This window comes from Ipomoea nil, unplaced genomic scaffold (assembly GCF_001879475.1).
Source record: "Ipomoea nil cultivar Tokyo-kokei standard unplaced genomic scaffold, Asagao_1.1 scaffold2826, whole genome shotgun sequence".
Taxonomy (NCBI): Eukaryota; Viridiplantae; Streptophyta; class Magnoliopsida; order Solanales; family Convolvulaceae; genus Ipomoea; species Ipomoea nil.
Genome location: NW_017619254.1, coordinates 242,523 through 349,590, shown reverse-complemented (window position 1 = coordinate 349,590; position 107,068 = coordinate 242,523). Strand labels below are relative to the sequence as shown.

The 107,068-nt window shown below is 32.5% G+C and overlaps 10 protein-coding genes, 1 long non-coding RNA gene and 1 pseudogene across 25 annotated transcripts; 10 read left to right on the top strand and 2 right to left on the bottom strand.

The window, feature by feature from the left end:
- The first annotated feature begins 12,126 nt into the window (after positions 1-12,126).
- On the top strand, positions 12,127-15,737 carry LOC109158674. The gene is made up of 3 exons (XM_019306566.1): positions 12,127-12,453; positions 12,486-12,798; positions 15,251-15,737. Exons 2-3 carry the CDS (start codon positions 12,502-12,504, stop codon positions 15,431-15,433), a joined length of 480 nt encoding a protein of 159 aa, XP_019162111.1. The 5' UTR covers positions 12,127-12,453; positions 12,486-12,501; the 3' UTR covers positions 15,434-15,737.
- A 4,198-nt stretch (positions 15,738-19,935) lies between these two features.
- LOC109158696 lies at positions 19,936-20,998 on the bottom strand. Of its 3 annotated transcripts, none has more exons than XM_019306592.1 (2): positions 20,457-20,998; positions 19,936-20,423 (listed from the first exon to the last, which is right to left on the bottom strand). In XM_019306592.1, exons 1-2 carry the CDS (start codon positions 20,814-20,816, stop codon positions 19,998-20,000), a joined length of 786 nt encoding a protein of 261 aa, XP_019162137.1. In that variant the 5' UTR covers positions 20,817-20,998; the 3' UTR covers positions 19,936-19,997. The 3 variants fall into 3 exon arrangements, with proteins under 3 accessions (XP_019162137.1, XP_019162136.1, XP_019162138.1); XM_019306591.1 differs by having other exon boundaries at positions 19,936-20,427; positions 20,461-20,998; XM_019306593.1 differs by having other exon boundaries at positions 19,936-20,430; positions 20,476-20,998.
- Positions 20,999-30,196: 9,198 nt separating this feature from the next.
- Positions 30,197-35,490, top strand: LOC109159149 (protein STRUBBELIG-RECEPTOR FAMILY 3-like). 4 transcript variants are annotated; one of them, XM_019307190.1, is made up of 17 exons: positions 30,197-30,384; positions 30,837-31,003; positions 31,202-31,331; positions 31,417-31,488; positions 31,637-31,702; positions 31,799-31,870; positions 31,967-32,038; positions 32,123-32,194; positions 32,291-32,356; positions 32,508-32,573; positions 32,822-33,207; positions 33,310-33,680; positions 34,055-34,326; positions 34,438-34,576; positions 34,670-34,791; positions 34,919-35,075; positions 35,170-35,490. In XM_019307190.1, the coding sequence occupies exons 2-17, from the start codon at positions 30,898-30,900 to the stop codon at positions 35,230-35,232; spliced, it is 2,232 nt and encodes a 743-aa protein (XP_019162735.1). In that variant the 5' UTR covers positions 30,197-30,384; positions 30,837-30,897; the 3' UTR covers positions 35,233-35,490. The 4 variants fall into 4 exon arrangements, with proteins under 4 accessions (XP_019162735.1, XP_019162732.1, XP_019162733.1 ...); XM_019307187.1 differs by having other exon boundaries at positions 30,796-31,003; XM_019307188.1 differs by lacking the exon at positions 30,197-30,384 and adding an exon at positions 30,495-30,595 and having other exon boundaries at positions 30,796-31,003.
- A 2,686-nt stretch (positions 35,491-38,176) lies between these two features.
- LOC109159152 lies at positions 38,177-44,586 on the top strand (annotated as a pseudogene).
- Positions 44,587-48,012: 3,426 nt separating this feature from the next.
- On the top strand, positions 48,013-51,869 carry LOC109159150 (putative receptor-like protein kinase At4g00960). Of its 4 annotated transcripts, XM_019307191.1 has the most exons (9): positions 48,013-48,957; positions 49,398-49,427; positions 49,536-49,562; positions 49,652-49,792; positions 50,240-50,379; positions 50,492-50,702; positions 50,792-51,029; positions 51,130-51,280; positions 51,378-51,869. In XM_019307191.1, exons 1-9 carry the CDS (start codon positions 48,174-48,176, stop codon positions 51,702-51,704), a joined length of 2,049 nt encoding a protein of 682 aa, XP_019162736.1. In that variant the 5' UTR covers positions 48,013-48,173; the 3' UTR covers positions 51,705-51,869. The 4 variants fall into 4 exon arrangements, with proteins under 4 accessions (XP_019162736.1, XP_019162738.1, XP_019162737.1 ...); XM_019307193.1 differs by lacking the exon at positions 49,398-49,427; XM_019307192.1 differs by lacking the exon at positions 49,536-49,562.
- A 2,253-nt stretch (positions 51,870-54,122) lies between these two features.
- Positions 54,123-58,595, top strand: LOC109159155 (putative receptor-like protein kinase At4g00960). The gene is made up of 8 exons (XM_019307197.1): positions 54,123-54,891; positions 55,485-55,634; positions 55,980-56,119; positions 56,217-56,427; positions 56,514-56,751; positions 56,842-56,992; positions 57,101-57,441; positions 58,562-58,595. The coding sequence occupies exons 1-7, from the start codon at positions 54,123-54,125 to the stop codon at positions 57,413-57,415; spliced, it is 1,974 nt and encodes a 657-aa protein (XP_019162742.1). The 3' UTR covers positions 57,416-57,441; positions 58,562-58,595.
- A 679-nt stretch (positions 58,596-59,274) lies between these two features.
- On the top strand, positions 59,275-64,788 carry LOC109159153 (putative receptor-like protein kinase At4g00960). Its single transcript, XM_019307196.1, has 7 exons — positions 59,275-60,117; positions 63,012-63,169; positions 63,259-63,380; positions 63,475-63,682; positions 63,780-64,017; positions 64,123-64,273; positions 64,362-64,788. Exons 1-7 carry the CDS (start codon positions 59,306-59,308, stop codon positions 64,689-64,691), a joined length of 2,019 nt encoding a protein of 672 aa, XP_019162741.1. The 5' UTR covers positions 59,275-59,305; the 3' UTR covers positions 64,692-64,788.
- LOC109159156 lies at positions 62,226-62,771 on the top strand. Its single transcript, XR_002050518.1, has 4 exons — positions 62,226-62,302; positions 62,385-62,411; positions 62,599-62,628; positions 62,760-62,771. It is a non-coding gene; the product is annotated as an uncharacterized LOC109159156 (long non-coding RNA).
- An 8,475-nt stretch (positions 64,789-73,263) lies between the features above and the next one.
- Positions 73,264-82,508, top strand: LOC109159213 (katanin p80 WD40 repeat-containing subunit B1 homolog). 7 transcript variants are annotated; one of them, XM_019307293.1, is made up of 24 exons: positions 73,264-73,325; positions 73,398-73,518; positions 74,014-74,144; positions 74,879-74,996; positions 75,119-75,345; positions 75,423-75,525; positions 75,690-75,760; positions 76,264-76,338; positions 76,426-76,569; positions 76,697-76,868; positions 77,433-77,846; positions 78,982-79,038; positions 79,119-79,255; positions 79,394-79,498; positions 79,782-79,886; positions 80,063-80,167; positions 80,328-80,432; positions 80,588-80,692; positions 80,843-80,968; positions 81,051-81,125; positions 81,233-81,345; positions 81,567-81,683; positions 81,802-81,870; positions 82,054-82,508. In XM_019307293.1, the coding sequence occupies exons 2-24, from the start codon at positions 73,494-73,496 to the stop codon at positions 82,109-82,111; spliced, it is 2,757 nt and encodes a 918-aa protein (XP_019162838.1). In that variant the 5' UTR covers positions 73,264-73,325; positions 73,398-73,493; the 3' UTR covers positions 82,112-82,508. The 7 variants fall into 7 exon arrangements, with proteins under 7 accessions (XP_019162838.1, XP_019162839.1, XP_019162837.1 ...); XM_019307294.1 differs by having other exon boundaries at positions 73,289-73,518; positions 79,119-79,234; XM_019307292.1 differs by having other exon boundaries at positions 73,289-73,518.
- Positions 82,509-86,626: 4,118 nt separating this feature from the next.
- On the top strand, positions 86,627-90,543 carry LOC109159214. Its single transcript, XM_019307299.1, has 15 exons — positions 86,627-86,732; positions 87,463-87,570; positions 87,758-87,793; positions 87,959-88,069; positions 88,170-88,253; positions 88,359-88,477; positions 88,733-88,834; positions 88,939-89,055; positions 89,144-89,209; positions 89,287-89,353; positions 89,486-89,539; positions 89,644-89,733; positions 89,949-89,975; positions 90,064-90,090; positions 90,182-90,543. The coding sequence occupies exons 2-15, from the start codon at positions 87,481-87,483 to the stop codon at positions 90,311-90,313; spliced, it is 1,122 nt and encodes a 373-aa protein (XP_019162844.1). The 5' UTR covers positions 86,627-86,732; positions 87,463-87,480; the 3' UTR covers positions 90,314-90,543.
- Positions 90,544-98,366: 7,823 nt separating this feature from the next.
- Positions 98,367-103,263, top strand: LOC109159316 (secretory carrier-associated membrane protein 3-like). Its single transcript, XM_019307443.1, has 12 exons — positions 98,367-98,591; positions 99,831-99,941; positions 100,053-100,115; positions 100,517-100,550; positions 100,826-100,948; positions 101,284-101,346; positions 101,439-101,532; positions 102,049-102,094; positions 102,193-102,260; positions 102,459-102,507; positions 102,671-102,736; positions 102,828-103,263. Exons 1-12 carry the CDS (start codon positions 98,532-98,534, stop codon positions 102,912-102,914), a joined length of 864 nt encoding a protein of 287 aa, XP_019162988.1. The 5' UTR covers positions 98,367-98,531; the 3' UTR covers positions 102,915-103,263.
- Positions 103,264-104,938: 1,675 nt separating this feature from the next.
- On the bottom strand, positions 104,939-105,781 carry LOC109158670 (glycine-rich cell wall structural protein-like). The gene has a single exon (XM_019306561.1). The coding sequence runs from the start codon at positions 105,627-105,629 to the stop codon at positions 105,204-105,206; it is 426 nt and encodes a 141-aa protein (XP_019162106.1). The 5' UTR covers positions 105,630-105,781; the 3' UTR covers positions 104,939-105,203.
- Positions 105,782-107,068: the final 1,287 nt, after the last annotated feature.

Here is a 107,068-nt window from a genome sequence, read left to right as displayed (position 1 = left end):
CACTTTTCTACAATCAGCTAATGTTATCAACTATTTATACACTCTAATTAACAGAATCAGCTAATAGCTAACGGCTATTTTACCAAACAGGGCCAGGGCCGGATTTTAGGCTGTGCAAGCTGGGCTACCGCACAGGGCCCCCAGTTTTAGAGGGGCCCCAAATTTTAGAGGTCCAATATTTAATATTTACTGAGCTAGTTTAGATATAAAAATTAAAAGTTTTCAATTAAACTTAAAAGGTTCTATGAAGAGATGATAGCAATGTGTATTTATTGTATTTTTACTGGGAGGTTAAAGGTTCGAAACTTGCATATTAAAAATTATGATTTTGGAGGGCCTCAGTTATTTACCAGAACAGGGCCCCAAAAACCTAAAATCCGGCCCTGAACAGGGCCATAGACTTTACAAGTGTGATGTGATAATACAAAATAGCAAAAGTTTTGGTATGTTTTTGCCGTGGTGTATGCTTATTGAGTGTCAAGACTCACTATTTATACATGTATATGAAATAATTTAGTTCCTAATTTTGTCCAATATGAGGTGATTAGGTGGCCTAGCACAATAGGTACCGGCGGACTGAAACATTGTTGCTCGGTTGTTATAACATGGACCATGGTCCACTTTGCAATGTGGACCCGAATCCAAAATATATCATTTACATACAGAATATTCACAATTTACCTTTTACAAAATTGTGAACATTAAGTAATTTGCCATGGTTGCTCCACTTCTGACAATCTCTTTGGTTCTAGCTATCCAATTGTGTGGCATGTGTCCTAGGTTGTAGCGTTTTGCTTGATCCTCCATGGGCCGGATGGCCATAACATCGAGACTCTCTTATATAATAACTTGGTTATTAATAATTCCATGGTCATGGGTATATCAAGATATTCTAACTCAAACATTTAAACAAATATTAAATAAGTGTTTTTTTCCTGTCTCCAAAAACCTTGAATATACCAGGAAAAAAAAAATCGAAAACTTATCTTCATGTGCAAAATGTTCAAGTCTAACCAAATGAAAACTCATCTTCCTATGCAAAATGCTCAAATCTAGAAAATGGGTATTAGAAAATATATAGAAACATTCATAATAATTAAAGATGATATATTAGACCAGAGTGGTTATAACAGTGGACTTAATCCAAATCAATAGTCTCAAAATCAAGACTGATTTTGAATCTATTTCAATCAAAGTGAAATTTAATATGCACATAATGAATCTATAATTCAACCAAAGCCAAGTTCAAATTCAACATTCACGGAATCTAAATTGACTTAGAGAGTTAGTTAGGGATGCATTGAAGCATCCCCAATAATAACACTATGTAGTATGCATGAATCAAATGTACAAGTAAAGATTGATGGGGGTGAATATTGGATGCCCTAAATGGAAGGAATTGGCAATAAGCAGCTCTCTTGAGACATCAAATCAAGGAGCCTATTTTCTTGAAACTCATTTGTCTCCGAGAAAAAGGCAGCCAGTAGAATTGACATTTTTGACGCTATATATTAGATAGGTTTCCTCCCCATTTACCTCTCTTTCCTCTTGTCTCTTCTGCCATTCCCAAAGCTGACTTGGCTCTTATACACATTCTCATTCAATTCCACTTTGTCCCCATTCTATACCTCTCTCTCTCCTTCTCCATCCAAAACGTTTTCTGCATCCCCTCCACCATAGTGGGGTGACAGAGCAGTACTATACCAATGCCAAATCATAAACCATTCAATGTTCTGCCCTATTTTCATATTCCTTTAATTTTTAGCTTTCGGAGCTATATCGTCGGGACTATATCGTTGAAAGACTTTAACTGTGGAGTACCCAGATTGGGTCTGAAGCTCGATCTCATGATCTCTTACATGAGAGAGGTCACTACATGCCATCTGAGCACGAGGTGTTTGGCGTATAAATTTTCATTATAGTTATTATAATAATGAATTTGGATGGTAAGAACAAAGAAGCAGCTTTTAGGAAAATGTAGATTCTTGAGACTTATCGTCCTGTATATATATACAAGAGTTGGGTGCACTTACCATTTCTTCTTTTTGTCTGGCATCTAGTAGTAATCCAACCAATATTCACCCTATCCCTTATTTAGGCACTACTCTTTTGTTGCCACATCATTTGTCGCTTTTCTTTTACAAAGAATCATATTCTTTTTGGAATGGATAATTTTTTTATTTTTTATTTTAAATATAATTAGGTTTCTTGACTTTGCAGGATAATATTTTAGATCCCTTAAATCCCTAAGCTTATGAGGAGATAAATTGATTTTGTATTACATCTTAAACAAATTTTTGTTTATATTTATAAAATAAGTTTTCTTAATTAACACTAGTAGAAATGACAACATAGAAGCTAAGGAAAAATGCAGTAATATATATAATATACTAATTAATGAGTGATGTTTAATTTTGAACTTGACCCTACATAATCAAGGGTGCCTTGAGGACAAATTAGGAGATAGGTACTAGTATATAGGATTATGGTCTCGAAAAAGGGAGATGTACGATTGGTATAATATCACTCAAGACACAAGTGTTATTATATTGTTGATAGAATTTTTATAAGGCCATAGCTAGTGATCATATATAAGATGTGTATATGTTTGAGTAGGTGTCCCCATTAACCTTAAATTAGGTCGTGGGATAGTACATGACCCTTGGACTAAGTCTTCTTCTTGAGTTAAAAGTCAATGCTCAATCAAATAATGTTATATTGCACTATTGCGTTGCAGATAGGAAACGCGAGTTCAACACTCTATCATTGGAACATATAGTACTGATACACAAGTATAAGAAAATAAAGTGCAAATATATATATATATATATATATATATATATATATATATATATATATATATATATATATATAGTGTTAAAATTTAACATTGGGTCAATTATGATGAATTAATGATTGAACAAATTAAACTATACCTGTTTAATGAAATGTTTCAGCCCAACATACACTTGAACATGCTGAACAGGACTTGAACTCCATTATATTGCAATCGTTATGATGTGAGCACGTGTCAACCTTGCATGGTGCGCATAAATCTATATTTATAATTTCTACACTGTAGATCCATAATTTTATACTGCACTGATTTGTGAAAACATGGATCAACAATAATTGAAATCTAAAGTATAAATTTTAGCTCACCGAGATTCTACAGTATAGAAATTATGGATATAGATTCGTGCGCACCATGCGCATGACATAATTTGCCATTATATTGCTAGATGGTAAGCTAATCTAAGCAAGAAACAATTGAAGATGCAAATTAAAGTTGCAATGCGCGGTGCAAAATGGACTCAATTGTAAATCTGATCTGATCGACCCATTATAATTGATTGTGATGGGTCTGATCTGTTTTATAACTGAAACAGCCACCGGCCCTTATGGCCTGGGAAGTAGCGATAGATAGATGGAACTGAAATGTTTAAAGAATGACAACATAACGTCGTCGTCCTTCCATGCATGTTATTGTCAGCCCACTACTTTGGTTCATGCATGCATGCATGCTTAATTGGAGTTTTGTTGTTGTGAGTTTGTCCATTGTTTGATAGCCATCGCACCTGATTCCTGCACCTTGCCAACCTTATATTGCAGACTGCCAATATTCTCTTTTTCTCACACTAGCTTGCATACATTTCCTTTTTTTTTTTTTTTTTAAACTCATAAAATACTACATTATCTTACCCTAACAATTTCATTATTCTAACACATAAAGTACATTATTCTAACTCATAAAAAAATATTATCTTACTCCAGAAATTTCATTATTCTAACACAAAATATATTATTATAACAATCTAACACATAAAGTATATTATTCTAACTCATAAAATACATTATCTTACCCCAGAAATTTCATTATTCTAACTCATAAAATACATTATCTTTCTCTCAAAATGTTTATTATTCTAACACTCGCACGGAGTATGATTTTTTTCTTTTCTTTTAACATAAAAACGAAGTCGTTTTAGACTGTGGTCCACACAATAATTTGCCAGTCCCACAATATGGCTGTCATGATTGAGGCGATCCTATGATTTTATAGGCACATGAAATAGTAAAAAAAAAAAAAAAAAAAAAAAAAAAAAAAAAAAAAAAAACCTCTAAAGTTAACATAAATCTAAAATTTAAATTATAGAAGAAAAAATGTTAATATTAAATAACTTGAAATATGACTTTTAATCATTTTACATACACAATAATAATTATGAAAAGTGATTACCTAAATGTAAAATAATAAATAAGCGCATCACTGCCTTCGTAAATAAATAATTATAGTTTATAAAATGAATAAACGATTTAAAACAATTAAGCTTATACAAACAATAACATTTTTATCATACTAAATAATAAATTAATTTTGAATAAAAATTTATAAAACAAAACTTATAAACGGATGTAGAGTTAAAAATCTTTTGGATTGGGGGCAAAAAATTAAAAGTCTTCAAAACACGATTAAAAATATTAACAACAAAATATGAAATATGATTAATTGGATAAAATAGCTAGTTTGAATATAAAACATACATAATATAAGTCACACAATAGAAACTTCTATATTGCATTGACTAGATGGTTTATAAAAAAATATAATTGAATCACAAAATATATTTCATATAAATTAATAGTTATGTGGTTTACACACTAGGTTACTTTATCTTTAGTTAAATTATATATATATTATTTACACACACATCAATAAATAAATAAATAAATAAATAAATATATATATATATATATATATATATATATATATATATATATATATATATATATATATATATATATATATATATATATATATATATAGGGGTGGGTGTCCGGGGCCCCTCCAAGCATGGGCTCTAGGCAAGGGCACAGTCTACCTTTGTCCAGGACCGACCTTGTTGATTATGCGTCATTGGCTTCAATTTGTTACATAAGCTAAGAACCAACTTCAAGAAAACTAATCATCAACATTGTCTCTAGATAATCTTAATCTTAAATGGAAAATAAATAGTGTATTGTTAGAAAATAAAATTGTTGTTATATGTCTATATTAATTTAATTGGAGGAAAAAAAAAAAAAGGAAGAAAAATTGTGACAAATTAAACTCATTTGTTCTAAATCAATTAATACATGATGAATAAAAAAATGACAACCAACCTCTTTTTTTTTTTTTTTTTTTTTTTTTTTTTTTTTTTTTTTAATAACAATTATTAGGGAATAAGAAAAATAAGTAAAAAGTAAGAATATATAAAGTATTACCATCTTAAATATTGATGAATGTGGAATTTTGTAAATAATATTGATTTGATCAAATTTTATAATGTTATTTTTGGATACTCTTAGTAGATATTGTACATGCAGCTTCATGCATGCCAAATCTTTTTGGATTAGGAAAAATAAAAGGCATTATACTATTGTGCTACTATTCACTTTACCAGAAAAACATATAAAAGATAAAATCCTGGCATGGGGATCCTTTTCTCCTCATTGTAGGGAGCATATCTTAATCTTAATTCTTAATACAAAAATCTGCATAAGATTGTAAAAATCTTCATAAGATTATTGTTTCATGAATTTTGGTATATGAGACAAATCTGGGAAATTGGTTTGGGTAAAAAATAATAGTAATTCTTTAAAATATCAAATTTTAACTTAAAACGTTATAGGTTTTCAAAAGTATTATTGGTTCACTAAAATGTAATGTGATAGGTGAAGAATCACATAACAAATTTAAAGTAAAAAGTTTCAAATTTTAGTCAAGTAGTAATAATTAATTTTCAATAAAAAACTAAATCCTATACTTATCAAATACCTACCCATAACATTTTAAAAATAAAACTTATAACTTTTCAATCCGTCAAAATGTAATACTTTTAAAAATTAAATTTATTTTTAAATTCGTCTCGCTGGTCTAATATGGACACCATACCCAAGACCCTATGTAAGCTTTAAAAATTACGCATGTAGGATTTTATAGATACTATTATCACATTTGTTAATCTTTTTTTATACTGATCTTAAAACAACATCATGCATGGCATAAGTTCTTGGGTTAAGAAAAAGCATTATATTTTGCTAGACTATAATCTGGGGATCTGATTGAACAAAAGAGACTCATTCATCCTTAATCAATGATCAATTATTCGATCCTTAACTTTGAATATGGAGCAACCTTAAATTTGCAAGTCAGTCGCCCCACCTAAAAGAGGTGTCGACAATTCGGCGAGGGATTAGTCATTGTCATTGTGTCCGACAATAAAAACACTGGATATAAATATAAAAGATAAAATCCTTGGGGGATCCCTTTCTCCTCAATGTAGGGAGCATAAAAAAGGATATGTTTGTCCATAAATGGGAAGCTTTTTGTAATAATCCATTAAAAGGCTATGTCATGTGTTTGATAAGATGGAAATTATTAAATTATATTTATTAGGCACTAATTAAATGATGTTGCTCCCTATCTTGCCCCTACCTAGGCTATATCAAACACCACCTTTGTGTCACTTATGATGTCTTCCATCCAACATTGCATTGTCGTTGCTTTAGTTTTCTTATCCTTTTAATGAAAGATTTGTAGCCATTTTCATCATTAAAGATTTAAAGCTTGAGATTCGATATGATATGATCATCCTTCTGCTTTTCACCTTGTCTTCAATCAGCTCACCATTCCTAAACTGTCTCATTTAACCAATAATTGAGCTTCAAACAATTATGCAATGTGAATGTCAATGTCTATATATTTACAATCCAATCACTTATATATAGTTTACTTAATTCTTAGATTATTGTTTTTAATGTTGTGTTTTCTTGATACATTGATAAAAATAGGACGGTACAGTATATTTATACTTAAATTTATTATTTTATAAATGTTAATATGCACTCTAAGTGTTAGTAATATTACCCGTTTACATTTTGTGTTTACCTTAGTTTAGTAATAATTTTTAATTACAAGATTGTACTTTATTGATCATTTGAACAATTAAAAAATTATGGATAAAATTGGTTCCAGCTCTTTAAAAAAAAATGATTTGCTGGAGCAATAACTTAATCAAGTTACAATCCAAATTCTTGAACGTGGACTGGGTCATACAAGTTCAAATTAAAGCTTTAAACCCATTGGGAAAATTAGAGAAAGTTCATCTTTTGTTCCACCAGCCCATACACCTACTTTTTTAAAAAAAGAAAATTGATATTTACTTTTTTACATATAAAACATGATAAATGATGACTAGCTTCTTACAATCCTTATACCATGAACTAGGGTTCACACTACACTGTGGATTCTAGTTCATGTGTATGTGTTTTGTGTTATGATTTTTGTGTCTTGTGTTATGAAATTCTGTATATTAAGAGTATAGATTTTGTACTAGGAACAAATTAGTAATTGTACCTTATAATCTTATGTTATGAATTTATGTGTCTTGTGGTGTGAAATTTTGTATCTATGCACACAATTTATATACCTAAATCAGATATGAAAAATAAGTAAATATATAATATGTCTGTGTCTTGTGTTAGGAAATTCTGTACCTTACGAGTATGAATTTTGTACCTCGTCGTGTCAATCCAAGGAACATAATGTTAGCTATTTGTCTTGTGTTGTGATTTTTTGTGTTTTGTATTATAAAATTCTGTATTTTATGAGTATGAAATCTGTATATGATCTCGTCATTTCAATTTAGAGTCCATGATATAAATTGCCAGCTTCTTATTCCATTGACCCATATAATCATACTAACACATGAGTGTTAAGTGGATGATCTTGAAACCCTATTACCCGAGTTGAGTTCATTAGGTAGACTACATATGTACTACTCTATAGAAGTGAAAAGATTCAAGAAATGATCAAAATTAGGTTTGGGTTAGGACAAGAACGGACCCAACACACATTTCTTGAGACGATGATATCGTTTTCATCATAAAATTGTGGGCAATACTGAAGCTCCAGTCTTGGACACTAGCCACTTTTTTTTTTTTTTTTTTTTTTTTTTTTTTTTTTAAAGCATAACCAACTCATAATTTTATTAAAATCATCCTATAAAACATTACAAAGAGATAGTATGGTGGGAAAAAGTACTATGTACAATCTAGCCTATAAACCGACTCGAGTTAGCGTATGAACAGTCCGATTCAAAAGTACTTAACAAAAGATCGGGTTGATGAGGTACGACTTGAGTCATTTTGTTCTGTCTCCACCAAACTTCACTTACTACTCGTACAATAATGCCCCCTCTTTTCATGCTTGCATTAATTAAAATTTAACATTTCTAGTGAATTGCAAATCCCTTTACTAAGGACGAAGTAATTGTGTGTGTATACATATAAAAAGAGTGAAAATGACAACTAATAGGTATTTATAACAAAACGTTATGGTATTGGTGATAATAATAATCAAAGAACACTTAAAGGTACATCCTATATAATAGGAAGGTATTGCCCCGTCCATTCGGTCACCCCTCTCGAAGCACCAATCCATCCCTTTAGGCTTTATAGGGGGAATGGGGATATAATTTAAGAGTGTAGGAGTATTGGGTCGGGGCCCCAAATGAAGGAGAAAAGGAGAGCAATTGAGCAGACAGGACCCATCTCATAAGTAGCATGATATAAAGTGCAAGCCTGCATTTGTTTACGTTATGGGCCTCTCCAATGTTTTCTACTGCCAAGCCCTACATACCTATATCCCTATCTATTTTTACCCCAATTTTTTTTTTTAAAAAAATGAAAAGATTCATTTAACTTAAGAGAATAAGGGGGTGTATTCAATCATGACTTTCATAGAGTTTTAAAGACTTTTATGAACTTTAGAAGTTTGGAGGTATTCAATTCAAACTTTTAGAGAGTCTTTAAAAGTCAGACGGTATTCAATCAAGATTTTTAAAGAGTCTTTAAAAATCATGTGGTATTCAATTAAGACTTTTAAAGAGTCTTTAAAAGTCATGTGGTATTCAAAAAGTGATGAACTTTTGTAGACTTTTTAATTTTAAGACTTTTGTAGACTTTTCATTCTCAAATATGAATAGTTGAAATCCAACCAGCAACCCCAAGATTTCAAATTTTCTTTCTAACAACTTTGAATGTTTTCTCTCTCTATTTAAACTCTTTTTTTTTCTCCCTATTTAAACTCTATAAACCTATCTAAATTCAATAAAATTATTTTTTTCTTCATTATTCTATATTTTTCTCGTACATAAACTCTACCAATTTTCTCTCTCTTCTAAACTTTAGAACCTTCATCTAAAAATTTGAAATAATATTATTTTACTTCATTATTGCTTGTTTATATTGATTTTTTTTTTTCTATGAATTTTTTATCCCTAACTTTCTCTAATTCTCCCTAAATACATGAACAAAGCAAATTTTTCATCGTCAAATTTTAGTATATGTTTCATAATATTCATATAAATACTTATATATTTTAATTTTTATTATTTTTATGTTTATATTCGTAATATATATTTTTCATTTTTTAACAAGTTACTACGAATAGCGAATTATTGTTCGCAACAACAATTTGAGGTTGCAAACAGTGGCACCTTGTTGTTGTTTGCAGTCTCAAATTGCTATTGCAAATAATAATTTTTTACGTGATGCCTAGCAATATATCAAATATAATTTTATATATATTATTAATATTAGATTTTTATTTTTCTATTTTATGCAACCTATAATTATATTTTTAAATATTTTATTTGATCAAGTCTTTTATTATAAATTTTATTCTTCAATATTGTTATGAATTTATAATGTTTTTTTTTTGTTGATGTTTGTTAATAATATATATATATATATATATATATATATATATATATATATATATATATATATATATATATATATATATATATATATATATATATATATATATATATATATATATATATATATATATATATATATATATATAAGTAATTAGCATACTAGGGATAAAAATAATAATGTTGAGAATATAATGTTGATGTGGGTGAAGAACTATATAATAAGAAGAATTTTATGATATATTATAAATGTTTTGTAAGAAAATTGTAAATGATAAGAATCAAAATAATTGAAAGTTTGTAAGGATGTATTCAATTTAGAATTTCAATGACTTTTGTAGACTTTTTAAAATAAAAAGTTGATAAAAGTCTGTGGATGTTTTTTATATAGACTTTTATAGAATCTTATAAAGTTTTAAAAAGTTTTGAACGACTATATGAAAGTCAATAAAAGTTTATTAAAATCTATCATTTTAAAAGTCTTTAAAACTCTACAAAAGTCATGATTGAATACACCCCTCTAAATATTCAATACAAGTAGGAATACTATAAGAACTAGCAGCTCAGGCTAACACGTGAACTAACTTATTCACTAATCGATTGATATAGTGAATGGACACTGATTCAATAGTTAAGAACTCAACCGGGATGCTCTTGTAATTCAAAATTTTTTTTTTTTGAGTAAATTATCAAAATGGCTTTAATGATTTTATCAATTTAGAATGGTAACCGGAATGCCATCACATTATATGGTAGTTGGCAATTTACTATCTTTTTTACTTAAACATGGTTATATATAGAGTAAATACCCAAAATGGTCCATCGACTATAGCTAAATTCACAAATTGGTCTTCGACTTTTAATTTTAACCAATTAAATCCTTAACTTTGCAATTTTAACACGATTTGGTCCTCAGTCTAGTTGACTGTTTGTTAACTGTGATTTTTTAGAATATATATGTAATTTCATGGTCCATGGTAGGTTTTTTAAGGTTCCGGTTGCATTTTCAGACCGCACTATTACATTTGAATCCATTGCCGAAAGCAATCTGCCAAATCCTGTCGTTTTTCTTCATCCCCTCTTCGGATTCAATGTAGTTGAGTTCGTACATGAGCGAAGAGTTAAGAAAAGTAGGGTGTTACATGGGTGATAGACTGTGTCACGGCAGCAGATGAGGGCGGGCGGCAATGAAATTACATATATATCCTCAAAGATCACGGTCAACAAACGGTCAAATAGACGGATGACCAAATCGTGTTAAAATTGCAAAGTTAAGGACTTAATTGGTTAAAATTGAAAGTCGGGGACCAATTTGTGAATTTAGCTATACTTAAGGGACTATTTTGGGTATTGGCTCTTTTATATATATATATATATATATATATATATATATATATATATATATATATATATATATATATATATATATATATATATATATATATATATATCCATTTTGTAAAAAGAAAAAAGGGTATACAAAATAATCACACTAGGTTATAAGGAAAAATTTTGATACCACTTGTTATCATGTCAAAAGTAAAAATATGCTCCATGCATAAAGGGGTGATTGAGCTCATCACACAAGAGTTTTTCTAGTGCGGTAATATGAACACATGTCCTATTATGTTATTTACCTCATCAAATAGTGTTTATCCCAGCACACCTGATTGTGGATATTAGTTTGAGATGTTGTGGATATTAGTTTGAGATGTAAATAATAAATAAGACAAGTAAGATATAACATATACGGAGTAGTGTGCTTTTGTATAAACTGAAATGTATTTGCTCACGCTATTAACACTCCCATTTTTTGAGATGTATCAACAAAATTACTCTATTACCTTCATGCTAAACAACGATGGCAAGCAAATAATGATCACATGAAATTTAAGATCTAATTTTGAATCAATCAATTCAAATTTTGTTTAATCTTACTAACAATTGTAGAGTACAAGATTCGAATCATACTAAATATTGAAAAAAAATAAAGATTTCAATTTTAATTATATTAACGATAAAGAAAAAAAAAAGTTAGTCATTTACTGTTGAGCATATAGCCATTAACGTGCAATCTAACTATCAGCTTAGACTTTTAGTTGAGTTGGAGCACATGCTTCAATTTGGTATCAGAGCAGGTTATGGGTTCGAATTGCTAGCGACTACCGTTCACGTGGTGTTGCTTTTAGTTGAATATGAGCTGGTCTGATGGAATATTAGAAGGATATAAATTTATAAATCACAGTAATTCAGAGACACGCAAATGCAAGTAGAAACTTATGAAATTTAAAAGATTTATAAGACGTGCAAAGTCCTCCCAAGTCCCAACAGGCAACAGATAACACGAATGTATAATGTATTATTGCCTGTTGTAAAATTTTGATATTCCCAACTTGTATTAAAAGGACAACCCTTCCTCTGGGCAGAAGACTCTCCAGTCTCCAGTCTTCTTCACAGGCATTCAGAGGAATCTGAGCTCAGCTCTATCCGCAACCCAACCCATTTCTCTCCTTCAATCTCTCTACTATACCCCCTTCACTCCTACCCCTCTCACTCTTGTCTTTAAGTACTAGTTTAATACCACTGCTGCTGCAAATGTCATCAAATTGTTTCATGACATGGGTCTCAAGCTAACATAGCTGTGTTTCTTCTCCAATCTCATTCTGGGTTTGCTTTTTCTTGAAAGATAGCAGTGAAATTCTAGTACCATTTTTCTTGGAGATCGAAAAGCTTGCGCATGTATATCATGGGAGAAAATCAGGGAGTGTGGCCGCCGCCGCCGACCGGTTCGCCAATGTATGCGGCGGCGGCGGCTAAGGATGACCACTGGACGCACTTTGACAATTCAGTCAATGCTGTCTCCTTTGGGTTTGTTGCCACCGCCATTCTCGTCTCCATGTTCCTTGTCATGGCCATTTTTGAGCGGCTCCTTAGACCCACCTCCCCGGCGTTGACCCCGTCCGGTGGCCGGAGTTTGGGTCAGGTTGAGTCCCAGATGGGCTTCAATCCCAAAGTCCTCCATCCCACACCTAAAGTAAGCATCTTTAAACAATTTTTTTTGTTTGTTTATGAATTATGATGTTCAACTAATCTTAATTTTCTAGTTTTGGAGCAAAATGTTGGGTGGTGTTTTAAACTATTGTTGTTTATTGACTCAGTTTCTTGCCAATTTTCTCCGCTGTTTGTGCCCTTGCCTAGGAACACAGTGAATATTATTATTAAATTCAGTCCAATGATTTTATATGCAGTAATTCAAGTCCCCCTAGGTGACATTTCCCTATTCTTCTGCTTCTGTGGTCTCATTGTCTTTCTCCTGTCTCTAACAGGATATTCTTACCAATTTTTGGCCTAAGGCCAATATTTCACTTCTTTCTTGATTTTGCCTCAATGGAGTTAGATCTACAGAGCATTTACTTGTTTAATTCTTTCTTCCTTTTGCTTATTCCAGAATAAAAATTCTCTCTTTTGTGTGTGTATGTGCTAGTCTCATCAAAAAGTAACAATTTTTTTCCAACCGCTACCAAAAGCACCCGTAAACCTTGCCTTGTGACTCTGGCTAATAAAGGATCACAAGTAGTTATACTAGCTTAGGTTGTTTATAACTGACTGGCTCAAACCAAGAAAAATTGGGAGTCGAACTTAAAACGTTGTGGTTACCAAGCCAACGATCTAACCAACTTGGTTGGGTTGCCCCCAAAGTAACAACTTTTTTAGAGTTTCTTATGATGTTCTTGCTGACCAAAGATCAGAACACCATAGAAATGAATAAACTTATCAAGTTTTCAGTAGATCAGTGAGGGTTATGAATGTGGTATGAGGTATTTCCAGTTGTGAATTTGGTCCCCCCAACTTTTGTTCTTTACTCAGGCACCTGTTCAGAAGGAGAGTAGAAAATGGAAATTAAATATTTGTATCTGAATGAGCTGAGGTTGTGCTTTCTGAATATGTGCTGTCTGCTAGGGGGTGGCTGAGATGATTTAAGCGAATCAAAGGAAGTAATGCCAGTAGTGCAACATGAGTGTGAGGATAGCCCATATAACTTTTGCAGACAAGGCAGACATATAAATATATAATACATATGACATATCATATCATACCTAGTAACCCTTTACATCTAGGCAAAACTGGGCAGGATAAAACTATATAGTATCGAATATTTTAGCTTATCTCTGAATTGACTCCTTGGAAGAAAAAGAAATGTCTTCCAAGTAAAATCCTGCATGTGCATGTTTCTCAGCTTTTCACACACTGGGAAAACATCTTTTTCTTTAATATTTGACACTAGCCCCACCATTAAGGACTCATCCAATTTGATCAACTCCAATTAATGAGATCTGGGGCTGGGATCGAGTATTGGCAGGCTTGTATTTCTTATATGTATGTAGGGGGGGCTTAGTCTGGGTGCCCCACCGGTGAACGTGATCTCCATTAGGCCCATCACCACCAACCTTAATGATGTCTTCATTGGCTAGCCCTGGTGTTGGAGACAGGCTGCCTTCCTTGAATTATCTTTGTTTGCTGGGTTAGTTTATTGTCTTCTTTCCAGCTTTAATGACCCGTCGAATTGACTACTAGTTTCCTATTGCTGACATAACCATTAAAAAATATCGACCAACTCTCAATTTGCCTGCCTACCTTGCCTGCCCAGTGCCTCTTCTTTTAATATTTTTGTTTATTGGTCTTTTGTATTTCAATATGCTTTAAGTGGATAAGGCACGTTATCTCCTTTTACTCCTAATCTACAAAGTCAGTCTTTGGATCAACCTAGAAAATTATATTCGTTGAGGGTTAGAAGCCATGACTTAAAATAGCAGGCCACTTTGAATGCCAATACTAACAAGGCAAATTTTCTTGCAGTTAATCGAAATCTTCTGGTTTTAGTTCACTCAAACCTTAAACACCATGAAAAGAGCATACTATGAAACATAAATTTTTGGTTTCTTACTAGCCTATGTTCATGTCTACGACAAGGCCATATCTTGTGTGATTTGTTACCATTTGAATATATAGCATTTAATGATCGGAGTGGACATTATATATTCATGTCTTTAACAATCTTGAAGAGTAGAAGGTAAGCAGTATTGATAATCACGGTAATTTTAATGATATTGTGTTGTAATACGAAAATGTATGTATATGCTCAATGGTGGAGACAAAGGCGGGCCTACAATTATTGAATCTTCATGTCTTCTCTTTATGGTTAGAAGTACAACACTGGGGATAAAGTGCCTTTTGAAACATACAAGAAATGTATTGTCACCAACTCGACTTAGTATCACCAGCTCATTTTTCCCCGCATGCATCATCATCCATGAATTTACATTGTCGGTTGTCACTGTCTCAAGACATACATACATACATACATACATACATACATGTGATTTTAGTATAGCAGCAAGTTTTAGCTGACCCCGGTTTGCTATACTCTTGTTTTCTTGCCTGGATACTTGAACTTGGATATAAATCACGCAACTTTGATGTTACAGATTTCAGCTAGCGCCCAGGAATATTCAGTCTTGATGCCCGGGGAAGAAATGCCGACTTTTATTGCCCATCCAGCTCCCGTGCCTTGTCCACCGGAGCGCATTCCTTGGCCACCCCATCAACAATACTCTCCTTTAACCAATATCATCCCGAATCCCAGCTCAAGTACATCACATGTACGATGATCACAGACAAGTTCTAAGTAGCTCAAACATCACGATGAAGATGATTATCAGGTCCTGTGTCAGCAGTTTGTGTGAGATTCAGGTTCAGTATATGATCAACCATAATCGATCTATCTGGAGATTCCATGCCTTACTTTTTTTCCAGCCTGAGCTCATAAGCTCATTGTACATAACAGTTAGAAAGGATTTCCCGGCTGTGTTAATTGTTTCCAGTTTTTCCAGAAGCCTTTCAGGGTGGCTGTCCCTTGTTAAATTGAAAGAGAAATATGAAAAGTATGAATTACTTTTGAATTTGGGTATTGCAGATTTAGCTTTTTAGTACATGTTTGGTTTATTCTTTTCTTCTGATCAGAAGCTGGAATGGAGATTCCCCTCCCACCTTGCCTCATCCTGTTGCCATTCTTACCTAGACACTTAAACCATGATTATCAAACTATTTTTCGGATGCAAAAGGCGAAATCTTTTACCTCAGGGTCTTTAAGAATTGTGGAAGTAGGAAGACTAGTATTCGGTGTTCACAAAGAGTCACCCACTCTACCAATGCTATCAAAATTCGGTTATGCGTTTTTAGATGCAATTTATCAGGATTTCCAAACTATTTAGAGCATGTTTGGTTGGATGAAAAAAGTTTTCATTAAATTTGAGGAAAATTGGATTTTCTTCCGTTTGGTTAATGGAAAACTTTTTTCACATGAAAATATTTTCTAGGGGAGAGGTGATATTTTGTTTTCCATAGAAGTTAGGAAGAAAGTATCACACAATTTTTCCCTTATTACTTTTACTATCATTATCATTATGTAAGGACATTATAGTCTTTATATTCATTATTTCTTATCATTCCAATTCAACCAAATAATGAAATCAATATTCTTTGTAAAAAAAAATTTCACAAACCAAATAATAGAATCAATTTCCTTGATTTCTTTTCCATGACATTTCAATTTCATTTCCCTTTAAATATTTTTTATGAATCAATCAGACTTATTATTTTAATATTGCAATATAATGGATGCAAAATTTGCCCAAGCCAACTATCTATAAAACCATATAGGCACCACCAAATCTATTTTAGCATATCCAAAAACCTGCAAGTAAATTTCTATAGAAAGATTTCTTTCTCAAACAAGAAGCTTGACTGTCACTTAACTATACGAGTGTTAACCGTTGTACAATCGTTATATCCTACACCACGGCGCACATAGCACTGTCCGCCGCGCGCCTCCCAAAACGATGTCGTTTTGGGGTAGTGTTGGGAGGCGCGGTAGGAAGTTGCTGAGATTGTGTATTTGTTCACAACGTTATGTGTATTTGTTCACAACGTTATGTGTATTGGTTCATATAGTTATGTGTATTTTTTATACAATTATGTACATTCTTGTTATACAATTATGTACATCCGAATCAGAAAATTTGTGTGTATTATGTTAAGAGTTGATGTGTATTATGTTAAAAGTTTATGTTTATTATGTATTATGTTAGATTATGTGTATTATCTTTTAAAAAGAGTATGTATATTTTGTTATATAATTATGTACATTCATGTATAACATTATGTGTATTCTAGTATAACATTATGTACATTCTTGAACAGCGGGTTTTTTTTTAAAGAAAAAACTATTGCCATTCACTGGGGCGGGAAATTTCAAAAAAAATAATAATTAAAACGACGTCGTTTTACATCTGGGCGCATAGTGCAACGCGCGCCGTGGTGTAGGATATAACTCAATCATTATTGTGTGGACCATGGTTCACACAAGTTGTGTGGACCATATTTTGTCTACTGTAAAATAATGTACATTTAGTACAAAAATAATGTATATTCAGTACAAAGATAATGTACATTATATACAGGGGATGTACATTATTTTTGTTCTGAGTGTACATTATATTGTATAGTGTATATTCAGTACAAAAATAATGTACTTTTGGTACATTTAAAATGTACTTTTTATTATGGTCCAGATAACATTGTGTAGACCATGTTCCATACAATAATTTGCCGATATAACTACTGCCACCGTTGTATACTTAGTCTTGTGGTCATTCAATAACTTTGAATTGAAAATTTGCCCATTCAGCCAACTTTATTGGACCAGTGGCCCATGAGCCCATCTAACCCAAGATTCTACTGTTCACAAATGTATAAATGTTTTTCTTTCTTATTTATTTATTTATTTATTTATTTAAAAAAAAAAAACAAACTTCTCCAAATTTTCTTAAAAAATGTATAAATAAACATATTTTCATTTTTTTTAAATAAAAATGAAGATTACGTTTACTTCAATTTTCATTCTCCAAGTTAATAAATGTATTCAAAAAGCTTAGCCACTACTCGAGAGTGTACAATGAATAAACATATTCATGTAATAACTCATAAACTATACATACGAGTTTGAGAGGTAAACCACAATAGAGTTACCCTATGCAACATGTACGACCAATAAAGTAGTGTTGACAATAGTTCAATTTGTAACATTTAACTATAAGAGTCATGCTCTGCCTACTCATTATTCATTTTGTTTCAAAGCAATTAGTGGTCATTGGTAACCACCATTACATAAAAACAATCTGAAAATGATAACTAATGACACTTGCTTCCCCAAAGCTAGCGCAACCTTTTTTAACAACACCTCATAACATTATCCACAACAGTTCCTTAGTGTGCCCCAAAGGTAGTACCATTGTCGTTGCATGTTTGACATACATTATTTAAACACGTATCTAGTCCAAAATATATAAATTAATTCAAATATTAGTAGAAAAACCCTTATTTTTACTTTTTTTTTTTTTTTGAAAACTTACTCATTTTCTATTCGACCACTTTATATTTGAGTGACTCATTCCTCTCATTGAGTCCATGTATTATGGTCAAAATATTTGTGTTATTTAATTGTTTAAAATGACAGAATTGACAAATGTCATTATCATAATTTCAAAATTCGAAACGGATCTTTTGCTGGGCTGAATCCAAACTTAGAATACACCAAATTTTTTAAATAACGTAGTAAGTGTCACATTCCATTTTTTTTTTAATTTTTAATTTTGGGATTCTCACTTCCTCCCCACTATTTTAACTCATTTGAGTTTGACAGTGGCAAGAAACTTCAAATCAAATAAACAATTAAATACTACACAAAAAAACAAATAATTTTAAATGAAAAAATTCGAGTCGTATAAATATAAGTTGAGTACTTTTTTAAAGTAACAAAAAAATCGATAACTATTATTTGAAAGTATATAATAAATAAATATCGCTCTGGTGTAAAAATATGTGTAGAACTGCAGAAGCATCCCGGATAGAAGACCCAGTCAACCCCATGGTTTTGAATAATAGTGTAATACTACATGTTCTTTCACTTTCTATTTCATTTTTTACTCCATAATGAGGTGTTATCCTTTGATTGATTTAAATAACAAAGTGGACCACTCTTTTTATTCATTTACCTTAATTTACTCAACAAAATTTATACACATGACGAAAGTTATACTCAATGGCAGTACATATATCATTTTCCCATTGTTTTTAACCAGCTGGCCATCCATAAATGTTCTCCATCAATCTCAACTACTCCTTCCCCATGCCCCCTTCACTTTTTCCCTGTCTCACATAGTCACATTCTACTTGCTAAATTAATTATTACTCAAAATAAAAACCAAATACCTAATATTTTTACACCTAAATTTTACTTTGTTTATTCCATTTTACCTAAATTGTTTACTATTTATAGCTAAATTAACTCTATCTCCTTTATTTTTTAAAAGTACTTCTTAATTATTTTAAATTTAATTTTTGTATTTAATAATATTTTAAATACAATTTTTAAATATTTAAATTTTATGGAAAAAAAAGAAAAAAAAAAGAAAAAAAAAAAAAAACAAACAAACAAACAAAGTAGATACAAGTAAAAAAAAAAAAGTTTATTTTGTCAATGTTTCAGAATTCAGTACATTATTCTGAGCCCTGTCTGACGTACTGTTCAGGGAAAAAGAAAAAGAAAAACAGTCCAAAATCTGTCCCAGAATTAATTTCTTGAAACTACCCACGTCAACTACCTCTTTCCAATAATTGAGTTCCAAAATCCAAACTACCAAAATCTTAGCATATTACTTTTTTTTTTTAAAAACAATTAGCATATTACTTCGTGCATTGTAATTTGTACTTTTTTCATTGTATATCTTTAATAAAGTAGTATCAAATGTATCGATAAAAATCAAACTTATGAAATCTGTACGAATTTAACTCATTGGTGCAGTATACAATATTTAAAAGAAAGACTAAGATTTGAATATAAGAATCAAACTTGTAAAATTCTGTTATCAAAATTATATTTTATTCATTCGATTATACATTTTGAGACCATACATTATTATTTGATGTTGTGATTTTGGGGGATTTTGCAAATATTTTCCCTCCTAAAGTTGATGTCTTTGACTTTTGATTCAATAGATATATGACATAAAGTTGAGAACTCAGAGAAAGGCAATTAGAACAAGATCTAACATTTCTGGAACTTTGAAAAGTACCTGGTTTTATATTGAAATTACGGTTCAACCAGTACAAGTCCTAAAGGAAAATGAAGCATTCCAGGGATACAAGTGGGTTTTCCAGCAATTCGTTGCTATTTGTCGTTTCCCATTTTTCTTTCATGTCTTTGTTCAACTTCCGGTTCTTGTCGCCCACATCGGATCTTACCCGACCCGGTGACTTTCCGGTTTTTCTGGCGGACGGGCTCCGAACCGAGCCCGTTCTTGCTCCTCCGATTTCCCTCCTCGTCGCCGGCGACACTGACCTCCGTCCAGAGTTTTCGTAGTTTTCTTTCCTTGGCCTGCCGGCAGGGGACCGGCGACCAGAATCTCTCCCGGTTCCTGATCTGACTCGGCCGAGAGACGACGGTTCGAACCGCCTCGACGGCGAGTTTCCAACCGATTTCTCTCTGATCACCTCGCCGGGAAATGCCCGGTTCCGGACCCTCGCCGGCGACCTCTGCGGCTTGACGTAGCGCACGCCGTTTTCATGATCCATCTTGTCGGTCGGCGTAGTGGCGGGAACACTCTCGCTGAGAGTGCTGCAGATCTCCGAGGCGGAGAAGTCCTCCGAGAGCTCCTCGGGGTTGAAATCCGTCACGGCGGCGGGTTTCTTGATATCCCCGTCGTTCTGGCGCTGCAGCTTCTCCTGCTCCGGGGTGAATGGCGGATGTTTGTGGGGCCCATAATCCACAGGCTTGGGAACGGTGGGGGTTTCAGAAAGAACCTCCTTAACGGTCTCCTCCTCCAGCAACAACGGGTGGGTGAGCGGCGGAGCTGTAATTCTCTGTTTGGAGTTTGGCGCAGAACGAGAACACGACGGTCCTTTGACGGCGGTGCTAGCGCAGCAATTACCCATTTCGACGGAGAAATGAAATGGAAAAACTCAAGTGGTCATGTAGTTTTAGGCTTCATGTCTGATCTGTGGAGACTCGTGGGAGGAGGAGAGTGGGGTCTCAGAATGGCGGTGGAGGAGACTTTTTGGAAATGGTGAGAACAGAGACTCAAAAGTATATAGACAGTAATGATGGACTTTGGAGTCATAACTATATAGTTTGTCGGTTACTCCATATCGTTTTTTCAACATTCAATTCCCACGTTAAAAATAACTTTCCCTATAAAAGATAAAATCTTTTGCTCCAAAGTCTCATATTGGGGGTCCAATATAATGATAGAAGGATAAATTAAAGTAAGGGAAAATTGTAAAAATGTCCCTCAATAATATGTCAATTATCAATGTCACTCTTGAATTATGAGTGGTGTAAATGTTGCCCCTCAATTATTAAAATGGTGCACATATAGCTCCTTCTGTAACGGACCTGTGGTTCCCCGCCGCTGTCCATCGTTGGTACTTCGAATTGAGGGAGGAAAAAACAATTAAATTACATATTTACTCCGACTTAACGGTGTCCTACACTAACAGGGAACCACATTTTCGCTACGGGAGGAACTATATGTGCACCGTTTTTATAATTGAGGGGCAACATTTACACCACTCATAATTCAGGGGTGACATTGATAATTGACATATTATAGAGGGACACTTTTTACAATTTTCTTTTAAAGTAATTAAATGTAGATCTGTCAAGCACCTTGTAATAAGATTGACATGTAGTGACTATCTCGGTGTAAGGTCAATAACAAACAATTTATAGTCGTTCAATTCAATCAAATTACTTAAATAAGTTTAGTCAACATGCAATACTTAATTAAGACTTTTAATATAATATATAAATTATACAGAAAAATCTTACACATATCACATTAAAATAACATTATTTGTATCTTCGGTTGGAAAACATATTATTGTTAATAAAATTTCCGTTGCAAAATCTTTATAAAATTATGTCATGTTAAAAAGTTGAGCAAATACCAATTTTGATTCCACGAGTATTAGTAAAATGGCAGTTTTGATCCACATGTTTAATTTCTACCAATTTTCATCCACAATTATTGTTTTAGTACCAATTTTAATCCACGACTATTATTTTAGTATCAAAATTCATCATGTCAGTCACCCATCTATTTAAGACATCCCGAAATCTAAAAATTTTAAGGCATTTTCGTCAATTTCAACCTAAGATTCTAATTTGAGCATAAATAAATGAATTTAAACCTTAAGAACGATCCCAATTCGCAGTTCTCCTCCTCATCTTACCTTAATTTGAGGAGGAAAAATGCGAATTTAGATAGATCTTAGGGCTTAAATCCCTTTATTCATGCTTAAATAGGGATCATTATTTGAAAATCACGAAACTACCATTAATAATTTCACATTTCGATATGTCTTAAATGAAATGGTGCTCGGCGTGATGAATTTTGGTACTAAAACAATAGTTGTGGATGAAAATTGGTACTAAAACAATAGTCGTTGATGAAAATTGGTAAGAATTAAATATGTGAACCAAAACTGTCATTTTGCTAATACTTGTGAGATCAAAATTGGTATTTGCTCTTAAAAAGTTCGAGTCAAATATTTTCTTCGAGTAAGAATCAAATTTTGTGGGGTTTAAACTAGATTCAGGTCAAGTATTTTCTCGAGTAAGATAAGATCAAACTTTGTAGGATTTAAACTAAATTCGAATTAACCTCAATATTAATTATTTGATAAGCAAATTCACTTTATTAAAGAAAATAAGCAATAAAAATTAGTTCATTAATCAATATCATACCATCCGGCAGCCGTACATGACATGAAAGAAAGGAAAAAAAAGAAGAAAGAAAATAGGTAAGTTATTAGCGTGGAACACAGAGTCTGGTTCTGATGAAATGCCCAGAATTGAATGGGTACGTGAATGAATGAACACATTGAACATGCATGCATGATACATGTCACGTATTGCAACAACGTACGTACTCCTCCGACAGCACATGTTGTCGGAGAAGTTGGGTGATTATTTTTTATTAGCGATCGTGATTAACCAATAACCAACCAGCTAGTTATTAAGTGACCCATGCATTTTTATTTTGTAACCATATATGATTATTCCAAAAGGCTGAACCACAACCCGGCCCGATAGAACATTTGGGAGGATGTAAATCATGGTGACTTAACTGAGCATGAACCACAAAGGCTAGACCGGTGCTCAATGTGCACAAGGAGCCCCCCTCACTTTGAGAGGTTGCTCCCACACTGCCGCTGGTGAGACTCGATCCCTGGTCATTATTCCAAAGTTTCACCTCTATGACCAGTTGAGCTACCCATGCGGGCAGAGGTATCGTAATCTATATCATTACACTCAGGGGGCGTTTAGTTCGGGTCATCTTATATTACCTAAGTAATCTGGATCTGGTAATGTTATATTACCTTGTTTGGTTCAAGTTATGGGATTACCAGGTAATGTTATATTACTTGAAAGCTGATGTCGCGGTAATGTTTCAAGGTAATGTGATTACCCCCATTTTTTTAGGTAATCTTAGATTACCTTGAATTATTCCAACTTTGCAATTGTTAATTAATCCTTATATAATAATAATAATAATAATAATAATAATAATAATAATAATGAAATTAATATATATTTATTCAAATATACATATGTGCATATTTATATATTTAGTTTTTTTTTTAATATTTAAGCTTTGATATACATTCATAAATATATATTACTAAGGACATTATTGTAAATTGATCCATATAATCTAAAATATAACCCTGAACCAAACAAGGTAATATTATATTACACCATTCAAACCAAACACACAAGGTAATCTTATATTCCCAAAATCTCACATTACCTTCCAGGAGATAATCCTATTACCTGGGGTAATCCAAGATTTCGTGAACCAAACGCCCCCTCAGTGATATTAATGCATCTTCTTCTTATTGATTGATGAGGTAGTGGGCTTTAATTTCAGTCCAAATCTGACTATACCACCAGAATGGAGGCCCGAGCATTAATTAGATCAAAGGATGGTTGGAATTTATGGCAGACCATCATTATTCATGCACCATGATCTACAGAGTCATATCGATCATAAATAAAAAGTATATTTTTAATATATTAAAAGTATATTATTTGAGTGTATAAAATATATTATTTTATATACTATTAAAATAATGTACATTCAATACACAAATAACGTGTGTAGTTTGAAATTCTTGGGGCTTGTTGTTTATTGGTTTCTCGCTATTTTTACTCCAATCCAAAGATATTATAACTAGGGGTCTCAGCTCCCCTGCAAATGTCATCATATTCTCAATGAGCACTTGACTTCTCTGGTTCATATGGTATTCTTTTCTTTTGGGGTAACTTGCTTAATTTATTTAAAATTTGTATAGCTCCGTAGGTTATGATTTGAGCCTAATTTTCAATAGGAATAAGGTTCAAATTGGCCACTGAACGTAACCTGAAAATGCAATTAGGCTACTGAACGAAAAAAAAGTGCAATTAGGCCACTGAACACTCCAAAAATGTGCAATTTCACCTGACAGCAGGTTACCCTTAATTTTAGCAGGTTATCTGCTTACGTGGCAGCTGAGTTGTCATTTTTAATAAATTTTAAATATTTTTTAATAAATTTTAATAATAAATTTTTATTTAAGTTTTTTTTTAAAGAATAAAAACGACTTTATTTTATTTTTTATTTATTTATTTTTCAATTTTTTATAAAATTTATTATTAAAATTAATTATTAAAATTATTTAAAAATTATTAAAAATGCCAACTCAGCTGCCACGTAAGCAGGTAACCTGCTAAAATTGATGGTAACCTGCTATCCGGTGAAATTGCATACGTTTGGAGAGTTCAGTGGTTTAATTGCACGATTTTGGAGTGTTCAGTGGCCTAATTGCACTTTTTTTCGTTCAGTAGCCTAATTGCATTTTCAGGCTACATTCAGTGGCCAATTTGAACCTTATTCCTTTTCAATATTATTTCTTATAGAGCAAACGGACACTTGCGGCCCCATGTCACAAAGTTTAGGTGTAAGTGCAACAAATAACACTTTTGGAATTTGGAATCTCGTGGTTATTAAAGTAACTGCTCGATCAATTCTAATTATTACACAATTTGATCATATAGTGAGGGGTTATATGTGAAATCCGGGTACCCACGCAAAGAAATGCCATATTGGTATCAAATTTTAATTTACAAAAATGTCTATAATTACTACTTGAAAATATATTATAATAAAACATGTATTGTGGTCTTAGTAATCAAGAGACTACAAAAAAAATAAATTAATTTAAATTGTTCATAAGTTCATAACTGAAGTGCATAATAAAAATATATATAAATATTGCGTTTGCATTTTATACTTTGATGGACTCAAAAAGGGGGCAAACTATGGTCCACACAATGTTACGTGAACCATAACAAAAAATATATTTTTAATATACTAAATGTACATTATTTTTGTACTGGATGTATATTATACAATATAATATACATCTTTTGAATACAATGTACATTATTTTTGTATTGAATGTACATTATTTTATACTGAATGAACATTTATTTACAGTATACAAAATATGGTCCACACAATTTGTGTGGACCATGATTGAAAAAAAAGTCGGTCGAACCCATTTTGCCAAACAGGCTATACAATTAAAATTTAATGTATTGGGCCGTTTTCTGATTTTCAAAGATGAAGCCTTTGTCCAGTTTCCAACCAATCATAAGTAGGCCTAGACCCGCATACATATAGATACAATCCTTTTTTTTTTTTTTTTCTATTTAAATTAAAGCAAATAACGTTGTTGAACTTGGTCATGTTTCATGTGACTTGAACTTGTTGAGTCATGCAACTTTGAGGAGAACTAGAGAAGGAATTGTGTACACTTGAATTCCCCCCAACTTAATTTATAGACGGTCATTTTGAATTGCATTTCTCCTTAATCCTTATTTAGCCGATGTTACGTTGTTGAAGACTTAAAGTAACTTGGTTATGTTTCATGTGGCTTGCACTCAAACCAGTTGAATCATGCAACGTCAAGGATAACGAATTTTGAACAATTGCATTCCCCCTAATCATTCTCCTTATCATATCTTAATTTTGAATTGTAACGTATCAGTTTACACATAAAAATTTAACATCTTCAAACCTTATTTATTTCGTTTTCTTCTCTAAAATTGAGGTTTTGTTACTAGTAGATAGTACAGATTAAACTATCTAAAACTTATTCAATTTTTTTTTCTTCACATTTATAGATTAATCTCTATGATGATGATATATATTTGATACAAGCTAAACATGAATATGTCTGGTTATACTAAATATTATTAATTATATCAATGTTTGGTTAACTTTTATAATAATCATTAATCCAATCAAGCCTCCAAGCAGTGGATATATATATATATATATATATATATATATATATATATATATATATATATATATATATATATATATATATATATATATATATATATATATATATATATATATATATATATATATATATATATATATATATATATATATATATATATATATATATATATATATATGCTTCCAACATACATCAATTGTTTAATCCGTGACCCATTCTTGTGGACATTGCAAACAAAAACTGTAAATTTGAAGCTTTGTTTGATTTACGTACGTACTAACACCAATACTTGCACTTCTTTTATTTTTTATTTATGTACGTAATTTTCAAAGGTGCAGTTGACAAGCATAAGTTACCATATTATTATTAATCCAGCATTTATTATCCAAGTAATTGTTGCATGTATATGCATTATATTACATTTAAATGTATTTGTGTAATTAAAACAACTATATATATATATATATATATATATATATATATATATATATATATATATATATATACATACATACATACATATACACACACACATACAATTTTAAATTAGTGCAAAAAATACCCATATTGATGTGACAATGTCATGGTATTAAAGTATTAGGTTTTTAGAATTATTTCATTCTAAAATTCTAAAATTTCAAAGGAAAAAATAACTCAATAAATGTATACTACAAATATGAGTCCAATAGTGCAAAATACTCCCTCGAGTTCAATTGCATATATTTTTATTTCTTCCACTTACTTCCTGACATGCATTAGTACTAGGGTAGTTCTCTCTCACACACACACACACTATATATATATATATATATATATATATATATATATATATATATATATATATATATATATTACTTTCCCTAAATTTACAACATTTTCGGTATTCTTACTATGTATGATGTAGTTTTTGTGTGTGGAACTGTGGATATAAGGAGATAAAAGGTCTAAACAAATTTATGTCACTATGTGCAATACTAACAAGGTTAATGTAAAAAAACAGGTTCACGTATTTCTTTATAAGATAATCAAAGACTTTTAGTCTACTAGAAAAAATTTGTCTTAATATGAATATATTTGGTTGAACACATGTTTATTTTAATTAAACGAGATATCTAATTGTTTTCATAGCATGAAATTGAAGTTGGAGCCTTTTGGATATTTTCATTCTTTTGTATGCAAATTAAAAATAGCCATTAAGATACATGCTAATAATAACTTCATTACATAGTTGTAACCTTAATTGTTGGCTACAAAATGACAAGACGAATCTGAGATTCAGGTTATATGAAATAATGACTAATAATGAGTGACAATGACAAATGAAGTTTCTTGCCTTGAATCTGCAATATAATGACTATTAAACAAAAAATCATTAGAGTTAGTTGATTAATGTTAATTTTAATTGGCAAAAACTTGTGTGAAACTGTCTCAATAGATAATCAAAGTAACAAATATTTCATTCTTGATTTAGTATTGCATACATTTGCTAGTATAAATATTACATTTGCATATTGATCTGTCCTAACTCGATTATTCTCACAAAAAATCTATGAGATAGTCTTACACAAGTGTGACCAATTTTAATTAGCATTGTTTTATGTAGAAAGGATGTCCTAATTACACGTTTGTCAATGTGCGTAATGAAAGGATGGATGGGGGCTGTATATGAGCTGTGATTTTGGTTGCACCATGGAACAATTTTGTCTCATCTTCCAACTAAACGCATATTAAGTATTCAAACTTGTGCAATGGGATAAAGACATATAACGGTGGTTTTTGGGTAAAATGTTATCTCAGCAGCTGAGCTATTTTATTTTATTAAGGATAACAATAACAATTCTATCTGAATTTGATTAAGGGGTGTATTTAATCAATACTTTTATAAACTTGTAACGACATTAAAAATTTGGTGGTATTCTATTTAGGGTCCATTTAGAAAGCAGGAAAATCACTTCTGGAAAATGGTTTCTAGAAAATGAGTCATTTTCCGGAAAATATTTTCCTTTTTCAGTGTTTGGTTCATTTTCTGGAAAATGAGTAGAATGATATAATTAAATATTTTAATTATTTTATTTAGAATAAAAAAATACATTTTAAATGTTTAAAACTAAAAAAAAAATAATAATAATTATGGTTTCCGGCGGAACTCAATTCTGCCAGAAACTATATTAAAAAAAAATGAAATAGCAAATGGCGGAAAATGACATCCGCCAAATTTTGGCGAAAGTCATTTTCCGCCAAATTGAGCACATTTTTGTAGTCAACGGAAAATGAATTCCGTTGACTGGATTTTTCAAGTTTAGGCAAACACCAAAAACCCGGAAAATGATTTCCAGAAATCATTTTCCGAGTTTCCAAACACATCCTTAGACTTTTAAATACTCTTTAAAAGTATATTGGTATTGGATTCTTACTTTTAAAGCATTTTAAAAGTATAATAGTATTCAAATCAAATTTTTGTAGTCTTTAAAAGTCTACTGTTTTAAAAACTTACTAACTTTTATAGATTCTATCAAAATATGATTTCTGTAGACTTTTCTTTTACAAATATAAATAGTTGAAATCTAACCCACACCCTCCAAACTTTTCAACTTTCTCTATAAACTTTTTGTAGACACATTTTTTGTCTTATATTAGCTGATTTTTCATACTTATTAGACTCATAATATAATGTTTAATGAGTTCAAATTTAGAATGGGAATACGTGCTCGCTTGATTACTTGCATTAACCTAACAATTTGAATTTAGAGGGCGTTTGATAGTCAAGATAAAATTTTATAGAGAATTTAAGAGGTGAAAAAATAATTCTCAGGTGTTGGTGTAATATTTCATTTAAGAAAGTTTGAGTCAACTAGAAATTTAATTCCTTGTTTCCAAAAAAGAAATCTAATTCCATGATAGTAAGGAAAGTAAATCTAACGGATATAATGATTTTTTTCGAGTGATTGAGAATGAATAAAATTTATTCCCAAGTTAAAAGACTCATAAATATAAAAAAATATCTCCTTCCACTATGAAGAATAATGACACTATTTATCGAAGGAAATTTACATCTAGATATGTATGATGATGTTGTGCTATTTTAAGTGTTATTTTATTTCAACGTGTGTATGTATATATATAGATCAGAGTTTTTTTACTGAAGAATTTTCATCTATTTGCTACATGTTTCACCGTGTATATATATATATAATTAACAATTCTAAGTGTTATACATGTATACCTAAAAATATATCATATATTCCAAATTTTTTTATAATATATTATAAATAATGTATTAATAAAAATTATGAAATGTAATTGATTGTGAGGAAATGGTTTTACTCCCCGTCGAGTATTACCCTCCCTACCTTGTCTCATTCTTGATTTAATACATGATTTAAAAAATTTAATACATGATTTTTGAATTCATTTTGCAGTTATGTAATATGTTGGAATTCCATCTCTATTTTTAAAATACTAAATTACGGGTAAAATCCTATATTAAATAACATAATTTGTGATCATAAATATTACAACATTCCAATAATATACTTTGTGTTTAGACATTTTGATTATATTTATATTTATTTCATTCTTTATTTTTTAAAACATACTTTAAAAAAAGAATTATTGATCATAATTTTTAATAGAAAATTTTATTTATCAAAGGTCTTGTGGTCAAACGACATAACTGTAACTCTTCTAAATAAAAAGTCACAAGTTCAAGATAATAAAGAAGGAGAGCTTGTCATGTGGAGTAAATTCATTAATCATTAACCTATTTTTTCTTAATCTTTAGTCTTTCTTTTTTAAAAATTTAAATTTATTACAAAAAAGGTGTACACATCAGCATGCCAGCAATGGCGTATATAGCTTTTCGTTACACTTTTGTGCGGCTTGCACAAAGTATACCAATGGCGCCGACTCCCAACGGTACACTAATACTCTTTCAAATCAAAATTTGTGCAAAAATTTCAAACACCTAAAAACTAAAAACGTTCGTTACAAAATCTATTCTATTCTGGTTTCTTGAGTCGAAGGATTAAAGTCAGCTACAAGCTCTTCGTCTCCCTCCACAATAACAAGGAAGAAGTCGTCGAGCTTATACCTCACTGTTCTCATCGTTGCGTACAGACAATCAGACATAGCCCATAATCCCAGACTCGTATGCGTTTGGCTCTTCTTTCCATGATTTTTCTTTTTCATAATTTCACTTGAATTACTTGAATTCTTTTTTGATTTATTATCTAAACTACTTTAATTTATGTTGTATCAATCAAAGCTCAAAACTTTTTTCAGTATAATGTGTGTGGGAGCTGTTGTTCCTTTGGTGGGTTTGGTGAATACTGCACTCCGTATTCTTTGTATCGAAAGATGTGAGGGGTTTTTGAAACTTTTTGAATTCTCAATGATGGGTCCTGTTAGTTTGACTGAATAACTTTACCTTGGTGCTATGAACAGTCTTCTCCGTTTTTTTTTTCTTTGTTCTGCTCAGAGAATCGAATTCTGGGAATGTCGTTTAGCTGAGTTTGCTTTCAGATTTCATTATTTGTGATGAAAATTCATATGCTTTTAGGGTTTTAAGGAGGTTTCTGTGATAAAGTTGTGGGCTTGCAGAGATAAAAGGACAGGGAGAGGGGAAGAAGGGATTTTGGAGTGTCCGAGGTTGCCATCGCTGATGATGGGTAGGGCGAAGAGTGAAATTTGTATGAGAATGAGAGATTTCATGGTTTTGGCCATTTTTGCAGCTTCAACTTGCTGGGGATTTACAGACCCTAGAGATGGTAAGACTTTAAGAGCATTTTATTGGTGTTTTGTTTTTATTTTATTTTTCTCATATATACATTTTCCATTCTTTATTGCTAAGTTATAGCTATTTTGTGCTTTCCTGTTGTTTGTATGCGAAATTCAGATCTTGTTTTCTACACAGTGACCTTATTGATGGGATCTTAATTTACTTTTGTTGTATTCTTGTTCTTCAGTTTATGCTATTAATAGTATATATGCCAGTTTGGGCTTCCCTCTGCTTCCTGGGTGGGTTCCATTTGGAGGAGATCCCTGCGAGGAGCATTGGCAAGGTGTGCTCTGTGTCAACGCCAATATAACTGGGATGTAAGAATGTTCTCGCTTTAGTTGCTTGTGATTGCAGGGTTTATGAGTTAGTTTCTGATGTTATCGATGTTATTCTGATGGACAGTGTTCTTAATGATTCGAATTTGGGTGGTGAGCTGAGCGAGGACTTGGGAAGTTTTGCTTCGATCATACAAATGTAATTGCTTAAACTTTATTAGTGGGATGGGTTCCCCGTTCCCCCCGAGTTATCATGATTCATGATTCTGAAAAGTTAGTCTAAAACCTGCTAGTGTACTGTGTAAAACTGCTCATTTTATTAATGTTTTTGTTTGTTATTGATTCAGAGATTTCAGCAACAACCACATTGGAGGCAGCATACCATCCAATTTACCTAGTACTGTAAAAACCTTGTATGTACCAAAGTTGTAACATCAACTAAGCTGCAGGCCACCGTTTTCTACAAGCATAAATCTTTTTTTTTTTTTTTTTTTTTTTTTTGTTTATAGTTTTCTTTCAGGTAACCAGTTCACAGGGAGCATTCCAGATACACTATCCACGTTAGGCCAACTATCTGACTTGTATGCTCTTTCTTTTCCACCCTCACATTTTCGTTTAGTGTGGTTTTTAAAGATTTTTGTTATTTTATTTTGGTTTTACTCTAACGCTCCCTGTAGTTCACTGAGCAACAACCATTTGACTGGAGCGATACCGGATGCTTTTCAACAGCTTAAATATGTGATAAATTTGTAAGCATTCTGGTTTTCTTCTTTGTTTTTATGTTTACTCTCTCATGTACAAGTTGAGATTGGAGCTTTTAAATTATATTGCAGGGATTTGTCTGGGAACAACTTGAGTGGTCAACTTCCTCCTTCAATTGGGAATTTGTCATCGCTCACCACCTTGTATGTATTCATTCTCCTTAGTTTCTAAATAAAGAATCGACTTAGGAATTTTGGTTTTGCCTTCTACTTATGAACCTTTGCCTTGACCTTTTGCAGGCACGTGCAAAACAATCAGTTGTCTGGTTTCCTCGATGTTTTACAGGATCTTCCTCTAACAGATTTGTACTCTTCTATCCCCAACACCTGAAAACCGTATCTAAAAGTTTCAATTTATATTGGAAAAGATTTTATTTTTTTTCTTCTCTTGGTTCCTCGAAATCATCTCCAAAGTTCAATATTTCATCTCTAGCTGATCATGCTTATTCATTCACAGAAACATAGAGAACAATCTGTTCTCTGGGCCTATACCCGATAAATTACAGAACATACCAAACTTCAGGTGACAGTCAATAACCATGCTGTTTTATCAATTTAACTTGCTCTTTTCTGACTGTTGAGTATATAACCATTAATGTGCAATCCAACTATTAGCTTAGGCTTTTAGTTGAGATGGAGCACATGCTTCAATTTGGTATCAGAGCCAGGCCAAAGGTCATGAGCTTCAATTCTGACATGTCAAGCTGGATTAAATCCAAGGTTTTATGCTATTTTGGCTACATTTTAGTTTTGATCTGCTTCGTTTTGCAGAAAAGATGGAAACCCTTTCAACACTACTATCATCCCTTCACCGCCTGCATCATCACCTTCTCCATCACCATCGCCATCCCCATCACCATCTGGAGTTCATCCTCCTCAATTAGTACCGCATAGCGAAGCTTCAGGACCCTCAGCACAACTTCACATTGGGCAAAAGCATAATGGTTCGAGGAGCACCAGGTGGATTGTTATTGCAGGACTGGTGATAGTTGTACTGCTTCTCCTAGGGTTATGCATTTATATGTCACGATACTGCAAAAAAGGACAACGTTTCAATAAGGAGCAAAATGGACATGATATAAGTGCATATAATTTACCCAGGGAAAACCCCATGTATGACCAATCTTTGCAGAAACGTGATTACCGAGCAGATAAAGGTGAATCAATGTTTCTTATCTCGCTGAATCTGGTTTAAAATGGCTTCTTTTTCATTCTTGATAAATAAATAACACAGCTACACTTGTCAATGTCATGAGCAGTTGTAAAACCTGTGACTAAGGACCAAGGAAATAATAGCTCAGTAACAATGCCAGAAACTGCATGGACAAAATATTCAAAGAGAAAGCCTTCTTGGTCTGAGAAGGATGACGATCATCAGTTGGATATGGCAGCCGTGGATATCCTCCCGCCACCCCCACCTCCTTTCTTAACTCTCCCTGCTGAACGGATGATTCTAGATGCAAATTTGCCTCCAATAACCACACGCAAGCTTGCTTGCATGAACTTGAGCTCTGAAAAGTGCTACACTGTTGCTGCTCTCCAGCAATATACAAACAGCTTTTCTCAGGATAATCTTATCGGAGGAGGCATGCTTGGCAGAGTGTTCAAAGCCGAACTCCCTGGTGGAAAGGTACGTATGAGTCTGGCACCTTCACCTTTTATAAATAAAGGAAGCATGTGGTTCATCTCAACTAAAAGCCTAAGCTGATAGTTGGATTGCATATTAATGGTTATATGCTCAACACGCCCCCTCACGTGTGCGGTGGGTTCCAAGCAACACGTGGACCCTAGTCGCTTATCGGGTGACATAGTAACCTTTGGTCTAGCTCTGATACCAAATTAAAGCATGTGCTCCATCTCAACTAAAAGCCTAAGCTGATAGTTGAATTGCACATTAATGGTTATATGCTCAACATAAATATGCAAAGGGCTTTGATGCATGCAGAATGCAATGAAACTCTAATCCATTTTTAATGATGTTTTTTTTTTTTTTTTTTTTTAAAGCTCTTGGCGGTCAAGAAGTTGGATACAGCTTTGGCAAGTTGTCAAAGTGATCAAGATTTTGTTCAGCTGATCTCCACAATGTCGAGACTTGAACATGAAAGCATTGTTAGACTCGTGGGTTACTGTGTAGAACATGGGCAGCGGCTACTAGTATATGAGTACTACAATAATGGCACCCTTTATGAGGCATTGCATGTAGATGAGGAGATGCATAGACAACTTTCATGGAATGTTCGAGTACGCATTGCACTTCAAGCTGCCAGAGCTCTAGAGTAAGTATAATATAGTATAGAACCTATGTTCTTCCATTATATATATCTTAAAGACACCATTTTTAAGCTGTTATTATTCAGAATCTGAATCTTTGATGTTTCACAACAAAGGTATATGCATGAGGTCTGTCACCCACCAGTTTTGCACCGGAATTTTCGATCTGCTAATGTCCTTTTGGACAAGGAGCTCACCGTACACGTTTCAGACTGCAGTCTGGCTACTCTTGTGCCATCTAAGTCCATGGCTATGGTAATGCATAATTAGATTTTTTGAAAAAAATGATTCCTCCATTTTCCTTGTTTTTTGAGAAATGTTGCTAGCTTCAATTAAATTATGTATCAGCTGCAACGTTGTGGTTATGGTGCACCAGAACTTGAACTTGGAAGCTATACTTATCAGAGCGATGTTTACAGCTTCGGAGTAGTTTTGTTAGAGCTACTCACAGGGCGGAAATCTTATGACAGGTAACCACACTAAGAAGATTGAATCCAACCAATTAGCCAGTCTAACTCATGATCTTATAAACCCATATGTTCTCTCTTATTTTATCATTGTGGGACTCTTAACAAACTGCAAAAACTCAAATTCTAGGTCACGGCCTCGAGGTGAACAATTTCTGGTTAGATGGGCTGTCTCACAACTTCACGACATAGATGCATTATCAAGAATGGTTGATCCTTCTCTAGCTGGTGCATATCCATCCAAGTCTTTATCTCGGTTTGCTGACATAATTTCATTGTGCATCCAGGTCAGTGTTATTTTTCCTCTTGTATATTTACGAAAACTGAATGCTTTCAAGAGCTTTTGTTTTATGTTTTAATATTGTCTGTTTGAATTGGCAGCCGGAGCCAGAATTCAGGCCACCAATGTCTGAAATCGTCCAGAATCTCCTGCACATGATGTAGATACCCTTGAGAGCAGGAAGTGAAAGAGAGGATATTAAATCTGGGAATGGATGTTTGTGGTAGATTGTGTTTAGTTCTGAGGTACCAAGAGATCAGAACATCATCTTAGGTACATGTTTTAATAGTACAAAAGTAGCTACATAACATTTATATGTTCTTGGATGAAGAAGAGATGTAAATATTATTGTTATAGTGTAGTGGCTTGTTTTGTTTGAAGTTGTTGAGAGGTATATCTTTTGTATCCATCTCTTTTAGATTTCTCTATCTTGCAAACTGCCTCACTTTTCTGCTGCTCTGCTTCTTTTTATGGCTTTAATTGTAGTTCTGTTAAAAGTTAATAATCAATTTTTTTAGATCAGTGATATTGTTAGATTTCTTGTTATTAATCTTTTACTGATTACGGATGCTGTTTACTAATTAATATGACTACGTGAGAAATCAAAATTATTTATGAAAAAAAAATGTTGGTAAATTATTGAAATTTTTAAGTATTTAATTTATGTTGATATTGTCCATGTGACCTAGACCCTTTTGGTTGATTAGTTCGATTGGTCAGCTCAATATATCATCCATGGAGTGATAACAAGCTCAACTCTCAAATAAAAAGTTAGGATTGATTTGGTCTATCAATTTGGGTAGATTAACTTTAAGTTCAATTATCCAAAAATATCTATTCCAGCTAACAAGTAAATCAAAATAATTGCTCATAGTTTAATCGCAAATCTAGTTGTCACACCAATCTTATAACAAAATCCACAAATTCACTCAACTCTCCTATCACTACTTCACCCGGTTAGACTTTCACACTCCCATCAACATTATATTAATCTTAATCATTGATAATTTCGGTGCTAATGAAGAGCTTAGAGAAAGTCATAAACCCTAAATAATGATAGAAATTAAAAGGGAAAATTGCATCTTTAGTCCCTGAGTTATACCCAAGTTTCGATTCAGTCCTTAAGTTATGATCGTATCCATTTTTAGTCCCTCAGTTATGAACGAAGTAGTGCATTTGGTCCCCGACCGTTAAAATTGACAGAAAAATTAAAAAATATTTAAAATTTGAGGAGTAAAGTAGGAAATTCATATTTTATTCTCCTTATATCAAAACCACTTTCACAACATTATTTTTCACTTCTTAGCCTCTTATTTCAAGATTGTTCAGTTCTAAAAATATTTTAATAACTTTAGTATGACTCGTTAGGAACATGACTCTCGTATAACAAACTTAAGACTTAGCACAAACTAAGAAACACTTGATCATTGTCTTCAGACGTGTGAAACACACTATCTTATCAATTTTCAATTTTCTTTACCAAGCAACAAATGTAATCAAACCAGAACTTTTGAGATACAAAATGATGTCAAATTTCCCAAGTTGCTTTTATGAGAAATTAACCAACGGTATAACTTGAGATTTTTAATATGTAATTTTTTTCTTCATATGTATTAGTTTTTTGAATTTTCATAACTGAGTCTTAGGTTTTTCATTCATTACTCTGGTTTTTAAGAACACAGAGGAGGTGATGAATATATATATATATATATATATATATATATATATATATATATATATATATATATATATATATATATATATATATATATATATATATATATAATTTTTATATATTGTCAGGATATACGATTCTTGGTTAAGTTACTGCAGAACCTACGAAAGAATTTTACGTACTAAAAATCTCAAGTTATTTCCTTGGTGAATTTGTCATAAAAACAACCTAAGAAATTTGATATCTTCTTTTATTTCAAAAGTTATGGTTTGATTACCATTATGTTTAATAAGGAAAATCAAAAACTTGTGGAATGGTGTGTTTTACATGCTTAAAGACAATGACCAAGTGTTCTCTTGTTTGTACTGAGTCACAGATTTTTTATACGAGACTCAAGTTACTAACAAGTTATATGAAGATTATTGAATTGCTTTTGGAATTGAAGAACCTTGAAATAGAATGCTAGGAAGTTGAAAATAATGTTGCAAAAGAGGTTTCAATATAAGAAAGTGAATAAAATGTGAATTTTCGACTTTACCCCTAAAATTTTAAATATTTTTTAAATTTTCCGTCAGTTTTAACGGTCGGGGACCAAATGCGCCACTTCGCTCATAACTAAGGGACTAAAAATAGGGACGGTCATAACTCAGGGACTGAGTCGTCACTACCATTATAACTCAGGGACCAAACTCGCTATTTTCCCAAATTAAAATTTATAGGTTTTGCATGAGTACGTGGTTGGAGTAATTATTGACATAACGATCTTTCAGTTTTCAGTTGGAGTAACTGGATGTACTTGTAACTTTGTAAGTATACTGTATATATCACAATTTACCTGCAGGACTTAGCTCAATGATTTAATGTGCAGTATTTAGGAGAAGTATATATCACAATTTCAGTTATAAGTATTAAAATATTTATAATTAATGTTTAAAAAAATATTTATAATTAGTAACAATCAATTTACCTTAGATAGTATCACAATTTCACATATAAGTATTACAATAATATTATAAATCAACCAATTTTACCTCTGTGTCGGACGGTAGAAACTCTGAGTACACCAACCAAAAAAACTATCCTATATTTGACCCGAGTTGCACATTTAAACTCTTCTTTGACAAAACCCAAATCATGCAAACAAGTCAAGCTTCCATTAATAGACAGGTTACACGCAGCTTTCCGTTCACATTTTGGAATAAATGAACATTTGACTTGACTTTTTCTTTGTTTTTTTTTTCTAGGACTTTTCCGTTCTTCTGCTTCTTCTTTTCCGTTGTGATACGAGGCAATGAGGCATAATAAGTCTTTTAACTCGGTTTCAAAAAAAAAAAAAAGTCTTAACTCCGGTCATTGTCATCAGTTTACCTAAACGGCTAAACCAAGAAAAACTGGGTTTTATATTCACGTACGTACGTGTTTGAAACCATGTCCAGTTTAAACTTTTATCCGGCTCGATCGTCTGTGAGCAAGATCTCATATATTTTCTCTGAGTTTGATCAAAGCCATGGATTTCCAGAAATGTGTGGTCTTCCTATACTTTTCAAGTATCATCCTGTTATCAATAGCACAGCCTGATCTCCGGTACTCGATATGCGGCCAAAGCGGAAATTACACACAAAACAGCATATACCAGACCAACCTTAACACAGTTCTTTCGTCCCTCTCGTCTAACCTCAACCAATATGGATTCCGCAATGCTTCCATGGGCGATAATCCCGACAGGGTGAGCGCCGTCGCGCTGTGCAGAGGTGACGTCAAGCCGGACATATGTCGCAGTTGCGTTGAGGATGCTCGTCGGAAGACGGTGCAGTCGTGTCCCAATCAGAAGGAGGGATTCGGAGGGTACGACGAGTGCATGATCCATTACTCCAACGTTTCCACCATAGGTTCTTGGTCAAGGCTTCCTGAGATGTACTTGTGGAATCCAGAAAATTCCTCGGGCCCAGAACAGTTCAATAAAGATTTACAAAAATTGCTGGAGAGTCTACGAGATCGTGCTGCAAATGGTTTCCCCTTACGGAAGTTTGCGGCGGCCAATGCATCTGGACCGCCCATCCAGACCATATATGCAGCTGTGCAGTACAGTGCTCCCCTGACTTGTCTGCTCAAGCTTGCTCTGATTGCTTGGTTTCTGCTTTTGCTGATTTAAATGGATGTGGCTCATGCACTGGCAAGAAAGGGGGGAGAGTTGTAAGGCCTAGCTGCAATTTTCGCTTTGAGACTGAACGTTTCTTCAATTATACTTTGATTGGATCTCCACCAGAAGCCCCGGGTAACATTCTAACTTTGTTAATTTACATGCATATCTACATGAATAATCAAAAGCTTTATTTTTTGGAGTGACCCTAGCTAAGTTGGTCCGACTGTTGATTTGGTAATCATAATGTTACAAATTCGACGTCTATTGGTGTTTTTTTTTTTTTTTTTTTTTTTTTTTTTTTAACTGATTAGCTAGGTTGGTTTAGCTCCTTAGCTTGTGGTCGTTTACCAGCTAGCTAGGAGTCTACCCATTGCACACCATCAAGTAGCTAGTGGCGGCAGGGTTTCCCTCGTCATCTAAAAAAAATGCTTTACTTTGTGGAGCCAATGTAACTCTTGTCAAGTTAGTCTATTGATTTGGCAACCATAAAGTTACAAGTTCTACTCCCATCGAGAGTGGTCTATTGATCATCTTGGTTTATGTTGGTTAGCTAGGCTGGTTTACTCTCCGACTACCTACTGCACATCCTCAAGTAGTGGATGCAGAGTTTCCCTAGTCACCAAAATCGGGTGACTTTTAGTGTTTTTTTTTTTTTTTTGTATATCGTCGTCTTTTTTGTTAGACTACAAGATACATTTAAGTCTGTACCATACTATTCGTTAGTATCGACCTAATTAAGAGGTAAAATGCTGGTCATATTGATTTTTTTTTTTTTCATATTAAAAGAAATTTTGAACTTCTACTTCTTTTAAGGAATGCGAATAGACCGTGACTTATACCAACCAAACTAGTTAAAAAGTATTGAAATAAATTTAGGTTAAAATCAATTACACGTCCCCATAAATGATTTCAGTGTCTCACTCAAGATTTATTCATATAATTAATACAATGCTTTATTTTGTAGGGAATGAAGCTCCACCACCAAAATCAGGTGACTTTTCGTGGGTTGAAGTCTTGAAGGTCTATTGTAACGCCAAATGACTTTTCAATCACGACCCTCGATATCTCCCTTTTTTTTTTTTTTTAAGGTAATTTAAATATCTAAATACCTAATCCAAAACTTTAGGAGATTCAATCATAATTTTTGTAGACTTTTAAAATGATAAATTTTAATAAATTTTTATTGACGTTCATAGAGTTGTTCAAATTTTTTAAAACTATGTAAGACTCTATACAAGTCTATATAAAACACATTCATAAATTTTTATCAACTTTTTTTATTGTAAAGAGTCTACAAAAGTTATTGAAATTCTAAATTGAATACATCCTTACAAACTTTCAATAATTTCAATTCTTATCATTTATAAATTTCTTACAAAACATGTTATAATATATTATAAAATTCTTTTTATTATATAATTCTTCATCACATCAACATTCTCAATATTATTATTTTTATCCATAGTATGGTGAGACTTATATGCTAATTACTTATATATAGTATTAATAAGCATCAACACAAAAAAAAAAAAAAAATCATAAAAGAATCATAACAATATTGAACACTAAAATTTATAGTAACAGAATTGTTCAAATAAAATATTTAAAAATATAATTACTAGTTGCATAAATAAATAAATAAATAAATAAATAAATAAATATATATAATTACATTCATGTAAAAACAAGGCTTAAAATACAAATGTGCAGCGTGGACATTTCAAGATCGTTGAATTTTGAGTATCCAAGGTCGTGATTAGTTTTTATGATTTTGTGTGGTGCCCGCCTATGTGCACTGCCGTTCATGGACATGTGCACGCCGACCCAAATATTGTGGATTCACACATGCATACTATATTGAATGTGTGCATTGTCGTCCACGGATATCTACACACCCGCATTTAGGTGTGTGCACGGTATATGTCTACATGTTTGTATTTTAAGGGTGTTTGCATGTGAATGCAGCTATATATATATATATATATATATGTATGTATACACACACACACACACTACTAGACATCAAACAAAGTGCTATTATTTACAATAGCAATTTGGGAGTGCGAACAACAAAAAGGTGCTACTGTTTGTAGCTCTAAATTGTTGTTGTGAACAGTAATTCGCTATTCGTAGTAGCCTGTTGTTAAAAAAAAACATTGCGAATATGAACATAAAAAGTATAAAAATCAAAATATACAAGTATTTATATGAATGTTATGAAACATGTAGTAAAATTTGACGGTGATAGATGCCAAATTTGCTTTGTTCGTGTATTTAGGGTGAAAAAGTTGGGGAGAAAAGTTCGTAGAGAAAGTATAGAAGTTAGGGATAAAAAGTTCATAGAAAAAGATAAAAAATAAAAAAAAATAAAAATAAAAGCAACAATGAAGTAAAAATAATATTTTCAAAAAATTAAAAATAATATTATTTCGAATTTTTAGAGGAAGATTGTAAAGTTTAGGAGGGGGGAAAATTTGGTAGAGTTTAGGTATGAAGAAAATATAGGATAATGAAGAAAAAATAATTTATTGAATTTAGATATAAGGTTTATAAAGTTTAAATATGGAGAGAAAAAAAATATAGGTTTTAAATAGAGAAAAAAAACATTCTGAGTTGGTAGGAAGAAAATTTTGAAATCTTGGGTGTCGTGTCAATGGTTAGATTTCAATTATTTATATTTGAGAAGAAAAAGTCTACAAACGTCCTAAAATTAAAAAGTCTACAAAAATATATAACTTTTTCAATACAACATGATTTTTAAAGACTTTTTAAAAGTCTTAATCCAATATCACCCGACTTTTAAAGACTCTTTACGAATCTTGATTGAATACCGTCAGCTTTTAAAGACTTCCTAAAAGTTTAAATTATTGAATACTTCTAAATTTTTAAAGTTTATAAAAATCTTTAAAAGTTTATGAAAGTTATGATTGAATACACCCTTAATTTGTGGAGATTGAAGCTCCACCACCAAAATCAGGTGACTTTCCGTTTTTGTTTTGTTTTATTATATTTTATATTTGCACAAGTAATGTTTTCAAAATAAAAATAAAAATATTTGCATAAGTAATAAAGTTATTTATCTTTTCTTAATTGAAAATTTACTGTTGACACCGAGTAACTTTCCAATTACCCATATATATATATATATTTTCAGTTAATTTAACTTGGTACTTACATATTCATATGACTGTATGAGTAATTAAACAATCTTACTTTACAGGAAAAAATGACAATACAGTTCGAACCATCATCATTATTGTGGTTCCGATTGTAACAGTTATTATTATTCTTACTCTATGCATTTGCATTATCTTGAAGAAAAGGCAAAAAAGGAAGCTGATGAGCTACATGGACGGTAACCTTCCCATCCATTGACTTGTAGCACCAATTTACGTTTTCTTTATCATTTTTTTTTAATTAAGTAGAGAAACAATAATTATCAGCTCAAACTAAGAAGCTCAATAGTTTTTTATTTATTTTTTACCATAAAAAATGTTTTGTCTATTGAGAATGAGGTTTGGGTATGAAAATACCAATGTCTCATCTAGAAACATATAGATTTGTGGCAACTACATACTAGAAAATATGGGAATAATAACATAATTGCTATGAATTTAAAAGTTAACAATTACAACATGTTTGATTCCCAGAATAAATAGAGAATGGAATAGTATTATTATAAATAAACTTATTATTGGTAAGAATGGATGATAAGTGATAACTACTTGTCTTGTCTTTGAACTTGGGCTCAATTTGTTCTTATCATTTTATCAAACGTACACTACGAAACTTAAAATAAACTATATAAACAGAGTCGCAGTATATTGACGACTGGGATTTTTAACTCACAGTTTATGCCAAGTAAGAACATGGTAACTTGTGTTTTTATCTCTTGGAGCAGCTTTTCTATCTCGGACTGTACCCTTGTGCAATATTTACTTGTCTACTTCATTTGGTCAATTTATTTTACTCTAGTCCACCTACAAGTTTAGGTTGGGTACACATCACTAATAGTTTTCATATTTATTCTGTAAAGTTGTGGATGAAATTAGTTCTGTGGATGACGACATTAGTGCAGTGGAGTCCCTACAATACAACTTTGGTGCTATTAAAACTGCTACAAACAACTTCTCGGATTCTAATAAACTTGGACAAGGTGGATTTGGTCCTGTTTACAAAGTACGTTAACGGTCTGCTACTATTCATGTTAGTGATTTAATGTAGTTAGTTATTTCTTACTGATCGACTAGAACTCAATGATTATGTTTTGCATGATTGAATGCTTGAACAATTTAGGGTAAACTTCCAAATGGACGACAAATAGCGGTGAAAAGGCTTTCTGTTAATTCAGGACAAGGTGATTTAGAATTTAAAAATGAGGTCCTTTTGGTAGCCAAGCTTCAGCACAGACATTTGGTCAGACTGCTTGGGTTTTGCTTGGAGGGAAGAGAAAAGCTTCTTATATATGACTTTGTTCCCAATACAAGTCTTGACCACTTTTTATTTGGTATTGTTTTCTTTTATCTCTCTATGATTCTTTTTATAAAACTCTTCTTTGTCATTCAATTTTGATGTTGTAATCCACTTGTGGTAGACTCTGTCAAAAGAGAAAATTTGGATTGGGAGACACGTTACAAGATCATTAGTGGCATCTCCCGGGGACTTCTTTATCTTCATGAAGACTCTCGCCTTCGTATTATTCATCGCGATCTCAAAGCAAGCAATGTTCTACTAGATGTAGAAATGAACCCAAAAATCTCAGACTTCGGCATGGCAAAATTGTTTGAAATGGATGAAAGCGAAGGCAATACAAGTAGAATTGTAGGAACTTAGTAAGCATCATATCTATATATATATATATGCAGACCAGGCCACCTTCATTTTGGTCTGTAACTGACTCCATTTCTTGGAATGATGACACAATTCTTAATATAATTATTTTGGGTTATCTAAATTGCAGCGGATACATGGCACCAGAGTATGCAATGCATGGTCAATTTTCAGTTAAGTCTGATGTTTTCAGTTTTGGAGTGTTAGTTCTGGAAATTATAAGTGGGCAGAAGAATAGTTGTTTCAGAAACGGGGAATCTGTACAAGACCTTCTGAGCTATGTAAGTGTAAATTAAACAACATTTATATAAAACAATATTATATCAGTTTGATGAGTAATTAAAGTGTGACGATGAGTGCAGGCTTGGACACAGTGGCGGGAAGGGACAGGCATGAATCTGGTAGATCCAATCCTGAAAGGTAAATCTGGTGCAGTGGGTGAAATGATGAGGTGCATACACTTGGCATTGCTTTGTGTCCAAGAAAACGTTGGAGATAGACCAACAATGTCCGCAGTTGTTCTTATGCTTACTGGTTTTTCTATGAGTCTTCCAGTGCCATCTGCACCCGCATTCTTCATGCACAGTACTATCAGTCCTGAGGCTACGCTGGAGCTTAATGAAGCTGCAGCAGCATCGCAAAATGAGGCCTCCATTACTGAGTTATATCCCAGATAGATCAGATCAGATGATGATCGAAATCATACCCATGCAAGAACACAGCACTCTGATCTCCTGCCACCAACTCCGATCCTCTCCTACTATACGTGGTGTTTCACTTATGATCACAAATTCCCTATTAGTAGACTTATTTCTGAGCTTCAATGCTAACTTTTTAAAGTTCAGAAGTCTATTTGTTTTTTCATATAAAGCTCAAGGATTATTTGACTTTTTTTTTTTTTTTTTTTAAGCTCAAGAACTTCTTCCCTGACCCTATGGATGTATTTAATTTCCTTTCTAATAATGAATTTTATCTAAACATTTGTATTACAAACTGTAATATAATAATAATAATCTACAAATCTACAAAATCTAATAAGAGCCAATAATGTTAGGCTCTTTACTGCAACGAAAAAATGTCGGTATAATTATATTGTTTTTTGATATGAATAGTTCATATTATTTCAATTTTAGTATTTTTTATAATTTTCCTTATTTACCCTTTATTATATTATTTTCTTTCCTTAAATAACACTGGATTCCGTTAGTATAAACTTTAGTAACGGAATACTCCATTAACTATTTATTATTCTTCTCCCAAAAGGTTGAATCCCTAATTAACTATTTATTATTCTTAAGTTACTCATTAGTTTCTATAGGAAAGGTCTTAGGTTCGAACCTCATCCTAATCAGAGTTGGCATAATTGTTAAATATATACTACGAATATGTTAAAATATACGGAGTATTAAAAAAATAAATACAATATAAAATTTAACATAAACTTTAGTCAAATAATTAGTCCGACTAAATACAAAACATTCAAAGTTGAGCATCAAAGATTATAAATCATGAACTTTGAAAATCATTTTCTTGCATTTAAAAAAAAAATTAGGTTAAGGTTTTTTTTTTCTGTTTAATTAATCTTCGTTTGATTATTTAGAACAAAACTCAATATTTCAATTATGCTTTTTGCATTATTGGAATGATTTATGTCATTATGGTATTAATTTTTTTTTTGTATGTTTTTTTATAACGGTACAATTGTACATTACTTTACAAATATTATACTATTATTTTTTTATCGGACAAAATTGTTCTTACACCGTACCATTGTCAGACATGTGCGACCTAATTACAAAGTTGTTAATCAGAAATACAATTACACTAGGACTCTAAAACGATAGGACAATTTTCTAAAAAATTGACAATGTTACATCTCACTGGCTCAAATTGAACAAGTTTACACATCATTCTTAGAATTTTATCAATGTATGAAAGCTTATAAAAAAATTTGTAAGTTAATTTTTATTATATCATTATAACAACATCTATTAATTATATTCACTACATTGAGCATTGTCTTCTTTTTACATTATCTTGTAATTAAATATCAAAGTTATAATACAAAATATGTTATATATTTATTTACTAAGTATTTTTTTTTGAAATATAATAAATATTAATATTTTGTTCAATACTTTGACATGATAATCTATTACACGGATCTCACAACACATGAAATATGTAGGGAAAATTCACCACTACCAAATATCAATATGCACTTGTAAGATAAAGAGTTTATAGTACAACTAAGATCTTAGTCATATACAAGAAAAATCTAAAACTTTCAACACCATAATCTCATTGCATGATGATGCCCTCTATGCTAGCACCGTAACTCAATTGCACTTGACATACTACCAATAAAAAAAGAGAGGACATGACATGTACTGAAGATGAAGACAATGATAATGCAACCCAAAGGAAAATTAAGAATACTTAGATAAATTTAAATCAAAAGTAGTACTCCGTATTTATTTATACTATCGCTTTTAGACTAAGTATTTAGACTAGCGTTATTATTACAAAATTGTAAACATTTATTTTAGTGACAATTATAATCATTCTCTCATATATTATCTTGCATTTATATACTTCAAACAAATTCAACATTCAATTACCTATGCAAGAACATCTCCTATATAATATTGCATTGATATATTTGAAGTACTTATTTAAAAATAATTATTGAGCATTATTCCATTCACGCAATGCGTGTAAAAAAAACTAGTAATAATAGTAAGGTCTAAATAGTTTCAATTTTTACTCCACACACAAAATATTGATGTAAACTCTTATCAAGAAGTAAAATTAGAATGAGTAAGATTTGGAAATACATGTGACAATGTTTTGCAGAGCTTATTTAGGAGCTTATAGCTTATTAATAAGCTCTGTTTGGTAATGTTCCCAAAATAAGCTCCTAGCATAAAATAAGAGCTTATTTTGGAACGCTACTACCTTGGCTCTGTTTGGCAAACCTAGCTCAAAAGCTATAAGCTAGGAGCTGATAGCTGAAAAGGAGCTGAAAGCTAAAAAGCTATAAGCTCGGAGCTGAAAATTGAAGAGGTGTTAAGCTAGCTGTTATGATTGAAAGTGTTTGGTAAAATTAGCTTTTTGATAAGCTGATAAATGTAAAAAGACTAAAAAGGACATCTTCATAAAATTTAAATTAGTTTGTTTACATATTAAAATTTAACAGTTCATCTTCCAAAAAAGTAAATATTTTTTAAAATAAAGCTATTAGCATGATCATGATCTAGCATCCCATAATGAAATACCAATATTGTCATTGGTTGAAGCCATATTGCTAATTTAAAAATAACATTAATAATAATAATAATAATAATAATAATAATAATAATAATAAGATGAAGGGATTGACGTGAAAGTTGGGATAGGGGAAGAGAAAGGGTTTTAATTCATGAGGTTAAAATATGTCATTACTTTAAAATAATAAGGGTAAATATGAAAAAAAAAGTTAGGAAGCTAGTAGTTTATTTTGAAACGCTACCTAAAGTAGCGTTCCAAAATAAGCTCTTATTTTAAGCTAGGAGCTTATTTTGGGAACATTACCAAACAAAGCTTATAGCTTATTAGTAGCTTAAAATAAGCTATAAGCTCCTAGCTTAGTGTTGCCAAACAGAGACCTTAGATAGCGTTTCAAAATAAGCTACTAGCTTCCTAACTCTTTTTTTTTTTTTTTTTTTTTTTTTTCATCTTTGTCCTTATTATTTTAAAGAAATGACATACTTTACCTTTCTCAATTAAAATCATTTTCTCTTATCCTTTATCAACTTTCACCGTAATTATTATTATTATTATTATTATTATTATGGGATGAAGGAGATTCGCAACAATATTGCTACTTCATTATGAGATGCTAGATCATGGTTATACTAATAGTTTTATTTCAAAATGTTAATTTTTTTTAAGACAAAAGTTAATTTTAATATGTAAACAAACTACTTTAAATTTTTTGAAAATGTCATTTTTAGTCTTTTTACATTTATCAACTTATCAAAAAGCTAATTTTACCAAACACTTTCAATCATAACGGCTACCTTTAACAGCTCTTCAGTTTTCAGCTCCTAGTTTATAACTTTTAAGCTTTCAACTTTCAGCTCCTAACTTATAGCTTTTCAGCTAGATTTGTCGATTAGAGCATGTAATACTCTAGGCAGCGACCAAAAGACGAAGACCACTAGTCAACGCCCATTGTCAGTCACTCAGTCCTTAACCAGCTGGCCAATTGGGCATCCAATGCAAAAAGGTAAAGGTTTTTTTTTTTTTTTTTTTTGAGAATAAAGGTAAAAGTTATCTCCATGATGCCCAATTGGGCATCCACTACTTGTTCCCCAGTTCCCAGATCAGAGTAAAATGAGTGTATAACTCTATTAATCCGGCCAAAACATACAGCATATATATTATTTAATTTGTGAGTTTGAAGGCACGCATATATGGATTTGCAGAAATGTGTGGTTTTCCTATACCTTTCTACTTTCATCATCCTGTCAGCGGTAGCACAGTCCGATGACCACCCGTACGCATCCTGCGGCCTAACTGGAAACTACACAGAAAACAGCATCTACGGAACAAACCTTAACTCACTTCTCTCCTCCCTCCCGTCTAAACTCAATAAATATGGATTCTGCTACGTTTCCATGGGCAAAACCCCCAACAGAGTGAATGCGGTGGGGGTATGCCGCGGCGACGTCGTTGAGGCCGACATATGTCGCAGTTGCATTGAAGATGCCGCTAGGTTGACGCTACAGAATTGCCCGAATCAGATAGAGGCATTTGGAGGGTACGATAAGTGCAAGATCCGATACTCCGACGCGCCCACCCTAGGAAACTGGTATTCCAGTAGTCCTCCAGTTTTCTTGAGGAATAGATATAATGCTTCGAACCAAGACGAGTTTAAGAAAGATGTGTGGAAATTGCTGGAGGGTCTACGAGATCGTGCTGCAAATGGTAGCCCGTTGCTTAAGTTTGCGGCAGGGAATATATCTGGGCCGGACTCTGAGACCATATATGCAGCTGTGCAGTGCTCACCTGAGTTGGCTGCTCAAGGTTGCTCTGATTGCTTGGTTAGTATTATTGAAAAACTGCCTCAATGTCCGTGCTATGGTAGGCGAGGGTCTATAGTACTCAGTGCTACCTGCAATTTTCGGTTTGAGACCTATAAATTCTTCAATTATACTTTGGTCGAAACTCCATCACCACCACCACTACCACCACCAGGTGACATGCATTCTGTGTTTCCATTTATTTTTATTTGTTAGCTTTAAGTAATGTTGCCGAAGGCATTAGGTCTTAGTCGGGCGCCTAGTACTTAGAGCATCTAGGCTGTTTAGTAATTGGGGTATTTTTTCCCGTCAGGGTTGGGAGTTGTTAGATTGTAAGTTAGATAGTTAGTTGATCTGAGCACATAGTTGGAGCCTGCAGGAATATAGAAGATGAGTAACTGAGTATGCAAAAAAAATCACTCTGAACTCGGTTGAGTTGGACACCGACTCAGCCAAGTTAGGCACCCAACTTATTCGAGTTAGGCACCTAGAACGCCAAGTCGACCCTCTCACTAAAAGCCTTCTAGGACTGAAATCGCCTCAGTCTAGGAATATTTAGGTAGCCGCCTAGACGAATTTTTACAACATAGACTAATCCAAAGCTTTATTTTGTAGCCGCCATTAAAGCTCCATCACCAAAACCAGGTAATTATTGTTTTGTTTTGCCGTATTTTATATTTACATAAAGTAATCAAGATTTTTACGCTGACTGTAACGAGGTTGAAGTAATTGAGATCTTTAATTATTTTGTAGTGATTGCTTCTCCACCACAGAAATCAGGTAACTTTCCCATATTTTTTGTCGATTACTTTAACATAGTACCTAGCTACATATTCACATAAGTAATTCATAAAGTTTGTTTTTTTCAGAAAAAAATGACAATACTAGTCGAACTATAATCATTATTGCGGCTGTCGTGGTTGTAGCAATTGTTATTCTTCTTAGTCTATGCGTTTGCATTGTCTTGAAGAAAAGGCAAAAGAGGATGCCGGAGAACAAAGAAATGGACGGTAACTTTCACATATATGATATATATATCCATTTGACTCGTCGCACCATTTTACGTTTTTATCCCTGGACCCACCTTTGCGATTTCAACCGTATCTATATCGTATATACAATTAATATATGATGTATTTTTAATTAATAAGTTAGGTATATGCGGGTCTAAATTATTTACCTATAATAAATATAATAATATACATTAACCGATAGTATAATATATTAACTATAAACATAATCTAAATTGAATTTCACAATGTGCATAATTGATTCTCCACATATAAGGATTGATGCAATTATTATTTGGCCACTTCACTTCGTCCATTTATTTTACTCTAGTCCACCTACTAGTTTAGGTTTTTTTTTTTTTTTTTTTTTTTTTTTTTGAAAATACCTACTAGTTTAGGTTGGATACCCACCACTAACATTTTTTTTTTTTATTTGATTTTGAGAAGTCGTGGACAAAAGTAGTACCGTGGATGAAATTAGTATTGTAGAGTCTCTACAATACAGTTTTGTTACTATAAGAACGGCTACAAATAATTTTTCAGAATCTAATAAACTTGGACAAGGTGGATTTGGTCCTGTTTACAAGGTAAAATTTTTATTAAAAGTTGCCATTCATTTTAGCTATTCAATATAAATGTGTTTAATTTGTTTCTTACTAACAATAACAAAATGAATGTGCCTTGCGTGATATGATTTAGGGTGAACTTCCAAACGGGCAAGAAGTAGCGGTGAAAAGGCTTTCTGGTAATTCTAAGCAAGGTGATCAAGAATTCAAAAATGAAGTCCTTTTGGTAGTCAAGCTCCAGCACAGAAATTTGGTGAGGTTGCTTGGGTTTTGCTTGGAAGGGAGAGAAAGGCTTCTTGTATATGAATTTGTTCCCAATGCTAGCCTTGACCACTTGTTATTTGGTATTATTTTCTTTCATCTATGTGATTCTCCTTATAAAATTCTTCTTCAATTCTGTCATTCAAATTTGATGTTGCATGCGACCTTGTAGACCCTATCAAAAGAGAAATTTTGGATTGGGAAACGCGTTATAAAATCATAGGTGGCATTTCCAAGGGGCTTCTTTACCTCCATGAGGACTCTCGTTTTCGCATCATTCATCGTGATCTCAAAGCAAGCAATGTTCTACTGGATGCAGAGATGAATCCAAAAATTTCAGACTTTGGCATGGCGAGGCTGTTTGAAGTAGATGAAAGCCAAGGCAGTACAAGCAGAATTGTGGGAACTTAGTAAGCATTGCATCATATATACATATATATTTAGATCATTAATTAATTGAGGCAATGCCCTATGACTATAATTCCTAATTTGGCATATGTATATATGCAGTGGATATATGGCACCGGAGTATGCAATGCACGGCCAATTTTCAGTTAAATCTGATGTGTTTAGTTTTGGAGTGTTGGTCTTAGAAATTTTAAGTGGACAAAAGAATAATTGTTTCAAAAACGGGGAATCTGTTCAAGACCTTCTGAGCTATGTAAGTGCATATATATTACATATATGTAAAGCAATGTTTGGTTAGTTGGGCATGCACTAATTAATGAGATTAAACTGCATATATACTGTGAGTACAGGCTTGGACACAGTGGCGGGGAGGGACAGCATTGAATCTGGTAGATCCCTTTCTTCGAGGAAATTCAGGTTCAGTGCCTGAAATAATGAGATGCATACACATGGGGTTGCTGTGTGTTCAAGAAAATGTTGCAGACAGACCAACAATGTCCACAGTTGTTCTCGTACTAAGTAGTTCTTCTCTGAGTCTTCCATTGCCATCCGCACCAGCATTCTTCATGCACAGTACTATAAGCCCTGAGGCTCCCCTGCTGCTTAATGAAGCAGCAGCAGCAGCTTATTCATCGTCTCAAAATGAGGCCTCCATTACTGAGTTACACCCCAGATGAAATCCATCCATTTTCGACCTCCGGCCTCATGATCCAACTTCCTTATTGAAGAATATTAAGAATAAAGATCAAACATGTCACCGAACTGTACTTGATAGTATAATTAGGTTACTGAACCTAAAAAAAAACTATAATTATATCTTTAAACTTACCAATTTCATGTCATTCCTACAATTTGTCAATTTTCCTAATTTCTAATAGGTTATCCAATTCTAAAGTATTTTTTAAAACTAATTTTAAATAAAATAATAATTATATATATTTTTAGAAAGAAAGAAAAAAAGAAAAAACTTCATCTTCCCAGAAGACAAAAATACTTCTTCACCTCCATGGCCAGAGGCTAAGAGTCAACGCCCTTTCATCTTGAGCCCTTGGGTACATCCACTGGTATAATTTTTGATAAAAGGGAAGGGATGGACCTGGTATTAATGCATCACGCTAACATTGGCCAGTATAGTTGACATATTTAATTATTAGTTATATGATAGAGATATTCATGACAATTAATATTATATAATTGTAATAAATTGTATATTTACTTTTGATTAGAAGTAATATTTTTCATCTGACTTGTTAATCGGCAAGGATCGAAACTAAGTCCATCCAACCTTCCACTTTAATTTGAGGTACATCTGTATAGTTGAATAAGTCTTTATTAATAAATAAGTTTTTTGTAAGACGATCCCACGTGAAATGTATAACACTTATTAATTACGACGACGTAACTGTTTTTATTACTTTTTTGATATACATTAAAAGAAAAATATTATGTTTCAGTTACAAAATATTATACGTCCACAAAAGAATTATTTTTTATTTTTGGGTGACAAGAAAAGTTAATTAGTAACCACTACTTGAGGGCCGGTATACATGAGTAAATCTCGCTTCTGTGTAGTAGCTCGTAAACCGCACAAGAGAAGTAACCATACTAAGAACACTCTATGTGATCGATGGGCTCGACTTAAAGGGGTTGACAATAACTCATTCTTTATTTAATTATATGTTGGAGATATTTATTGACAATTAATAATATAATTGTAATCGATTAAATTGTTTATTTACTTTCAGTTAAATTAGAAGTAATAATTTTCATCTGGCTGTTAAGGGGCGAAGACTAAATCAAAGTCAACACCCTTCCACCTTGATCAGGTACATAATTATAGTTGACATATTTACTAATTATACGCTGGAGATATTCATTGATAATATATATTATAATTCTAAAAGATTGAATATTTACTTTTGACTAGTTGTAATAATTTTCATCATTATTATGACTTTGTTTAGCTAGTCTAATTGAAAGTTTTAAAAAAAATGTTGTTAGAATTGCCGAGAGCTATTAAGTTGGGTTATTAAAGGATCCTTCTATATGATGCAAACTATTTTTAATTATATGATGTATAATTTACTTTGTAAAAAATATTACTCCATAGTAAATTATACATCATATAATTAAACATAAAAATGGAGGTAACTTTTTATGTGTCTTATCATTTTAAAAATGAAAAGAATTAGAGGATTTGAGTCGTATCAAATTATTAGAACTCAAAAACTTGAAAAGTGTCCATCCTAGTTCCTTTGTTGGTATATGGACACCAAAGTCTTTCGCATATATAATTATAAATCTATTGACTAATTATTTTTGTGCACAATGATAAGTTTCTTTGGTTATGGTACAGTATGACTATACACAGATTAATTTTGTTCGCGTAAGGTAAGACTTTAGAGCAATTTTAAGAGTGTTTGTTTTTTATTTTTTCTCAATTTTTGCAAGCCAACATGAAGAGAGAAAAGATGAGGAAAAGGGAAAATTAAAATGTATGGCTATTGCATGCTTGGAGTTTATTATTTGCATGACCATCCATCTTTCAGTTTTCCGTGTCGGAATACGTACTGCGCGTGCCGCCCTTCATATTTGACTGTTTTTTATAGGACATTTGTGTCTGTCTGATTTGAACCATAATAAGTAGTTTAACTCCCGTCTTTGTCAGTGCACCTATTCTAAGATATTGGGGATGTTTGGTAAACTGTTAGTTGATTAAGTTAGTATATTTGACTAGTTGATAACATTAGTAATTTGTAGAAAAGTATTTGATAAATTGACGGTTAAATGTTAGTTGATTACATACAAAATGATTTTTTAAAAAATCTGATTGAATTTGAATTTTAGCATTTTGGAACAATAAATTATTACAAAAAGCTAATTAATCAAACACTCAATTGTTTAACCCAGTCAAACGGTTAATAGTGGTCAAATAAGTCAAGATTGGTTGAGGCTAACTATTTTACCAAACATGGTCATTAACCGGATGAGTTTTATATTCATATGTGATTGAATCATGTTCAGTACAGTTGAAACTTTGGTTACTTTCATCTGTGTCTGTGATCATATATTTTCTCTGAGTTTGAAGCTAAGCCATGGGTTTCCAGAAATGGCTGGTTTTCGTATGTTATTTTTCTTGTATCATCCTGTTAGCAATAGCACAGCCCGAGCTACTCTACTCCTTATGCGGGGAAACCGGAAATTACACACAAAATAGCATCTACCAGAGCAACCTTAACACTACGCTTCTTTCGTCCCTATCGTCTAAACTCAACCAATATGGATTCTCTAATGCTTCCATGGGCGAAACTCCCGACAGGGTGAGCGCCGTTGCGCTGTGCAGAGGTGACGTTGAGCCGGACATATGTCGTAGTTGCGTTGACAACGCAGGTCGGAAGATGGTACAATCGTGTCCCAATCAGAAGGAGGGATTCGGAGGGTACGACGAGTGCATGATCCATTACAACAACGTTTCCACCCTGGGTTCCTGGTCATCAACGTTTCCTGAGAAGTACTTGTGGAATGTACAGAATTCCTCGAGCCCAGAAGAGTTCAATAAAGATTTACAAAAATTGCTGGAGAGTCTACGAGACCTTGCTGCAAATGGTTTCCCATTACGGAAGTTTGCGGCGGGGAATACATCTGGACCGGCCTTCCAGACCATATATGCGGCTGTGCAGTGCTCCCCTGACTTGTCTGTTCAAGGTTGCTCTGATTGCTTGGTTTCTGCTTTTGCTGATTTAAATGGATGTGGCTCATGCACTGTCAAGAAAGGGGGGAGAGTTATAAGGCCTAGCTGCAATTTTCGCTTTGAGACTGAACGTTTCTTCAATTATACTTTGATTGGATCTCCACCATCCCCAGGTCACATTCTATTTTTGTTACTTTACACTTTACATGCATATATATCTACATAAATAATCAAAAGCTTAATTGTTGGAGGCAACCCTAGTCAAGTTGGTCAGTTGATTTGGTAACCATAATGTTACAAATTTGATGTCTATTGGTTTTCTTGATTTAAACTGGTTTATATTTAGCTCCCTCATCATCTAAAAAAATGTTTTATTTTGTGGAGGCAACGTAACTCTTGTCAAGTTAGTCAAACGGTTGATTTGGCAACCATAAAGTTACAAGTTCTATTCTCATCGAGAGTGGTCTATTGGTCTTCTCGGTTTAAGTCAATTAGCTAGACTGGTTTACTCTTCGCATTTTCAGTGCACACCCTTAGATAATGGATGCCCGCAGAGTTTCCCTAGTCACCAAAATTGGGCCACTTTTAGTGTTTTTTTTTTTTTTTTTTTTTTTTTTAAGTTTATAATTTACATAATTAATCAAGATCTTATTTTACAGTGATTGAAACTCCACCGTCGTCAAAACTAGGTGATTTTTCAATTACTTATGCTTTTATTTTTAATTAATTTAACAAGGTATTCACATATATGCATAACTAATTCGAGAAATTTATTTTACAGGAGAAAAGGACAATACAGTTCGAACTGTAATCATTATTGTAATTCCGGTTGTAGCAATTATAATTATTCTTACTCTATGCATTTGGGTAATTGTCTTGAAGAAAAGGCACAAAAGAAAGCCGGAGGACATGGAGGGTAACGTTCACATACATTTGACTTGTAGCACCAATTACGTTTTCTTACCAAAATATTGTGTCAATTATATTGGTCGATGGGGGTTTGGGTTTAAAAAATACCAAGTTCCATCCAGTTAGAAACAAAAGGATTTAGGGTAATTCCAATCAAGTTTATCCTACAGTTAACTTAGCTTAATAACTATAAAATTCAAGTTCGATTCTCCATGATAACGATTTGGACTGCAGCCTATGCAATATTTTTATTTGTCCATTTCACTTCGTCAAATCATTTTACTCTAGCCCACCTAGAAGTTTATGTTGGGTACACAACTAATATTGTTCATATTTGTTCTGATCTGTGAAGTTGTGGAAGAAATTAGCACCGTGGATGACATTAGTACTGTGGAGTCCCTACAATACAACTTTGGTACTATAAGAACTGCTACAAACAATTTCTCCGATTCTAACAAGCTTGGACAAGGTGGATTTGGTCCTGTTTACAAAGTAAATTGTTCATTACCCTTTACATTGCTAGCTGCCATTCATTTTAATGATTCAGTATAACTGTTTCTTATGACTAGAACTGAATGATTATGTTTAGGGAGAACTCCCAAACGGACAAGAAATAGCAGTAAAAAGACTTTCTGCTAATTCAGGACAAGGTGATCTAGAATTTAAAAATGAGGTCCTTTTGGTTGCCAAGCTTCAACATAGAAATTTGGTTAGGCTGCTTGGGTTTTGCTTGGAAGGGAGAGAAAGGCTTCTTGTATATGAATTTGTTCCAAATGCTAGCCTTGACCACTCTTTATTTGGTATATTGTTTTCTTTCATCTTTGTGATTCTCTTTATAAAATCTCTTATTATGTCATTCAATTTTGATGTTGTAATCCACTTGTAGACCCTGTTAAAAGAGAAAATTTGGATTGGAAGACACGGTATAAAATCATAGGCGGCATTTCCAAAGGTCTTCTTTATCTCCATGAAGACTCTCGCCTTCGTATTATTCATCGTGATCTCAAAGCAAGTAATGTTCTACTAGACGCAGAGATGAACCCAAAGATCTCAGACTTTGGCATGGCAAGGTTGTTTGAATTAGATGAGAGCGAAGGCAATACAAGCAGAATTGTGGGAACTTAGTAAGCTCATATATGCATATCACCTTCATTTTGAACAATAATTGATCGAGTTGACTGACAATTCTTATTTTGAGGTATTTATATATGCAGTGGATACATGGCACCAGAATATGTAATGCACGGTCAATTTTCAATTAAATCAGATGTTTTCAGTTTTGGGGTGTTAGTCCTGGAAATTGTAAGTGGGCAAAAGAATAACTGTTTCAAAAACGGAGAATCTGTCCAAGACCTTCTGAGCTACGTAAGTATAAATATAAACAACATGTGTATAAAACTATATTTGCCAGGCCAGCATATATGTCTGATTAGTTAATTGGGACTGATATGATGATCAAAATTGTGAGTGCAGGCTTGGACACAGTGGCGGGAAGGGACAACATTGAATCTGGTAGATCCCTTTCTTCGAGGCAATTCAGGATCAGTGCGTGAAATTCTGAGATGCATACACATGGCATTGCTTTGTGTTCAAGAAAATGTTGGAGACAGGCCAACAATGTCTACAATTCTTCTCATGCTTAGTGGTTCTTCTCTGAGTCTACCACTGCCATCTGCCCCGCCATTCTTCATGCACAGTACTATCAGTCCTGAGGCTCCGCTGCTGCTAAATGAAACTGCTTATTCATCGCAGAATGATGCCTCCACTATTGAGTTATATCCCAGATGAAATCATCGATCATGTCGTCCATTTTCTCATGATATGATCGAGCTAGCTAGTTTCCTTGTTCGCTGTAGAAAATGGTTTGTTAAAAAATATTTACTGTTTATGGCTTGACTTAACTGGATTAGTGGATAAAACCATTGGTGTAGTATGCATTTGCTACCTTTTGAATTGGCTGTGATTTCAACAATCCAGTTATATCTATAAATTAAATAGTTATACCTAACTTTTGACCGGTAACTCTACCTGAGTTGGTAATCATAAGATTTCAGGTTCGACTCTTCTGAACCGAGTGGCTTAGTAATGTTGCTATACCCAAGTCAAACGAATATAATGTTAGTATTTGTTGCAGGTCTTCACCAGAATTTCATCTAATTAACTTCGCCCATTTAGGCATAGTAATTTCAACAAGTATGTTTGCGCTCAAACCCTTCCCAAAAGATCAAGTTGATTAGCGGTGCACCCTTGAAAAGGAATCTCACTGACGACGTGATATGTAAAGTGAGGATGGATATTGTTATCAATTAAGAATAGTAATTTTTTGCCAGCATAGGGGTCCTTTGCCAGCGAAGCTCACGTGGGTTTACTAGCCTCCTCCGCCTCCGGGGTCACTTAAGTTGAATACGGATGGTTCAAAAAAATATCTCTCGGGTTTGGCTAGCACAGGTGGGATTCTCCGCGATCACCTTGGCAACTGGATTAGGGGCTTTTCCTCCAAGATAGGAGTAACGAGCAGCTTCATGGCAGAACTCTGGGGTCTCCGGGAGGGGCTAATCATGGCCAAAGACTACGGTACTACTAGTCTCATAGCGGAATCTGACTAAGAAGCCTTGGTTCGTGCATTACACAATGCTTCGGACCTCACTCCGGAAGCTGGCACCTTGGTCCTCGACTGCAAGTCATTGATGGAAGAGTTTCAAGACTGCGATCTCCGCCATGTCCTTCGGGAGGGAAATCAATGTGCGGACTATTTGGCCAACTTGGGACACAGCTTTTCTTGGGGGACTTCTTTGCTTGATCTCCCACCTTCTGATATGAGCACGCTTCTTGCTCGGGATGCCAACAGTGTGGCACCGCAAAGACTTTCTTAAATCTCTGGGGCTCTTTAGCTTCTCTTTACTCACCAAAAAAAAAGAATAGTAATTTTTTTTTTCAAGTCTTATGTTATGCATTTTTTGGGTTAGAAATTTTTTTCCTTTTTCAAGTCAAACAATAATGTTAAGCATTTTTTGGGTTAGAAATTTTTTCCTTTTTCAAGTCAAACAATAATGTTAAGCATTTTTTGGGTTAGAAATTTTTTCCTTTTTCAAGTCAAACAATATTAAATTGAAAACTGAAAATTAGGGAGTGATTTTAGGAGTGAAAACAACAATTTTTATACAGTTTCCGGGGAATTTTATCGTTTTCCAAACGTTAATTGACGATAATTTTTCAAGATTTTGAAATTACAGTAGACTAAGGAACCCCGGAAAGATACGTGTCCGTGATTTCACCATACTTATAGGGCAACATAACCAAACCAAATTAATTAGACTGTTAACTTAATAATCACAGATTATTACAAGTTTGAATTGACTTCTCTCAAGAGCAACTTATTAACCTTTTTAATTAGTTTGAACCAATTAAACTTAGAGCAATCCAAACTAATTTACCTTAATCCATTGTTGCTAGAGTCACAAGGCAGGATTAATGGACACTCCCGGATAGTAATTACAGAAATTTCAATTCCCATGGAATTTGTCTATTGCCTTCTTCAGTTCTTTGTTTGATTCGAAACTCAGTTTTATAGTCATATATTAATAATTCATGTTATTCTCTTGAAACTTTAATTTGGCTCATCATATAGAATTGGTCTGATGATCTGAGAATCATAGCTGATCTGAATATCAAGCCTGCATGGATTTCCAGAAATGGCTTGTTTTCCTACACCTTTCTAGCATCACCCTCTTAGCAGCCGCACAGCCTAAGCTCCGGTACTCGTTATGCGGCCAAACTGGAAACTACCAACACAACAGCACCTACCGCCACAACCTTAACATTCTTCTTTCCTCAATCTCGTCTAAAGTCAACGAACATGGATTCTACAACGCTTCCGAAGGCCAAAATCCCGACAGGACGAGTGTCACTGCCCTGTGCAGAGGCGGCGTCGAGCCCCAAAAATGTCGCAGTTGTGTTGATAACGCAGCTAGGAAGATGGTAAAAGTGTGTCCTAAGGAGAAGGGGGCATTCGGAGGGTACGATGAGTGCATGATTCGATACTCGAATGAATCCACCGTAGGTTCCTGGTCAAGGTTTCCTCAGTTCTACTTCTACATTGATTCGTTGAATGGATCAATAAATGCCTCGAGCCCGGACCGGTTTAATGAAGATTTAAGGAACTTGCTGGATGGTCTGCGAAACCGTGCTGCAAATGGCGGCGCTTTTCTGAAGTTTGCAGCCGACAAGACGACCGGACCGGAGTTGCAGACCATATATGCGGCTGTGCAGTGCTCCCCTGAGTTGTCTGCTAAAGATTGCTCTGATTGCTTGACTTCTGCTTTCGGAGATTTGCGTAAATGTCCCTGCCATGGCAAGAGAAGGGGCGGAATAATAAGGCCAAGCTGCAATTTGCGCTACGAGAATTATAGCTTCTTCGATTATAACAAGGTTATGATTGAAGCTACACCACCGATATCAGGTAACTTTACAATAAAATCAAGTGAATTTTAGTTAAGTAGTTCAAAAATTTGTTTTCCAGTAATTGAAGCGAGCTTCACCACCAAAATCATGTATGTACTTAATTTTTTGAATTTTTAAATATTTTTTTATTACATTAAAGTAGTATTACATGTTTAAATAAATTTTTCAAAATTTTATTTTGCAGTGATATCGATTGCTCTACCACCAAAATCAATGGACTTGCCGGTTACACACAACTACTATTTAAATAAGTACTCCATAAGTGATGAATCAGAACTTGATTTCGCAGTGCTTAAAGCTCTACCACCAAAATCAGGTGAATTTAAAGTTATTTTATTTTACATTTAGAGAGCGTTCGATAGCAAGGAAAGATTAAACTTTCCAGCAAATTTAACAGGTGTGAAAACTATTCTCATATTTGGTGCAATCTTTGGCTTAATTATGAAAATTTGAGTTAATGGGAATCACATTCAATAATATCAAGGAAAGTAAATTTTACTTAGTGAAAGTAGGATTGTTTTTTTTGGATGGCTAGGAATCTACCGGATTTATTCAATTATATATGTATCCTTTTTGGCGTCAGGTTAAAAGTTTCTTATAAATAAAAGAAAAAAAAATCTCTCTCATCATTGCACATTGTTTATTAAAGAAATTTACATCCAAGTAGTTAAAGTTTGATGTAATCTAATTTGTAATATGACACATTAAGTAATGATGCAGTACTAGTGTGTGTATATTTATGTATGCAATACTTTATATATATATATATATATATATATATATATATATATATATATTTATTTATTTATTTATTTATTGATTAAGTTGACTTTAATTTTTAGGTACTTAATGAATCTGATGACTTTGTGATTTTGTAGCATATAATTTATTAATTTACAAGTAATTTATTAAACTCTTGATTATTTGTTATTTTTTTTATAAAAAAAATTTGTATATAGCAAGGATATATTAGAGATTATAAAAAATTTATTGAGAAAGTTTAAACGAACCAAGCATGTTAAAGTAATTTGATTGTTATGTTTCTAAATAACACCAAATATGTTAATTAGTTTTATCTGTAAATTTATTCCCATCAAATATATTCTTTGAAAACATTTTTTTTAGGAATTTAATTAATGCAAAAGTACCAAACAGCCTCTTAAGGTAGTATTTCATATTTACTTAATTTTATTTTACTATAGTGGAGAGTTGACCACCAAAATCAGGTAACTTTTTTGGATTTGTTAAATATTATTTGGTTATGTTGCTTTAATTAAAGTTTAAAGTAAGTAGTATTGCATGTTTTGAAACCCAACAAAACAACATATATATTAAACTTCAAAAAATTTAGTTGTTAGCCTGTTACAAAGGGAGCCACCCAGAAAACGTGGAATTTAATTAAAACACTCAATTCTGTCCTCCCTCGTATAGCTAAGAGCTCTTTTCGCCAAGCAGTGAGCCATCATATTGTTACTTCGCTTCACATACCGAAAGGAAACCATGGGCATTTGACATAGAAAATTGCGGATCTCTTCAACAATATAGCCCAAAGGCGACATATTTATTCCACTACTGACTGCTCTCGTCACAACCTGGGCATCGGTCTCCAACAGGACTTTCCGCCAGCTCCTTCCTTTTATCCAACTCAGTAGTATTACATGTTTAAATAAGTATTTCGAAACTTTATTTTGTGGTGCATGATAGCTCTGCCACCAAAATCATGAGACTTTTTGAGTTTTTCTCCCCTTTTTAAGGCATTATTACATACAGGTAATAACTAATAAGGAATTCCTAACTTTATTTTGCAGAAATTAAAGCTTCACCACCAAAATCAGGTGAATTTAAGATTTTTTTTTTTAATTTTTTTTTAAACTTTAAGCTAGTATTACATATTCACTTAAGTGATTTAAAACTTTATTTTACAGTATCTGAAGCTCCACCACCACCACCACCACAATCGGGTAATTTTTTTTTTTTTTTTTTAAGTGTTGGTTATTTAAAGTAGTATTATGTGTTTAAGTGTTTTGATTATATATATATATATATATATATATATATATATATATATATATATATATATATATATATATATATATATATATATATATATATATATATATATATATATATTTATTTATTTATTTATTTATTTATTTATTTATTTATTTATTTTTTATTATTATTTTGCAGTGATAGCTCAACCACCAAAATCAGGTGACTTTTTGGGGTTTTACTCTTTTTAAGGCAATATTATATTACACACAAATAATAAGTACTTCAAAACTTTATTTTGCAGTGATTACAGCTCTACCACCAAAATCAGGTACTTTCGAGCTTCTTTTTTATATAATAATAATAATAATAATAATAATAATAATAATAATAATAATAATAATAATAATAATAATAATAATTATTATTATTATTATTATTATTATTATTATTATTATTATTATAACAATAAGGTAGCAGGATTTCATATTTATGAATCAAAATTTTACTTTTTACAGTAATTGAAGCTTCTCCACCAAAAAACTCAGGTGACTTTCTTTCAGTCTTTCTTCTTCTTCTTCTTCTTTTTTTTTTTTTTTTTTTTTTTTTTTTTTTTTTTTGGTTACTTCAAGATGGAATTTCATATTTATACAAGTAATCAACAATTTTATTTTTACAGTGATTGGAGTTCGGGTACCACTATTAGGTAATTTTTTTTAACGAACAAGTCCTCAATTGCTACCTAAAAATGCATTTTGGATGAAGCATATATGCCTTTGTAATCCTAACCGACAAACGGTTGTTTTGTGGTTATCAAGTCAACTATTAAACAACTTGGCTAGTTTTATTATTATTATTATTATTATTATTATTATTATTATTATTATTATTATTATTTACATTAAGGAGCTAAGAAATATATTTACATAAGTAACTCAATACTTTATTTTACAGGAGAAAGTAACAATAATACAATTCGAATTGTTATTATTATTGTTGTTGTTGTTGTATTTATCATCCTTACTATCTGCATCAGCATTATTGTCTTGAGAAAAAGACAAAAGAGGAAGCAGAAGAAGGATAATGATTGTAAGTTCAATTCCAAGATACAAGAAGTTCACTGCTTCACTGTTAGAAATGCATCACTAATAATAATTTTCGTATTTGATTCTGTGAAGCTGTGGATGAAGTAAGTGTGGTGGAGTTCCTAAAATACGACTTTGGTACCATAAAAAAAGCTACAAATAATTTCTCGAATTCTAATAGAATTGGACAAGGTGGATTTGGTCCCGTTTACAAGGTAAATTTATCATTAATCTTTACAATGTTATTCATTTCAATGAAGAGATTGAACTTAATGATTGAATATCAAATTCTTAACTTAAACAATTCAGGGGAAATTAAATGGGCATGACGTAGCGGTGAAAAGGCTTTCTCGTAATTCGGGACAAGGTGATCGAGAATTTAGAAATGAAGTCATTTTGGTCGGCCAGCTTCAACATAGAAATTTGGTGAGGCTGCTTGGATTTTGCTTGAACAAAAGAGAAAGGCTTCTTGTATATGAATTTGTTCCCAATGGCAGTCTTGACTATTTCTTATTTGGTATAGTTTTCTTTCAAATCTATAATATATTCCTTTAGCAAAACATTTCATCTGTCATTCAATTTTCATGTTGTAATCCGGCCATATCCATGTACAGATCCAGTCAAGAGAGCACTTTTGGACTGGGATACTCGCTATAAAATCATAAGTGGCATTTCCAAAGGACTTCTATATCTCCATGAGGATTCTAACATTCGTATCATTCACCGTGACCTAAAACCCAGCAACGTTCTACTGAATGCAGAGATGAACCCAAAAATCTCAGACTTCGGCATGGCAAGACTATTTGACTTAGATGAAAGCCACTGCAGTACAAGCAGAATTGTGGGAACTTAGTAAGCATCAATGCATCATATCCTCATATACTCACACAACCTTCATTCTTATCAAGAGTACAAAAAATTACCATGATAATTCTTGTTACAATTTAATTTTTGCAGTGGATACATGGCACCTGAATATGCATTTCACGGCCAATTTTCAGTTAAATTTGATACCTTTAGTTTCGGAGTTTTAGTCCTAGAAATTATAAGCGGACAGAAAAGTAACTGTTCCAGAAATGGGAGATCTGAACAAGACCTTCTGAGCTATGTAAGTGTAAATTAAACAACATATATATATATATGTTTGATTGGTTGGACACTGATATGATCATGAAATTAAACTGTGTGGCATGCAGGCTTGGGCACAGTGGCGGGAAGGGACAACACTGAATCTGGTAGATCCCATTCTGAGAGGAAATTCATCAGGTTCAGTGCAAGAAATGATGAAATGCATACACATGGCGTTGCTTTGTGTTCAAGAAAACGTTGGAGACAGACCAACAATGTCCACAGTTGTTCTCATGCTTACTGGTTCTTCTCTCAGTCTTCCATTGCCTTCCGCTCCGCCATTTTTCATGCATAGCTCAATCGCTTCCCAGGTTTCGCCGCAGGTTCGAGAACAGAACTCAAGAATAATGTTTGAATCCATTAATGAAGCCTCCATTGCTGATGACTTGTCCCCCTGATCGACGAGCGAGAACAAATTTTTCATGTATTGTTTTGCTTATTTGATGTATGGTTTTGTCTGTGGCCTGTCCTTTCCTCTTATTCATGACTACTGGAATTCATTAATAATACCACTCATCAGTCCAATTTTTGCTACAAATTAAACATAGCAAACAATATTCTACTCACATGTTTGATGTTTCTGTATTTTTTTATTAATTACAATTTAAAATAACTCCTTACATTACGACAGAACATAGTTACTATGAAAGTTTTTTTTTTTTTTTTTTTTTTTTTACACATACATGACGGTTTCGAAATGTCGTATAATTAATTTTTTAAAAAAAATTTTTTAATTAAGAAACAACATGAAAATATGCATTTTCAAAATAAGAAAATGCTACCTTCACATAGTTTTGTGGACAACATAACTTCTAACTATGGAATGATTTTTTTTTTTTTTTTTAATGTGTTAAGTGGGTCAAAATCCAATGTAGATAGTTAGGACTGAAAATTTTTTGTTAGGCCAGCAAAGGGCCTCATGAGTTCATAGAGTAAAAAAAATGTATCAAATAAGAAAAAAAAAAAGTTGAGAACTAGATATAAATAGTGAGGAGGATCGTCATGACATACTGACTTGTTATTTGTTAATGGAGTTTGTCGGTGGGATGTTCTGACAGTTCCTTCTATGGTCTATCAAATATATATTCAATTATTATTATTATTATTATTATTAGAAAACCAATATTTTAATGAATGGGATGGCGACAAAAAACACATGCAGGTTGTTCAGTACTTTTGTTCCAGACACGAACCACTTGTTTGATTACAGCAAAAATTTAGAGAACATGTGATTATCACCTTTTCAACCATAAATTAATCTCATAATTTTGTTTAATTTCTTATTTTCCCTATCAAAACTACTTTTTCAAGTATGTTTAAAAATGATAAGCATTCAAATTAGACTTGAATATGTAAATTGGTAGGTAAAAAATACGAGATAGCTTTAAACGACATGAGGATATAAAAACAATTACCATTCAATTAGATTTACATATACAAATTGGTAGGTAAAGAATAGAAGATAACTTTAAACGATGCGAGAATAAATTTGTCACAAATATTGAAAATATAATACATCTTCTTCTTCTTCCAAAAGATTGAATCTCCAATCCTAAAGGTCACCCACACCTCTGTCCAACAAAGTATTTGAGATGGTGTAAATTACGATGACTCAATGATTCAATAGACAAGACCAAAAGTCGGTGCGTAACTTGATGAAAATAATACTTGTATTACCTAGTGGATGGGTGCACTGTTAGGTTAACTTAGGAATGTATGATTTGACTGACAGAAGCTAGCATTATGTGATACCTTTTTAGTGAAGTTTGGAATATAGGAAATGAGAGATGAGCTTAGCGTGCGTGAATATGATTCCTTACAGTACAGTCCCAGGCCAGGATGGGCAGGAAAACACGGTACATTGTCCCCAGTCAAAATTCACGATACATATTAACTTGTTGGGATATCGTCATCACCACCAACAACGACCATCGTGGAAGCTACTCTTTACCAACACAATCACAATGCTTTAATTATTAATAATAAATTAAATCAGATCCAATCTTTTATGGACTTATTTTCAGTTTAAAAAAAAAAAAAAACCCAACATATATTAGATGAAAAGAATGTTGGATATTGAGGAATAGAAGAATCAGCTTCAGAATATGTTGCTCTAGTAAGAATGTGAGTCAATAAATTCGTTGATCTGCGAATGAACTGGAAGGACACTATATCAATGTACGTGCCTTATAAGAAAACGGCATTCTGCTATTATACATCTTGCATAAGTTAAATCAAGGGATGACAAATTTAGGATGTTGCAAACATTTAGGCAATCAATCTCAACAATAACGTGTCGCAACTTATTTTGAGTTAATTGAGTACTTAATATGTGTTTTGTGGACACTTTTGGTAGGGAATACCCCGACCGACATAGCGTTACCCCGACCGGTGTGCCTTCGTCCTTTTTTTCTTGTCTTTGCAGGTAACAGGTCGGGTTTCTTGTGAAGAACCCAGTCGGGGTCCAACCGGGTGTTACCCGAGCGGCAGTGTTGACCACCGAGCGGTAGCCCTTAAGCGAGAGAGCTGACGAAGAACACGTGGCGGCTCCACGCATTGACAGCCAGGGCACCCGGGACGTTGACACGTGGTTGCTACGTGGGAAGCATGCCGAACGGCCGGATTTGTGTCTCCGGTTCCACGGCTATAAATACCCGCGGTAGCGACAATGTGAGGGACTTTTGGACGATCGATAGGTTGTTGTTAGAGAATCCCGACCGCAGTCAGTCGATACTCAGAGCAGCCATTTAGATTGTACTTAGGGACTTCACAGTGATCAATAAGAGTTATTTACTTGCTTTAATTGGTCTCGTATTTATTTAATTACCGCTTACGTGGCAATTAACACTATCAACTTTATTATACTTGTTTTAAGATGTTGGAATATACATTTAATTTAGAGTTTATTGAGTTTGATTTTTTATTTATTCATTTTTTTGTGATCGATGAGGGAATTGAAACATGGAGTTAATATTTAAGGGTGTGCAATGAGTAAACATTACTTCCCTGTAATAGTCCGCAAATCACATATAAGAGCTAATTGTACTAGCGGGAAGACCATGTGTGACCGGCGGGCTCAACCCTATGAGATGGTTTAATTGATGTTTTAATAAAGAAAAATATGACAAATTTCATCTCTAAATTATAAGAAAATAACACTTTTAGCCTCTTCACTATACCATTGCAATTTTTGTAACCTAATTGTTTGCGAAGTGAGTTTTTCGCTCCCAAGTGTTGTTAGGTTGGGTTAAAAAAATTTAAAGACAATTGAAGGACGAAAAAAAAAAAAAAAAAAACAAACTTCACAATAATTTAGAAATGAAAAATGCCGGTGTTATAATTGACAATCAAGAAATGTCACTTTTATAAATTAAAGGTTAATAATTTATTTATAGTGTAGGAACAATCTCTCAAAATGGAGGGGGTGGGGGGGAGGGGGGGGGGGGGGGGTTCCTTCTACATGCACAATGAGCAAAAGAGTCACCATAATTAACCCCTCCATAAATTGTTAGGTCGGTGTGTGGGGACACTTGGAGTGGACGATTCCACTTTTTTAAACCAATTAAATTATAAATCCAATTTTTAAACCATTAAATAAAAAATAAATAATTTATTATTGTGAGGATGTAATTATTTGTGAATTAATTTACAATTTACACTTCACCAAGTAAGATCACAGTTTTGTAATGAGAGGGAATCACATCAAGCTAGCTTAGTGAAAAGAAGATGAAGCTATCTATCTAGCAATCTGTCAAATGTGCAATTGTTATTCCTTTAACGTGAAGTGGAAGAGGGGTTACGTTGATGATTAATTACCCTACACTTTATTTTTTGAACATGCAATGTTATGTTAGTTGTGCCGATAATGTTACCCTTGCCCACCACTTTACTGCTAATAATGATGATGTGTTTTAATTTAATTTGTTGGATAATAATAATGATTGTAGCACAATTCAAACACTTGCCGGACTGACAGTCCATCATTAGTATAATGTTGTTGTCCAAGTTTAAGGTTTTTTTGGGGGGTCACATATATAACCTAATTAACAAACTTCAATCATGTGCTAATAGTGACAGGCTAACAATTAAATTACGTACAATAAACAACTTGTATGATTATTGCATGCTTAGCGGGTGAGATTTAAACAAAGTCGATTTCAAGATGTGGGTACAATGAATCTGATAGGTGGAAGAGCATACCTAAACAAGTAATTCAATACATTACATAATCACTCAAATTTAAATATTATATATTCTATTATTTTTTTAAAATTTATATCTGATGTAAAATCATATCACTATTCACTTCTTGAGAAGTTGACATTCACAGTGATATACTCTAGACGACTTATACTTTTGACCGCGCATACACCGCTTCTCAATGAAAGTCATACAAATGATAAGTATTCAACTCTAAGAGAAAAGTTCGTCCTAAAAAACTAGCCTACCAGATGGAATAATATATATAATCTTTAAACTCAAATATCAGTACGGACTCTTTGACGTAACTAACATGAGAATCACAACTAAAATTTACTCCTTTTATTTTTAAGTCTTTGATTTATGAGAAAACCTGCAACCTCTGTCATATCAGAATGTGTGTTTTTAGTGAAGCCCTTATGACCCTAACCAACAAAGGGTTGCAATGAGGTAAATCAATCTAAATTGTACTTACTTATAATTTACTATTGAAATTTTGTGATTATTAAGTTAACCGTGGGATCAATTTGGTTTGAATTTATTTTTTTTTAAAATAAAATATTGAAGGCATAGATAATGGAAACATACAGTGAAATGCCTTTTGCCCTTTTGTACCAAAGCGTGATGAGAACGTAGTGCAAAAGAAAGCATTTGTTGACACGTTATGTTGGACTTCATGGTCGATGTGACTAGATCAGATCAGATCGAATCCTGCCGGCAACACAAAAGTTAACTGTCACGTAAATCTTTTTTTATTTTTTTGAGTATTACTGACTCTGTTACATTGTAATATCGCCACATAAATTCAATTAATATGAATTGGTCTAAAATATCATATATATGTTATATGAAAAAACATTAACAAAACTTCCCAAAAAAAAAAAATCATTAATAGAACTTTTATAATTTGTCATTCAAAAAATGAAATTCTGATAATCCACTAAAAGGGTTAAGAGTCTCATTTTGATTAAATTTAAAATATTGAATTTTTTACAAGATATAATAATCGATAGAATATAATAAACATAACATAAGAATCAAATTAAAATTGTTGTTAACATTAAATATGCTTAAAATTTTATACACAGATTTACACTAGCATTCATACTGTTGAACATATATATTATACAAACATAAATATACAGTTCAAATTTTAATTGAAACAAAATATATGTATTATTCAAAATTTTAATTATGATGAAATACATTTTTTAATTCACGCATATGGATTACATGTTGGGACATTAGTTAGTAGATAAAAAATGGTGAATGTGATGATGATAATGGGTCTGGGTGATGGGCCAGCCATGATTGAAGCTTCCCTTTATACAGCCAGGAATTATCAGCCAGCTCTGACTTGATATAACTGCTGCTTCAGTCTTAATTACTTACAGGCGGAAATGCACTAAGATGGAAAAGGGAACAAATAATAATCTACTTTTACAAATCATACATTTTACTTCCCACAACCGGATATACTCTGGTTTTTTAAGTTTGAACCTCAAAAGCTAAGGTCTTTCACAATTACTAAAGACGGGTGTAGAAAGTAAATTACGGGATATATTTTAATTGACTTAAGAGTTTTATATATTTATATGAAATAATGATTTCGTTCTCTTAATGGTTACCACTATTATTCATAAGATACCCAGAAAAAGAAAATTGATGATGAGTACAAATTGTAACTATTACCTGAGGGTGTGTATATATGGACTAACCCACTCCTATATAATAGTTTGCTAATCACACAAGAGAGGTAAATCACACAAGGAAGATCTTGTGGGGTGACATCAATCGATATGGTATTGGCAATAATCAAACTTCTTACCATCTAGGTATGACAAGATGACAATTTTGGTTTATCTTTTTGCGGAGTGACAATTTTGGTTCCACTTTCTCCTTAAAACTATAACTAACATGCTTTGCACTTGCGATGCAAATTAAAGGTAATAGACTTTAGCAATATTTGTTGTTGAGGAACCAAAATCGACACCTTAATAAGAATTTAAGAGTCAATAGCACTTACATCAACAATTGAGGGACTGATTAGTCGATTGCAGCTGCTCGATTAACGATTGTTGTTGGCTACCCTAGTGTGGTGGTGTGTATAGCCCTGGAACATGTCAAGGAGGCGACGAGTGTGGTGAGAAAGGTGGTTAGTGATAATTAACGCCATGTCTCGTTGGGTTTGCTGGGGCAAGCTAGATCACATCGGTGGTTCAAACTCAACACGGATGGCACTTGTAAGAGAAGCTCGGGGTTAGCCAGCGTCGGTGGTCCCCTTCGCAACCATCAAGGTGATTAGGTCTGGGGGTTCTCGGTGAAGATTGGGTTTACTAATAGTTTCATGGCAAAACCATGGGGCCTAAGGGAAGGTTTACGCTCTACCACAAAAAAAGCTTGGACAAGATCGTTGTGAAGTTAGACTCCAAAGCGGTAACGGAAGCTTTCAGGGATAATCTGGACAATGATGAAGATCATAGCTTCTTAATCTTGGACTGCAAGTTTCTGGCTGCTAAGTTCTCTCATCTTAGAGTCACGCATGTCCTGCAGCCTGCTGGAAAGTAACAAATGTGCTGATTTCCTTGTCAACTTGGGACAAATAGGAGGTTGGGAAACAACATTATGGGATAACCCGCTGGAAGATTTAATCACTTTTCTCCTGACAGATATGGGTGGAGCGTCTACCCGGAGAATCCGTTAATTTGATGTCAACCCTCTTGTTCTTCAAAAAAAAAAAAAAAAAAAAAATAGAAAAAAACAAAAGAAAAAAAAAACTATGTTCGCTTAAATTTTCTTTGATGTTACCATTTGTCTGCCCACACAACATTAATTACTATGTCTAAGTACCCTTTAATACCAATTAACATAGTCTGTTGTCCTAGTTTGAAGTCACACTTGATTTCTTAGGTGGGATATTCCTTTCAAGCCATAGCTATAATATTCAATATATAGTTGGTAGATTGTCATAATCCTATTTCACATTGCAAAGCATATGCATATATTGCCTAAATTTAGTGTTCAAAAGTGTAATAAATATCGTCCATCTACTATACTCAGCATTAATTTGGTCCAACATAACAACTTTACAAGTACAATTAATAAATCTACATAATTGCCTATACATGCATAAACATAGTAATTGTTGATTAAGGCAACCTAACTAGATTAATTTGAATAGTTGGCTTGATAGCCACAAGATTTCAAGTTTTATTCTTTGAATGAGCTGTCTATTGACCTTTTTGGTTTGAATTGGTGAATTATAAGCAGCCTAGGTTTATTTATCTTTCTGTGATATTTTACCAACTAAAATCACGATACTGATTTTATCCAAAATGCATATTCGGACAACATATCGATACACATTTTATACTGTTTAATTTAGTTGATTTTATAAGTCAATCATAATGAATGTTTTTTTTTTTTTTTTTGGTTAGGTATACTTGTAACTGAGATTTTTTTTTTTTTTTAATATTAAGAAATTTGATGAGATTGTTGACCCTACTTATAATTGAGACATGGAGCATACTAATAGCTATTCTTGATCTTTAAAATCCAAGTTGACTTACAAACTCTGAAGTTGTCCATTCCAGTTTTGGATGATACATTTGTATTATTTGTAACAAACTATAACTGTATAAAATTCCCAGAATGGATGATGACATACATTATTTCCATTATTTTAATATAAGCATAAAAGGATACAACAAATCTCAATCCCCTAACTACTAACATCATCATCAAATTACAAAGCAGAATACTATAACAAACCTTGATTATGTCAATTTTAAGTAGGTCAGTAGGTATGCAAGCCAAGAATAAAAAGAAATGTTGATTGCATAAAAAACAAAATTATACTCCACACTGCAGATGATGAGGTGGATGTTGAGTCCATAAAAAATTGAAAAAGAAAAAACTCAACTTACGAGAATGCTCTAATATACGGCTATTTCAATCTTATCATTGGCTCAAAAATTTAGAGAAAATTAGGCCTATTTATTCCGTATTTTTATATTTATTGACAAATTTCATAATGAGAATAAAATTGTGGCAGAAAATATTATGGGGAATATTACCAACTAGAAAATACATAATAGTGGCCGGGAACTATCTACAGGTCAATGCTATAGAATTATACTTTTAAAAAATTAAAATGGAGGAAAAAAAAAAAAAAAAAACAAACATTCTGGGAAGAATTGGTGGTCCAGAAAGTATGAGATAATCACATGTAATGTAGTTGTGGTGCCAGAATTTTACTGCCAAAATTCCCCATCAATCAAAATCCAAAGAAGAAAGATAAAGATTGAATTTTTTTAAGGTCGCTGTAGGGTATGGAAATCTATGGTTTGGAATCGCGGTACGTCCTCTTCTACAAAGTATTATACAAAAGAAACCACTGAAAAAGCTTGTAGAAAAGGACATGGACTGATACAGTGCAGTAAGTTTCGTGGGTTATGTCCAAAACACGAAGTAAAGATCCTGGTAAATTGTTTCTAGAGTGGTAAATTACTAAATTATGGATAAAGAACAGTTTTAATGTAAGAGTTACACTAAATATGACAGGTTCAATACCAGATACTAATGGACTACTCAATCATTATGATCCTTAAACTATTTCGTGGGACTAGAGAATTTTGCATTTTGGGCAAAGAATCTTGGTAAAAAAGTAGGAGAAGATGTTTACTTTTACCCCTCTTCCTATTTCTCTGACTAAAATGTAATCTGAAATCCAAACGCGATTCTCAGAACTAGGTGGTCCGAGTCTACCGACTAGTTTTTAAAAGCAAAAACACATTTTTTGCTTTCCTTTTGGAGGCCCCCCTCAGACTCAGGTGTGGTCTTGTGAAATTTTCCATTTCTTCCAACTTCTTTAATCTCTCTACTCTGAGCTAATCGGTTCCCAGCTTTTTTTCTCGCTGGATTTCTGCTCCGCGGCTGCGGAACGCCCCACTCCGTCCTCCAAGTCTTGATTTTCCGGTCAATTCAGTCGTTTCTTTCGGATGGCGAAGCGTGGATATAAATTGCGTATCCTTTTTTCTGTTTTTCTTTGGGTTTTAAGTAAATGAGCTTAAGTTCTGTATGGGTTTAGTTTATTTTTATATGATCTGTTGGAATTTTGGTTTATTTGAGTAAGAATTGTGTTTGATAGTAATTTTATCGGATCTCGGTTGTTGGGAGAGCTGAAGTGGGAGCTTTGGGCGAAGAGGGATTTTGGTGATTCTTCTCCTGAACTGTTTCTGAAAATGGTAGGGGAGCTTAAGCAAGTAGAGTGCAAGTGGATTTTTATTTTTATTTTTTTATTTTTTTTATATCTATTTGCTGCATTTCCATGGCAGCTAGGGAGAGCTTGAGCTTCCTGACCACTGTAATTGAACAGAGGAGAATTAAGATTAATGTTTTCTAGTATTCTTTTTCTCCACATTTTTCACAAGGAAGATATTCTTAGGAGTTTTATGTTGTTGAAGAATCTATACAGAAAGTTAAACGTTACTTTGTGGTTCTTGACTGGAATGAATATAGAGGAGTTTGTGGCGCATTCCGGGAATGTGAACTGTTTAAGGTTTGGGAAGAAGACATGTCGGATGTTCCTCACTGGGGGTGATGATCACAGTGTGAATCTTTGGTCCATTGGCAAACCAACCTCCACATCTGTAAGTTAAAAATCTGATCTTTTTTGTAGTTTATGCTTGCATATGGAATCCAAATATCCAGTACGGTTAATTCAAGTATGATTATTTCTTTGCAATTGTCTCTTTTTTATTTTCCCTTTTCCCCATTTGTTCACCAAAAATGAATTTCATATTCCAAGATCAAAATATATGAAAGAATTCGGGAGAAAAGGAATGTACGTGTGTCATTATTAATAGTATTATCATATTTTATTATTTTAATGTGAAGAACAAACTAACATTGTATTCAATAGTTATTTAGTATTTCAACTCGGTTTGAATTTATTAGTTTTTAAGTTGTTATTATTAGTTCCTGAATGGTTCCACACATGTTTAGTTATTTATAACCATTTATGTTGGAATACCATTCCTTAAAAAATGTGTATATAATAAAGTGATAATATCTTGTTATTTCATTGTGAGAGATTTAATGGACTGCTTGAGTGACTTAACTACACTTTTGATCCATGTATTTCTCATTACAAATTTAGAATCCTTGAGGTTGCTGTTATTTCATGTAGTTGATAGTGAATATATGTGTAGCCAATTATTAAATGCGCCCTTATTGTGGGAAGTGCTGAACAATTGTCATAGCATATACTTAACAGAGTTGTTGGCCAAAGAAGATTGATGACTTGATGTTATAAATGACATCAATGATCACAATATTTACCTGTGTAACTAAGTGTTATTGTCTTTGTAAACTGTCTTTACAGACCCTATCTGGCCACACAAGTCCAGTAGAGTCTATAGCTTTTGATTCAGCTGAGATTTTAGTGGCTGCTGGATCTTCATCCGGATTAATAAAGCTGTGGGATCTAGAAGATACAAAAAGTAAGTTTGCCTTTCAAATTAGGTTCTTCGGTGAATTAGTTGCATGTGTCTATTATTCTACAAGTATGAGATTAAAAAACTGCAACTTGACTTCTAATCTGTCTATTATTCTTGAAGTGTAGTGATTCGCACGCTTAGTGGACACAGATCCTATTGCACTGCTCTTGAATTTCATCCATTTGGTGAATTTTTTGCTTCTGGTTCTATGGACACTAATCTAAAGATATGGGATATAAGAAAGAAAGGATGCATACACACATACAAAGGGCACACGCGAGGAATTAGCACCATAAGATTCACTCCTGATGGTCGGTGGGTAGTCTCTGGTGGATTCGACAATGTTGTTAAGGTACTTTTTATGCTTTGGAATAAAGGATCATTTTTCTTTGCTTTAACCATAGCATGAACCCTTTTACCTTTGGACAGATATGGGATCTAACGGCTGGAAAGCTTTTACATGATTTCAAGTTCCATGAAGGACATATTCGATCCATAGATTTCCATCCTCTTGAGTTTCTTCTAGCAACAGGTGCGAGTGAAACCTTTCTACCTTAGGACTACATTACAATGCAGTTTGCTCATTTATTCATGTATATTTTCTTTTTATGCTAGTTGCTAGACATGCTCCTTTCTCTTAAACATTTTGTGGTTTTATTTTTATGCTTTTAATCCAATGCTCTAGATTTTTTCCAGGTTCAGCGGACCGAACTGTACAGTTTTGGGATTTGGAAACTTTTGAAATGATTGGATCTGTGAGACGTGAGGTATGCGAGCCCTTCTTTTCACCCTGATGTGTATCTAAGATAACTATGAATTGAACTTCATCATTCATATTTCCTTAATGTGTGTGTAATGAGATCTCTATTCTCAAAATTTTATATGGAGAAGGAGAACAATTTCCTTTTATGGGTTTTTAAATCATTGCTTTGTTAGCCAATTTGGATGTATAAGTTATTAACTCCCTAATGAGAGCATAGGGCTTAGTTTGTAACGTCTACGCATAGTTTATTTTGTCGTACTTCCTCTTTTAGTTTTGATGTTATTTGAAAATTTGCCCATTGGACTCCCATATCACCAGAAGGTATTGTTATGAAAACTGTTTGAGGTAATTATGTTTCTCCTTCTCTGTAGTTTGTGTTCGAAATTTTAATGTTTAACTTAAAAAGTCAGAATTCTATGACATTGCGTTTTCAGTTTTGGCTGTATTTTAATTTGATCATAATACCCAGAGCTTTATACAGATCGTATGGCTTTGCTTGTCTTACAGGCTACAGGAGTACGGTCAATTGCCTTTCATCCTGATGGAAGGACTTTATTTTGTGGACTAGATGATAGTTTGAAGGTTTAACTCTGACCATTTTTTAAATTCCCTTTCTTACATTGAAAACTGAAAGTAGTACTTACATCAATGGCTTCCTCTGAACTCTAGGTTTATTCATGGGAACCTGTAATTTGTCATGATTCCATTGATATGGGATGGTCAACGCTTGGTGATCTCTGCATTCATGATGGAAAACTTTTGGGTGGTACATATTACCAAAACTCAGTTGGAGTTTGGGTGGCAGATATTTCGGTACTTGCCTTAATTACGTCAACATATGATAACTCAATTCATTACCTTTTATAATTGTTTTTCTTGCTTCCCATATTGAGGTATTCTTTTGTTGTCCCCTTTATAATGCCTTTTTTTTTCCTGTCAGCTCATTGAACCCTATGGTATGAATGCTGAGCGGAATTGCAACTTGGAGCAGAAACGTGAACACAAGGAAAGTACTGTGGAGATGTTAGGGAACAATAGAAGTTCAAATTCTAGTCTTCGCTGCTCATCTCCTGATTTTGATTCCAAAGAGATAAAGAATATATATGTTGACAGTAAGTTGCTGAATCATGAACTCATTACATTACCCTTACTGACAAAATAAAAAAGTGAAAATGAAAATAACTAAGACAAAGTGAAAGAGGAAGGGGAACCAAGAGCGAGAGAGAGACCTTTAATATTTGGGGAATCCCATATTAACATTAAAGATATGTTGATAAGTATATAATTATCGCCATATTCTAAGAACGCTTTTTCTTTACTAATCTTGTCCATTCAAAATGTTTACTCCATTTAGATTTGCATGAGACATTATAATAGCCTAAGCAAATTTGCTTTTTAATTATGGTTAACTCTGCCAAAGCAGGAAATAGATCCATTAACTTATTGTGTATCTCACCTTGTAATGGATTTAAATGCCAAAAGCCGAGACTTAGAGCATGTAGAATACATTATATCTCATGTGGCTTTTATCTGAAAACTTCATTAAAACTATGCTAAGAGTGCTATTTTACTCTTGAAAGAAGCTACCATTTTCTGTCATCATTTTGTTCCTTGATTCTGCAATTTCAGGGAGCATTTTCATATCCAGATTTTTGGTATAATATTTAATTATGCAGGTGAAGATCCTGTCACTACAAAGAAGGTTGGTTCATTTCCACCTCCTGAAGTTATTCCATCGCCTGATCCTAAGGAGAGTGATCTTCTATCCACTCAGAAGCAGAATTCTGTTAAAGTATTGCACACAAAACCTACCAACAATAAATCTTTCATTGCCCCAGTTCTTGTGCCTCATGATAGTCCAGATGGAAAAGACTTTGCCAGTTCTAGAAGGGAAAGTATTTCCACTACCAGGGCCAGTGCGCCTAAGCCATCTCATTTAAGACGGCCATCAAACAACTTTGATATGGAGAAGACAATTGAAACAGAGTTAGCTGAGAATGTCTCGAAGGAAAATGACTCAACAATTAAAAATGATGAAGAGAAGTCTGAGAAAACCTCGTTACTGTCAGCAATTCCAGATCAGGGAAATGGTCAGTTTGTTGATCTTTTCATCTTGAATTCCTTCTATTTTGCGTGTTTACTTCTTTAACTCACCAACCAGACAATTGTGGCCTAAAAGTAAAGTGTTATCATTGCTTTGGAAATTTATAAGATTACCAGGTTGAAGATATTATTTTATTGCTTTCGATTAATGATTCTTCGTTACATACTCTCTATATATCCCTCAAAACCTATCCTAATTACTACTTTTGGATATCTCATAAAATGTCATGTAAAATAAATTGAATGTGTTTTATATATTTATTTCCAACAATACCCCTCTTCTTAAATCGAAACAAAAGATAGAAGAAAAGAATACTACATACTACATACTACATACTACATTCAATAAAAAGGCAGTTATGGAACCGTACAGTTATATTAATGGCCAATTATGCATTAAATACTGTTTCTTAATTCTCTGTAATTTCCTTATTATGACAATTTTTTAGTGATAGAAGTTTTGTATACATTGCGTTTCTGGAAGTATTACTATGTATCATGCTTGGTATATGAAGAAATTCTGGAATCCTGAGGAATATAACCCAATAAATGAAACAGAAGAATTGTAGGAAGAAGAGCCAGCATCAAGTTTTATTTTGGTTTAAAATTAGCAGGTGTTTAAAACAAGATGATGTAGGTGCTGCAGTTACCATGATTTTTTCCTTGCAGAGTTACCTGTATTAATTATTGATACTCTCACAGAAGGGAATGGATCTGAAGTTTCGTGAAATTTTATCCTTATAAAGGAACCCAATTTATCACTCTAAAAGGAAAACTTAAAGATGGGATGGAATTTGTCTTTTAAACTTTTTGTTTGAAGTTGAGGATTTAATTGATATTGTAATTTCTCTCAGCAAGACTTGGAGAGTTGGAGATCTGTCAATATGTTGGCTGCCAATTCCTTCCAAAAGTTAATAATAAAAACTTTCTGCACTCGTTTTTGTAGATTTTACCTGTTTATTACTTCTAACTTTGATATCCACTTCCCAGACTGGTGACATCTTTTTAAATTACCAGTACTGGTCTTCCTTTTCTATCGTTTACCTGTTTATTAGCTGAGAAAGTGCATTGCCACATGCATTTCATAGCAACTAAATTATTTCTGTTATCAAAATGTGTCAGGTGATGCTGCCTTGGAGAGCACTAAAGGGTTGAGTTCTGTTAAAGTTGTCAATGGAGGTGACCATCAGATACAAGTACATGCATTTTTTACAGTGACATAATTAATCTAATATAATTTATACCATTTTTATTGGCAGTGGCTGTGGTGCGAGGAAGGACACGCAGTCTGGTTGAGAGATTTGAGAGAAGAGAGATATTGCAAGTTAATGATGCTAGCAGTCCTGAAACAGTTCTTTGTCCTAAACCTGAGGAAGTAAAAACATCCCCTTTACCGGTAGAATATTTTGCTTATGTTTAGTATTATTCTGTTATCATATCTAAGATTTTATAGAACTTGAAGGCTTGCAAAAAGTAATTTTATGTACTTACGGTGGCACTCCACTTTGACCTTTTTTTAATTGGTTCCTTTTAGGTTGAGAGGGTTGATAGAACGGGAAGGTCAAAAGCTGATGATTCCCCTACTACTGATACAGTTCCTCATTCTAAACCTGAGGAAACAAAACTACCTCCTTTGCCTGTAAGTTTTTGTTCCTCTTTTTAATATTCTTTTGTTACTATATCTTTATAGTATCCAATATAGAGAATTATAGATAGTGGAATTCAACGGAAATCATATTTGAGGAAGCAAAAACATCCCCTTTAACGGTAGAATATTATGCTTATGTTTAGTATTATTCTGTTATCATATCTAAGATCTTCTAGAACTTAAAAGTACTACCATGAAGGCTTGCAAAAAGTTGTTTTATGTACTTAAGGTGGGCACTCCACTTTGACCTTTTCTTTAATTGGCTTCCTTTTAGGTTGAGAGGGTTGACAGAACAGGAAGGTTAAAAGCTGATGATTCCCGTACTACTGAAACAGTTCCTCATTCTAAACCTGAGGAAACAAAACCACCTCCTTCACCTGTAAGCTTTTGTTCCTCTTTTAATATTCTTTTGTTACTATATCTTTATAGTATCCAATATAGAGAATTATATATAGAGGAAATCAACGGAAATAATCAAAAAATATTTGAAGGACTATTGGTTCAACTGTGCAAGTAGTGTGCATTGAACTTTTCTTTTCTTGAGCTTCTTTGTAGGTTGAGAAATTTGATAGGAGAGAAAAGTTGAAGGCTGATGCTGCACAAATTCGTGAATCAGTTCCTCGTTCTAAACCTGAGCAAACAAAAACACCTCCTTCGCCTGTAAGATTTTGTTCCTCTTTTAATACTTTTGTTACTGCATCTTTATAGTATCCAATAATTATAGATAGAGGAAATCGATGGAAATAATATTTGAAGTACTAATGGTGCAACCGTGCAAGTAGTGTGCATTGACCTTTTCTTTTATTGAGTTTCTTTGTAGATCAAGAGATTTGATAGACGGGAGAGATTGAGAGCTGATGCTGCACGAATTCATAGTACAGTAACTCATTCTAAACCTGAGGAAGCAAGACGATCTCCTTTGCCGGTATGGTTTTATGCTTCCTTTTAGTTTTCTTTCTTTCTTTCTTTCTTTCTTTTTTTTTTTTTTTTTTTTTTTTTTTTTTTTTTTGGGTACTAGTGATGATGCATTGTTAGTACTCTGCATTGACCTTTTTCTTTTATCATGAGTTCCCCTCATAGGTTGAGAGATTTGATCGAAGAGAGAGGTTGAGAGCTGGTGATGCTCATAGTTCTGATACAGTTCCGTCCTCTAAACCTGAGGAAGCAAAAGAAACCCCTTTGCCGGTAGGATTTATGCTTCCTTTGTAGCGTTCTTATTTGATAATGCCTTCATAGTGGTATAAATAGTTTTTGTTCCTACCGCATGCTGTACATTTGTTATGGCACACTTGGTCGGTCCAATTCAGCCAACTCTCACATGCTGAGTATATGCAGATTACTAATACGCAAATTGTGGGAAGGGCTGAAACAGCTGAAAGTGATAATAATATCATTGAAAATCTGATGCAAAATCATGACACCCTTTTAAGTACATTTAGGTCGCGCCTGACAAAGTTGCAGGTAACTTTTTGCTGTCAGGGAAATTTGAGAATCCATATATCTTCTTTCGAGTCTGATAATGATCTTTCTGATTACCTTGCAGGTAGTTCGACATTTTTGGGAACGGAATGACATTAAGGGTGCTATCAATGCCTTGAAAAAGTTGCCTGATCATTCTGTGAGTATTCAACGGAGAATGTTCAAAATGTTTGCTTAATTTCTTAACAATGGGTTGCATTTATTCAAGAAATTTAACATGTTTCCTACTAATGTCGTATGGCACAGGTACAAGCAGATGTAGTCAGTGTTCTGATTGAAAGAATGGAGGTTATTACCTTAGAGTTGTTTTCTTCTTTACTTCCTGTGCTATTGGCCTTACTAGACAGCAAGATTGAAAGGTAACTAATAATGCACAACTTATGATTCTTTGGACTGCAATAGATAGAGAAAGTATAGAACAGATACTACCTTGTAATAGAGTCAATAGTACTCAAAAAAAAAAATAAATAAATAAACTTATGATGTGTATCAGAGGACGGTGGAGTCGTTTTTTTTATGGTAATATTCCACTTAAAATCACATAACCTGTGTTCCGCCTTTTATTTCCTCACTTTTGTAGACATGCAAATGTTTCTCTAGAGATGCTGTTGAAGCTCGTGGCAATCTTTGGTCCAGTGGTCCGATCAGCTGCTTCTGCACGTCCATCTGTAGGTGTTGATCTTCATGCCGAGCAGAGGTATATGGTTATCAAGATTAAGCATATTGTGTGTGCTTTTTCTTCCGTTTTACTGTGTGGACGAGTGTATATAAAATCTAACGGTGCAGCTTATAAGCGTTTGAAATTTGTTTGACAGAATTGAGTGCTGCAGACAGTGCTTGGCGCATCTCCAAATTATCCAACAGATTATTCCGACACTCATACAGTAAGTCCCCTTTCTTGAATGGTTGGAAAGTCTAGAAAATTAAAAATAGACACCGTAAAGACCATAACCAATCCCCAATCCCCAATCCCCAATCCCCGGAAAAATCTCTAGTAAAATAACATCGACTTCTTGTTTATGTATACATTTTGTCTGCTCAGCTGTCTTGCGTAAATTGTATTGTAGGAGGGGTGGTTTGGTGGCAAAATCTGCACTTCAACTAAATCTTGTTCTTCAGCAATGATAAGATAATCTGCACATTTTCATCTTACTACTCATCAAGGGGCACTCTTGTGTACAATCTGGGGATATCGCAGTTTTGTCCATATGATTTCCGTCTTTTGCTGCCAATTCTCGGCCTCCTTTCGGGTAGCCATTAAGCCGAGGCCCGAGGGGAGCATGCATGAGCGTGACCATATCCGTATATCACCCCAGCTTGGGGTTCGAGAAAATCCTATGTTCTTGGCTTCAGGCGTTTTTGTAGTACCCAACAACTGATAATATGCCTTTGCAGATATTGTAGCAAGAATTTGTGCTCCAATAGTTCAATTTGTATGTAATAGCTCAAATTCAATGGGATGTATACATACACTTCAATCCTTTAATGATATATATATAAATCTTTCATTTGGCTGACTTTCTGTCCATAAATCTCGTTCGTATGTAATAGTTTCCAAACTATACAGGAGAGTTAAACTGTAAGTCTTCCTCAAAACGCTAACCCGGAATACTGCATTTTGCAGCATTTGGAATTTCAACGGTTTAGAGCAATCCCATTGAATTACCAAACGAAATTTTTGGTGTTTTGACATGATCAAAACGTCAAAAATGACGGATCCATCAGTTATTAAACAAGCCTTAAATCATAATTGATACGACGTATTTTAATTGATTGACAATTAAATTAAAAATTACATGAATAATTTCCGGATTAAGTTAAATTAAGAATTACATGAATAATTTCCGGATTAAGTTGACGTATTTTGATTGATTGTTCAATCTAGGGGTGTTCAATCGGTTAACCGTTCGGTTAACCGAACCGTTTTAACCGAACCGAATTAACCGAAGTTTTTTTTCCTTTAACCGTTAACCGAACCGAAGTTTGCTCTACCGAATTCACCGAACCGAAATTTTTTTCGGTTAATCGGTCGGTTAACCGATTAACCGAACTTTTTAAAGCTAAAATTTAAAATTCAAAAAATAACACCTAAAATAATAAATCTAATTAAAATAAAATACATATCATAATAAATTCATAACAAAATATACAAAAACATTAATTAGAAACTCCAAACATCCATAACTTCAAATTAGTATTTATATTTATATTATTATTTATATATATATTAAAAACTTCGGTTAACCGTTCGGTTAATTCGGTTAACCGACCTTTCGAACCGAATTAACCGTTAACCGAAGTTTTAAAATTCCTTTAACCATTAACCGAACCGAAAAAGTTCGGTTCGAAAACGGTTAACCGAACTTTGTCGGTTCGGTCGGTTAACCGAAAATTATCCGAAATTTGCACACCCCTAGTTCAATCGACAATTCCAGAGTAATAAATAATTTTCAATTTAGTCCCTTAACTAATAAATTTGTTAAACTTTTTTTTTTTTTACTGCAATAAATTGGTTAACTTAATCGGCAATTTATATCGTGCACCACGGTGCACATAGCAATGGACGTGGTGCACATAGCAATGTGCGTCCAGGCACAAAACGCGCGAGTTTCAATTGCTGACGTCATTTCGTCCGTTCAAACGGCCGAAACCCCATTATGTATATTAAGTTAAACATTTCTGTGTATTATGTTTATGAGTTTATGTGTATTCAGTTAAGAGTTTCTGTGTATTTAGTTAAGAGTTTCTGTGTATTCAGTTAAAAGTTTTTGTGTATGTAGTTAAGAGTTTCTATGTATTCAGTTAAGAGTTTCTGTGTATTTAAGTTAAGAGTTTTTGTGTATTCAGTTAAGAGTTTATGTGTATATGTAGTTAAGAGTTTCTGTGTATTATGTACCATGTTAGATTATGTGTATTCTGTTATGAGTTTATGTGTATCCGAAACAGAAGTTTTTTTTTTTTTTTTTGGACCATGTACCAAAATGATGTCGTTTTGGGAGCGCGGAGCGCACATTGCTATGTAGTGCATGGTATAACGATTGAACTTAATCTTTATACTATAAAAAATCTAGTGATAGGATTAAGTTAACTTGTCAATCCCGTATCTTAAGACATCTTACCTGGCTGAATAATGTCACAACAAATGATATCGATTTATACCAGATATTTTGCACCATTAATTTTGACAACTTGAGAGTAGACTACTCCCCCTATCTTCCCACAAAAATTGCCTAAAAATATAAATGACAAAAGAATGGAAAAAAAAGATATATGGATCACCTAACCAATTCCCAAAACTGATAAGATCGTAGAGTATCAAGCAATTGAGAAAGAAAGAAATGGTAAAATTTTGAAAAGTGACATTGTAACAACTGCAAAAAAACTATGGCCGCTTTAAGTACAAAATCCAGTAGTTTAAATAAACTGAATTTCTTGTGTTTAATTGATCTAAAAAGGGGTGAGTTTAGAAAGATTACGTTGTTTGTACCGTGTACAAGTCATAAAATTTTGAAAAGGGTTTAAATTTATATTGGGAATTATATATGGGGTTATACCGAGTGCGAGTGCAAGAGACATCAATGTCGATTAGCTTCTTAAATTTTTTTTATTTACGAGAAAACTTACAGTCACTATCCGAAGGTGCGCTCTGGGTGAAGGAAGCCTTGTGACTCTAGTAGGCAAAAGACCACAAGGAGCTAAATCAGTCTAGGTTGCCCATAACTGACTGAATCATAGACTGGTAAAGTTGAACTTAGAGCCTTATGGTTACTGTCAGACCAACTTAGATGGGATTTGTCCTCTATATATATTTCTATTAATAACGTCTTTGGTAGGTTCATAAGCTTTGATTTACTAACAGCCATAAAATGCAGGATTTGAATCGTACCAAGGACTCTACTCTGCAATTTATCTCCTCCATGACTCCATCCGTCTCTAGGGTTGGAGCGGTGAGGAACCATTAAGTATGGTTTCAAATTTATATATCTATTAATAACCATTATTTAACATTTTATCTCTATTTTTCGTTCATATATATACAAAAGCAGGTTAAACACATGTATCCTAAATATTCTTTTTCATCAATTTTCTACAAAATATAATAACGCGAATTGGGGAAGTTTTCCTTAAATTTAATGTTTTTATAACATAGAAAAACGACTTTTGCAAGTAAACGATTAAACTTATTAGCAATCTTTATTAGTCTCATATAATTTTTGCTTGATTGCATGGAGATGCTTTTTGTTAAGCAACCTTAGCTTTACACCTATAATTTTTCCATTAGTACTCTAATCGATTTTTTTTTCCAACAAAATTTTCAAATACGGAGTATATATTATTTATCCAAATAGGATAGTTTTAAACTTATTTCTTAAACTATGATACTTTTTTGTCATGTCAATATTTTGTCACATGTATGAGTTGTCATTGTCAAATCACACGATTTGTGTTATGTCATACGCAAGCCACATTATATTTTCATTTTAAAATGTCACTCCATAATTTCAATAAACTTTTTTTAAAAAGTAGTATATACATATATGAGATTATGAGTTTATTCAACTATTTGTCTCTTGATTAAAATGATATTTTTCATTTTTTATATCAATGAATTTAGTTTACTCTATTTTAAACCGACTTTACATAATGTATGTTTAATTTAGTTTTTGTTTAACAACTAAATTAAGTAACTGTAATTCAAATAAAAATATTAACACCATATTTCATGAATCATACACTCTCTCGACCAACACGTAAAGAATTTTCTCTAAACTCTCAAAATCCATTAATCATTAAGTCTATTATAAATGCACAAAATCAAAATGATTCAATATGCTAGAAAGAAATTAAGTTTATCTTGCTTCCATTAAGTTAGGATTTTAAGATTTTATTTAAACAAAAACTAAATTAAACATACATTATGTAAGTAAACGATTAAACTTATTAGCAACCGACTTTAGTTTTTAGTACTCAAAGCCATAATGTATGTTTAATTTAGTTTTTGTTTAACAACCGACTTTACTCTATTGAATTACAGTCACTTGATTTAGTTACAATTTTTTTACTTATTAGATTAATTTAATCACATATAATGCAATATTTTAACTATATGCTATAATACACAACTTAATTAGTTGCATTAAGCCATGCAAATTTTGGCGCAAATATAATAAATATAGGTAAATTTAAAGTAGAATTTTTTTTTTTCTTTCAATATTCTATAGTGTATGAATCTCTAATTTCAGTTATTAGATAAAGATTTGTAAGACATTCTCACACCTAATATTTACTATTATTTATTCAGGACACCTCAGTGTATATATAATATTTATTTATCATATTTGAATTTAATATTTCTTAAATTTTGCATATTCATAAAAAAATACTTTACTTCATGGCCTCAACAGCCGTGGCAGTGACATGAAACTAACATTCTGAGCTCTCTCTTCCTCCCATAAAAGGTGGCGCTTCCTGCACTTTCATCTGCCATGCCTCCTTCCACTTCTTGAATCTTTGACAGCCGCCAAAACAGGCATGTAAACATTAATTTCTCTGTATACTAGTTGACATGTCTCTGCATAATCAGCTTAATTGCATTGTTATTTGAGCTAACACTCTTTCCCCCTCTTCACGCTTCAGCTGCAAAGAGAACCGGAGGTGCCCACCACTCGATCATTTTCACCTGAGGACCTCTGCCCGGGCACGTGTTTCACGCGTGCCGGGTCGGGCTGATTGAGTCGGTCTCGAGGTATTCATACCAGTTAGTGTGTTTCTTGATGTTCCTTCAATGACGGATTTTTGAACTCATAATCCAGCCTTATATATGGTTCAGTGAATCAACTGTTTCAAAGAAAAATCTTTAATGTTGATTTTATTTTTGGCACTTCAAGTTTCAGACTTTCAGTCATCAAGTAATAGATTATTTATTTATTTTTTGTTCTCTGTGGGTGATTATTAGTTGTATTGTATTATTTTTCTCTATGAATGGATATCATGTTCTCTTCCTGTTAGATAGATATTGCTTCTTTCGTCCATCGTTATAAACTTTTATTATTTGGGGAGCAAAGTTGCTTACTTGATTGCATTAAATTTGCCTCACATAGATACAAATTTAATTTGGGACTATCTGTCTGAGAAAGAGGATAGGGGTGGGGAAGGTTGTTTCTCTTTTTTTCTGGGGATTGCATGAGAATGAAGGAGAGAATTTTCTGGCATCTTTGTGAGTGAGAAGCTTTCAAATATTCTCTGCTAACTTAGCATTATCAAGTACAATTTTTCTTTTTTGAGTGATGAGCGAAACCCGCATCACTATTTGAGAGTGTGCACTAGGTAAATCCCGCCTTGTGACCCTAACAGCAAAGGATACAAGGAGGTAAACCAACCTATGTTGCTCGGAGTTAAACTCTGAAATTTTCAGTTATAGAAACTGTAGATTAGTCATTAGATTGCATTCTAAAAGTGAGAAAATGGTGTTGCAGGGAACATGTAGAGTGAAGATGAAACATATGCAGTTTATAGGACTTTTCTGTGTATCAATGTTGTTTATTCTGTATAGGACAACCATATATCAGTATCAACAGGCAGAGGTATGTGTTTAAGATGACAAATTTGCTTCTATTGGATATATGTAATTTTGTGTTTGCAATAACCAAAAGATATACTGCAAGGTTTTTATTTTATTTTATTCTATTTGAACTGCGTTTCGGGAAGATGACCTTTTTGTGAACCTTGCTTATGATTATCAATAATGTCTTTTCTTTTTCTTGTCATCAGATGGAATCAAAATCTGATCCACTCTACTCTGCAGAGGTAGCTAAACTTACATGATTTATTTATTGGTTTGCACATAATACAATGTTTTACAAATTAACGTTTTAACTTCTCAAGTTTAATTTTTTGATGTGCCAAATGAATTACTAAGTTAATGTATTATCCCATCATTCGGTGTTCTGAGATGTCATGGTTTTTGCCCAGGATTCTTGCGTGACTGGCAGAAGTTCAAGTAGTTTGCCTCGTGGTATTATTGAGTCTAGGTCAGATCTCGAGCTAAAGCCTCTCAAGGCAATGAGTATTTCAAAGTCAAAGGTCATAATCTTCTTGTTGTGGATTTGAATCAATAAAGCTACTTGAACCATAGCTTCATCACGCTCATTTCAGACCCATCGTCTTTATTTCCATGATCCAGGTTAATGTTACGGGCTATCATAATTTGTTGGCAATGCCGGTTGGCATTAAACAGAAGGATAATGTAAATGAAATCATTCAAAAGGTATACCACATCACTCTTGCTGTTTATTCAAAATGTTTTTGTTTCGTTTTGGATCGAGGGATTTAGCGGGGTCTATATTTCTTTGCCTAACTTTTCTATAATCAGTTTCTTTCAGAGAATTTCACTATTATTTTGTTCCATTATGATGGTAATGTGGATGGGTGGTGGGATCTTGCGTGGAGTAAGGAAGCCATTCATATAGTTGCTCACAGTCAAACAAAGTGGTAAGAATAACGCCTTTTAATTTCCTTCTAGAGACTGGCAAGTTGAAAGCATATAGAGAGATTTAATCACGATAGGCGGGTTTCTAGACATTGTTACACTTGATTATTGGTTCTAAATTTTGAACTCAAAATGAAAATTTGTGTAATGAAACCTTTAGTCTGCTTTTGACCAATCTCTGGTCATGTTATGGTGTTCGTTTTTGCAAACTTTTTTTCTTCGTCTGGAGTTTGTGAATGATCTCTTAACACTTGCAGGTGGTTTGCTAAGCGTTTTCTACATCCTGATGTCGTATCTATATATGACTACATATTCCTATGGGATGAAGATTTGGGCGTGGAGAATTTTCACCCTGCAAGGTATCAGCTCATGCTAGTTCATATTGGTTTTTCTAATGATTTCATCCGCTTTGCTAATTGTTAGAAGAAAGTGTTTTTTAGAACCCGCTATGGCTGTTGTGCAGATACCTAGAAATTGTGAAATCTGAAGGCCTCGAGATATCTCAGCCAGCTCTAGACCCTAAATCAATTGGCATTCACCACAGAATTACTGTAAGAAGCAGAACAAACAAGTTTCACAGGTTAGCCGGATGTTAAATATGATGTCGTCTGGCTTGAATTTTGGTTTCGGGCACTTCAACCGATTCTAATCCACACCTCTTTAAGCAGAAGAGTATACAAGGATAAAGGTAGTACAAAATGTTCGAATGAAAGCGAAGGTCCTCCATGCAGTGGGTAAGCTATCGTAGCCATATGAAGATGTTCTTTTTTGCATCTGTCAAATGAAAATGTGTTTTTCACTCATTTCACAGGTTCGTGGAAGGAATGGCTCCCGTCTTTTCAAGATCTGCATGGCGTTGTGTATGGCATCTTATCCAGGTAAAACGAAAATGCCCTCTCTGAGCTGTGTCCTATCGAGATTATTGCTGACACTCGTGCAAAATAATCCACTTCTTTACTACTCGATCTGTCCACGAATTATACGAGATATCTAATGGTTGATTCTGTCAGAATGATCTTGTTCATGGATGGGGAATGGACATGAAGCTTGGTTATTGTGCACAGGTGTGGTTACTTCACTTATCTGCTCTACTTATGTAATATGGTTTTTCTGGGCTAGGGATCTGCATATGTATTAAGTTTTTGCCTTAACCTCAGAACTTTTGCAGGGGGACCGGACAACAAATGTGGGCATAGTTGACAGTGAATATTTAGTCCACCTAGGCATTCAATCTCTGGGCGGCTCATCACTGAAAAGGGTAACTATCCTACATTGTCTCAATACATGTAAATATGACTGGGTTGGTCAGACTGTTGGCTTGCGATTTCGATTTCAAGTTCGACTCCCTGGAGAGTGGCCAATTGACTTTCTTACTTCTTAGTCAACTATAGACAGCCTAGACTGGTTTACCTCGTTGCTGTTGAAACATTGTCCATATTCCTTTGTTGACAACATTGTTTGTCTTTGCTTCAGGCTTCAAGTCCTCAAGAATTGCCAAAGGTAGAGTTTTCTGTTCCCCCCCTCTCCATTTTCCACCTTATGAACTTGCCATTAGAGGGGAGGTTTATGGGCATTTTGTGGCATGCAGGGGCGTGCTGTTGATCTGAGAGTTGAGGTTGGATAATGCGGCCATTATTATATGCTTCTTTTGCAGAGAATTTTCATTCTGGTTTTGGGTTTTGTCCATTGAACTTTGAATGATTCAGATACGGAGGCAATCAACGTATGAGCTGCAAATATTCAAGGAGCGATGGGAAGAAGCTGTGAAGGAAGACAAGAACTGGGTGGATCCATACAAAGCCAGCCAAAGATACAGGAAAACTTGGAATTATTGGTGAAACTTGAAACCCATCTTCATAAACACACAAAAAATTTAAAATTATTGGTGAAATTTGGAACCCGTCTTCATACATTCATACATCTCGTATCCACTCAAAAATCAAAATGGTGCCTTGATACGAACATGTATCAACAACACTCGATTACAATATTACATTGATGTCCATAACCACATCCTATATTACTGTTTTTTTTTTAAGAATAAAAAAGGCTGTAATTCCTTATTCAATAGTACTAATTGCATTATAATAATTATAATTCAAGTCAATTAGTACACCACTTATTATTATATTATATGCCCTCAGTATAATTTTATTTTTTGTGTGCATTATAAAGTTACTTAAATCTGAATCCATAATGGAATTATTCAAGTTAGGGAAAATGGTCAAATAGACCATTGAACTATAGGCAAAAGAACAATTAGGCCTTTCAACTTGTTATTTTGAGTCAAATAAGTCTAATAACAAGTTTTTCACCTGGAATAACGGGGCAAAAAATTTCAGCGACATTTTCGGCAAAAAAATCTAGCGACAACAAAATTAAAAAAAAAAAAAAAAAAAAAAAAAAAAAAAAAAAAAAAACAAGAACAGGAGAATACAACTGCACGGTTATCTTCTCCGGTGGAAAAAGCGACCAGATCAATTATTTTTAAAAATTTTAGAAAGCTTGTGTAGACTTTGTAAAATTATTTTTTTAAATTTTAAAGATGGTCAATTTTGTATATAAAATTATTTTCTATATTTAGAAAAGTTGTGTAGACTTTATAAAATTGTTTTTAAAAATTTTCCGTAGGGTCAATTAAGTATATGAAATTAATTTTCATATTTAGAAAGGTTCTCTAGAGTTTATAAAATTATTTTTAAAAACATTTCAGAGGGTCAATTTAGTATATGGAATTATTTTCTATATTTAGAAAGGTCTCTAGAGTTTATAAAATTATTTTTCAAAACTTGTTAGATGGTCAATTTAGTATATTAAATTATTTACCACATTTACAAATGTTATCTACAGTTTATAAAATTATTTTTAAAAAATTTTCAGGGGGTCAATTTAGTATATGGAATTATTTTATATATTTAGAAAGGTTGTGTAGACTATATTAAATTATTTTTAAAATAATTTTAGGGGGTCAATTTGGTATATGAAAATATTTTCCATATTTTGAAAGGTTGTCTAGAGTTTATAAAATAATTTTTAAAAATATTTTAGAGGGTCAGTTTTGTATATTAAATTATTTTCTATATTTGAAACGGTTGCCTAGAGTTTATAAAATTATTTTAAAACAAATTCAGAGGGTCAATTTAGTATAAGAAATTATTTATCATATTTAGAAAGGTTGTCTAGAGTTCAACAAAATATTTTTTAAATTTTTTCTGGGGGTAAATTTAGTATATGAAATTATTTTCCTTATTTAGAAAGGTTGTCTAGTGTTTATAAAATTATTTTTCAAAATTTTTCAGGGGTCAATTTAGTATTTGAAATTATTTTCCATATTTAGAAAGGTTGCCTATAGTTTATAAAATTATTTTTCAAAATTTTTTAGTGGGTCAATTTAGTATAAAAAATAATTTTCCACATTTAGTAAGGTTGTCTAGTGTTTAAAAAATTATTTTTCAAAATTTTTCAGGGGGTCAATTTAGTATATAAATTTATTTTCCATATTTAGAAAGGTTGCCTACAGTTTATAAAATTTTTATTCAAAAATTTTTAGGGGGGTCAATTTAGTATATGAAATTATTTTCCATATTTTGAAAGGTTGTCTAGATTTTATAAAATTATTTTTCAAAATTTTTTAGGGGGTCAATTTAGTATACGAAATTATATTTCATATTTAGAAAGGTTGTCTAGAGTTTAAAAAATTAATTTTCAAAATTTTTCAGGTGGTCAATTTAGTATATGAAATTATTTTCCATATTTAGAAAGGTTGTCTAAAGTTTAAAAAAATATTTTTTAAATTTTTTATAGGGGTTAATGTAGTATATTAAATTATTTTTCATATTTAGAAAGGTTGTCTACATTTTATAAAATTATTTTTCAAAATTTTTCAGAGCGATCAATTTAGTATATGAATTTATTTTCCTTATTTAGAAAGGTTGTCTAGAGTTTAAAAAAATATTTTTAAATTTTTTCTGAGGGTCAATTTAGTATATGAAATTATTTTCTAAATTTTGAAAGGTTGTCTACAGTTTATAAAATTGTTTTTCAAAATTTTTCAGGGGGTCAATTTAGTATATGAAATTATTTTCCATATTTAGTAAGGTTGTCTACAGTTTATAAAATTATTTTTCAAAATTTTTCAGGGGTTCAATTTTGTATATGAAATTATTTTCCTTATTCAGAAAGGGTGTTTAGAGTTTAAAAAATTAATATTCAAAATTTGTTAGGTGGTCAATTTAGTATATAAAATTATTTTCCATATTCAGAAAGGATGTCTAGAGTTTAAAAAAAATATTTTTTAAATTTTTTCTGGGGGGTCAATTTAATATATGAAATTATTTTCCATATTTAGAAAGGTTGTCTTCAGTTTATAAAATTATTTTTCAAAATTTTTCAGGGGGTCAATTTAGTATATGTAATTATATTCCATATTTAGCAAGGTTGCTTAGAGTTTAAAAAAATATTTTTAAAATTTTTTCTTGGGGTCAATTTAGAATATGAAATTATTTTCAATATTTAGAAAGGTTGTCTATAGTTTATAAAATTATTTTTCAAAATTTTTCAGGGAGTTAATTTAGTATATGAATTTATTTTTCTTATTTTGAAATGTTGTCTAGAGTTAAAAAAAAATTAAATTTTTTCTGTGGTCAATTTAGTATATGAAATTATTTTCCATATTCATAAAGGTTGTCTACAGTTTATAAAATTATTTTTCAGGGGGTCAATCTAGTATATGAATTTATTTTCCTTATTTAGAAAGGTTGCTTAGTGTTTAAAAAAATAATTTTTAAATTTTTTCTGGTATTTAATTTATTATATGAAATTATTTTTTATATTTAGAAGGGTTGTCTAGAGTTTATAAAATTATTTTTTAAAATTTTTCAGGGGGTCAATTTCGTATATGAAATTATTTTCCATATTTAGAAAGGTTGCCTAGAGTTTATAAAATTATTTTTTAAAATTTTTCAGGGGGTCAATTGTGTATATGAAATTATTTTCCTTATTTAGAAAAGTTGTCTAGAGTTTAAAAAATTAATTTTCAAAATTTTTCAGGTGATCAATTTAGTATATGAAATTATTTTCCATATTTAGAAACATTGTTTACAATTTATAAAATTATTTTTCAAAATTTTTCAGGGGTTCAATTTAGTATATAAAATTATTTTCTATATTTAGTAAGGCTGTCTAGTGTTTAAAAAATTATTTTTCAAAAATTTTTAGGTGGTCAATTTAGTATATATAAATTTATTTTCTATATTTAGAAAGGTTGCCTGGAGTTTAAAACAATATTTTTAAAATTTTTTCTGAGGGGTCAATTTAATATATGAAATTATTCTCCATATTTAGAAAGGTTGTTTACAGTTTATAAAATTATTTTTCAAAATTTTTCTGGGGGTCAATTTAGTATATGTAATTATATTCCATATTTAGAAAGGTTGCTTAGAGTTTAAAAAATATTGTTTAAATTTTTTCTTGGGGTCAATATAGTATATGAAATTATTTTCCATATTTAGAAAGGTTGTCTATAGTTTATAAAATTATTTTACAAAATTTTTTAGGGGGTCAATTTATTATATGAATTTATTTTTCTTATTTAGAAAGGTTGTCCAGAGTTTAAAACTTTTTTTTTTGTAATTTTTTCTGTGGGTCAATTTAGTATATGAAATTATTTTCCATATTTATAAAGGTTGTCTACAGTTTATAAAATTATTTTTTAAAATTTTTCAAGGAGTCAATTTAGTATATGAAATTATTTTCCTTATTTAGAAAGGTTTTCTAGAGTTTAAAAAATTAATTTTCAAAATTTTTCAGGTGGTCAATTTAGTATATGAAATTATTTTCTATATTTATAAAGGTTGTTTAAAGTTTAAAAAATATTTTTTAAATTCTTTCTAGGGGTTCAATTTAATATATGAAATTATTTTCCATATTTAGAAAGGTTGTCTACAGTTTATGAAATTATTTTTCAAAAGTTTTCAGGGGGTCAATTTAGTGTATGTAATTATATTCCATATTTAGAAAGGTTGCTTATAATTTAAAAAAATATTTTTAAAATTTTTTCTGGGGTCAATTTAGTATATGAAATTATTTTTCATATTTAGAAAGGTTGTCTATAGTTTATAAAATTATTTTTCAAAATTTTTCAGGGGGTCAATTTAGAATATGAATTTATTTTCCTTATATAAAAAGGTTGTCTAGATTTTTAAAAAATATTTTTTAAATTTTTTCTGGGGGTCAATTGAGTATATGACATTATTTTTCATATTTATAAAAGTTGTCTACAGTTTATAAAATTATTTTTTTCAAAATTTTTCACAGCGTCAATTTAGTATCTGAATTTATTTTCCTTATTTAGAAAGGTTGCTTGGAGTTTAAAAAAATATTTTTTAAATTTTTTCTGGTATTCAATTTAGTATATGAAATTATATTCTATATTTAGAAAGGTTGTCTAGAGTTTATAAAATAATTTTTCAAAATTTTTCAGGGGGGTCAATTTAGTATATGAAATTATTTTTCATATTTAGAAAGGTTGTCTAGAGTTTATAATATTATTTTTTCAGGGGGTCAATTTAGTATATGAAATTATTTTCCTTATTTAGAAAGATTGTCTAGAGTTTAAAAAATTAATTTTCAAAATTTTTTAGGTTGTCAATTTAGTTTATGAAATTATTTTCCATATTTAGAAACGTTGTCTACAATTTATAAAATTATTTTTCAAAATTTTTCAGGGGGGTCAATTTAGTCTATGTAATTATATTCCATATTTAGCAAGGTTGCTTAGAGTTTAAAAAATTATTTTTCAAAATTTTTCAGGGGGTCAATTTATTATATGAAATTATTTTCCTTATTTAGAACGGTTGTCTAGAGTTAAAAAAAAATTAATTTTTAAAATTTTTCAGGTGGTCAATTTAGTATATGAAATTATTTTCCATATTTAGAAAGGTTGTCTAGAATTAAAAAAATATATTTTTTAAATTTTTTCTGGGTGGTCAATTTAATATATGAAATTATTTCCATATTTAGAAATGTTGTCTATATTTTATAAAATTATTTTTCAAAATTTTTCAGGGGGTCAATTTAGTATATGAAATTATTTTCCTTATTTAGAAAGGTTGTCTAGAGTTTAAAAAATTAATTTTCAAAAATTTTCAGGTGGTCAATTTAGTATATGAAATTATTTTTCATATTTAAAAATGTTGTCTAGAGTTTAAAAAAAATATTTTTAAAATTTTTTCTGGAGGGTCAATTTAATATATGAAATTATTTTTCATATTTAGAAAAGTTGTCTACAGTTTATAAAATTATTTTTCAAAATTTTTCACGGGGTCAATTTAGTATATGAAATTATTTTCATGATTTAGAAAGGTTGTCTAGAGTTTAAAAAAATATATATATTTTTTAAATTTTTTCTGGGGGTCAATTTAGTATATGAATTTATTTTCAATATTTAGAAAGGTTGTCTAGATTTAAAAAAACTATTTTTCAAAATTTTTCAGGTGGTCAATTTAGTATATGAATTTATTTTCCTTATTTATAAAGGTTGTCTAGAGTTTTAAAAAATATTTTTTAAATTTTTTTGGAGGTTAAATTTAGTATATGAAATTATTTTCCTTATTTAGAAAGGTTGTCTAGTGTTTATAATATTATTTTTCAAAATTTTTCAGGGGTCAATTTATTATATGAAATTATTTTTCATATTTAGAAAGGTTTTCTAGAATTTATAAAATTATTTTTCAAAATTTTGTAGTGGGTCAATTTAGTATAAGAAATAATTTTCCATATTTAGTATTGTTGTCTAGTGTTTAAAAAATTATTTTTCAAAAATTTTTAGTTGGTCAATTTAGTATATAAATTTATTTTCCATATTTAGAAAGGTTGCCTGGAGTTTATTTTTAAAATTTTTTTCTGGGGGTCAATTTAGTATATGAAATTATTTTCTATATTTAGAATGGTTGTCTATAGTTTATAAAATTATTTTTCAAAATTTTTCAGGGGGTCAATTTAGAATATTGAATTATTTTCCATATTTTGAAAGGTTCTTGAGAGTTTAAAAAATTATTTTTCAAAATTTTTCAGGAGGTCAATTTAGTATAAGAATTTATTTTCCTTATTTAGAAAGGTTGCATGGAGTTTTAAAAAATATTTTTTAAATTTTTCTGGGGGTCAATTTAGTATATGAAATTATTTTCTATATTTAGAAAGGTTGTCTAGAGTTTATAAAATTATTTTTCAAAATTTTTCAGGGTGCCAATTTAGTATATGAAATTATTTTCCATATTTAGAATGGTTGTCTAGAGTTTATAAAATTATTTTTCAAAATTTTTCAGGGGGTCAATTTAGTATATGAAATTATTTTCCTTATTTAGAAATGTTGTCTAGAGTTTATAAAATTAATTTTCAAAATTTTTCACGTGGTCAATTTAGTATATGAAATTATTTTCCATATTTAGAAGCGTTAATTTTTCAGGGGGTCAATTTAGTATATGAAATTATTTTCCTTATTTAGAAAGGTTGTCTAGTGTTTCCATATATATATATATATATATATATATATATATATATATATATATATATATATATATATATATATATATATATATAATTGTAACCAATAATATTAAATACAACTATATGTCGGTGATTTTGTCGTCTATTGACGTGAACTGATCCTTTTAAATAGGAGGTCAATAGTATTCAAATAAATTTTACAGTTCAAATTTATTTTGAGTTGGTTAGCCATCTTTCTAGATGCAAGTCAAAGATTAATATAATTATGTAAAAAAATAAATAAATAAATAATTTAAAGCTGACCGAAGACCAATGTTTCAAGGCTGTAATTCCTATTCAATAGTACTAATTGTATTATCATAATTATAATTCAAGTCAATTAGTACACCACTTATTATTATATGCCCTCACTATGATTTTTATTTTTTGTGTGCATTATAAAGTTACTTAAATCTGAATTCAAAATGGGATTATTAGTTGGTATGAACCTAAGAAAAGCTGACTAGAATTTTCATATATTCTAGAAAAACACGAACTTCCTTGCAATGGACAGCCGGTCACCTGGCTACGAAGGTGGCTGTTTATTCAGTTGTCAAACAAGAATACAAATTGTTACTGGGCAACGGGTAATGATAAATTGAGATCTGTTTAAAACTTAGTGTTAAATTCTTATACAAATTTTAAAAAATAATGTTAGAATTTTTATATCAACTTTTTTTTTTTTAATGTATCTGACAATACCAAGTTATAATTTTTTTAAACATGATTAAAATGTCTTTGAACAAAAAAATTATTTAAATCATGTAATGACAATGTTGAATAATCAACCAACCTCCATTCCAAACAAATCCGAATTTAATAAGTCTCTAATCCACTTTCCTTCCTTTTGACATCACTGGCATGCCAGAATGGAATTTATATATTATTCATTTCAAGTCACCATCTTTAAAAGAAAAATGCTATCGCATAATATTTATAAAAAATAATAATCATTTTAAGATAAAATCAAGCCCAAAAAACCCTTGTCTTTAGAAATTAAAAAAAATAAAAAAAATTACACACAATACAAAATCAACTTCTTAGAAAGTTTTGTTTTTTGTTTTAATATAAAATTGTAAGATTTTTTGTTATAGTAATGATGTGTACTAATACCAATAATATTAAATACAATTATATGTCAGTGATTTTGTGGTTTAATGACATGAAGTGATCCCCTTAAATGGAAGGTCAATAATATTCAAATAAATTTTACAGTTCAGATTTATTTTGAGTTGGTTAGCTAAACTTTAATATGATTATGTACAAAAATAAAACAGAATTTCAAAGCTGACCAAAGACCGATGTTTCTCTCTCTAGACTTGAATTTCTCCATTTCTTTTTCCATTTTGTAATAAGAAATTAAGAAGCTCCGGAAATTTGAAATTTCCAAGTCTGAGGCCTCTCTTTCTTCTCACTTCTCAAATCTCTTCTCTAGCAAGCTGCCTTCTTTTCCTGCCACTGACTATTCAGATCTCAGCTTCTCTGCTAGGTGAAGAGTAGAACTCACCAGAAATGGCCGGCCGTTACGATCACAACCCTTTTGCTGAAGAAGAAGAAGTTAATCCTTTTGCTGTAAGCTCTCTCTTTCCCTCTCTGTGCGTATACATGTACATTTCAACTTCTGTCCGCGTGTTTTTTGTTTCTGTACGCGATTTCTTAAGTTTAGAACTGAAATCTGTGTTATGTCTATTTCTTGTTTCTGTATGCTCTAATTGGATTGAGCTTATTTAAATCAGCGTATAATGTAAAGCTGACGGTGAACTTGGAATTTTTTTAAAGGTTTGTGTATGATATGGACAATTGATTGATTTAGCTCGAGGGTATGCTGTTATATTTCGTATACTTCTGCAAAGTTATTGCTTGATGTCTGAATTCAGTGTTTGTATGATAAATTGGAGCTTAACATTGCTTTTGGCTATCTTTGACTTTGATATGCTGATTTGCAAATTGCAATTTTATGTTATTGTTATGGATTTGTATGAACATAGGATCTGTTTCTGTGAAGGATGGAAAGGCTCATAATTATCCGCTTATGACTGTGTAGCCTGTGTTTATGGGGAAAAAGAGCCATCTTAGTTTAGGTTGTGAGGGAATGTGTGGTTCTGTCATCTGTGGGGAGATGAAGGCTAAAAATCAGTTTTTTCTTGTACTCGTTTTTGGGTGCAATGACCCTTCTCTGTGACATCCCAAATCATTTCCACATCAGTTCTCCTCTGGCTTGGTCTGATTCTTGATGCCTGTAGCTGGAAATTAAGTAGTAATTACCTGTTAATAATTTGGTCAATATCAATTACTGATAGAATGAACATGAGTTTTGAAAAGCTATGAAATGTGGTCCAACACATTTCAGCTGAAAGAATCAACCCTTGTGTTTTCTATGTTGTTACTTTGAACTATTGTCTTATAAGATTAGTTTATAAAATACTCTGTATTTGTGTTATTTATAATTCAGGTGCAAAAACCTTATAGGGTTATATTTTTATGAGTGCTTCTGGATGCTGCATTGTTATTGCATTTCCATGCTTCTAGAGAATCAATTCTGAAATTTCATTATAGTAGTGAATTTTTCAATAATGTACTTATTTTATGGAACTTGTGTTGTTTTCCACTCATTTCCATTTCCCCCCATGGAAGTGGAGATAACATTTGGTGTTGAAGAATTTCATTTCAATGAAAGTCCAGTCTCTGCATGCTGGCTTGATATAAGGGAATATTTTGGTTCTCATAATAGTGTCTTTTATTAATTGCGTGATTGTTTTTGAATATGTTCTATTGCTAACATATTCCACATTGGTTTTGGGAATTTTACAGGGCACTGGGAGAGTCCCCCCTGCCACAAAGTCGAGGCTTTCTCCCCTTCCTCCCGAACCAGCTGGTTTCTATAACAATGCCTCTATTGATATTCCACTTGATAGCACTGCGGTTCGTGAAACCTTTCATAACTGATGAATGCATACAACCATGTTCATCAGTCTTGTCTTGATTTGATGTCTATCTCTTTGACTCTCAAATTTAAGTCAACATTGAATGCAGGATTTAAAAAAGAAAGAGAAGGAGTTGCAGGCTAAAGAGGCTGAACTGAGGAGCAGAGAGCAGGTATATGTTAATGGAAAATCTAACCTTCACATGTGATAATGCATTTGTGTCCTGCTACTTTTAAACTGCTAGCAAGACTGCATTTGATTGACTCAGCTGTGTGCCTCCCTCATATTCTTAGATGGAGTGTAGTGCATACTGTACATATAATGAACCTCAAATGTTTGGTTATTTTTCAAAAAGATGTTTCACTGTCCTTAAGCATGGTCAAAATTTCAATTGATGTATTATACATCGTTGTATCTAAATCCCATTATTCTATCTTCAACATGTCTCCAGCTGGAGTTAATGAAAATTTCCATTCTTATGTAGTGAAAAAAAAATTCCATTCTCTCCAACCTTATGATAATTATAGTATTTACTTGGTTTTTTTTTTTTCTTGGTTCATTAATACTATGCAGGAGTTGAAGCGGAAGGAAGATGCTGCTGCAAGAGGTTCTCTATCCTCTTATTTGAATTCTTTTCCCCTTTGTGCTCCTTTTATTGCTAATCATCGGTTAGATCTAAATACATTTTAGTATTTTCCTTTTTTAATTTCCTCAAAAGACTTTATTATTTCAATTTTCTTATACCCATTTTTCTTCTCATGTCTTTTCTATCTTATATAACATGCCTGCAGGATTGTAATGTAAGATAATAAAGCATTAATCTGGGTCTCTTATTTATTTTCTTAATGACTTACAAATCCAAACATCCTTGTTGCTTTGCAGCTGGTATTGTTCTTGAGGCAAAGAATTGGCCACCATTCTTCCCAATAATCCATCATGATATTGCGAATGAAATACCAATTCATCTGCAGAGGCTGCAATATGTTGCTTTTACAACCTTCTTAGGTATGCCATATTTTATTGTACTACCTGGGACTCTGGGAGTTTCAGTAATGAGGATCTACTTCTTTTTTTTTTTTTTTTTTTTTTTTTCCTTTGCCTTTAATGCAACTCTCTTTAATTAGGCTGTTTGAGTTGTTTTAAAACGATAAAATGCTATGCATTGTCACAGAGATTTATCCTGCTGGATTAAAGATTTTTGTGCTATTTGCATTGCTCTTTTGATCTGCTTATCTGTTTTTTTTTTTTTTTTTTTTTTTTTTTTTTTTTAATGTATACTTTGATTTATTTATTTATTTATTTTTGTACATGCTCTGAGAATATATGTTGGTTGTGAGCAGGGCTTTTTGCATGTCTCTTATGGAATATAATTGCTGTCACTACTGCATGGATTAAAAATGGAGGTTTGTTAATGTTGATTCTAGTTTGGTGTTTTCATCTGCACCTCTTCATGCATTTGACCAAATGCTCTAACATGAAATTTTTTTTCCCGCAGATGTAAAGATCTGGTTTCTATCTATCATCTACTTCATCTCAGGGGTTCCGGGAGCCTATGTGCTGTGGTATCGTCCACTCTACCGTGCTTTTAGGTAAATATCCATATTCACTGTGGAATGAAATTTGACTTGCTCCATCTGTAGGTTACACTTCCAAAATAGGTCATCTCTCGATTCTCTCAGATGTAAGGTGGTCTTTTTCCTTATTGGGAATTTGTGATGCACTTTTTATGTCAGAAATACAGTTTTTATTTTTTTTTTAATTTTTTTTGGTTAATCTACCAGCTTTAATGAAATTTTACATGTGCCAGTTGGGCATATGCCCATTGCCATTTTTATTTTAAATTTTAAATCATGCAGATAGCATTGCCCTGACCATACTAACTTGTGCCTATTCCTTTATCTTCCTTGATGTCATAACCTTTTCTTTCTTCCCTCATTTTTTTCCTTTTTTCTTCTCCCATTCGTTGAGACCATACTAACTTTTGGCTATACCTTGAATTCCTTAATGTCATTATGTCTTAAACTTTTCTTTATTTCTTCATTTTTTTCCTTTTAAAAAATTACTTTCTATTGGTTGAGGTGGTACTTATTTTTAATGTTTTGCAGAAAAGAAAGTGCTTTGACATTCGGGCGGTTTTTCTTGTTTTATTTGGTAAGTTCCCTGTCCTAAAGTACTAAATATTTCCTAGACTTTAACATCCAAAATTTTGCTGGACTTGAAGGATTTATCACATATTTCCTGGCATACAGCTTCACATTGGATTCTGTATCTTTGCTGCTGTTGCTCCTCCAGTAGTTTTCAAAGGAAAATCTCTAACGTAAGTGCTTTGTTGCATCTGAACATCTACATCTTTCTTATGAAATTATGCATAGTTGGAGCAGTTAGAATTGATTAATAGGACATGTTTATAGATGAGTAGATGATTAAAAGCTAGTCCCGACATTATTTGCACTAAAGGACAAGTTGTTTTTATACATTTACCAATTATCTAACCTCGCATCATATTCTGGAACAGAGGTATCCTGCCTGCTGTTGATCTCATTGGCGACCATGTTTTGGTTGGGGTAAGTTCTCATTGTTTGCTTCAGAGTATATTCTCTTACCCATTGATAACACTTGAGTGGAAGTGTGTAGCTGATTGTTCTTTTATCAAAACACGAATAGCAAGAATCTGCCTGTTAAATGTGTATTTAATTAATCTTTACATCATTTTGATTTCCTGCGTAGGTTTTCTACTTCATTGGTTTTGGGCTGTTCTGTCTCGAGTCAGTTCTCAGCATTTGGGTTATACAGGTTTGAATCATTACACAGTTTATATATCTCCATTGAAAACTAAAACATTATTCTCGGGAATTCAACGTTTTGTTGCTGTGCCATCATGCAGCAAGTATACATGTACTTCAGAGGCAGCGGTAAAGCTGCAGAGATGAAGCGCGAGGCTGCTAGAGGAGCCTTAAGGGCAGCAATATGAAAGTTGCACTTTCCACTGGTACAATAGTTCAGGTTTGTACAGGCATTTGTGAATGCCATAGAGGAGAGCAGCGCGGGTAAAAATATAATATCCAGTTAAGCTACACAGACGAGCTTGTTTCATCATATGTTTGTGTTCATTCTTGTCATGTATGTTAAACATCCACATTGTGCTAAAAAGAACAAGTACGAAAACCATACCCGCGCCAATCTTTTGTTTAGCAGATTCATTTGTAAATCTCTTTCGTCGACATTTTTCTTTAGCTCACATTATTAGGTAAATTGATGTTGTCCTAAATATGATGTTGGTCTTTTCCTCAATGAAGTTTGATGCATTTTGTACTAGGAAATAGTCAAGTCCCACAAAGATTGTATTAATATTTAATAGAGAAGAACAGTAGTTGGCCGTGTATGACCTGCCAGCATTATTAATCTGATCTATCCAGTCGAGCTTCACATTTTGCTTTGTTTGGATTCAAGTACAATAGTGGTTTTTAGTGAAAGTTGGATCCTCCTCTTGGAGAAAGAAAGTACAAGTCAACTTATAGATAATCATAATCTAAGAGATAGTTATTCCTGATAAATCTCGTTCATGTTTTTTTTTAAAGGACTAAATCTCGTTCATGTTAAGTTGGGCAAATTATTTTGTGGATTCGGGTCCAAGGCGAATTCAAAATACACAATTTACCTACTAAATGTTTACAATTTTATAAAAGGTAAACTGTGAACATATGTAAATGGTAAACATTCAGTATGCAAATTGTTAAATTATGTATTTTGAATTTAGGTCTACCTTATAAGGTGGATGTTAGTCCATGGTATAACAACTCTTAATATTAAAAATATTTAAATGCTAGTTTAATCTTTAATTATCAGATATACACATCCGTTGAACGAATAGATATCTTATATTTTATCAAAGTTACATCAATAAATACAAGTTAGGTCCGAATTGTTTTAGTTGACTTAACATCAACATTATTGAGGCAGATGCCAAATATATAAAGGATTTTGTTGGTGCTGGAAATGATTATGCACCCACTCCAGGGTAGTGGAGCTTTATCTAAATTAACGGTGACACTAAAAAATTTACAGTTCCTTTACTATTTTTTCTACATCCTTACAATATCCTCTTACTTCAAAAAAATGATCTCAAGTTTACATCACATTAAAACAAAACAAATAAATAATTAAAAACAAAAATGTATATATATATATATATATATATATATATATATATATGTGTGTGTGTGTGTGTGTGTGTGTGTGTGTGTACAAAAGGCTACCACAGCAACAATTGCCGCAGCCTTTTGGTCAGATTAGCAAACTTGCTGCAATAATAAGTTTGTTAACCATGTCAACATATAAAAAAAAAATTATTTTCAATGTGTCACCTCATTTAGCAAGGAGAAGAGTATAACTAATTTGGTTGGAGTTGTTTTGAATGACGGAAAGAAATGCGCAATCCTCCCACACTGTCGCTGGTGAGACTCAATCCCTAGTCATTCTTCCAAAGTTTCACCTCTATGACCAGTTGAGCTACCCATGCGGGCAGTAAAAATATCTTATATAATAAGTTTAATTGAGAAGGTGTTGATAATAAATAATGATGGCATATGAATATATTAATTTCATGCAATGATGGCAAGACGACTAGTTGCTGCATTATGTTATTTATGGGCGAACTGGAGGAAAGCGCGTTTTGGTTGGTGTTGGGATACTCAGTTATTAATGGGGGGCGCGCTCCAAGTGGTTATATTTGTATTGGATTTTCCTATTGTGCTTATAAATACATTTCAGTTGTTCTTCCATACGTTATAAAGACATAAGATTAAACTTGATAATTGTTGTGTTGGAATTATATTAAATGTGATGGGTGTCTTATAAGTACTAGACATGGGTTCGAGTCCTCCCACTTAATAACTTATTTAAATCACTATAATCTATTTTGTTTAGTCAAAATATGAAATCTTAAGGTGAGAGAATTTTACTTTTGTCACAAGGGTTTTCTTAATGCGGGTAGATGAAAGAAACTAATATCTATCTCATTTCTCGTGGAAAAAGAGAGTAAAACCCGCTAAACTCATACGTTACATACCAACATTCTTCATAGTTCATACATAGTTGCAGGACATAGCTGCTAATATTAACTGACTACCATAGCATCATATATATATAATCTCGATCTTAGTCATCTTACCAGCCACATATATAGAGACAGGTAATCCCATATATATATATGTATGGGCGTAGCTTTCATTAACGTTTACGAATGAACGAGCTGCGGCGCTTAACAATAAGCGCTGCATTTTTTCTTGCAATCGACGGTGCAGCCACCGCCGCCGCCGCCGTAGCCGTAGCCCTTCCCGCCTTTGGCGAACGACTTGAAACACTTGGCCGGACACGTCAGCTTCTTCCCGTAACAGGGGCCCTTCTCCTTGCAAACCACCGTCGGCCTCACTACGCCGCCTCTCGCGTACCCTCCTGCCGGACCACCGTACCCGGATCCATATCCTCCCGCAAACCCGCTCCCAAAACCGGGTACTCCAAACCCGCTTCCCGGCCCAAAGTACGGTGCTCCGAACCCCCCGCCGCCGCCTCTCTGGGATGTCTCCCTGGCGAGGTGATTGAGCTCTTCCGGTTCAGGCCGAGCTGCAAGGATGGCGGTTGATGTGATTAGCACAAAAGCAAGGATCAGAATGGCTTTGGATCTCATTTTGAACGTTTTTTCTTCTTCTTTGTTTGTCGAAATCAAAAGATGGATAGAATTAGGGTTTATAAAGAGGTGGCAAAATAGAGTGGATGAGCAAAATAATACTGTTAACAAGTCGCCACACCAATTATGGTCTACCACGTGTATCGGAGATTGAAAGACATTGCCTTTAGTACCAGATATATCAGAGAGAACCACACCACTTAATTAGAAGGGTTGGAGCAAGTTGGTTTAGTAATAATAAAGCTTCAAATTCGACATTGTATATAAATTATATATTGACTTTTTTTGGTTTGAGTTAATAAGTTATTGATAATCTGAGATGATTTATCTTCTTATTGTTCTTTACCAACTAAGGTTACGAGACGAGCTCCACTCAAAAGTCGAAATGCATATTTAAATAGCAGTTGTGGATTTTGGGTATTTTAATACTTTTTCAAAAAAATTGATTTGAACAGTTTTTTGAATTTTAATATTTCGGAGCAATAAGCTATCAAAAAAATAATTAATCAAACATTCATATTGACTGTTAATTTAATCAAGTCAAACAGTGGTCAAATAAGTCAAAATTGACTGATAAGCTAACTTAGCTAAAGATATCAATATTAATTTACACTTTAGAAAAAACTATATTTATTTATTATTGTTATTTAAACATGCATAACTCCATATACACAGGTACACACCAACGTTTATTTGTATCTGCATAAATGTTGAAATATTATATCGATCAATTGCGTGTGCGGGGGGGGGGAGGGGGGGGGGGTGGTATAAAGTGGATAGCAGTTGAGAAGGTGATTAATGCATCATGCATGTAAGGTAGGGTAGGTTAACTGAATTTATTACTGATGATTTCATCATTTTTTCTTTTTCTTTTCGATAACGTAACATGCAGGAACAAAGGCAATGAAGCAAGCAGTGATAGCACCACGTTTGCCATAACCTTGTGGTGAAATTGGAAATGGAGAAATGAGATGGTCTTTAATGGTACAATCAAGGCGCTGCAGTTTAAGGTTTCATGGATTAAGGCGCAAACCAATGAAATATCAGTAGCTAGTGCTTGGAAGATGCTCTCTTGGGTTAAACCAAAGGATGAATTTGTCAAAATCAATGTTGATGGTTCGGTTGATCTATTGACGAGCAGTGCGTCCTAAGGAGGCATCATCAGAGATTGTAATGGTTGTTGGAAGCAAGGTTTTGCATTTAATATTGGCAATTGCACCCCGTTATTAGAAGCTAAATCTTGGGCCCTCTTAAAGGGTGTCCAGTTAGCCATACAAATGGGGTTTAAGAAGGTAATAATGTTCAAATTAGACTCTACTCTCTTGGTGAACTACATGGTCAGCTCCAGAAGGCAAACTACGACTGCCCATGAAGGCTGTAAGAAGGAGTTGCGCAGATTAGAAGTTTGGGAGCTTGCTGCTGGTTCTGTTTGGTAGAGC

Excerpts from the sequence above, each read along its gene's own strand:
- LOC109158674 (XM_019306566.1), top strand. The coding sequence starts at position 12,502 with ATGTATATCATGGGAGAAAATCAGGGAGTGTGGCCGCCGCCGCCGACC. Across the intron at positions 12,799-15,250 it reads TCCTCCATCCCACACCTAAA|ATTTCAGCTAGCGCCCAGGA; the intron begins GTAAGCATCTTT and ends TTGATGTTACAG.
- LOC109158696 (XM_019306592.1), bottom strand. The coding sequence starts at position 20,816 with ATGGGTAATTGCTGCGCTAGCACCGCCGTCAAAGGACCGTCGTGTTCT. Across the intron at positions 20,424-20,456 it reads CCACTACGCCGACCGACAAG|CCGCAGAGGTCGCCGGCGAG; the intron begins ATGGATCATGAA and ends CGCTACGTCAAG.
- LOC109159149 (XM_019307190.1), top strand. The coding sequence starts at position 30,898 with ATGATGGGTAGGGCGAAGAGTGAAATTTGTATGAGAATGAGAGATTTC. Across the intron at positions 33,681-34,054 it reads CCGAACTCCCTGGTGGAAAG|CTCTTGGCGGTCAAGAAGTT; the intron begins GTACGTATGAGT and ends TTTTTTTTAAAG. Across the intron at positions 34,792-34,918 it reads GGGCGGAAATCTTATGACAG|GTCACGGCCTCGAGGTGAAC; the intron begins GTAACCACACTA and ends CTCAAATTCTAG.
- LOC109159150 (XM_019307191.1), top strand. The coding sequence starts at position 48,174 with ATGGATTTGCAGAAATGTGTGGTTTTCCTATACCTTTCTACTTTCATC. Across the intron at positions 49,563-49,651 it reads TTCTCCACCACAGAAATCAG|AAAAAAATGACAATACTAGT; the intron begins GTAACTTTCCCA and ends TGTTTTTTTCAG. Across the intron at positions 51,281-51,377 it reads TTCAAGACCTTCTGAGCTAT|GCTTGGACACAGTGGCGGGG; the intron begins GTAAGTGCATAT and ends CTGTGAGTACAG.
- LOC109159155 (XM_019307197.1), top strand. The coding sequence starts at position 54,123 with ATGGGTTTCCAGAAATGGCTGGTTTTCGTATGTTATTTTTCTTGTATC. Across the intron at positions 56,120-56,216 it reads GATTTGGTCCTGTTTACAAA|GGAGAACTCCCAAACGGACA; the intron begins GTAAATTGTTCA and ends GATTATGTTTAG. Across the intron at positions 56,993-57,100 it reads TCCAAGACCTTCTGAGCTAC|GCTTGGACACAGTGGCGGGA; the intron begins GTAAGTATAAAT and ends TTGTGAGTGCAG.
- LOC109159153 (XM_019307196.1), top strand. The coding sequence starts at position 59,306 with ATGGATTTCCAGAAATGGCTTGTTTTCCTACACCTTTCTAGCATCACC. Across the intron at positions 63,170-63,258 it reads GCAGAAGAAGGATAATGATT|CTGTGGATGAAGTAAGTGTG; the intron begins GTAAGTTCAATT and ends GATTCTGTGAAG. Across the intron at positions 63,381-63,474 it reads GATTTGGTCCCGTTTACAAG|GGGAAATTAAATGGGCATGA; the intron begins GTAAATTTATCA and ends TAAACAATTCAG.
- LOC109159213 (XM_019307293.1), top strand. The coding sequence starts at position 73,494 with ATGGCGAAGCGTGGATATAAATTGC. Across the intron at positions 74,145-74,878 it reads GCAAACCAACCTCCACATCT|ACCCTATCTGGCCACACAAG; the intron begins GTAAGTTAAAAA and ends CTGTCTTTACAG. Across the intron at positions 75,346-75,422 it reads GATTCGACAATGTTGTTAAG|ATATGGGATCTAACGGCTGG; the intron begins GTACTTTTTATG and ends ACCTTTGGACAG.
- LOC109159214 (XM_019307299.1), top strand. The coding sequence starts at position 87,481 with ATGAAACATATGCAGTTTATAGGACTTTTCTGTGTATCAATGTTGTTT. Across the intron at positions 89,056-89,143 it reads AGAACAAACAAGTTTCACAG|AAGAGTATACAAGGATAAAG; the intron begins GTTAGCCGGATG and ends CTCTTTAAGCAG. Across the intron at positions 89,976-90,063 it reads GTCCTCAAGAATTGCCAAAG|GGGCGTGCTGTTGATCTGAG; the intron begins GTAGAGTTTTCT and ends TGTGGCATGCAG.
- LOC109159316 (XM_019307443.1), top strand. The coding sequence starts at position 98,532 with ATGGCCGGCCGTTACGATCACAACCCTTTTGCTGAAGAAGAAGAAGTT. Across the intron at positions 99,942-100,052 it reads TTCCACTTGATAGCACTGCG|GATTTAAAAAAGAAAGAGAA; the intron begins GTTCGTGAAACC and ends CATTGAATGCAG. Across the intron at positions 100,116-100,516 it reads AACTGAGGAGCAGAGAGCAG|GAGTTGAAGCGGAAGGAAGA; the intron begins GTATATGTTAAT and ends AATACTATGCAG.
- LOC109158670 (XM_019306561.1), bottom strand. The coding sequence starts at position 105,629 with ATGAGATCCAAAGCCATTCTGATCCTTGCTTTTGTGCTAATCACATCA.